Source organism: Pristis pectinata, chromosome 9 (assembly GCF_009764475.1).
Source record: "Pristis pectinata isolate sPriPec2 chromosome 9, sPriPec2.1.pri, whole genome shotgun sequence".
Lineage (NCBI taxonomy): Eukaryota > Metazoa > Chordata > Chondrichthyes > Rhinopristiformes > Pristidae > Pristis > Pristis pectinata.
The window spans coordinates 94,931,650-95,056,937 of NC_067413.1; the positions used below are offsets into that span (position 1 = coordinate 94,931,650).

General features: G+C 41.0%; 1 protein-coding gene across 2 annotated transcripts; it reads left to right on the forward strand.

Annotated features, from left to right (window-relative positions):
* The first annotated feature begins 2,128 nt into the window (after window positions 1-2,128).
* reck (reversion-inducing-cysteine-rich protein with kazal motifs) lies at window positions 2,129-118,076 on the forward strand. Of its 2 annotated transcripts, none has more exons than XM_052023225.1 (25): window positions 2,129-2,213; window positions 16,997-17,076; window positions 19,699-19,753; window positions 24,342-24,410; window positions 26,848-26,933; window positions 36,126-36,184; window positions 54,584-54,658; window positions 54,921-54,957; window positions 59,537-59,622; window positions 62,947-62,991; window positions 67,205-67,238; window positions 68,927-69,124; window positions 70,205-70,472; window positions 76,580-76,759; window positions 79,287-79,496; window positions 82,664-82,800; window positions 87,001-87,141; window positions 92,365-92,553; window positions 94,659-94,781; window positions 98,646-98,817; window positions 100,459-100,654; window positions 102,897-103,104; window positions 103,527-103,600; window positions 104,601-104,756; window positions 111,235-118,076. In XM_052023225.1, exons 5-25 carry the CDS (start codon window positions 26,861-26,863, stop codon window positions 111,439-111,441), a joined length of 2,868 nt encoding a protein of 955 aa, XP_051879185.1. In that variant the 5' UTR covers window positions 2,129-2,213; window positions 16,997-17,076; window positions 19,699-19,753; window positions 24,342-24,410; window positions 26,848-26,860; the 3' UTR covers window positions 111,442-118,076. The 2 variants fall into 2 exon arrangements, with proteins under 2 accessions (XP_051879185.1, XP_051879186.1); XM_052023226.1 differs by having other exon boundaries at window positions 26,851-26,933.
* The last annotated feature ends 7,212 nt before the right edge of the window (window positions 118,077-125,288 follow it).

A 125,288-nucleotide genomic window follows, 5' to 3' on the forward strand; every position in this document is an offset into this window, starting at 1 on the left:
GCAGGCCAAGCAGCATCCGTAGAGAAAAGCAGGTGGTCAACGTTTCAGGTCAGGACCCTTCTTCAGGGCTGAAGATAGGAAAAGGGGAAGCCCAATATGTAGGAGGGAAAAGCAGAGCAGTGATAGATGGACAGGAGAGGTGGGGTGGGTACAAGGTGGTGATAGGTAGATGCAGGTAAGAGATAGTGATGGGCAGGTGTGGGGGAGGAGGGGAGAGCAGATGCATTGGGGAACGTTTGAACTGTTCCTTTCAGCAAGTATTCAATCCCTTTTATCCTTGATAAATTCACCCTCCTTCTTCATTCTTAGCAGAAGTGCTCAACAGCACTGAAGAACTTGCACATGTCATTGCTGTCAGTGAGTAGATGGGTCTCCTGTGCTCTTTCATTCCACCATCTGTTCTTTAGGTCATCGCTGGATGTCAGCCTTCACGTACCCATAGAACTGCTTGTTTTCTCTTGATACACAGCAGAGCTACCAACCCATGAACTCCTTGTGTGTGTGTGTGTCCCCCTGCCTGTAGAGGGAAGGGAGAACAGCAAACCCACTGCAAGAAGTAACCAAGAAGGTCAATGAGTGCAGGGTGGTAGATGTGGTCTTTATGGACTTCAGTAAGGCCTTTGATAAGGTTCCACATGGTAGGCTGCTGTGGAAAGTTAGATCACATGGGATCCAGGGAGAGCTGGCTGATTGGATACTGATAGGAAGCAGAGAGTGATGGTGGAAGGTTGTTTTTCAGACTGCAGGCCTGTGACTAGTGGTGTCCTCCAAGGATCGGTGTGAGGTCCATTGCTATTGGTCATCTATATCAATGATTTGGATGAGAATGTACAAGGCACGGTTAGTAAGTTTGCAGATGACACTAAAATAGGTGGTGTTGTTGACAGTGAAGGTTATCAGGATTTACAGAGGGATCTTGATCAGCTGGGTAAGTGGGCCGAGGAATGGCAAATGGAGTTTAATTCGGATAAATATGAGGTATTGCATTTTGGGAAAAAAATTAAGGGTAGGACTTTCACAGTGAGCAGCAGGGTCCTGGGGAGTGTTGTAGAACAGAGGGACCTAGGCGTACACGTACATGGTTCCCTGAATCTGGTGTCACAGTAGACAGGATGGTGAAGAAGACTTTTGGCTGCTGGCCTTCATCAGTTAGGGCATTGAGTATAGAAGTTGGGATGTTGTGTTGCAGTGTACAAGACGTTGGTGACGCCACATTTGAAATATTGTGTTCAGCTTTGGTCACCCTGCTATAGGAAAGATGCCATTAAACTGGAAAGAGTGCAGAGGAGGTTTACGAGGCTGTTTCCAGGACTTGAGGGATTGACTTATAGAGAGAGGCTGAGCGGGTTGTGATTTGTTTCATTGGAAAGCACAAGAATGAGGGGTGATCTTACTGAGGTGCATAAAATTATAAGGGACGTATATAGGGTGAATGCACTCAGTCTGTTTCCCTGGGTTGAGGAATCAAGAACGAGAGGGCATAGGTTTAAGGTGAGAGGGGAGAGATTTAATAGGAACCTGAGGGGCAACATTTTCCACCCAGAGTGGTCAGTTACTGGAATGAGCTGCCAAAGGTCCTGGTTGAGGCAGGTACATTAACAACATTTAAAAGGTATTTGGACAGGTACATGGATAGGAAAGGTTTAAAGGGATGTGGGCCAAATGCAGGCAAGTGGGACTAGCTTAGATTGGGATTTTGGTTGGCATGGACCAGTTGGGCCAAAGGGCCTGTTTTGGTGGTGCATGACTCTCTGCCTCAGACCTGGGTTGTGCGTAGACTCTGAGCTGCAGATCCTGTCCACACATGGAGCCTGTCCACACATGGATCCTGTCCACACATGGACCCTGTGCACACATGGATCCTGTCCACACATGGACCCTGTGCACACATGGATCCTGTCCACACATGGACCCTGTCCACACATGGATCCTGTCCACACATGGACCCTGTGCACACATGAGGACTCCGTGCCCTGGACCATGGATACCCATGAACCTCCGCCCCGGAGCCTGGGTACAAGGAATTTCCAGAGAGAGAGAAAAAACGATGCTGCGTAATGACGACAGCAGACGTGCGGTGCGTGAGTGGCGTGGTGACGTTACAGGCCGTCCCAAAGTTGGTGCTGGAGCCGGAGCGAAGGGACGGCCGGCGGCGGCGGCGGGAGCGGGAGCGGGAGCGGGAGCGGGGGAGTCGGTGTCACCGCCTGGCGCAGGTAGGAGGCTCGGGGTCTATTTCAGGCAGACTGCCGAGAAACCCCAGGGCGGGGGCGGGAGAGGAAGAAAGATCCCTGTGGAGGGGAAGGTCGGTCCGGGCCCCCCATCATCTCCCCCCCCCCCCCATCATCTCCCCCCCCCCCCATCATCTCCCCCCCCCCATCATCTCCCCCCCCCATCATCTCCCCCCCCATCATCTCCCCCCCCCATCATCTCCCCCCCCATCATCTCCCCCCCCCATCATCTCCCCCCCCATCATCTCCCCCCCCATCATCTCCCCCCCCATCATCTCCCCCCCATCATCTCCCCCCCCATCATCTCCCCCCCATCATCTCCCCCCATCATCTCCCCCCCATCATCTCCCCCCATCATCTCCCCCCATCATCTCCCCCCCATCATCTCCCCCCATCATCTCCCCCCCATCATCTCCCCCCATCATCTCCCCCTCCATCATCTCCCCCCATCATCTCCCCCTCCATCATCTCCCCCCTCCATCATCTCCCCCCTCCATCATCTCCCCCCCAGTCATCTCCCCCCAATCATCTCCCCCATCATCTCCCCCCCATCATCTCCCCCCCATCATCTCCCCCCATCATCTCCCCCATCATCTCCCCTCCATCATCTCCCCCCATCATCATCTCCCCCATCATCATCTCCCCCCCTCCATCATCTCCCCCCCTCCATCATCTCCCCCCTCCATCATCTCCCCCCTCCATCATCTCCCCCCTCCATCATCTCCCCCCCTCCATCATCTCCCCCCCTCCATCATCTCCCCCCTCCATCATCTCCCCCCCTCCATCATCTCCCCCCCTCCATCATCTCCCCCCTCCATCATCATCTCCCCCCTCCATCATCATCTCCCCCCCTCCATCATCTCTCCCCCCCCATCATCTCCCCCCCTCCATCATCTCTCCCCCCCTCCATCATCTCTCCCCCCCTCCATCATCTCTCCCCCCCTCCATCATCTCTCCCCCCCTCCATCATCTCTCCCCCCCTCCATCATCTCTCCCCCCCTCCATCATCTCTCCCCCCCTCCATCATCTCTCCCCCCCTCCATCATCTCTCCCCCCCTCCATCATCTCTCCCCCCCTCCATCATCTCTCCCCCCCTCCATCATCTCTCCCCCCCTCCATCATCTCTCCCCCCCTCCATCATCTCTCCCCCCCATCATCTCTCCCCCCCCCATCATCTCTCCCCCCCTCCATCATCTCTCCCCCCCTCCATCATCTCTCCCCCCCTCCATCATCTCTCCCCCCCTCCATCATCTCTCCCCCCCTCCATCATCTCTCCCCCCCTCCATCATCTCTCCCCCCCTCCATCCGTCTCCCCCCCTCCATCCGTCTCCCCCCCCAGCCGTCTCCCCCCCCCAGCCGTCTCCCCCCCCCAGCCGTCTCCCCCCCCCCAGCCGTCTCCCCCCCCCCAGCCGTCTCCCCCCCCCAGCCCCGTCTGCCCCCCCACCCCTGGCCGCCCAGCTGTCTCTCTCCCCCCCCCCCCCCCGGCTGTCTTCTTCCCCCCTCCCCCACCATCTCACCCTCACTCTCCCATTTCCCCTTCGTGCAGGGGAGGCTGCCCCCCCCCCCACTATCTCAACCCCTGACGAGAATCTGCCCCTCCCTTTGTTTCCCCATCTTGCAAGGGAGGCTGACACCACCCACCCCACCCTCCCCCCCCACACCCCGCATCCCTTGCTCCCACTCCAATCTCCTGCCACTAAGGGGAGAAAAAGAGTCCATCTTCCATTACAGTCATAACTCATTGCTCTCCCCCAACTCACCCCCAACCCTGATGGACATACAGTCATCTTCCCCCTCCCACACACTTTTACAATGGATTCAGGATCTGGCCTTCGCAGAGGAAGGGCTATGATCACTTCAACCCCCTTTACAATGGACAGGTCTTCTTTCCCACTCTCCTCTGTGTCATCTTTAAATGGAATGAGGGAATGCCCTCTACTTTTGGAATTATAGGTGTTAGGGGTAGGTTGTGTCAGTGTTTGTACGGAAGGAGGAATTTTTCCCCTTGCAGTGGGAATTTCCTTTGGATGGCTTTCATGGGATTTGATCTCCATCATGGGTCGCTGTAGCTGTCTCAATGTGTCGGCATAGTCTCACTCTGTTAATGCATGGGGTATCAAGTGAACAGTGGAAAGATATTTTCTGAAAACACCAAATCAGTTTTGAGAATGCAGTGTTTGGGAACGGTTTTGAACATGAATAATGCATCAGTTCTCACAATAGTGGATACTAGTAACATCTCAAATCCTAGGATCTTGAAAGAAGGGGCTTGTGGGATGGTTGATACATTGATTTTAATGTTCCAGAATTTTCCAAAAGGTTCCATTGGATTGGAAAATAGAGCATGTAACCACTTTATTCAAAAAGAGAGAGAAACCAGAAAATTACAGACCAGTTAGCTTAACATGTGTCGTAGGGAAAATGTTGCAACCCAAAGACATTAAAACAGGGCACTTAGAAATATTAAAGATAACTAGGGCAAGTTGACGTAGTTTTGTGGAAGGGAAATTATGTTTCACCAATTTATTGCAGCTTTTTAAGAAGTAATATGTGCTGTGAATAAAGAGAAATACATGGATGCATAATACTTGGCTTTCCGAAAGGCATTAGCTAAGGTTATTGCAGAACCTAAATGCTCATTGTGCTGAAGATGACACATTTATGTGGATAGAAGATTGGTTCATTAACGGTTGACACAGTAGACATAAATGGGTCTATTTTTGGTTGGCATGATGTAAGGAGTGGTGTGCCAGAGGGATGGGTGTTGGAGACATGATTTTTACTATGTACTGTATATTGAGACGCTAAGTTTTCTGATGGCACAATGAGAGATGAGGAAGGAAGATGTGAAGTGAACATGTATGCAGATGTGATAAGAGGGATATATATATAGGTGAGTGAGTGGGCAAATATCTGGCAAGTGGGTTAAAATGTGGGAAAGTCTGAAATTGTCCATTTTAGCAGGAAATCAAAAAAAAAGCATGTTATTTAAATGGTAAAAGATTGCAGAACTATTGGATGCATAGGGGGCTGGGTGTCTTATTGATGATTTGCAAAATCAAGTACAGGATGTAATGAGCAACACTAACGAAATGGTATTTATTGCTGGGGGATTTGGATACAAAAGTAAGGAGGTTATGCTTCAGTTTCTAAGACAATGGTGAGGACATATCCAGAGTACAATGTACGATAACCGGTCTCCTCATTTTAAAAAGGTGTGTTAATGCTTTGGAAGAAGTTCAGAGGTTTACTGAGTTGATATTGTTTAGCAGAGTGAAAGGTGACCTGACACGTCCTGAGGAATCTTGATAAGATTGACGTGGGGAGGATGTTTCCTCTGGTGGGAGAATCTAGATCTAGAAGTCACTGTTTAAAAGTAAGGGATTGCCTATGTAAGACAGAGATGAGGCAATTTTCTTTTCTGCGTCAAGTTTTTGGAACTACAGAAAGAGAAGTGTGTTGCAGAATCTGCTTATTTTTAAGGCAGAGGTAGATAGATTCGTGGTAAGTAAAGGAGTGAAAGATTTCTGGGGACAGGCAGGACTATGGAGCTGAGATTATAGTCAGATCAACAGAGATGTTAAGAGTCATAGAGAGGTACAGCATGGATAGGGGCCCTGAAGCCCATCAAATCTGCACTGGCCATCAATCGCCCATTTACACTAATCCTACATTAATCTCATTCTCCCTACATTCTATCATCTCCCTCATTCTCCCGTGCACTAGGAGCAATTTGCAGTGGCTAATCAACCTACTGACCCACACATCTTTGGTATGGGGAGGAAACCCGTGTGGTTACAGAATGACGTGCAAGCTCCACACAGCGCCCGAGGTCAGGATTGAACCTAGGTCTCTGGCACTGTGAGGCAGTGACTCTGCTAGCTGCGCCATGTTACTGCCCTGTAACTGCATGGCAGAGCAGGCTTGAAGGGCCAGGTAGCCTACACCTGATTACTCGTTTGCTCATATCAGTAGTCATGCCTTGAGTTTAAAGCATTTTGAGCCAGAATCTGGGTAAAGAAAAACTACAAAGGAAGGCTAGTTATGAGGTCCTGCAAAGTAAATAATTTTGTAATGTTGCTGTGAATTGGTGTCTGTATTCCCTTTAAGAAGAGGTTCATAGCAAGTATTGACTCTAAGTACTTCTGAGTTTTAATGCAAAAGATAGTTCTCTCATGATGTAAGGTTGGCTGGAGATGAGACAGTTTTATTTTTCAAATGTTCATGTTTGATTATTATTTGCCAAGTGTCCTTTTTTATCTGAGTTTATAAGGCTTTCGTGGTTTTGCCTGATCATAACCAGAATTTGTTTATCCCCCTTAATGTGGGAATGGTTAGAATCATACATTTGGCATGGACGTATTTTTGTTTTGATTTCCGTTTACCACAGAAGTAAATCCACCCAGAGGAAAGTGAAAAGCTAATACTTGGTGATCTAAAAATTTCCATTAATGTTTTTAACATTGAAAAGTCTCCCAATATGTTGTAAAGCCAACAGTTGGTGCCAATGTAAAGATGGAGGATTGACCAAGTATTTGCATAATGAATGTCTTAAACTGTCAAGGCTGGCTGTTCATTCTCTGGATTTAGAACCATAGAACACTACAGCACAGAAAACAGGCCATTCAGCCCTTCTAGTCTGTGCCGAAACTTTATTCCACAAGTCCCATTGACCTGTACCCAGTCCATAACCCTCCAGACCTCTCCCATCCATGTATCTATCCAATTTACTGTTAAAACTTAAGAGTGAGCCCGCATTTACCACATCGGATGGCAGCTCGTTCCACACTCCCACCACTCTCTGAGTGAAGAATTTCCCCCTAATGTTCCCCCTAAACCTTTCCCCTTTCACCCTAAAGCCCTCTCGTACTTATCTCTCCTAATCTAGGTGGAAAGAGCCTACTCGCATTTACTCTGTCTGTATCCCTCATGATTTTGTAAACTTCTATCGAATCTCCTCTCATTCTTCTACGCTCCAAGGAATATTATAGTTTTGAAATATACAATATTTGAAATCTCCTTTGTGCTGAAGTAATGTATTTAGTAGACCCTGTTCAGGGCTGCCTTGTTTATGAGGAATGGTTTAAATAGGATATCAAGCAGAAGTTATATGAATTGATATAATACTTCTAATATTTTTAGAAATTCCAGAGGTGCTTGCACACAAGTACATCAGGACATTTGGCAGCTCGAGCCCATTCTACCATTGAATCACAACTGATCTACCGCATGGTTTCATTTACCCGCATTTGTTGTATTTTGATTTTTGGGAGTCGTGGGTAAACCCTGTCCACAAATCTCTTGGACAGTTGATGAACCCCATTTCTGGACCTGCTGTCTGTCAAAGCTGTCAGGGATTTTCATTGCTTCTGGATATTTGGCATTCAGAAAAATTTCAAAATTATTAAATTAAAAAAAGTAATGCTAAAATTTTAAGAAAATAAAATTAATTAAAGATGCTTCAACCACTTTTAAGTAATTAAGAACATTAAATTAATCACTAATAATATAAAAACAACACAACTTGCCAAATTTTTATCTTGTAATCTTACATTTCTATAATTACCTTTGAAATCAGTGGGCTTCTGGATCCATTCCTGGCACAGCATGAAACCTGCCAGCACTTCTGTGCAGAAATGCAGATTTTTTTTTAAAAGATTATGCGACCTTGTTGTTGAAGTAGTTTCTCCGTATCTACCTTATCAATTCTGTTGTCGTTTTAAATTAAACCGCCTCTTAACCACTTAAGTTCAAGGTAGTACATTAAAGTTACAACTTGCCCTAATTATTTAATTCTGAGTCCTGGTGAATTTGTGCTGTTCCTCCACTAAGACCAATATTATGTCCCTTGGGTGTGGTGCCCAAAGTCAAATGAAATTGTCCAGCAGTCTCCATACAACTGAAGCGTACTTCCTCTCTCATATTTTCCAGTCTCCTTGAGATAATGGCTAACTTTTCACTCGTACTTTTTCTGCTGTGCATTGACTTGGAGAGTAGTAGAATTTAGCATCCAAATCTTTTTTTTCCTCTTCTTCCCGTTTTTTTTTGCCACTAAACCAAGTAAATTGAACTCTCTCTCTCTGTTAGTTACCTATTCACTATTCTAAATAACAATTGATTAGTGAATTGCAAAATATTATGCAGCTGCTAAAATGTATCTCGTTTGGTGTTGATGCTTTGTTAGTTCAGATAGCTACTGACGATATTAACAACTCCACTATGGTTGTAAGTTTGAGGCAGCGATCTGGTTATGATAAAAGTGCAATTTAGATCATGTTGCTTTCTGCTCCTTGGTTATGACTGAAGAGGAATGCTTGGTGTTAACAGAGCACCTTATTTCACCTTAAAATAATTGACAATTGCCTTGAATGTTATAAGCATTTTTGTTTGTACAGAATTTCAGGAATAGGAATGAGATGAAGTGGCAGTTTTTTGTCTTTGTTTTAAGGTGGAATATTGGCCAGGAAACAAAATGACTGCTCCAATTTAACCCTTAACAAAGTTTTTTTTTGGATGGGTGTTTCATTTAGATTCTGAATCTCTGATATTATAGCACCAAAATGTCATCTCAGGTTATGTGCTTAGTTCCTTGTGTGGGCTGGAAAATATAGTCTCCTGGCTCAAGTCTGAAACAGTTCTGGCTGAAACACCCACACTGAAATATCAAGAAATCTCTCGGTGGACCTTGCAGCACATAAGGTATCTTTATTAGTCACATGTACATCGAGACACACAGTGAAATGCATCTTTTGCGTAGAGTGTTCTGGGGGGCAGCCCGCAAGTGTCGCCACACTTCCGGCGCCAACATAGCACGCCCACAACTTCCTAACCTGTACGTCTTTGGGATGTGGGAGGAAACCGGAGCACCCGGAGGAAACTCACGCAGACACAGGGAGAATGAACTGGAATTGAACCTGGGTCGCTGGTGCTGTAATAGCATTATGCTAACTGCTACACTACTGTGCCACATTGTTGCTTTCGTGGATTTGTGAGGAAAAGCTTCAGGTTCTGAGACAGAAGTACAGGTCATCACACAGAGGTGGCACTGCAGGATTCAAGCAAGTGCAGTTTACCTGGTAACACTCTCCCATCCCCTCTCCACAGTCCTGCAAGTGTATTTCTTTTCCTATACTTATTTAGTTGATCTTTGAGCATCAGGATTGAATCTGCCTCAACTAAGCTTTTGGCAGAGCATTCCAGATCCTGGCCACTTGGTGCGTTAAGAAGTTTTGATTTCCTTATGTTGGCTCTCACATTGGATTTTTCGCCAATCACCTCTGTAGGTAATTTCTCCTGCAGCTATTTTTTTTCACGAGTTTGGTCTGAGCCCCTTCATGTGGGGGAAAATTCAGATGAGGCTCACAGAGCAGCACAGCTCTTAACTCTCAAACAGTTTACTAAAACCTGACCAACAGCAGAAATAAGATAATATAAATACAATACAAATGATGTTACATACGATGTTACGTGAAGTTTTTGAAGGTTTGATATAAAACTCTTATACTGTAATAGGTCCTCTGCTTTAAGCTTTGAATACATCTTCTGGCCTCCCCCAACAGGTGGGCAGTCCTGTTTGCTGTTGCCTTGCAAGCTACCCTTTTAACTCTCAACATTACTTATTTTCTAATGTTGGATATCTGCAGATAGAACTCATCATGCCAACCACTCAGGTTATTCTGCCTCCAACTATTTGCAAGATGTCACTTACAACATTTTAACCCTTAACTGCAGCTATTTCTCAATGAACAGTCTTGTAATCCAAAAATCACACTGCGATAATTTAATTAACACAACTTTTTTGATTATACCACCTCCCTTGGCAGGCATGGTAGTGTAGTGGTTAGCGTAACGCTTTACAGCGCCAGTGACCCGGGTTCAATTCCCACCACTGTCTGTAAGGAGTTTGTATGTTCTCCCCGTGTCTGCGTGGGTTTCCTCCGGGTGCTCCAGTTTCCTCCCACATTCCGAAGACGTACAGGTTAGGAAGTTGTGGGCATGCTCTGTTGGTGCCGGAAGCGCAGCGACACTTGTGGGCTGCCCCAGAACACTACGCAAAAGATGGATTTCACTGTGTGTTTTGACGTACATGTGACTAATAAAGATCTCTTATCTTATCATTCTATTTGTCCATTGTGGGAAGGTTTGATGTACACCCATTAGTACAACAAAGATGTTCAGATGGATAAAAGATTTGTTTTGAGTCAGCAGTCTAAAATTTGGTAATGTTTCCAACCGCAGCCACTCATTGTGGACAGAGCTAGAGACACTGGCGATATCCTGTTATTTATGCGATAGCTTGTTGCTTTGGTGATGTTGTCACATAGCACAGGTCTGGACGAAAAGTTTGATTTTAAATAAGCAAATACTTAAGGGTCTTTTTCCAGCTTCATCTGTTTTAAAGGCTTAGCTCTAATACTGGGGCCCACAGCACCTTGGGATAGGAATTTCAGTCAACTTTGGTCATTTTTTAGGTTATATATTCTTGCTGCAGGCATCACCTCCATTCTTTGTCCTTTAGTTTTGACCCTTCTGCCAATGTGAACAGTTTCTTCATTTACTCCATACAAACAGTTCATGATCAAATTTCCTCTCAATCTTGTGTTTCAAGTAGAATAATTCCAGCTTCTGTTTCTCCAGATAGCACGCCTTTCATCCCTGTAATCAATCATTCAATGGTTTCATGTTTTTCAACGCTTGTTTGAAGATCTTGCTCTCGTATGTCGTATGCTTGCTGCCTCCTTGAGTCATGTTATAAGACAATTAAAAATGGGAGTAGGTGATTTGACCTCTCGTGCTTCTTCATACAGTAGGGTCACGGCTGATCTATTACCTCAGTGCCACTTTTCTGCACTAACCCCATAATTGCTTAATATTAGGGAAAAAACCTATCAATATCTGTCTTGAATATACTCAGTGACTAAGTTCCACACTCTTGAGTGGAGAATTCCAAAGACTCACTAGCTCCGGGTGAAGAAATTTCTGATTATCTCAGTCCTGAATGGCTCACTTACTTGGAGACATTGCAGGAGACACTGCAAGAGAGACTGCAGATGCTGGAATCTGGAGCAACACGCATAAAATGCTGGAGGAACTCAGCAGGTCAGGCAGCACTTACGGAGGGAAATGAACAGTCGATGTTTCGGGCCATTTCAGGCCCTGATGAAGGGTCTTGGTCTGAAACGTCGACTGTTCATTTCCCTCCATAGGTGCTACCTGACCTGCTGAGTTCCTCCAGCATTTTGTGTGTGTGTGGCTCACCTACTCGGATCCCTGGTTCTAAACACCCCAGTCAGGGGAAATATCATTGTATCTATCCTGTCAAATCGAAATGGATTTTGTATGTTTTAATGAGATTACCTTTCATTCTTGTGATCAGGAGAGGATTGGCCTAGTCTACTTAATCTCTGTAAGATAAATCATGATCTCATCAATCATCTTGCAAACCTTGGCTGCATTGCGCCAGTTGCAAATATATCATTCCTGAGACAATGATATCAGTTTTGTATACAATATTCCGAATCAGTTTCACCAGGCCCCTTTATAAATAGGCCAAGGCATCTCTACTTGTATTTAGATCCTCTTGCCAGTTACTTTATTCATTGCTGGACCTGACTGTTGACTTTCAGTTATGAGTGTACACAGGCACCCAGATCACACTGAGCATCAACATCTTTCAATGACTTGCCTTTAAAAAAAAATCATGGCACATCTCTCTTCTTTTTGTCAGAGTGGGTGACCTAATTTTTCCACGTTATATTTCACTGGCCACCTCCTTCATCTAGCCTGCCTACACCCTATGAAGCCCTCTGCATCCTTCTCATGGCCCTCATTGCCTTCTAGTTTTGTTACATCAATAAGTTTGGAAATATCAAACTTGATCATCTCCAAATCATTGATTTGGATTGTGAACAGCTGGAAACGCAGCAAGGATCTTTATGACATCCCCACTGTTGTAGAAGCTCTGGAATTTGGAAGATGGCAGCCAGTGCATCCACTGCATATGGAGCTGCCACCTGCAAAACCCTAGAATGTAGGTCATCAGGTTCTGTGATTTATGGTCTTTCAGTCCCAATATTTTCTCTAATACTAACTTGCTTATCGCCCTCATTCAGTTTAGAGCTTGTCCTTCTCCAGTATTTTCATCTTCTGTGAAAACACATCAAATAGTTGTTAAATTGTGTTGCTAGCTACATATTCTGCAAGTAATTTCTCCTGTCTTGGTCTGCAAGGGATGAAATTAGCTTTTGATTATTTTCTTTTTGCATATCTCTAGAAGCTTTTGCAGTGTTTTTTTTTCCACTAGACTTCTCTCAGATTCTACTTAAAAGCGCCAGGGTCTTCCAAAAATTTTGGAATGCTCAAAATCCTCAGGCTTACTGCTTTTTTTTGGCAACATTATAAGTATTTTCCTTTGATCTAATAGTGTCTTTAATTTCTCTTGATAACCAAGGCTGGACCACTTTTCCTGTTGTTCTTTTGCCTCAAGGAAATTTATTTTCTTTGTACTTCGGATTCTAGCCCTTGTTTGCTTATCGTCATACCTTTTAATTAAGTTTCCCAAAGTACCGTAGCCAGTTCATGCCTCATGTACTGGTAGATTGCTTAATTCATTTCAAGTCTTTGGTTTCAGGTTTGGCTGAATGATTTCAGTTTTAATATAAAATTCTATCATATGATGATGACTCTTTCCTGAAGCACCTCAATTCACAACAGATTGAAATCGACTTTTCCCTCTGAAAACAACTTTCTTTTATGTGTTTCATGATGCTAAGTCGTTTGGTAACAGTTATATGATTGTACAACTTAAACCTGAAAAGTTATTGGCAATGGTATCGCAAAACTTCCATATTGGCTTAATCGCTGTTTTCAATCGAGACAGCATCAATTCATTCCATTGCCACTTTCTACAGTGAACAACTGCTTTAGAAGACCATCTTTGATGCCCTCCATGAATTCATCCCCTCACATTATTACTAGTAATTTGGTTTGCAGTCCGTCAGATTTAAGTCTTCAATGTTTACCGTATTACCCTTGTACTTGCATGCCCTCTAGTTTCCTGACTTATCACCACTATTTAATAACAGCAATGTTTTCTGCCTGTTGCTGATTTTTTTAAGCTTCACCCAAGATGATTCTACTTGATTTTCTGAGCTAAGATTCTTCCATTCTTTAATATCTTGCCTCTTTCCCATTTTACCTATCTCTTGTAAAATTAAAGTATCCCGGGATATTTAATTCCCAAATCTGTTTACAGTCCCAAGGTGATATCCTTAATCCTGGCACTGGCACACAACAGAACCTTTGGGACTCATTCTAGTGTCTGCATGGAATGGTATCCATCCCTCTAACAATACTGTCACCTAGTACCAGTCCATTCCGCTCCACTCCCCCAACTTGAAGGGTACTCCATATCATGATGCTATGGTCAATTTTTTCTACCACTCTGCAGTCACTACTTTCACTCACACAGGTTGTCAAAATCTTGTACCTGTGAACAAGAGCAAGGGCTAAGGTTCCTGTAGCACCACCTTCTTAATCTCCATACTTTCCTTGTTCATTATCATCGATGTCCCTCTTGATTAACCATTTCTATAGTACTTTTGTAAGGTGTGTGACTGCCTCCTGTAACAAAGTACCAAGGTAACTTTCCTCCTCGCTGGTACATCACAGGATGCATATCTCAGGTTCCAGCTCATCAAAGTCTATAAGTCAAAGTTCCTTGAGCTGAAGGTGCTTACCAACAGATGCAGTTACCATGGACCCCAATGGTTTCCATCAACTCCCAAATACTGCATTTGTGGTATAACACCTACCCTGCTAGTCTTAATCTTTATTTCACTTCAACTGATTTGATGTTATCTTCCTTTGGTTTCATGAATCATTTTTTGGCAGCTGATAGAAAGTTAAGCCCAGTCCTTCCTTTCCTTTTTGGTGCCATAATTAATGTTAAAAGTCAGAAATCTCAGCAGACCCTCATGGCCCCCACTCCATCAATGCTATTAAAACTATGAAAAGCAGGAACTGAAATCTGTTTGTAAATAAAAGGAATAATTGAATGTTAAAAGGACCTCTTTGCAGGAAGCTTTCTCTGAATGTGAAGAGATTAGGAGAACTGGGAAAGTAAATTTGCTAAGTTTACTGGCAGTGATGAAAAGATGGTGAGTGGAATATCAGTATTAATTCAATACATAACCATGCAAATCTTCCTGTACCACATGTTATTGGGGAGATTATATGCAGTGAAAGAAAGAAAAAAAAATCCATTTATACTACAACTCAACCTTGAGACATCCAAAAATGGTTTTCAAAAGAACTTTATTGATTGTAGTGTGATGTAGAAAACACGCTGGGCAATCTTTGCAGAGCAAGCATCCACAAATGTTGATAAAGTGGCCAGGTAATTTGTTTTAGCTGTGTTGATTGAAGCACGAATATTAGGTGGGCCTGTTTTCATTTGCACCTCAGTGGTATATATTCCTCCTCATTCTGCATAGCTTTTTATGCCATTAGAAAAAAAACAAAGCTGCCATCCAAAATTATGTCATAAAGGAGAAAGACAGGCATCTTTTAGATGCCAAATGCAGGTCAGGGTCAAGATGTTACATAATTCATATTTTGTATTAAGAAAGGGAGTTTGTTTTATTTCCCCTCTTCCAAGGCAAAAGAACATCCTGAGTTGAAGGCCCAGGCCTAGTTATGACAGGCTATCTGAACCACTGCTACTGCCTAAATCTTTGGAATTGGTTTGATACTGCCCTTTCTCTTTCAACTTAGAAATGATTTTGCTTGGAATACTGCTTTCCATTTGATTTCAAACGATCAAACTATTTTAAATGACTACAAATGTTGCCCAAGTTCTCTCTTCCTTCTGCCAAACACTCTATCAGACATTCAGTTGGCCTTTTCTCCTGCAATATATGGAATTCTCTTGTTTTACTTGCTTTACGTGCACTTAATTCTTTCTACCCCTATCCATTTGGCTTTGCACCCTTTTCATCTCGAGCCACTAGGAAACAGTGCTGCAGAAATGTGCGGATAAGTCGGGGACTTGAGGGAAACATAACCTATTTTGTATATTTATGGAATTTGCAGCGCATGATATTTGGTGCATTGTGTCCTTGCCAGCCAAATGTATACTTTAGTGTCATTTCCCTCTCGGGCAGTGAATTCTACACTCCCCACCACTCACTGAGTGAGATCCCCTCTAATCCTACCAATTAACTGAGATCTGTTCCCCTAGTTACTGGCCCCTGTGCTAAGGAAATATAGGCTTTCTGTTTACTCTTTCTGGTTCTTTTTTTTAATATATATAGTTAACTGAATCTCCCCTCAGTTTCCTTTGTTCTTAAAAAAAAGCAATCCCAGCCTAGCCAGTCTCTCTTCTTAATTATAGCTTGTCTCCTGATTTGGGACCATCCTTGTTAACCTCCTCTGCACCCTCTCCAGTACCATCATATCCTTCCTGTTGTATGGTGACTGAAACTGTACACATTCCAGCTGTGGCATAACTAGTGCTTTATACCGTTCTAGCATGATTGTTCTGATGTTTCATGCTTCCATTCGTCTGAATTTTTAAATGTGGCCATCAGAAGGCAAGAAATACACAAGCACTAAGTTCTAAAGGTTGTTCAACCTGATGTAACAGAGTTAAAATGCATAAAATCAAGCCATTTATTCTAAACACACAAAAGTTAGATTTATTGTAAATGTTTTTTTGAAAAATCAATGTACAGTAAAACTCTGATAATTATTTGGAAATCTCACTAATTTACCCAGTGTGACCTCTTGAACAAAAATGTATAAAGTGTATTGAGGTGTTAGTAGGAGTAATATCCAATGGTCGGTAAAATCTACCAAACCACCACCATTGAGGCTCTGGGGGTGCCAGACTATTGTAGTTTTACTGTAAATGGTTATGTAGGAAAATTAACTTGTTTAGATTTGTGCATTGTAAAAAATTTGTAAAATCTAGTATTAAAACATGATAAAACTATGCTCAGTGTATGCAGTGGGATCCAGAGACTGCCATTATGTTTTAAAGAGGAAGTACGACCTCCCTCTGAAATTGCTCCCTCTGGTTTTATTATTTTTTGTTAAATCAGAGACTCCCCAGGAAACTAGGTCTATTATTCCTATGTCCTGGCAATCAAGTGAAATGCAGCCTGGAGCTGCTTCAGGGCTGGGAATCACAGATGATAATGAAAATCCAGAATGTTCCTCCACCAAGATGTGTGGATGCCAGCGGATCGATTTGTTTTTTTTTACTTAACTAATGTAATTGTCTAGCAGCAGCTTTGCCTTTTTTGAACTATTTTTCAAGGTAAATTTGCACTTTTCCTGAATGTGCATGTAGTTTACTACCTCCCTCCCTCTTCAGTTTTTCCTCTTGTATACTTTATAAAATTTCTTCCCACCTAGGATTTGTTCCTGTTGCTGAAGCTGTTGTGGATGATTTAGTGTTAGTATGCCTGACCACTGATTACTGTGAACAAGTAATCTCGTTTACTGATCAACTTTGAGACCACCATCAACGTCCCTGCATGATCTGAGCCTATTAGGCCCTTGCTGCAATGCAAAAGATCATTCAATGTCAACCAAATCTTTAACTCAAAACTTATGTTGAACATTTTCAATTCTTTAAAATGCTGAGAAATTGTTTTTTTTAATTCTTCCATACCACTGTTTTGAATGATTCTGCCTGCTTTCATAGTACATTCTAAATGCGGGGTGAAAAACCTTTCTGATATATCTTTCCTTCCCTCACACAGGTGAAAATTCTCCACTAAGTTCAGATGGAATGGCTTGTGTAGACTTTTGTGAATATTTCTAACAACAAGCAAGTTAATAGGTAAGTTTATGTTGTTTCTTGTAAGGATTTTTTTCTTTTTTTTTACTGTTGGATTCTAAGTTATCTTTTGCTTTGCTCTGAATACTTAGTGGGAAACAAAACTGACAGTCTAAAATTGCATGAAGAAATTAGTTGGATGAACTTGAATGGAAGTTTTCATTTGTAATTTAAGACCTTCATTTATGTGATTTTCTGCTGGTTACTTGTTCTCCCTTGGACCTTCTGATTTGGTTTACAAGTAGCTGTTAGTAACGGGGGGATATTGCAAATGCAATGTACAATAAAATAACAGTTCATGTTTTTATAGCAGTCTTTGTAGACATTCGTAAATGCTTGACAGGGTTGTGAGAATGGCAAAAGACATTTGGGACTGCAGATATCTCTGAAGTGGCGTGAGGCTCCTACAGAGTGTTGCTGGAGCAAGGGACAGATTCTATTTGTAATGGGTCAGGCAATAGGAAGATGCCACAAGTTTGTATGTGGATGTATGGCTGTTGGTCCATTTGCTGAGTCTTAGAATGACCGTGGAGCTTGGTGAGAACTGGGTTGTTGCATTGTGGGAGACATCTTGAGCATTTCTGATTGAATGAATTCAGTTTATACAGCTAGATATCAGATGTCAGCAAACATCGTGGGGCAGATATTGAATCTGTATGGCCAGTTACTGTACTAATGCCATAATTAATTATTGAGCGATCTGAAAATTCTACTGCTTTGTTTTTAAGTGTAGTATCTAAAAAGACTTACACTAGTTAGGGGAATGGAGCAAGAACTGATGCTTGTAGAAATAATCTGCACAATGAAAGAATGGGTCAGATTCTGGCGAAGGCTGGCTCTACAGAAGTGTGGAACACCGTGGGGGGGAGGCGGTGGGGTGGGGGGTGCAGACATGTTTTGCTGCTTGCTCCTCTCCTGGATGCATCACTGAATTCAAGGGTGTTCCAGAATATACTGAGCTGAACAGCCAGGTGGATCTCATGTCTGATCTCTTAGCTTTATGCTGGCCAATGACCGAATCTCCAAATGGCTTGAGAAAATATAAAGGTTCCACAGTTGGTTCTGGAAGCATCTTCGGATTAGCTTGCATTTATTTCTATCAGTGTAGTAGTTGGCATATCATATTTTAAGGTCATTGTCTTGGACTGTTCACTGCACCTACGTAAAGCTTTGTATCAAGATCTAGTTGGTAAAGCCAATTTGATTGCTGTTTTATCCAGATGTGCACCACTTGTCTTTGAATAACTTTTTTCTTGAATAATTGGATTCAAGCAATTTCATTTTTAGTTAATATACCTCACATGGAAACAATGATAGTTGGCTTGATTCTAGCCAGTGTGCCAGAAATGTATCCCACTATTTTGTATAATTGGCTACTCTTTATTTAGCAGTCTAATTATGATATCCCACCAAACCAGATTAAAGTTTCTTTCAGTTGAATATTATGCTGACTACATCCATCAGCAATACTTCCATTGCAAACCAAAATTTTTGTCCATGGACTGACCTGCCGATCTTATTTCATTGCAGCACCAGAGTATTTGTGAAAACTGCATAGGAAAAGGCCTTCTAGTCCATCAGGAAAATCTTTTAAATTTTATTGTAGGATCATACACCACAGAAGGAGGTCACTCAATCCATTGAACCTCTCCCAACTCTTTCAAAGTTCATCCCACTCCAGGACACTTTCTTCCATTGAGCAATTTTTCTCCTTCAAATATTTATCACATTCGCCTTTGAGAACTGTTATTGAATGTTTCTTCCATCCCGACAGGCATTGCTTTCCAAATCCCTTTTCAAAGAAAGTTACTGGGGGGAAAAATATTGAGCCTGCTGCTGCAATGTGCTGTAGTTGGGCTCCTGCAGTTCGGAACACTTTCAAACAATTAAAACATGTGGCTTTAATTTTTCTTTGAGGGAATTTTTTTTTGCAAAGGAACAATATTAACTACTTATTGTGCTTGTTGCAAATTTCCTAATTGTTTATTTTAATTGCAGGAGAATAGGATTAACCCATTCAGCTCATTGAAACATTCTATTTTTGTGCCTTTTGGAGGGAGAGTTACAGATTTACATTTCTAAATCTGAGAGGCAAAAAGTACTTATTCCCAATTAGCTTGCTTTGACATTTTCCTCTACACAAGACAATATAGTAAATCCATGTGACTGCTTACAAATATTCTTATGGGGGCTGCCAAAACAATGTGGATTGTGACCACACAGCCAGACATCTTAATTGATATGCTGGTTCCATGTGATCCCACTAAGTGACAAGCTTTAATTAGATGAACAAGTGCACTGCTGGATGGTTTCATGAACTCTTTTTTATTACTGAAATTAAAAGGATATGCCATTGAAATGAGTTTGGAAAATAAGTGCAAGGTAATGGGCGAGTCATCCTGCCCAGTTTTAAATCTCTCCCGTGAGTGATTGCCAAGTGAAATTAAAAGGGGCTTAATAACGGAATGGGGTGCAATGGAGCACAGAGTATCAGAGAACGAAAAAGGATTTCGTAGTGGAGTAAAATAACAAACATAAGAAGGGTATAAAGTGAAAGGTTGTGATTTCTGGTGGAGTGTGAGAGAGGAAGAAAAGTATTTAACAAGATCTTTTTCTGTATTACAGAGCAAGAGGGTAAATGGGACCTTCTAAGAGATGCTACCTTCTACAACCATCGTTGGTAAATTTACAAAATATTTGTGTGCCTTGTCTGTAAATGAGAAATTGTGCTAATTCAAATTGGTATTAATTCATTAATAATTTTAATTCATTTAAATGTCTCTTGATCACATAACATTTTTAATGTTGTTTCATTTAATCAAAATCACAGACCTGATCGGTGGTAGAAGTCTCTTGTGAAAAGTGAATTCTAGCTTAAATCTCATCTGAATGATATTAGTGGTAAAATTAAGGGAGATTAAAGGGCATTGGCCTTGTCTTCAAACCGTTCACCCTAACACTTTTTAAACAAAAAACAGCTGCTGCCAAAACTTAACTGATCCAGATTCAGAAGAAACAGTGCACTATTAAGTGAATAAATTGATCAAAACAGCCAAATTACCAACCAATGTTTTGTAAATAATGCAGACAACATAGTTCACACTTTCTACAGCCTAATCATTTAAGAGTGCCCAAGGCAGTTGAGTATCTCTTACAATTATGTAGTAATTGTGAGACTTAATGGTATCAGGTTTGCTCTACTTCACAAAAGATGATAAAGTTACACTCAACAGCCAAGATCTTTATTAAATTAAAAAAAACAATTCTTCCAGCTTTGTTTGCCTGCTTCACTGTGTTGCTGAATCTTAACCGAATAATTGATCATCACAATTTAGTCTGGTAATTTGCTGTATTTTCCTCAGAGCTGTAACTTGGATACCTAAAATTGTTCTCTTGTTTGCTGTTAAAAGCAGAGTCTTGTGTGCATTTAAATCAGGAGGAAAACCTTTCTTTTCACATCTATTCCGGCAGCTGAGTGATGCCTTCACTTAAGAATTCATCTTTAATAATCAATCACCTTAAAGAGGACTATATTTAAAGCTAATTTTAATTGAAACAAAGAAAGCAGACGTGCCACAGTCTGTAATTCCTTTTGTTTCCTTAGTTTTCATTGAATCCAAATCTGGGTTCCTCTTAGTTTTATCTGTTTTACATGGGGAGCATAACCCATAAGGTGGGATGCCTTGACAGGCTTAGTTATGGGCTCTGAGAAGCAAGAAAAAACTGCAAAAGCTAAAATTCTGATTTAAAACAAAAAAAAATGGAAATACTTAGCAGAAGAGGCAGCATTTGTGGAAAGAGAAAGATCTTAACATTTAAGATCAATGACCATTTGTCAGAACCTAGTTATAAGCTTGGTTGGCCATTTTCTCTAGTGGGCTAGTGCCGTGTCCAAGAAAGGGCTACCTCGTAGCATTCCTCTGCTCTTGATTTTTTCAAATGGTCATCATGTTCCCTTTTGTAGTAGGTATTCTGGATTCTGATTTGTCCAGTTACTTGGGTCTGGCATTCTACATTCCTAAAAGAATTCTGTGTACATTTTTGTTGGTTTTCCTGGTGATGATCTTCAGCTTATGTTCTCTAGTTACAAAGCACAAACCAATAAAAATAGAATTTTTCGCCATTTACGTGATCAGAACCTATCATCATTTTGAAACCTTGATGCTTTTCCTTGGGCTAAAGTTCTGTGGTTGAAGCTACTATTAAAATTTATAATTGAAAGTGGAAGTGCTTAGGTTAAAAATGTTGATGGAGCACAGTTTTTCTTGATAATCAAACTTCATTTTGAATACTGTTCAAGACTGGTTATAGAGTCATAGATTCATAGTCACACAGCATGGAAACCGGCTCTTTGGTTCACCTCATCCATGCCAACCAAAGTGCCTATCTACACTAATCCCATTTGCCTGCATTTGACTCGTATCCCCTTAAACCTTTCCTATTTATGTACCTGTCCAAATGTCTTTTAAACATTGTAATTGTGCCTGCCTCCACCACCTCCTCTGGCAGCTTGTCCCACATACCCACCACCCTCTGTGTGCAAAACTTGCCCCTCAGGTCCCCTTTAAATTTTTCCCCTCTCACCTTAAACCTGTGCCCTCTAGTCTTAGACTCCCCTATCCTGGGAAAAAGACTGACTATCTACCGTATCTATGCCCCTTTTTAACTTGAACCTCTTTACGGTCACCCCTCCGTCTCCTTCACTCCAGGAAAAACAGTCCCAGCCTATCCAATCTCTGCTTCTAACTCAAGCTCTTCAGTCCAGCTAACATTCCTGTGAATCTTTTCTGTACCAGCTTAAACACATCTTTTCTTTGGCATGGTAAACGGAACTGCACGTAGTACTCCAAGTGTGCCCTAACCAACAATTTGTATGACTGTAATGTGCTGTCCCAATTCCTAAACTCAATGCCTCGGTCAATGAAGGCAAATGTGTCATGCACCACCTTCACCACTCTGTCTATTTGTGTCACTACTTTCGGGGAACTGTGTACTTGTACACCAAGGTCTCATTCAATTACACTCCCCAAAGCCCTGCCATTCATTGTATATGTCCTGGCCTGGTTTAATTTCCCAAATGCATCACTTCACACTTGTCTGAGTTCAATTCCATCAGCCAATCTCTTGCCAACTTCCCCAGTTGATCTAGATCCAGTTGTAACCTTGAGCAACCATCTTAACCACCAATTTTGGTGTCATCTGCAAATTTACTATTCATGCCACTTCCAGATTATTACTATATATAACAAACAGCAGAGGAGCCAGCACCAATCCTTGTGGCATACCACTGGTTATAGCTCTTCAATGTGAAAAGTAGCTGTCCACTACCACCCACTGACTCCTGCCACCAAGCCAATTTTGTATCCATTTTGCTATCTCACCCTTCTAACCTTATAGACCAGCCTACCTTGCAGGACCTTGTCAAAGTCCTTGCTAAAGTCCACGTAGACAACGTCTGTGGCCCTTCCCTTGTTAATCCTCCTAGTCACCTCTTCAAAAGACAACTCACTCAAATATGTGGGACATGATCTACCACAAACAAAGTCATGCTGACTATCCCTAATCAGTCCTTGCCTATCCAATTCCAAATAATTCCTGTCCCTCAGAATCCCGTCAAGTAACTTTCCCACCACTGATGTTAGGCTCACTGGTTTGTAGTTTCCTGGTTTGTTCCCACAGCCCTCCATAAATTAAGGCATTGCATTAGCCCCCTCCAGTCTTCTGGTACCTCACCCGGAAGGTTCAAAAATCTCTGCCAGAGTCCCAGCATTCCCTGCCTTTCTTCCTGCAATGTCCTAGGATACAACTGGTCAGGCCCTGGGGATTTATCCACCTTTATGTACTTAAAGACCATCAACACCACCTCCGTGATGTTGATATGCTTTAGTCCCTCCATGTCCTTCTCCGTGGCAGATACAGATGGGAAATATTCATTTAAGACCTTGCCCATCTTCTGTGGCTCTGCACATAGATTACCGCACTGACCCTTAAGGGGACCTATTGTCTACTTATAGAATCTATTAGGATTCTCCTTTACCTTAACTACCAAAGATATCTCATTTCCCTCCTAATTTCCTTAAGTGCACTCCTACATCCCTTGTACTCCTCAAAGGACTTGCTTGATCCCAGCTGCGTATACCTGACATATGCCCCCTTTTTCCTGACCAGAACCTTAACATTCCTTGTCAATCAGGGCACCCTAATCCTGCCGGCCTTGCACTTCACTCTGACAGGAACAGGCTAGCCTTGAACTCCTTCTTTCTCACTTTTAATTTGGTTGTTATACATTTTTAAATGTGCAGAAAGTTGCTCATTTTCTACTGCACGTAGTTCATTGTTAATGCAGAATCTGCTTTATGTGCAATACACTGATATGCAAATACCACAGATGTTTCTGTGTGAACACTCGCTTTTAGATTATGATTAAAGTCTCTTGACAGCTCCCACATTTTGCCTTCTATTTTTGAATAATGCTATTTATTCCAGTCTTAATAATTGCTGTGGAAACTTGGAAATTAAAGGGTGAGAAAGCAAAGTTAGGTCAGCTCCACAATATAATGTGCAAAGTTTATTTGGTTGACATAGCTGAGTTAGTCCTCCCAATACTGACACTGAGCAGTTAGTTTCCAACCACCAGTTTCTATTTGTTCAAATGAGTTTTCCAAGCCATCAATATTTTCCCTGCGTGTATTTTGTTTTGCCTTACAATTTATTATGCAGGCTCCCACAACCTCCATTCCTCAGCTGATGTGCTGCCTTGCCTGCTGAGACTGAAATATTGTAAGAAATCAAGCATTTAATCCATTGCTTTCTTCCAGTATTTTCATATCAAGGTGTTGTTGGAAATCCCTTACCTACCTTTTGTTTGCATTGTTGCTGGAAATCAAGCCCCCAGCCCACTTCCATGGCGTTCCACTCTACCTCACCGTGTGCCATCTTTCTTGGTCTTTCTTCCACTCCTGTTTTTCTCAATCTGATTTCCACTGGTCAATAATTTGTTCTCAACTGCCTTTCCTGCTGTCACCGCTGCATCGTGAAGAATTGAGTGCTATTACTTCAATATTATTCTCCCAGATTTATTCAGTTTACTGTTGGGTAAGGAAAATAGTTTTGGGCACCTCTTAATAGCTCCTGCTGTTTAGTGCATTTTAACAATTTGTTTGTTTCCATCCTGTTTATATTTTAACACAAACTGTTTTCCTTCCCTTTTAAATGTTCCGATGAAGGGTCTTCAAACTGAAATGGTAATTCTTTTTCTCTCTCTACAGATGCTGCCTGACCCGAGTAGTTCCAGCAATCTCTGTTACTACATCAGTGCTCCACCACGTAACTCAGTGGTGAGTTGAATGCAAAACATGAGGTCAGATGTGTCTGCAAATGAGCCTCAGCTTGTCTCTGACTGCTGTATTTTAATTCAAAGGAAGAAAAATTAGAGACAAACTGAGTTATAAGGAGGACATTAGTGTCAGTGGTTCTTTAATGAACTGCCAGCCAGAATTGAGTACAATTTGCCCTGATTTTGACAGAAGTAAATTATAGAAAAGGCAATAAATACAAGACCCATTAAGGACTGATGTTTCCCATTGAGTACCCTAGTTGGTTTGATAACGTGCTGAATTGTTCTGTAGCAAAAAAAATTCAGATTTGCCCTCATCTATCTGAAAACTACCTCTGTTGTTGTGAATGGAAAGTCAAAGTTGAGTTTATTGTCATATGCACAAGTACATGTGTGCACAGGTGTAATGAAAAACTTACTTGCAGCCACATCACAGGCACAAAGCATCATATAAGCAGCATTCACAAGAAAAACATAAATTCAACAAAAATTTTACACAATTTTTACAAGAAAAAACACAATTTGAACAAAAAATGGAGAGCTAGGACTTAAACTTTCTGTATATGTGAGCTAATGGACTGAATAATTCTATCGTAGTCATCATCAATACAGCACAGATACAGGCCCTTCGGCCCAACAAGTCTATGCCAACCATGGTGCCGACACATTTAGTCCCAATTTCCTGTGTTCAGCCCATATCCCTCCAAGCCCTGCCCCTCCATGTACCTATCCAAGTGCTTCTTAAATGATATTATTGTATCTGCCTCAACCACTTCCTCTGGCAGCTCATTCCATATACTTGCCACCCTCTGCATGAAAAAATTGCCCCTCAATTCCCTTTTAAATCTTTCCCCTTTCACCCTAAATCCATGCCCCCTAGTTTTGGACTCCCCTACCCTGGGGAAAAGACTGCTACCATCCATCTTACTTATGTCCCTCATGATTTTATAAACCTCTATAAGATCACCCTTCGTTCTCCTATACTGCAAGCATAAAGACCTCGCCTGGCCAACCTCTCCCTATAACTCAGGCCCTCTAGTCCTGGCAGCATCCCCGTAAATCTTTTCTGCACTCTTTTCAGTTTAACCATGTCTTTCCTATAACAGGGTGACCAAAACTGTACACAGTGCTCCAAGTGTGGCCCCACCAACAACGTATACAACTGCAACATGATGTCCCAACTCCTATACTCAATGCCCCGATTGATGAAGGCCAGCGAATTTTACATATTTCCTTAACACTTAAATGGAGTCTGTATTTGTAACCTATCTTCTCAAAATTATTTAAATAATGCAAAAGCTGGACTTGCATTTTGTAACTGTTTGACTGCTCTTCTTTTCCTACACAGCTTAATGGTATTGGATGCTGGAAACCAGGCTTGCCATTTCATGATTAAGTAAAAAAGCAATTCCCTCCTAATGATTGGTGCAAGATAATTTTGGAGTCGTAGAGAAAGACAGCATGGAAACAGGTCCTTTGGTCCAGTGTGTCTGCACCGATCCATTTGACATTCATCCTACTTATTCTCCCCATGTTCTCTTTGACTTCCCAGATTCTACCACTGACCTACACATTAGAGCAATTTACAGTGGCCAATTACCCACACAACCCACTCGACTTTGGGACGTTGGAGGAAATTGGAGCACTTGGAGGAAAACCATGTAGTCACAGGGTGAAAGTACAGCTCCATACAGACAGCCCCTGAGGTCAGGATTGAACCTGGGTCTCTGGCACTAGAGGTGTATGAATAATAGAGTTAGAGTGGCAGGCAACATCATTTTCCCCAATGTTAACTGGGATCGGCTTAGTGTGAAAAGACTTAAGAGTCTGGAATTTTTACAGTGTATCCAGGAAAGCTTTTTGAGCCAGTAACGTAAGTAGTCCCACTAGAGAAGGGCAGTACTGTAACTAATTTCGGGGAGTGGTTGGATTGTCAGATGGAAAGTATTTTGGAAATGGTAACCAGAAATCTCATAAGTTTTAAGAGTGTTATGAAAAAGGATAAGGATGGGCTAGAAATTAGTCCTGAAGCGGGGCAAGGTCATTGCGAATATCATTAGGCGGGAGCAGCTACTTGCTGGTACATCTGCATCCGATGTGCATGCCTCAGCTTTAACCTGAAAATAACTGCTACAAAGTCAACCTGTAAATTCCCCTGAGAAGCAGAAACCAAACGCTAATTTGTGCTTAATTGTGATTTTATTTACATAAGTAATTAATTTCTGCACCTAAAGAAACAAGCCACATCAATCAGAGCTGTGTTTTAGCTTTAGGTTCTTGCACTGTCACAGAATACAATTTTCTTGTCATTACAAAGCTCTGTGGTTATCAGTGTTATGGTAGGAGAGTGTGTGTTAGATACTCCAGTCTAATCCAATGATATTAAAAAAAACATGACAACTGCTGATTACTGATTCAAGTGTATCCTTGTTTTGCAGTAGCTTTTTCCTCATGGCCTACAGCAGCAGCCTAGCAGTTTCGTTACTATTTTTAGTGCTGATGATCTTCAGATGTGGAGCTGAAGGTACGATATTTTCTTGTGCAGAGCAGTTCAATTTTGATTAATTCCTCTTTATTCATATCTTTCACAAATGCACAGGAAATAAGTCATCAATTGGCACAGTTTGAAGTCCTACAAGCTGCAAAGCAAGGTTATCTTGTCATTACTTTTGATTTTTAAACTCTTGTTTGGAGGTCATCGGTCTGGAATTGCATCAGAAATTATTATTTGAACCAATTGAACTTTGAGAAAATGATATTTTATGTTAGCAAATTGTAGCAGTGGCAGATTCACAAAAGGTGCAATGGAAAGACGGGGTTAATCAAAGTTAGTCACTGTGGCTTTGTTAGGGAGAAGTTTCAATTTGGTTGAAATTTTTGAAGAGGTAACAAAATGTATCAATGATGGCAGTATGGTTGATGTATTCTACATGAACTTCAGTAAGGCCTTTGACAAGGTGCCACATGGGAGACTAGTCCAAAAGGTTAGAGTCCATGGGATCCAGGGAATGTTGGCAAATTGGATCCAAATTTGGCATTCTAATAGGGCAGAGAGTGATGGTGGGGAATTGTTTTTGTAATTGGAAGTCTATGATCAGTGGTGTACCGCAGGGCTGGGAGTCTTGCTGTTATGTACATCATCAATTTGGATGTGAATGTAGGAGGTGAGATTAGTAAATTCACAGATGACGTGAAAATTGATGTCCAGAAGTGAGAAGGATAATCTTAAGGTATCTGCAGGTTGATAAGATGGTGACAAAGGCATACAAGATACTTGCCTTAATTAGCTGGGGCATAGAATATAAGAGAGCACACGAGAGACTGCAGGTGCTGGAAATCTGGAGGAAAATGCTGGGAAGCATTCTGCAATTTTGTGAGGAAAATGCTCCACACAAAATGCTGGAGGAACTTAGCAGGTCAGGCAGCATCTACAGAGGGAAATGAACAGTCGACGTTTCGGGCCGAGACCCTTCATCAGGACGGGTAGAGTGGAGGAGTTGCGATGCAACAATATAAACTATTAATTAAGTCACAGCTGGAGTACTATGTGCAGCTCTAGAGTACTGTGCGCCACACTATAGGATGAGATGGCACTGGAGAGGGAGCAGAAGAGATTCACCAGGATGTTTCTGGGGACAGAGTTTCAGTTGTGAGGAGAGTGGATAGACTGGGTTTGTTTTCCTTGTAGCAGAGGAGGCTGAGAGGGTACCTGAGTGAAGTATATACAAACCTGAGAGGCCTATATAGGGTAGATAGTGAGAAACATTTCCCCATAGCAGAAGTGTATAAAACCTGAGGACATGGGTTTAAGGTAGTGGTTTAGAAGGGGTCTGTGGAAGAATTTTACCAATCAGTAAGTGGTTGGAATCTGGGTGAAGGAGGCAGAGATTCTTGTAATATTTAACTATTTAGACAAGTATGTACTTGAATTGCTAAGGTGTAGAAGACTGCGGGCCAAGTGCTGAAAAATGGGAGTAGTATAGAGGTGTACTCGATTGTTGGCAAGAATGTGGTGGGCTGCAAGCTTTGTTTCTGTGCAGTATGACTCTGAGTCTAGATAGATGTTGGGTATTGGTCTACTATGTACTATCTTCCCTTTTAGGATTCAGGGTATATTGATGTATCTTACTAACCTTTGGCATTGACTCTGCTATTCGAAATTGGAATCATCGCCATTGTGAAAAACAAAACTTTTCCATTTTCTCCAATGAATCCTAAATCTCAAATTATCCTTTGTCTCCATAGTGCTTGAGTGTGTTGTTGAAGCCCAATCAATTATCCAACCTGTCATCGTATAAAGCCCTCGCTGAGGTTTATCATGTCCACATTGACTGAAATCTGATCTGCAGTAACATCCTGTAACTTTGATAGCAGCTAGTTATCCCTGCTGGACGTTTCAGCTGCCTTTGGAACTGTTGATTACTTTGTTTCCCAAAGTGTGTATTTCCGCACCACCTCTTTTCATCAACCATACACACATTGTTGTCCCCTTGTACATCTGGACCACAACAATATCCGAAATTGCTTTACCCCCAAAATCACTTTTAGTCTGCATCTTTGATCAGTCTGGAGACTCAAACACCAAAGTTTGGATGGGAAGTGGGAGGGAGCATTGTACTTGCAGAGGTGCCATCTTTTGGATAAGATGTTAAGCCAATGCACCATCTGAAATCCTGTCACTGTTCTGAAGAAGACCAGAGCATTGTCCTGTTCTAACTAATGCTTATTCAGTTAATTTTACCAGAACAGTTGACCAGAAAATCTTATTATTGCTTTGCTATCTGTGGGAGCTCACTGTGCGCTGCATTTCCAATGTGACAACGAGTGCTCTTTATGGATGTGAAGTGCTCTAAGGTTCCCTGAAAGGGATGTGAAAAGTGTGGTGTAAATGCATTTCTTTCTGCCCATCAGTGAGATCTTCCCTAAAAACTGAGTACAGCAATACTTTTCTACCTCAACCACCTGTCTAATGTCAGGTTTTGAATGCATCTCCTCCGGGCCATTGTTGGCAAATTTGAAAGCCACCCTTTTCTGACCTTCCCTGCACCACTTGTTCTTGCTTGATCCTCTTATTCCCTATGTTGATGCTTATGTCAGGAGTTACAAACATTGACATCGTATTCAACCTAGAACTGCATATTTTATCCACTCTTAACGCTCTTCACCTTTGAATTATTGTTCACCTGTCTTTTTCCCCTGCATCATTTCTACAAAAACTCAGATTCATACTTTCATGACCAGAATGCTCTATTCATTGTTGCTTGTAGTTGCTCTGTCAATAACATCATATCAAGAAAGTCATGATTAATACCCTCTCCCATGTAGTTTCTCCATCTGTCATTGGTGATAGCAAATTTCCATTGAGAACATTATCCAAGTTTTCAGATCACAGCCCTTGATCTATTGTAAGTGAATTCTCTTTGTTAGACCTATTTCTTTGTGCCCCTGTATTTATTTATTTTCTCTCTGTAGATTGGCTCCAACCAAGAATGTCCTTGAGCACTATTTCATTGTACCCACCTGTCATTGGAATATTGGTTGTTTTTTTTATTCTCTTGTGGAATTATCTCTTTGAAACTTACTTGGCTGCCTCCCCCAATCTTCAAAAACCTTCAAACACTGTTATTTTTAACCATGCTTTCATTTGTTCCAAAGGTTTTTTGCTTTTCTGTTCAGAATATTTTTGTCTTGAAAATTTCCTTAAGAAATGAATGTTTTTCCCTCGGTCCATTTTTGAGTTGAAAGCAACTGTACTTACTGTTGAGTATTTGGTCAAGGCTCAAAGTATGTCTCACTTGCTGAAGTTTGCTTTGTCTGCCTGCTTGATTGACATGAATCTCACCATTACGAATTTGCGCAGTCAAGATTCTTTTAGGAGATATACATGGAATCAAGGTGGTTGGAGGTCAAGGGGAAACCTATTTAAAGTGTCAGTTATTATTAACAGTGGGAGCCTCTGGCTTCAGTGTAGTAACTTGAATTTATATAATTCCTTACTGCTTAAAATTAGCGAGTCCTAAAGCACTTTGCAGGTAGGCATTACACAATAGATATTAAACCTGGAGGTGAAAGTGAGGAAAGTGTCTGAAAATCCTGTTGGTGAGGCTTCTTGTAGGAAATATTTTAATATACATGTGGAGAAATTAAGTTTAGAATGGGAATTTTTAAGAGTACCTGCCATAGCATCTCTTGGTTTATAAGAATAATTGGCAATCAAAAGGAAAACTTTAGTTTACACTGGAGAAAAGGTCCAAATGGTTAACATTATTGGCATTGAAGCATTTCTGCAGTACTCACTTGCACATAAGACTGATTTCTTATTAGATACATTGAATAGCACACTGTCTTCCAAGCATGGTTCTGAATTATTAATGACCCTTTGCTCACACGGACATCTTTTAAAGTATTTGCAAAGTTTGTTTTTTTAAAATTGTTGGTTTATCTTGGAACATCATGTTGCTAGCTTTGTTCTAACAGAGAGTCATCTGCCTGAAACACTAAGCTAACCAATTTTTCTCTAAAAACCAAAAACAAAACTGCGAAATGCTTAATCTTAAAAAATGCTGTAAGTATTCATCAGATCTGGCAACATCTGTGGGGAGAGAAAAATATTTAATGTTCCGGTTTTCATCAAAACTGGCAAAGTGAGAACACAAGCATGTTTGAAGATGCAAAGAAGAGGGAGGGGAGACTTCTGTAATTCCTTTTTTGTTTTTCTTTTAGATCTCTAACATGCTCTAATCTACTGGGCACTTAAATTTCTTTGATCTTCTGAAGGAATTTATTATTTTAAAATGTCATGATCAAAGGAAACAGTCAAATTATAAAATATAAACTGCTAGTTTTAAAGGAGAGGGGAGTTGTTGTCTTTGCACTGGCCTGGACGCTAAACCAGTTAAGCAGATTGTGGATCAAATTACTCAAATTCTAATGCCAAACTTGAACTTTGTGTCCTGAAGGAGATTATTATAAAATATAAGCAACGTACAATCTGCTGGAGGAACTCTGTGTGTCGAGCAGCGTCTGTGGGAGGGTGGGACAGGAGAGGAATTGGCGATGTTTCGGGCCAAGACCCTGCATCAGGACGAAGAGTGGAGAGGGGAGATGGCTGGTATAAGGAGGGGGGGAGAGTGAGATGGGCGAGAGGTGATGGGTGGTGGACCAAGGAGGGATGAAGGATGATGGGCGGATTGAGCCAGGTGGGGGAAGGGGGAGTTGGAAGACAGGCATATGGATGGTGGATGCAGACAAACAGAGACGGATGGAGCCAGGTGAGGGGAAGGGAAGGGTGAAGGTGGAGACATTGAGGAGGGTGGTAAGCAGGAACACAGAGGAGGAGGATCGGGGAGGGGAGCAGGGGTTGGGGGACTGCGGGGCAAATGGGAAAACACACTGGAGGTGAGATTGGGATCTCAATGGTATGAACATTGAATTTTCCAAGTTCAGGTAACCCTCCCTTCTTCCTCCACCCACACCCCCTCCCTCCCTCCCTCTAGTTCTCCTCCGGTCCCATCATTTGTGGCTTCTTTCCCATACCCCCCCCCCCCCCCGCCCGCCCCCCCCAGCCCACCATCACCTATTGTTGTTCTCCCCCTGGTTCCATCCACCTGTTATTCACACATTTCAACCACTGCCTCGCTCCCCCTCTGATTCTGGTTCTGTCTGCTCTTCGCCTCTCTTCTAATGGCTCCCATTATCACCTCCCTTACTTGTGTTCCTGCTTATCACCCTGCCAGCTGTCTCCACTTTCACTCTTTCCTGCTTCTCTCCCCATGCCTCCCGGCCAACCTGGTTCCACCTGCCTTTTTTGTTTTCCCTCTGACATCCACCTGCCTCTCTCCCAACTCCTCCCCCTCCCCTCCTTGGCTCAATCTGCCCGTTGTCCTTCACTCCCTTCTCTGGCCCCTCTCATTATACTAGTTAGAATCATAGAGCACAGGAGCAGGCCCTTCAGCCTAACTGGTCCATGCCAACCAAGATGCCATCTAAACTAGTCCCATTTACCCGCGTTTGGCCCATATCCCTCTAAACCTTTCCTATCTATGTACTTGTCCAGGTGTTGTTTTTCAAACATTGTTAATGTACCTGTCTCAACCACTTCCTCTGGCAGCTCATTCCATATATGGATCACCATCTGGGTCCCTATTAAATCTCTCCTCTCTCACCTTAAACCTATGTCCTCTAGATCTTGAATCCCCAACCCTGGCAAAAAGACTGTGCATTCACCCTATCTATGCCCCTCATAATCTTGTACACTTCTATAAGATCAGCCCTCATTCTCCTTTGCTCCAATGAATAAAGTCCTAGCCTGCTCAACCTCTATAACTCAGTCTCTCAAATCTTGGCAACATCCTTGTAAATCTTTTCTGCACTCTTTCCAGCTTAATGACATCTTTCCTATAGCTGAGTGACCAAAACTGAACAATATTCTAAATGCAGCCTCATGAACATCTTGTACAACTGCAACATAATGTCCCAACTTCTATACTCAATGCCCTGACTGATGAAGGCCAGCATGCCGAAAGTTGCCTTCACCATCCTGTCTACCTGTGATGCCAGTTTCAGTGAACCATGTGCTTGTACTCCTAGGTCCCTCAATGTTCCCCAGCGCCCTACCATTCACTATGAAAGTCCTACCCTCATTTGTCTTCCCAAAATGCAACACCTCGCACTTTTCCGAATTAAACTCCATTTGCCATTCCTCGGCCCACTTACCCAGCTGATCAAGATCTGTCTGTAATTCTTGATAACCATATTCACTGTCTACGACACCACCTATTTCAGTGTCTGCAAACTTTACCTTGTCCATTCTCATCCAGATTGTTGAAACAGACAAATAGCAATGGGCTCCTGAGTCGCACCACTAGTCATGGGCCTCCAGTCTGATAAATGGTCTTCCACCATCACTCTCTGCTTCCTACCATCAAGGAAGAAATTTGGCTTGTCCCCTTTGACCCTCACCAATTTTTGTCGATGCACCATAGAAAGCATCCCATCTGGATGCATCAAGTCTTGGTATGGCAACTGCTCTACTCGAGACTGCAAGAAACTGCAGAGAGTTGTGGACAGGGCCCAGCACATCATGGAAGCGAACCTCCCCTCCATGGATCTGTCTATACTCTCACTGCCACAGTAAAGCAGCCAACATGATCAAAGACCCCACCCACCCCAGACATTCTTTCTTCTCCCCGCCCCCCCCCCCCCCCCCATTGGGCCGAAGATACAAAAGCCTAAAAGCACGTACCACCAGGTTCAAGGACAGCTTCTATCCCACTGTTTTAAGACTATTGAACGATCCCCTACTACGATAAGATGGAGTCTTGACCTCACAATCTACTTCATTATGGCTTTGCACCTTATTGTCTGCCTGCACTGCACTTTTTCTGTAACTGTAACACATTATTTTTCTGCATTCTGTTAACGTTTTCCCTTGTACAACCTCAGTGCACTGTTGTAAAGAAATGATCTGTATGGATGGCATGCAAAACAAAGTTTTTCACTGTACCTCAGTACATGTGACAATAATAAACCAATTTACCAGTCCAATTAGCTAGCTCTCCTTGGATCCCATGCAGTCTAACTTTCCATAGCAGCCTACCATGTGGCACTTATCAAAGGCCGTACTGAAGTCCATATAGACTACATCTACCACCCTGCCCTCACCAACTTTCTTGGTTACTTCTTCAAAAAAATTCAAATTAGTGAGACATGATTCATGCTGACTATCCCTAATCAACTCCTGTCTTTCCAAATGCATGTATATCTTATCCCTCAGAGTCCCTTCTGGTAACTTACCTATTACAGATGTTAGGCTTATTGGTCTATAGTTTCCAGGTTGTCCTTCTAGTTGTCTCCCTCCCCTCTCCACTCTTGTCTGGATGCAGGGTTTTGACATGAAACATGGACATTTCTTCTCTCCCACCTCCCCCCCCCCCCCCCCCACCCTCCACAGGTGCTGCTTGACGTGCTGAATCCTCCAACAGATTGTTTGTTGCTCTAGATTCCACTATGTGCAGTCTCTTGTGTCTCCATTATAAAATGTGACTTGGGTATATAAGTGGCACCTACTTCACAGCAGTCCTCCCACACTGAGTCATGAATCTGGGAGACAAATAATGATTAGTTGGAGGAGGCTCCTAGAACATCCCCATTCTCAGTGATAATGGGCCCTGTATGTGAATGGTAAAAGAAAGGCTGGAACAACCATGTTCAGCCAGTGGTGACAAAGCAAGGATCCATCTTGGCTTCCTTCTGAGCTCCCCATCATCAAAGAAGCCAGTCTTCAACCAATTCGATTCACTCCACTTGATGTCAAGGAAAGTTGAAAGCACTGGGCTCAGTGAAGGACCAGATAACATCCCAGCTGTAGGATTCAGAACTAAATGCCCCTTCAGCCAAAATGTTCCAGTACAATTTGCAACTTTACTCAACACTGTGGAAAAGTGCCCGGGTATGCCCTGTACACAAAATGTGCCACAAATCCAACCTGGCTATTTACCACCCAATCAGTCTACTCTTAATCATGAGTAAATTGATAGAAGCTATTGCTGACGGTGCTATTAAGTGGCAGTTACTCATCATTAACCACTGATGCCTGGTTTGGGTTTCCCAGAATCACTTGGCTCTATGTCACATCTCAACCTTATTCCAAACATGGACCAAAGAGCTGAATTCCAGAAGTGAGGTGAGGGGGACTGCTCTTGAGGTCAATGCAACATCTGACTGCATATGCATTAGGGTGTTCTGGTTAAACTGAAGTTAATGTGAATCAAAGGGAAAACATTTGAGTGGTTTCAGTTATACCTTCCACAGAAAAGGTTATGGTTGGTGGAAGTCTCATTATGGTTGGTGGAGGTCAATCATCCCAGTCCCAAGTAACAATTGTGCTACAGAAGTGCCAGCCAATGAGCACCTGTAACAAGAGAGTGTCTAACCACTCTAAGGACAAGGGAAGACCACCACTTGCAGGTCTCCTCCAAGTTATGCACCATCCTGACTTGGAAATATATTGCCAATTAGGGATGGGCAATAAATGCTGACCTTGCCAGCAATGCCCGGATCTGAAGCTTAATAAAAAAAAAAGGCAGTGCCATGTGAAGTACATATTTCACCAGTTGCTGTAAATTTTGCCTGTTCTGTTCATTTGATATGCACCATATGGTGCTTTGTTAAACTTGTGTGGTTGAAGGGATGGACGGTTGATTTAATTTTGAAATCTGCATGGATTTAACTTGCAGAACTTAAGATCAGCAACATATTTTTTTGCATTGATGTCATTTGCCTGTCAAAGTTGACTGGTATTTAACAATAACAATACCAACTACAGGGGCTCCCTGGGTTACGAAAGACCTGTCTTATGGAAATATGACTTTACACAAATTCTCCCATAAATTTTTAAAGAATTTTTTAAAATTGTAATAATAAAATGTTTTGTTACTCATTATCAACTGGACACAGTATACATTCCATTAATTTAATTATAGATAGTGTTAGGGTGAATATTTGATGAAATGAAGGAATTATTGGAAGTGTATACAGAACGATACAATATGGGTAGCTATTGAAAACTGATGTTTCTGACTTGTGGAAAAATTGGCTTACAGACAGTTCTCAGGAAGGGAACCCTTGCATAACCTAGGGTCTGCCTGTACTTCTATTGTAGCTTGGAGAAGATGTAATGAAAACCTAACATTTAATATTCTGTCTAATTCTGCAGAAGCGTCATGTTGTTACCAAGCAAGAGAATATCCAATTTGCAGAGATGTCTGTGATCAGGTATGACCTTTGATAATTTAAAACAGAACAAAGAATTCTTAGACAAATGCCATTTAATTAATAGAAGTTGAAATAATGTGCCAATGTTTACCTATTATTTTTCTCTTTAGTCACTCTGATTTCCTTCCTTGTGTGTTTATCTATAAGCTGTTACATCAACCTTAATATCGCACCCTTCTGACATGCATGTAAGTTAGTAGAACTTTGCGAGGCTTCCTCAAGCTCTTGTGGCAAAGTTCATTGGGGCTGTTGGGAACTTCATGGCCTCACAGCCCTTCATGCCCTGTTTCTGGACCTTTGTATATTTTCTCCTTTTACTATCTCACCTTCAGTTTCACAACCTTAAAATGTCTTGTCCCTACACAATCTAATCTTTCCTAAATTGCCTTGTCATTCTCTAATTCCTTCCCTAATGCTCTTAATCTGTGTCCTAATGAAGTGCCTTAAGAAGTTTACTGAGTTAAGAGTGCTATATGGCCTGAGGGCACATACCACCAGGCTCCAGGACAGCTTCTATCCCACGGTGATAGGACTACTATAGGTTCCCTTATACGATGAGATGGACTTTTGACCTCACAATCTACCTTGTTTGACCTTGCACCTTATTGTCTACCTGCAGTGCACTTCGCTGTAGCTGTGACACTTTACTCTGTATTCTGTTATTGTTTTTACCCTGTACTACCTCAATGCACTCTGTACTAACTCAATGTATCTGGACTGTGTAATGAATTGATCTGTATGAATGGTATGCAGGACAAGTTTTTCACTGTACCTCAGTACAAGTGACAATAATAAACCAATACCAATGTATTTTGATTTTTCTGTAGCAAACTAATTATAGTAATGGTTTAGGAAGCAACCTTGATGAATGTGAGATTAAATTTAGTAAGTTTGATAACTTGTCACTCACCTGATTTGTGACTATGTGAAGATTTTGTGATTAGAATAAAGAAATTAAACTTGTTTACAAATCTCTTCAGGTCCTCTGAAGTAATTTGGAAAGTGACTCTGGTACCAGTAGAATATGGCTCATTCACTGTTATTCCCACTTTGCTGACTGTCAGACTTTGCTTCCTTGCTTCATGATAGCTGACCCTACCAGTGCTGTTAACTATCTCAGAAGCATTTTATAAAACTCAGCCTTGAGTTCTCTGAAGCTGTCATTGCATCTTTAACCTTGCTTTCCTCAAGCATACTGCGGCTTTCGCAGTCTATGCCCACCTTTCCTGTAACTCTGTTTGAATGTCTCCCATCATGGGCATTCTCTATCCTAGTCTTTCTGGCCTTGCTGCAGCCACTGACATGATTGATCATGGCATCTACTTCCATTTTTGCCTATCCATAACCAGTCATAATCAGAAGGTTTGGTGAAATGGCTTCTCTTTCTGTCCTGAACCTTTACCCCATAAAAGTAAACTTGATTCCACCCCCCCCCCCCACCCCCAATTACTTTGTATTGACATAATCCAACAACATAAGATCTGGTTCAAAGTGTGTTTAGATGACTCCAGCATCTCACTGTGGTGTCAGCCATTGGTCCAATATCCAGTCCTCAATAAGCCAGTTTCCTCCGTTTAATTGCATGAATACTAAAACCGTTATATTTGGTTGCCACTACCTATTCTGTGCCTTCATTGATTCCACCCTTTCCCCTGATCATTGCCTCAGAATGAACTAAACTATTTGTAAACTAGTTACCACATTTTAATCTGAGCATCCACTAACACCATTCATCCTTGAGGACACGCGTTAAAGTATACCTTCCTGACTCAACCTTCACGGGTGGATTTTTCCTCTAAGAATCAAAAACTAAGGGTTAACATTTCAAAATAAAGGATTCCCTATTTAAGGCAGAAAAAAGGGTTGTGAGTTTTTGGAAATGTCTTCCTCAAGGGGTGGTGGAAGCAGAGTTAGTGAATATTTTTCAGATGGACGTAGATAGATATTTGACAAGCAAGTGATTGAACAGTTACCGCTAGTAGGCAGGGTGTTGCAGAGTTGAGTTTATAATCTGATCAGCAATGATCTCACTAAGTGGGGGAGCAGGCTTGAAGGACTGAGTAATTTGTATCTATCTTTTTATGTTCATTTGAGAGCAACTGATAGGAATACATGCATATTTCCTGAGTTTATCAGGTTCCATTTGATTTGTTTTCACTAACCAGTTCTCTATGTAACTCCTGAGTTCAGGATAGCAAGAAAGTTTGCTGCAGAATCTTTTTTCACAAGATCACAAGACAAAGGAGCAGAAGTAGGCCATTCGGCCCATCGAGTCTGCTCCATGAGCTAAACTAAACTATTCCTATCTAGCCCCAATTTCCAGCCTTATCCCCATATCCCTTGACTAATTAGATACCTATCAATCTCCTCCTTAAATGCCCCCAGTGATCGGGCCTCCACAGCTGTATGTGGCAAAGAATTCCATAAATTCACTACCCTCTGACTAAAGAAATTTCTTCTCATTTCTGTTCTAAACGGGTACCCTCTAATTCTAAGACTGTGCCCACTAGTCCTGGACTCACCTGCCAAGGGAAACAGCTTAGCCACAGCCACATTTTTTTCAGCATGTTGTGGAATGTCCATAAATATGTATAAGGACACTTGTGTGTGCAGAATGTTTTCTCCTTGCTGCTGTTGTGGTCCAAGGACTATTTGAGTCAGTGGTACAATGTTTGTCAGTACAGGTCCTTTTGGACAAAATTCACAGGCACACTTGGGGCTTATTTAAAACGGCCGACATTTGTTTGTATTTAAATATTTTCCAAAATAATACTACTACAAAGGATAATGTTTTGAAATAAAATGAAATCCAGATGTTTTGACAATCTATGTGAGACTGTGGCATTTGACTGTTGCAAAACAAAGATGTCGGTAACTTTGTGCATGGACAAAGTCAGTTTTTAATCCTGTTTACTTTGAGTTTTATGAGTCCCTAACCCCTCATTTCCTGCCAATTTTTGTTTCCTAGTCTTCATATTTCAACATATTTGACTTTGTGGGCTGTTATATGTTGTTCAGCTTGAGTTTTCTTTAACATATATGGTTATGCCCATTTTGGCACCTGGTTTCATAATCTGGGTTCAACATCTGAGAATGGAGCAGACACAGTTGAATTAAAGCTTTGATAATTTGGTTGAAGAAACTAAATAATACAGGGAGTAAATTAATGTTTGGAAAAGTAAACTTATATCTGTTATGTAAGTAAATATCCAGACAGTTTTTTAATCATGAGCATTGTTTTTTCTATTAAATCTTGTTACCATCTGTTTATGATATTTTTACCTTGATACTTTGCATTTACACCAGGTAAATTAATAGCTGTTTTTCATAGCACTTTAAAGGTTATGATTTTACTGATATGACTTATTAAAGTAATAAAATGTCTGAGGTAAAACTTCTATGTTCTCTTATAATTGGTTTCACTGTGGGAAAACCTATAATAAATGCTAGAATAGCATCTTAAGAGTGCATTGCTAAATCTTCATTTTCTGTGCCCTACACTGTACTGAGGTTTTATTTTCTACTTTAGAAGTCTAAAGGGAAGATCATTCCCCACTACTGTTGTACACACTTCACCGTTGCAAGTTAAAAGCAACAATGAGGTCAAGGAACATGGCACCTGCTGCTGATGACAGAAGTATAAAGTCACAGATCGTGGTGTCATCAGTTCTGATGAAGGGATCTGAAACGAACTGTTTCTCTTTCCACAGACGTTGTCTGACCTGCTGAGTATTTCCAGCATTTTTTTTCTTTTTGTTTCAGATGTTTAACATCTGTGTTTTTTTTGATTTTCATGTGCTGTTCTAAGTCTCTCCCATTTAGCACAATTGGAGTGTCACGCAACACAACAGAGGGTGCCCTCAGTATGAAACCAGGACTTTGTTTCATTTTGTGATCATTCTATCAGTGCTGTCAAGGACAGATGCATCTGCCACAGGTAAATGGGTAAGAGCGAGGTCATGTAGGTTTTTCCACCATGCCTGTTCATTCACTACCAGTCCTGAGGAAGGGTCTCAATCCGAAACGTCGACTGTTTATTTCCCTCCATAGATGCTGCCTGACCTGCTGAGTTCCTGCAGCGTTTTGTGTGTTGCTTCAGATTCCAGCATCTGCAGAATCTCTTGTGTCTGTGGCAGCCACAGACCCTGACTGGCAATTACATCATTTGGGACTTGGCCAGCACTGATGCTATCAAGCTAGCATTGCAGATGGACATTGAAGACCCCATCCAGCCTCCAGTGCATCATCTAAGTATTGCTCGTTGTAAGGAGCACTGGTTTATGAGCTAAAGAAGGATAGCAGTCACCTGGAGGTTTCCTTCCCATGTTTGATGATGTCTTAAGGTCTCTCATATCAACACCTAGGTGGCCTGTCTAGTTTTATTTCTTGGTTTGAATGTAGGCGTACTGGTGCAACCGAGTCACATGCTTGACTATTTCAGAGTTGATCATTGATGGATCTGCAGTGACATTGTAGGTCAGGGTTGGTATTGGTGTTGGGATTGGTTTATTATTGTCACTTGTACCGTGGTACAGTGAAAAGCTTGTCTTACAAACCGATCGTACAGGTCTATTCATTACACAGTGCAGTTACATTGAGTTAGTACAAAGTGCATTGATGTAGTACAGGTAAAAATGGTAACAGTACAGAGTAAAGTGTCACAGTTACAGAGGAAGTGCAGTGCAATAAGGTGTAGGGACGGTAGATTTCATCCTGTAAACAGCATGAATGATCAAATGAGTTTTGTGTTGATCTAGAAGTTTTTTCCCCCAAACCAGATTATGAACTGGATTTAAATTCTATTGCTGCCGGAGTGGGTTTTGAACTTGAGTCTCTGGATTGTTGGCAATGTAACTGCTGTACCAGAGGGCCTTACAGAGATCAGAATCCCTGTAGTTATTTGCTTGTGGTTTCTTGCAAGAATTTATTGTGCGTGACTTTTTAAGAACCTTGAGGTCATTATTGCAGGTGTAAAAGAGAAGCCCAAGATAGGAAAAGAGGTTGCCTTCCATCTTAACGAGAGCTGTATTATTGACTGGGGAGTTGAGGGCTTTAGACATTTTTTAACAGCCTTAAGAATGAAGGGGCAATTCACAGAGTATTGGTGTGACTTTCCCCTTATTAATTTTTAACACAGGCTGGATCTTGGAATCTTTGTTCTGATGTTTCAACTGGATTTGTCTGTTTTAAAACTCTTAGCCTGAATTTGACCTTATTTTCATAGAACAGTACAGCACAGGAACAGGCCCTTCTGCCTACGATGTCTGTGTTGACCATGATGCCAATTTAACTGCACATCTGTCTGCACATGTTCTATATCCTGTTCATGTGCCTGTGTCAATGCCTCAAACATTGCTATCATAACTTCCCCTGGCAGCCACTCCCAATCTCTTCTCCCCAGCTCCTGCCTAATAGTGTTGTAACTAGTCTTTCCCCCCGAGGTCCAGCCTTATTCTTATCCATAACTATCTGAAAACTTATGGAGTTATGGTCACAGTTCCCCAGATGCTCTTGGCCAGGCTTATTTCCTAATACAGAGTCTAGTATGGTTCTTTCCCTGGTTGGACTATCGACATACTGTGTCAAGAAACCCTCCTGGATGCACCTACAAATTCTGCTCTATCAAGCCTCTAGCACTAAGGATGTCCCAGTCATCATTGGGGAAACTAAAATCACCCATTTCAACAACCCAGTTGCTTTTACATCTTTCCATATTCTATCCATGTATCTGTTGCTCTGTCTCCTACTGGCCATTGGGAGGTCTATAGCATAACCCCCTCAGAGTGACTACAGTTTTCTCACTCCTGAGCTCTACCCATGTTGCCTCAATGGATGAGCCCTCCAGGTGGTCCCCTCTCTGTGCAGCTGTGAAATTCTTCCCGATCAGTAGTGCAACTTCAACATCTCTTTTATATCCCTATCATGTCTGAAACATCTAAGCCTTTGAACGCAATGTTCTATTCCCTGTTGATGTGGTTTTTCCATTTGCCAAAGATATTTTGAGTTCCAATGAGGCTGTGTTTCAAGGTTATGAGAAATCTACAGTTCATTTACATTCTTCAGTGTCTAGTGAACAGTTGTTCCCCAACAGTGTTTATTTTCTTTGAACAAGGAACTTGGTGCGTAAATTGTTTTCGCCCCTGACTAGTGCAGTTTTTCAGAAATGCAGTTCATTCTGAAATGGCATAATTCAGCTCAAGATGGTCATTTTCAGGTTATTGGGCCCTATGTGAGGTCAGCTGTTGGGATTCAGCGTTCCATGTACTTGTAAAGTCATTTACAGTTTGAATCTCAAGTGTTTCTAATTTAATGAGAGAAGATTATTTCCAGTGTCCCCTTGTTCTGGTTGACTAGAGGCAGTAGAGTTCAGGTTTGGCCATTACCTCCACCCCAGCCAGACCTGGTCCCATTGTGGTGTAGTTGTAGCCAATGCCCTTATGGCAGGCAGAGGAGATGAAAGTAGTCGAAATGAACCAGTCCACCACCCAGATCTTCAGAGATCTTTCAAACTAATAAAATTAAAGTAAATTATCATAAATAGGTTATTCAGGACTTAGTATCTAAGGTGAGTGACTTTATCCCCTGTCATCTCAAAGTCTTTCAACTATCTACAAGTCTGGAGCATGATGAAATGCTCTCCACTTGCCTGTGGAGAGTTCTCAAGAAGCTCAGCATGATTTGGGACGCAGCAGCCCATTTGGTTGGCCTCCAATCAACTACCCTAAGCATTCATTCCCTCTACTATCAATACATCTATTGGCTGTAGTATATACTATCTATAAAATGCACAGCAGTTACTAGCTTAGGCTACTCTGACAGTGACCTCTACCACCAAGATGGATAAAACAGCAGTCTCATGGGAACAACACCACCTTCAAATTCCTCCAAGTTGAAACACAACGAAGAGATAATTAAAAGTATTAAATTAATATTTAAAAAGAAACCTTCATGTTGCTGCCTCATCTGCAGGCCTGGAATCTCCATTATAATCATTTGGGTCTCTGATCCTATGCCAGGTCTGGGTTGGCAAAGGATTGGAGAAGCACTTTCCATGTGGAGTTGATTAGTGGAATGTGGTGACAGATGCGATACCTTCTGTCACTCAGTAAGCTTCACATTTGTGCTTGGAAGTGCAGCTGCGGAAGCCTGAGACTCAAGTTTCACTAAGATCAGAACTGCTGGCTACAGCTCAGCAAGAATCACTGCAATATTTTTAATTTTGTGAAGTTGGGCACGGATAAGTTGAAGTAGAAGAGGAGAAGGGAAATGTGTCAGGGGTATGTTTTGGATATCATTTCTAAGAGACCAGTGACCTCTGTGGTGAAGGTGTTTGTAGATGAGTATCTCATTTATAACTATCCAGAAGTTGTAGCTGGTCCTTTAATCAATTTCTCAGGATAACCTATGGCCCTTATCCCATCTGTAGAGCCAAGGGCTTTCCACAAGATATGCTTTTAGGCTTTAACTGTTGGTCTGTTGATTTCCATGCTCTGTATTTGTAGCCCTGATACCTCCTGAGATCTGGGTGTCTTCCATTTCAGGTGTCTTACGAAATTTAATTTCTTCACAAAATTTAAATTCCAGATTTATTCAGTGACATGAATTTAGAAAAAAAACTACTCTTGGTAATGGTAACTATAAATCTATAGCATTGTTTTTTCAAGGAAAAAATGTTTCTTTAATGTCCTTCAAGAAAGGAAATCTCCCATCCTTGCCCTGTCTGGCTGATGTGTGATTCCAAATATATCAATCTAATTGACTTTTAATTGAGGAGGCAGTTAAGGAAGTTCATGTCCTCTGAGCACAAAAAAGAGTGTAACAAGTTCTGCAATTCTCTCCAGAAACTCCTCTAAGGTCAACAGTTATTTTGTCATCTGTCCTGATAGCACTTCCTGTAGATCAGCACCAATTGTTATCTGATTGCACCGTTGTCAAATGCCTTGGAATGTTTTGGTACATTAAAGGTACTTGTACAGATACAAGGTTAACAATTTTTTGTTTGCTTGGGTTAAATCCAAATTATTTTGCCACTTTGGAGAATTTATGCACATATACACGAAGATCCCTCTGTTCCTGCACACCCTCAAGAGCTAAACCATATCAATTATTGTTGTGACTCCTTATTTTCTCCACCAAACCGTATCACTTCACACTTCTGTGTTAACTTTCACCTGCCATTTGGCTAGCCTGTATGTTGCTTTGCAGTCTATTACTGTTCTCACTGTTAAGCACACTCCCAAGCTTTATACCATCTGCAAATTTGGAAATTTTATTTTGCACATCTATTGTCAAAATCATGAATATGAAAGCAGTGGTCCTAGCAGTGTCGTCAATGTCTACTATTCACCAATCTGAAAATCAATCATTTACTGTTGCCTTTTCCTTCCCTTTATTCCATGGTTCCCTTTACCCCATCTCTTTCCCTTCCCCTGCCCTCATGACCTCCTCATCACCCACACCTTCCTCCCTCTGGTTCCCCACCTCCTTCCCTGTATTCCATGGTCTACTGTCTTCTCCTATCAGATTCCATTTTCTTCAGCCCTTTGCCTCTTCCACCTACCACCTTGCAGCTTCTCACATCATTCCCACTCCCTCCCCCACCTACCTACCTTCCCCCCCCCCTCACCTGGATTCACCTATCACCCGCCAGCTCATGCACCTGCCCCCTACCCCTACCCCAATCCTTTTATTCTCGCTTCTGCCCTCTTCCTTTCCAGTCCTGATGAAGGGTCTTGGCTTAAAACATCAACTGTTCATTTTCCTCTATGGATGCTGCCTGACCTGCTGAGTTCCTCCAGCATTGTGTGTGTTTTGCTCCAGATTTCCAGCATCTTCAGTCTCTCTTCTGTCTCCAATTTATTGTTACTCTGTTTTCTACCTTTAAACTAATTTCTTAACTTTACTGCTCATGACATTGAATTCTTTGGGCCTTAGTTTTGCTAATGGACCTTTTGTGTGGGACTTCATCAGAATATACTGCTCATGACATTGAATTCTTTGGGCCTTAGTTTTGCTAATGGACCTTTTGTGTGGGACTTCATCAAAATCTTTTAAAGATCCATGTTGACTACATCTATTGCATTTCCTTCATCAACATTGTTGGATCATCAAAAATTCAATCAGATGATTAGACATGATTTGTCTTTGACAAATTCATGTGAGCTCTCATTCATCACTTCAAATTTATTCAAACATCTATGAATATTCTCCCTGTGTTTCTAAAAGCTTCCCTATACGCAAGATTAAACTGAATGTCCTGCAATTGCCTGATACATCCGTAAACCTTGAACAAATGTGTTACGTGTTTTCCATGTATTCTGCCCATTTGGAAGATTCTGCGAGATAGTCTGTGGAATTGTCTTTTTTTCCAAGCTGGGTTAAGACTGAGCAGAAATCTATGACCCACTTTCTGCATTTTACTCACACTTCACATTCTGCTTATGATGGAAATCATGCCTGTGGTTGCTCTGGTTCAGTTTTTGGGTTCCAGAAGTGTCATTGTCGAATAAAAGTTTGACTATTATTTTTCAAAGCTTTGGTGTTTGTGTCTGGATAATTGCAACACTGATTCTTGTCTCACTTTCATATGTTCATAGGCTTAGGATTGAAGATGACTTGGTTGTACTCTGCTTTCTGTGGATTCTGAGGTGACTGATAAGGCCAGTGTGGGAAGCACAGACCCTTCCAAAGATGTGGCAGGGGATGTCTGATGGGGTGGGTGGTGAGATAATTTGAGATGGTGTGAACCTTTTGTTGATTACTCTGTGCTTCTGTATGGTCCTGATGCATAGATCTACAATTATCGATGTCATCTGAAATCCTCCTCTTACACTTCAAGTGGTTATGAGCCAGGGATTTTCAGGATTTGGTGGGGATATTACTATTTTTTTTAAGCTTTGGCCACGTCCTTGAATATTTTCCTCATCTAATAATCTCTTCCTGTGACAAAGCTTGGAAAAAAGCATCCATTTCAGAAGTATGGTGATGTGCCTGTGAACAATGTGTCCAATCCAGTGGAGTTGACTGAGTGTAATTAGGGCCTCAATGTTGGGATGTTGGCCTGGGAGAGGATGCTGATATTGGTTTGCTATCCTTCCTGTTGATTTGAAAGATTTTGTGGTAGCAGGGTTGATGGTATCTTTCCAGTGCCTTGATGTGCCTGCTGTAGGTAGTCCAGGTCTTAAATGTTTTGGAGGGCAAGGATTACTGCTGCCCAGTAGACCACGACTTTTGCACCAGCTTTGAGGTCTTGAGATGATTTTTCCCTCAATTGACCATTGTGCTGGGTGCTTTGAAGGTAGAAGTGAATTTGATCATCAATGTCTGCTCTCATTGAGAGGTAATTCCCAAGATATGAGAAGTGGTTGGCTTTCTCCAGGGTCTTGTCATGAACCTTTGTCAGAGGTTGGTGTTGTACAGGGAAGGAAGGTTGATGGAGGACTTGCCTTGTGGATGTTGAGTATAAGGCCTATTCTTTCCTAAGTAGTGCTCTAGAAGGTGTCAAACCAACATACAGTAAAGTTACATCTAAACTTCTCTACGTTAATACCTGCAATAAAAGGCCAACATTCCATTAATTTTCCTTATTACATGCAGTGCCTACATGCTAACCCTTTGTTTCATGCACTTGGACCCCCAGATCGCATGGTACCACATTTTGTAATTCCACTATATTTAAAATTACTTCTATATTCTTTCAAAGTTGATAACCTCACCAAGATTTGGGGTAGTAGGTTTAGGGTGGAGATGAAGAGGAACTGTTTTTCCCCAGAGAGTAGTGAATCTGTGGAATTCTCTACCCAGTAGAGGCTACCTCATTAAATATATTTAAGACACAGTTAGATAGATTTTTGCATAGGGGAATTAAGGGTTATGGGGAAAAGGCAGGCAGGTGGAGCTGAGTCCACGGCCAGATCAGCCATGATCTTATTGAATGGTGGAGCAGGCTCGACGGGCCAGATGGCCGCCTCCTGCTCCTATTTCTTATGTTTTTACGTTTTCCCATATTGTACTCTGTCAACTTCTAACCCACTTACTTAACCTATCAAGCAAAGTTTTTCTTCACAGGTACCAATTATGGTGAAGTTCTTGACAGCCTGTTCACTGTGGCAGTCTGTGGCTGCAGTTGGTAGGGTCCAACAAGTTGTCTGTGAGGTGCTGTTTGTGGCATCCCTGAGAGCTTCAACACTGATTTTCTTTCAGCAATATTTGGCTCATGGTTTCTTTCAGCTCATGGTTTGGGACCAGGTTGATGAAGATAAAAAGTAGTTGAGGCAGCAACCAGTCCACCATGGGTCTTATACCTCTGAAATGGTGTTGATTGTGACAAGGTTATGCTCCAAACATTTTGTCAGGAGCAGGAGCTCTTGGAGCTGGACTTAGCTGCTCTTTCCTTGCTAATCACGTTTCAACAGAGGGTTGTCTTTTTCCACCCTAGTGTTGAACTTGCACAGAATGATCAATTTGTCTCCCTCTGGGATGCAGATAAGGGGTTTACGAAGCTGGTGTGGAAGTCCTCCTTGACCTTACTATTGTTTTCAGGGTTGGGGTATGTGTGCTGATGTATCATGTTAGTTCTATGTCAGAATGAGCAAAATTGTCAAATGGCATTCACTAATTCTGCTTGGAGTTGTTCAACCAGACATTCCTCTTGCAGTTTGACTTTTCAGAAGGCGTACCCACTGGCTTGCTCTGTGAGCAGGCCATCTCCTGCCCAATGTGTCTCACTTAGGGCAGTGATGTTGATGTCAAAGCATCTTGATTTCTTGTGTTATGACAGTGGAGAAGTGTTTCTGGTAGTCACTTTTAGGACTGTCCACGAGCATCTTGACATTCCAGATTCTGAACTTCAAGCAGTTGTACCCCAGCTACTATGTGGACGACAGAGAAGTCATGGTCCAAAGGCAATGATGACTGGAGATCAAATCCCGTTGCTAGGGATTTAATCCTTGTCTGGCAGCACACCTGGCAATTGTTTCCGGCTGCATGCCCTGCCCAGCTTTCTCTCTCTAGCTGACTGGTTCTGGATTCCAGTACATAACATTAATAGCAGCTTCAAGATTATGAGAGGCTGTAGTATCTCTGCAAAATAAATGATAATTAATCAAGCCTCTCAAGAAGTGCATGCTTCCATATTTGCAAAAGATATTGCATTCTGTTATGGTTGTGATGTTTTACTGCTTTTCAACACCTTGCCTACTCTTTTTCCTTAAAAAGCTGTGTGCATGTAAATTACCTCTGGTTTTGTGGATATGAAGTATCGCCTTATCTATAAATTTGATCTGCAATGTTGCATAAAAATCTTTATGTCACTTCTGCAGACTTCAATTTTTGTTAGTCAGCAGCCACTTGTGCCCTTTTGAGGGGCAGATCAGCTTTTGATTAATAAAGTTCTATGAACTTCTCCACAAACCTTAATTAACAAATTAAGCAATCTTGCCATTGGTCTTGACTGTCCTCATTCTGAAAGCTTTAGTGGCTTATCACTTTGCAGATAATCCTGCATTCTAAAGAATAAACTCGATTATTAGGTATGAAGTGATAATAATCAAATAGCTCAAAGGCATTAGTTGGATAAAAAAGTTATAAAAGTGAGTGTTACTTGTGATTGAGAGGGGGTTAATAGTTACCCTGGGTTGAGTGTTGGTTAAAGAACAGAAAATGGGAATAGGCAAGTTATTTTTTTGGCATCAATTACAAATTATGTCATGACAATGATTTGAGTTCAGTATTATCCATGCAAATGCAGGATGGTAGGCTGTGTTATTCAAACATGTGTTAGAATCAGAATCAGCTTTATTATCACTGACGTATGTTGTGAAATTTGTTGTTTTGTGACAGCAGTACAGTGCAAGACGTAAACATTACTATAAGTTACAAAATAAATAAATAGTGCAAAAGGGGAATAACGAGGTAATGCACATGGACCATTCAGAAATCTGATGGCGGAGGGGAAGAAGCTGTTCATTAGTTTAATGATTGGGCAAAATGATGGCCAATCAAGTTTAAAGTGTGAAATTATTCACTTTGGTAGGGACAATGGAAAGACAGACGGGTGTTAAATGTTGATGTTTAGAGAGATTTGGGTATTGTAAATCGAACATAGAGTTAACATGGTGGTACATAGAACAGTGCAGCACAGGAACAGGTCCTTTGTGCCATGATGTCTGTACCGTTCATGATGCCAAATTAATCTGCACACCTGCCTGCATGTAGTCTTTATCCCTCCATTCTATGTCTGTCCATGTGGCTGTCTAAAGGCCTCTTAAACATTGATATCTACTTCCACCACCTCCCCTGTTAGTGCATTCCAGACACCTGCCACTCTCTTTTTTTAAAAAAAAGTTGCCTCTTAAATCTCCTTCACCCCTCACTCGCCACCCCCCGTAGTCATTGACATTTCCACACTGGGAAAAAGATTCTGACTATCTACCTTATCTATGCCTCTCATAATTTTATATATTTCTCTCAGGTCACCCCTTAGCCTCTGATGTTCAGGAGAAAACTATCCAAGTTTGTCCAACCTCTCCTTGTAGCTAATACTCTCTAATCCAGGCAACATCCTGCTGAACCTCTTCTGCACCCTCTCCCAAATTTCATGATATATGTCAGTGATAATAAATCTGATTCTGGTGGAGACAGAAGAGAATTTTGGACCCTTAAACCCAACATCAATCATTACCTAGGATTGATGTTGGGATTAAGAATCTATAATTCCCTGGATCTGACTTGTCATCCTTAGTGAAAATCAGCTCCACATGAGCATCTTTCCAATCCAAGAGACCAACCCTACATTCCAGCAAGCTGTTAGTCAAGTGAGAAAAAGGCTGTAAGTTAAATGACACAAGCCTGGTGCCAGTATTTGACCTCCTGTTTTCTATAAATCTGGATGACCTGGACTTTGGTAAAGAGAGGATGACACCTACAATTTGTGGCAGAGCATTCGGCTGGATTGTGCTATCCCAGTTTCTCCAACTGGAATGTCGCTTGGAGTTCCTTACACCTGCACTTGGAGAGGAGGGTCTGTCTCACTGGTCCTCCAGAATCCCAAATCTAGCAGCATGGTCTGATGGTCACATTGTCCTCTGCAGTGCAGTATGGATGCCCTGTGTCCAAAACTCCCCCAGCAGTCTACAGTAACCAGGAGCTGAGGTATTGCCTGTGTAGAGTCCATCACTGATTTCAATTTTCTTTTAAATGTCTCTGACAAGGACATGTAAATTTACTTCAGTTTTAAATTTTTTAACATCTATTTTTCAATAGCACAGTTAACTGAAAGCACAAAGCTTCCAAGAAATTAAAAACATTAACATTTTTCTTAAAATGTAACATCTCCTTTGCTTGCTAAATCATTGGTCTATAGCATCCATTGAAATCAGTGGAGTCTCAGATCATGCAGCATCTGAGAGGCAACATCCTTCGGAATGATGCTATGGAATCCAAGCAGTCAGTAAGTTCATTACTTCTGCATTTCATTGCATGTCAGTGGAAGACCAGGACTTATTATTGTTATAATGGCTGAATGCCTTTGTTTCCAATTGGAACCATGGGCAGTACAGATCATGATCTGGCCCATTAATTGTTTGGTTAAATGCAAGGAAGAATGTTTATAACACTGAAGCAGAAATTGGAAAGAAGCCTTTAAACCTAGGGGAAATCGGATAATATATTTTGGGAGGAATATTGGGAGCTGCAGGTGACTGCTTTTGACAGCATAGCATCAATGAATCCTGGTAAAACGGAAGTCGATGAGCATCAAGGGACAAATCACAATGGTTGGAGTCATACCTTGCACAGAAGATGATGGTTGTGGTTGTTGAAGGTGATCACAGTCCCAAGCAATTGTTACAGGATTTCTTTCAGTTGGTGTCCCAGACCAACCATCTATTTTGCTTCATCAATCACTCCCTTCCGTCATAAGATCAGAGCTGGAGATGTTTGCTGATGATGGCACAATGTTCTGTTCTATTTCACATCTCCTTAGCAAATGAAGCAGTTAAAACCTGCTTATGTCAAGACCTGGACAACCATCAAACATGGGCTGATAAATTCAAGCCACACATGACCATCTCTGACAAGAAAGACCAGGCACCCATGATATTTTGCAGCATGACCAAGGCAAATCTCCCATCATTAACATTATGGAGCTTAAATATTGACCAGAACCCTAATCAGACTGCCTACTCAAATACTGTGACTGCAGGAGCAGGCCAGAGACACTGTATCTCATACAAGTGACTCATTTCTTTACGTACTAATGTCTTTCCATCATCTACAAAGCATAAGGCATATACATAATGCTCTGCAGTCACTTGCTTAGGCCAAGCTGATAGCAGCTCCGAAATCAAAACCCCTAGCACCAAGAAAGACAAGGACACAAGGTACATAGGAACACCATCACCTGTATTCCTCCTCCATGTTACCCACACCTGGACTTGCTGTTCCTTCATTTTCACCTGTGTCTGAATCTTGGAACTCCTTACCCAATGGCATTGTGGGAGTACCTTCATTGGAAGGACTGCAGTGTTTTGAGAAGGTGGCTCACCACCACTTTCTGGATGACAATTGGCAGTGCCAATGGACTCAGGACCCCAAAAAATGAAGAAGAAAGCAGTTGACATTTAAGAGAACTCTGCTGGGATGTTGCTTGAATACATAATTCCTTGAAGTTGGGTGGACATATGAAATAAAAACTCCGTAGCATTTTGGATTTGGTCAAAAGGGCATAGAGAAAAGTAATCACTCAGGGTTAGCTTATCAACCACTGGTTTGCAATGTGTTTTGGAGATCTGATAATGGAAAAGATGTTGAAGCCCTAGAGAACAAAGAACAAGGAAACACTAGGGTAACGCAAACATGTGAAACTAAAACTGTAGAAAGGACAATCAGAAGTGGGAAGGGAACAGAGAAAAGCTGGCAGAAAAGTCGTAGTTTGTTCTGGGAGCTGCACTGGAGAAAATCAAATGTGACAGTACAAAGTTAAAAATGTGGCTGAGGGTGTGCACTTCATGCTATCAATTTGTGATGCCTTCATATTTGGAAATTAAAAATGTAAGTTGCTTTTTCTCCAAATTTTCCATTCATGTACCCTTCTAACCATCATTAATAATGTGTCAGGATCCCTGCTCCATTTTGCAGTCATATTTTGTAACATTTTTATTTTAGTGATTTTGATAAGTTTAGAGTCATTGGCCAATGGAGTAAATAAGTCGTGTATTCCTTACTGTTCCTTGTATAGAGATATATTGGCAAGACTCACGATATCAACATTGAATCTATAACTTGAAGGCAAAGTAATGGAGTAAATTCTCAACTCTTCACAAAGTGGAACAGATGTACAAGCTGCAAGATTGACATTCTCAATTAGCATCAAATATTTACATAAAATAAGTGCATGTGCAACATGTTAGAATTAAAAATTTAAGAATATATTTCTCAGCATAAAGCGAATACCTTTTCTTTGCACTTGCATTTCCAGTCATGCCTATTTCCTTCCTAGGCTAGGCCTAAACTCTGCTTTTGTGGTTGAAAAGCACAGACGTTAATTACAGATTACAGGCAGTTTTCTCAGGCAAATTTGTCAACAGGAAGAAATATGTAAATTGCTTTGAGTTTGACGGTATGAGTTTGACTGTTTCCCTGCCTGGAGGTTTTAAGTATTTCTTGAGATCAATACACCAAAGTTGCACAGAAAAAGCATTAGGAAGTTTCGTGCCTCCTTAGGTAGGATTGGCTTTCCATTGCAATACTAATGATTACTTGTCTTTCATTACAATATTAATGGATTACCTAAGACATTGATATTACATGGGTTGCCAATCTTTATAAATGACAGGTATCTTTTAAAGGGATAGTCCTAGTCAGTTAAGCAACTGAGAAATACGTTGTGTATTTACCCCATATACCACATAAAGAGACTAAATAAAATTTAAATAATCAGAATATCTTTCATTTGTTAAGTGCTATTGATATGTTCCAGGTCACTGTACTTGGCCAAAATTTCATGTGGATGGTGATATTGTGCCTGACTACCAACTGCTTTATTAAAAATCATTTTAGAGAAAATGAGTTGCTGTGGATATGTCATGAAGCAGTCCCCTTGCTCAAAATGGGCCTACTATTGTGCATACTGTGTAATTTTTAAAAACGTGATTGATGAAAGAAAACTGCTTCATCGATTGTTAAATGACAAATTTGAAGGGAAGGCTTACTTCTAAGATAGTGGATAATTATAATTTTGTAAGAATTGCTTGTCTTTGGTTCAAAGACAATGTTGGATCAACGGTGGAAGAAAAATTGCAACTCCTTAGCAGTGTATAGGAAGAAAACCTTGAATTATGTCACTTTTCCCATTTTCAGTCAGAAATTCAGAAATAATTGTGGAAATTTGTGATGTTCTCAAAATAATCTGTTTGCTTCTATACTCATGATATTTTAAGTATACAGTATATTCCCAGCTATCCTTCATCCATGGGCAATGGCGGGTGCTGGTTGCATGAATACACCAGTTGCATGAGAATTGCTAAAAGAAAACATTACTGTTCATCATGCACTGGAGTTCTATGCAAAAACTTTTAAACAAATTCCTGAACTATATATCATCTCTGTGCACTTTTAAACAAAGATTTTTACACCAATTATTTTAAGGCGAAATAGTATTGATGTAAAGAACAGCAAAAATAAATCAAATGAATGACTTTCCTCACCATCACATGAAGTGCCAAATTTTCAGAGAGGATGTTGCTGTTAATCAGCCTACAACTGCACTTTTCTTGTGTATAAACATAAACTAAAAATGTCTTTTCACACTTAGTTTAAGTGCTATTCAAAATTCACTGTTTGAGCTTATTTTCATTAAAACAAATCTTTGCTGGTTGGATAAGAATTCCGGATGTGCGAATACTGGATAAACAAGAATCTACTCTAATAATAGATATGTTGGGTGACAAAGTGCAGCAGTTGTTGCATTGTTGTTTCACAGCTTCAGGGTGCCGCATTCGATCCTGACCTCGGGTGCTGTCTGTGTGGAGTTTGCACGTTCTCTGCGTGACGATGTAGGTTTCCACAGGGTGCTCCTGTTTCCTCCCACATCCAAAAGACGCGCTTGTAACTTCATTGGCTGCTGTAAATTGCCCCTTAGAGCAAGTAAGTGGCAAAAGAATTAATAAGGGTAGTCGTGGGCATGTGAGGGAGGGAGGATAAGTTGTGAGACCATAAAGAAATTAGGAATTGGATTGATGGGATCACTCTGCTGGTAACCAACATGAATTTGACAGGCCACATGGCATCCTTCTGTGTCATCATAAATAAATAGAAGTAATAATCTGATGCTGTACTTTAGATGGACTGTGCAGCTAATCTGCCGTGTGTTTAATTTTATAATTTTATGTTTCTCACCAGCTTACATCCACAAAAAGTGAAGCCCGATTGAAATATCTCCTACAGCGGTTGCCTGGCTACTGTCCTGAGTCTATGGTAAGAAGAATATAGTCCATTGCAATTAACTTGGAAATGCTAGTTTACTTGCTGCATATTATTGTCAGTACCAGAAGGCTGTAATAGTTTGAGATATTTTCTGGTTAGACCATTATGGAATGTTAACACTGCCCTGCCATTTGTTTGTAAATATACATATAGTCACTTGCAGCTGGAAATACTTAATGAATGTGTTATCATGAATGAATATCAAAATATTTTTGAAGGCTCTTTACTATTTTTTAAATATGTTGTTTTTCAGCTTGATTTCTGGGCTTGCATCAATGCTTCTTTGCCTGGTAAGTGATATTGATTATAATTGAGAAGAATGAGTCAGTGAACTTACAGCTAAAAGGATGTTAACTTAAAGTAAGTGCACATGTTGGGGTTGTGTCGAGTGTAATACATTGTACATTCTTGCTGTTTTCTAATTTGAAATACTCAGCTAAAGCTTGAATGTTTGTTCTTGAATTTTCTTCTAGTCAAAATAAGAAGAGGGGAAATGGACTAATGAAGTTGCTGCCCTGGGAGCCAGCACTGAGCTGATGGGCCAAATAGTCTCATTCTATGTCATGATAAGATGAACAAATCATGTAATTAGCTGTAAGCTTGGTTTTGGACTCTATTTACTTCACATCAGTCAAAGGAGTTGGCTTCCCATTTGTACAGGTTGATTGGACCTGTTTAAGTTTTCATGAAATGGCTAAGCCTGCCCCCCCACCCCCCCTCCCCCTTCTAATACAAAGGAATCACGTTCTTGGCAAGCAAATGATGCAGATTGTTCGCGCTTGTCCCTTTTGTGCTCAGTTTATTTTTTAACAAGTTTGTGCATTACTTCATCCGTTTGGCCTTGTGTCATCAGTTTTCACCAAAAGTTGTTTTGATGAGGAAGAGCTTGACTCTTATCAGCATCCGGAAGAATTGTTTCTACTCTGAGGAAATTCTGCAGCCTATGGCAGTGTCTCTATTGATGAAAGTTATGCCCTGGGATTCATCTTGTTTGTTAAAGAATCTTTCTTGCAGAATCAGCTCACAAACAGTTTTTTAAAATAAAAACAGAAATGCTGGGAATACTCAGCAGATCAGGCTGCATCTATGGGAAGAGAAAGAGCAAATGTTTCAGGTTGAAGACTCTTCATTCAGAACTGAATTTCAGATTTCCAGCATCCGCAGATTTTTTTGATTTTCAGCTTTTTAAAAGTTGCTTTAAAAGTCCTATGGTTCCTTGTGATATTCTGGAAAATAAAGTGGTCAAATTGGTTCAGTGTTGGCTCACCAGGAATTAAATACATTTCTCCATGCGGATTTCTGACTATATTCTTTGACGATTCCCTTAATATCCAGAAATCTATCAATCTGTGTATTAAATATACTTGGTGACTAAGTCTCTGTAGCCCTCTTAGGCAGAGAATCCCAAAAGATTCACGATTACCTGGATGAAGAAATTTTATTATCTCAGTTCTGAATGGCCAACCCCTTATTTTGAGACAGTAGCCCCCAGTTCTGGACATCCCATTTTGGAGGAACATCTACCCATCAATCCCTTTAAAATATTGTTTGTTTCAGTGAGATGTTTCAATATTCCTGTGTGGGTCTCATGGGAGGAATGACTTGGGATATACCTGAGCAGATCATGCATTGTTAGCTTTTCTACTGTCTTTTGATTTCCCTGGATTTGTATGTAAATCTTTGTTCCAGATTGTGCTATTTGTCTTTTTTTCTCTTATAACTGGCAGTGTTGTTGTCTTTGACTTTATTTAAAAAATCTGCATGTCCTTCCCATGCATTATCTTCTTAGTCTTTTAAAATAAAGAAGTATTTTGATCTTTCTCAGACAAAAAATTCTGTAGTGCTTTTGTTTTTACAAATGCCATTAATTTATTGACATGTAGGAGACCCCCGTGTTATGGGAGGGGTGGTGTTGTGTTCTTAGAAAACTGTCCATTGTGTGATTTTCCGTAATGTGAAGCCACATTGTCTGTACATGCATCAAGAAATGGGAGTTGGGAAAAAAAATCATTTTTTTTTCACATAAATTGTGGTCACGCTGGGGTCGTTTGTATTCCTGCTTCAGCGACAGAATTATACTCGCTCCTGCTTTAGAAATTTGTATTCAGTGCCACCTTTGTGATTTCTCCTCCTCTGTTCCCTTAATGTGTCTGTTAAGATAGGCACTTAGACTTGGCCAAGGCCAGATAATCCTATCTGTACTAGATTTGTTCATGTGCAGCAAGGCACTGACTTTTGGCTTGAAACAAAAAGAAATTAGAAAATTGATTTCATATTGGCATTCCAGAACACTTTGAGTCATGGTCCGGTGACAGACATGAACTTCATTGACTAAGATCAAGTATCATTTTAAAATGTAATCTGTTAGATAAGTTATAGTTAGAAGCCAAGCAAGTGATTTGTGGATATTATATCCATTAATTATACTTCGTGTTCAATACTCCAAGGTCTAATCTAGATTCCCATTATAATTTGCTGGTTTATATACATGCCTGCACAGAAGAAAGAGACAGCCAGTTTAGGGATGCCCTCAAACTTCAACTTGCATATGGAGCTAAGTAAGAACATATTTTGCTTTAGTGATTGGATAGCATTTTGATTGGGTGTTAGCCCAAAGGCACATCAAAGGATGATGATCAAGAACTCTGTCATTCAAGTTGGCATCAAGCATTAGTGTGTCTTTGATCTTGCACAAAGCATTAAAACAGGTGTTGGAAATGTGTTATTTGCTAAAATATCGAAACAGAATTGGATAGGATTACAAGGTGTCAGAATTGTACTACAAGTTTTAAAAATAAAGTCACTGGACGGCCATTTACAGGAGTCAGACTACAGCCACATTAAAATTAACACACTGGGTGAAATGTGCCAAATCCAACAAGCTTGTGCTTCATTCAACTACCAGGGGGATTGTGTTTAACAGTTCTACATCGAAAATGTATCTAGATAAATAGAAGGGTATGCACAGTGTTTTTTTTGCTAACTAGTCAGTGTGCAGTTACACGGAGACACAAGAGATTCTGCAGATGCTGGAATCTGGAGCAAGACACACAAAGTGCTGGAGGAACTCAGTAGGTCAGGCAGCATCTGTGGAGGGAAATAAATAGTCGACATTTCGGGTTGAGACCCTTCTCTAGTCCTATAACCCTCAATATCTATAAATCTGTCTGTCAAGGCTATCTAAGAATCTAATGAGAGTAGATGTCTTTGGATATGCCTAGTGCGGGTCATTCTGAGTCCACTGAAGCTGAATCTGTGTAGCCAGTGGCTTTTCCGGTCACTGCAGATTGTCTTGACCTCATACTGGATTTCTCAGTATTCACGAAGGGGCATCCTTTTTCAAACCCTCTGCAGTGGGTGTTTTCACAGCAGTCAAGTCACTGGACTGATAACCAAGAGAGTTAGACTAACAGTGCAGAGATCCGAGTTCAAATAGCAGCTGTGGAATTTGAATTCAGTTAACAATCTGGAATTGAAAAAAGAAGCTGGTCTTAGAAGCGATATAGATTCTTGTGAAAACCAGACTGGTTCTCTAATGTCCTTGAGGGTAGGAAATCTGCTGTCCTTTCCTGGTCTGCTTTAAATATGACTCCATATGTACCAAAGTGGTTGACTTTTAAATGCCCTCTGAATGGCCTAATGAGGCACTCAGTTCAGGGGCAATTAGGAATAGACAATAAATGCTGGGCCAGCCAGTAATGCCCAGATCCCGCCAAAAAAAAGTGTTCTGTTGACATATGGAGAACATGTGCAAGTAGAAGAACTGAAAACACTTCTGTGATTTAGAGGCAGCATCTATATAGATTGTTGGTGTATTCCATTCGTGGAAATCACTGTGTTCAAGAGTATTCTCTAAGCAGCATGAAACCTTAAGATGACCATTTGGTTTATCACCAAAGTACAACTTAGGAAGATCCATGTTGGAAGAAACTATATTTTAATATTTTGGATAATATATTAAACTCTAATTTTTTTTGTTTGATTGACCAGAAGTTTGCAGGATTATGTGTATGTTTTTAAAATTATTTTTGGAAGAAAGGTGACATTGAATCTGATGCATGGAATTAATGACAGTGCTTCTAAACTATTGGTGTTTTCCAGTTCAGACACCATTTCAGTCCCCACCTCCCCTAACTGCTGGATTGTTCTAAGATAAGATATCTTTATTAGTCACATGTACATTGAAACACAGTGAAATGCATCTTTTGCGTAGAGTGTTCTGGGGGCAGCCCGCAAGTGTCGCCACACTTCCGGCGCCAACATAACATGCCCACAACTTCCTAACCCGTACGTCTTTGGAATGTGGGAGGAAACCAGAGCACCAGGAGGAAACCCACACAGACAAGGGTAAAATGTAAAAACTCCTTACAGACAGCAGCCGGAATTGAACCCAGTTGCTGGCGCTGTAATAGCGTTACGCTAACCGCTACACTACCGTGCCTGCCCTACACTACTGTGCCTGTACTGTGGCTGATAAAATGAGAATGTGATTTTCCAGGGGATTTTTGATTCATTAGCACATCACTTTAATTTTGAGTCACTGGTGGTGATAGTTTGGAATATTGCAATGTATAATGTTAGTCCTATTACAGAGGCTGATGGGATTTTAAGAACATTGTGAAACCTACAATCAGCAAGTCTTAGATTAAAATTAAACATATTAAAGTTTCTCATTTCAGAAGTCAAAGTACAGAAATTCATTGCTTATAGTTTTAAAACACGCTCTTTTAATGATGATGTGATATTTAAAACCCAATATTTTGTCTTGGGCTTTTTATGAAAATCTTTATTTTGTTAGATTACTTAGCAGTTTTGTTCCATTAAAGAATTCATCATCAGATCCAAATCTCTCCTGTATTCACTTTGTAGGAGCACCAAGAAAGACAGAAGGCTGGGTTGGCCTGGGGTGTTGTGAACTGGCCATTTCCTTGGACTGTCGACGTGCATGTAAGCAGGTAATGCACCTCAGCTGTGTATAGCTGTCAGACAGCACTTCACAGAAGTGCAAGATGTTGTTTTGAATTAAGGTTGAAGAAATTGGATTTATTTACATCCAGCAACAAAAAACATTTTATTATGTCCTGAGGATGTCCATGTTGATCGTGAATTACTTTTGAGCTGCAGTTATTGTTGATGTGTAGGGAATGGGACTGACACCATTGTTCTACTAGACGCTCGCATAGACTTCATGAGCTAAATGGTGATCTTCTGTGTTGTAACAATTTTGTGATTCCCTCTTTTGTTTTGCACATTTCAAAATCACAAAACAGCAAATGCCCAGTTTATCCCTTTCTGTTGTCATACGTTGAGGGATGACTGTTGACCAGGTCACTGCATGAGGCTTTGGATATTGCACTGGAAGGTACTTGAGAGTGTTATAGCGGCTTGGTACGGCAACTGCTCTGCCCAGGACCGCAAGAAACTGCAGTGAGTTGTGGACACAGCCCAGCGCATCACGGACATCAGCCTCCCCTCCATAGACTCTGTCTTTACCTCTCGCTGTCTTGGTGAAGCAGCCAGCATAATCAAAGACCCCACCCACCCGAGACATTTTCTCTTCTCTCCTCTTCCATCAGGTAGAAGATACAGGAGCCTGAGGGCACGTACCAGCAGGCTCAAGGACAGCATCTACCCCACTGTGATAAGACTATTAAACGGTTCCCTTATACAATGAGATGGACTCTTGACCTCACCATCTACCTTGTTGTGACCTTGCACCTTATTGCACTGCACTTTCTCTGTAGCTGTGACACTTTGTACTGTTATTGTTTTACCTATACTACATTGATGCACTCTGTACTACCCCAATGTAACTGCACTGTGTAATGAATTGACCTGTATGATCGGTTTGTAAGACAAGGTTTTCACTGTACCTCGGTACAGGTGACAATAATAAACCAATACCAATTAAAGCACTTTGATATGCTGTCATTTTATGGCTGGCAGATATCAAAGAGCTTTAGTTGACACATACCAACAGATATTAGTTGACTTGGACTAATGATTCAGAGAACGCAAGTTCAGATCCCATTGTGGCAATTTAACATTGCAAATTCCATGTCATAGATCTGGTAAATAGAATCTATTAGTAAATATTAACTATGAAACTGGTGAGACAGGCATGAATACCTATCAGCATCATTAATTACCTATGGAAAGGAAGTCTCCCAGCCTTAAAAGGTTTAACTTGTTTCTGTGATGCCTGGTTCCCCATCAATGGTTAACTCTTAACTTCTTCTTTAGGTGGCATAACAATCACTCGGTTATATTTCTATTTTTCCCAGTGCCTTGCCAGTGTCACCCATATGACAAGAATAAATTCAAAACAACTCTCTTTTCTGCCCTGTCCTAAAGTGATGCACTGACACCGACCTGTGCTACTGTTAGAGGAAAGTCCATCTCCACCAAACAAAGTTGATTGCTCAAGACGCATCCCGTTGAGACAACACTTTGTGTTGTCATCTCAATACCAAAGCCGTGGTCCATTTTATGGACACCTTCCTTGGTTCCTTTTCTGAAGATGGATAAGAAGGGGGAACAGGACAGTTGGTCCACCTCGCCTGCTCTGCCACTCACTGTGATAATGGCTGATCTTTTATCTCTCACTAATCCCATACCCCTCAATTCCTAAAATATCCAGAAATCTATCAGTCATACATCTGAGATGACCACTATTGACATGAGGGGCTTCTGTATCTTGAGTCTGCTTTGAGTTCCATGGGACTACAATCTAGCTTCAGCCATCATTTTGTGGATGACACACTGGTATCTCTGGTGTTGATGCATTTTTTTGCTTGATCTGCTCTTATTTGAGATTTTGCAGTTGGGTATAGACCTCCTTGTCTGCAGCACCAAAGACGCTTCACTGATTTTATCACAGAGATGGTTGAGGTGAACAGAGCAAGAATAAAAGGAGAATGTTGATTTGCCAGAGTACCTAGGAGCTCAGTTAAGCAGGATACAAAGCTGTTTGAGGATTCCAAGAACTTAAGTGGCATTGCTTGAATTCTGTACATCCAATAAAACACTTGGTGAACGTCTTGGATGCCATCTAGTCACTTTGGAGTTTATCGTGCCTCATTTTGACCTTCTGTCATGGGATTGTTCTAATATGTATATGTAACAATTGTTGACCTGTGGCAAGAGTCACTAATCAGTAAGTCATTATTTAGTGGAAACTGTTGAGGCCTGTGAACAGCCCAGCCCTGGAGATGTAAATGTTCAGATGTTGTAAAAATAACAGAGATCATTGTGCCGTCAAATACACTGGATTTCTTCCATCGATGATTTAATAATAATAGACGGCTACAAAGAATGTTGAAGACTTCTCCACCACCAGTCTCTTCTAGTGATCAAAGGCTACTCTGCGCCACCTAATGGGCAGCACATTCCAGCTCTTCAATGCCACTTCCTAGTGAGCTTCCCTGTAAGCTGCAGATAGTCTGAACTTTATTTGTCCACTTAGGAGCCACCCTTTCATGACTTTGGTTGGCTTCCAAGCCTTTGTTCCAGGTTAGGACCAGTTCAGAGAATTCTTGCTGTGGAACCCAGACTGCATTTCCCATCCTTCTTTGGTTCTTGGGAAAAACGTAACAAGACGGCCAGGCAGATATTATTTGCAATAAGCAGTATTTGATTGCAGGAGATTACCAGCAAGGAGTATCCTCTTGACTTAGTGAATAAACACTTGTGGATTTTAGTTGTAGGTATTAATGGGCTCAGTGTTTTGGAATTCATTCCCTATTCTTATTCCTTTCTATCTACTCCTCCTTAAAAACATTCCTTAAAATTCATCTCTGATCAACTATTTAAATGCCGACAGAGCGAAAACATCGGAGAGAAATAAAATATTCAAATCCTTTTCTGAATATTGCAGAGGTTTAATTTCTCACACTAGCTGTAGTACAAAACTGTTTGAATTTCAAATACTAAACTATGATAGTTATTCATTACACAAACTTTAAAACCATGTTCATGCTACAGCACAAATCAGACAATTTAAATGCATTGTATACAATGAAATTAAAGAGATACCTGCCTAATATTAGAAGCTTGCAGCAACAAACATGTGAATCAATTATGTATTGGATAAAGAAAGATTTATATTTATATAATGACTTCCATGACCCTAGGACATCCTGAAGACTTACAGCCAGTCAAGTACTTTTTGAACTGTTATCACTCTGTCACACAGTAATCATAGTAGCCAATATGTTCATGGAACTATTACAATTTCTGTAACTGTTTTTGTTACATATGCATGAATTTGTTTTTTTCAGGCTTCTTCAAAGAATGATCTTAAGGACTGCAGAAAGGAATTTGAGGTCTGTGTAACAAAATATTAATAAATACATAGCACAATATTGAAATGAAACAGCCACTACATAGGTTTCCCAGAAATTCTAGCTGTAAAAGGGGAAAAAAAAGACCTGAGGGCTAAAGAAGACAGGTGGTGTCTGCACAAGTTGTAAACCAGAAGGAAAAAGACTGCTCTCTCCAAGCCCTCAAGGAAGCCTCACTCTGCCAATCATGAGTATTCTCTCCCCATTCCAAAACTGTTGCCTCCTCATCCCAGACCATGATTATGTCAGTCCCTTCTACCCACTGGCATCCCATCACTTTATCCCCCTTTCTTCTCACTCCATGCAGCTTCAGTCTCATGTTTCCACCCTCAGATTGTTGCTGGGACCATCACCAATAGTTATTCCATCCACCAACTGGCAAGTCTGCCAGTTCAAGGTCCTGTGTTAAATTCACTCGGAACTCTGTACCTCTGGTCTTGCTAATTTCAACCCTCATCGTCCTCACCTCTGTGTCAATATCAAGGCTTATGATTTTAAAATGCCTTCCAGATTTTAATCCACATATAGTGTGTTAACTTTTTATTTGTACCAAATTGTTGTTATTTGTATGCAAAGCTGCAGAACCAGTGAAATTCTTCTGATTTGCCACTCCCTGTCCTATGTTTGTTTTACAGTAGATCTCACTATCTAAAACTTAGTTCTGCCATCTAAGTCATTTATACGTAGATTGAATCTCAAGTAAGGATCCATTTAATACTTTGCTCAGCACCTTGCATCTTGCTCCTTTACTTCATTCTAATCAGTTCTGACATGCTGACTTCTCCTTATCATGACTTGAAAGAAGCTCATTTGGCCCATCAGGTTACTCCTGGGTCCCAGGAAAGCAACCCCATAACTCCCATTCCTCCTCCTCATTTCCCTGTACGTCTGCAACTTACTCTCTCTTGCAACTGCCCATCAAATCCCCTTTTATGCCACTGATCCACTCTAAGGGATAATTAACATGATTGGGACGTGGGCAAAAACTGGAGCACCCAGAGTAATCCCACATGTTTACAGGAGAATGTACAGACTCCAAGCAGACAGCACCTGATGTCAGGATTGAACTTGGGTCCTTGCAGCTGAGGCAGCAGCGGTAGCATCCTTTCATAATCAATTTCTTATCCAGTCTCTTGTTCTTTTATATTCCTGTAATTATTTTAATTCCTTTATATATGAGGGACTTTGAAAGCTTTCTGGAAAGTCCAGTGAATTATATCATGTGATATGATGGTGCCTACTTTTAACTGCAAAAGGATAAGCAAGTTTCTTATAAAAGATCCACTGTTCCGAATACCATGCTTCCTATACTATTCCATTTTGTTTCTTGTGTTGGAATAGTCTGGGTTAGTGTTGCCACCATTTTGAAAGCAATTATGAGTGAGCCTGCTTAAAGGCTAAGTTGCCTTCAGACTCTTAAGCATGCAGTGTAGTTGTCTGATCAATTAATTTAGTCCACATGTATATTTGAAGCACAGTTCATACAGGGTGAAAATAAATGGGTACATGAATTTAAAATTATAACAAAGTGAATTACACCACAAATGAAGCAAAGTACAGCACTTACACTTATCCCAACATAAAAAAATAGAAGCATTCAGCCCCTCGTGTGCACTTTGAGATTATAATAAGTTTGTGTTTGACCTTGTATCTCTACGTCACTTTCTTGATCTTCCATATCCTTCAATTCCCATATGATTGATCTATCATTTGTTCTTGAGTATACACAGCCACTGAGCTTCCACACCCCTTTTGGGTAGAGAGTACCAAAATTTGACTACCCATTTAGTGAAGAACTTTCTTTTTATCTCAGTCCTGAATAACCACCCCATTTTTTTTTTGAGACTGTGATCCCAGATTCTGGACGCCCCTAGTTCCAGACATCATCCCTGCACCTACCCTGTTGAGTTCTGTAAGAATTTTTTTTATATGCTTCATTGACATTTCCTCTCGTACTTCATAATCTAAAGCATGCAAACCCGGTCTGCTTAACCTGCCCTTATTCAGCAAACCCACCATCCCAAGAATCATTCTGGTGAATTTTTGCTGCATTTCCACAACCGCAATCCTCGGATTTTTTTTTGGGATCCTGGTTACAAGTTGCTTCAAGATCATGTTTTTTTTAATCTAGCCTTTTATTCCCTTTAAATAAGTATGGATCTGTGCTGCAAACGAACTTCCTGTAACAGTATTTTCTGAGCTCTCTGTTGTGAACCTGCCTCTATTAAGCTTAACATTATGTTAAATAACTTTGAGAAAAATATTGCTTTCCATTATCTACACGCTCATATCTCCAGAACCTTAATTCTACCATCTCAGAATCCAGTTGCAGTTTGAATTATTCTAATTTAGCAAATTAGTAATTCCTAGTCAATATACCAGTGTTCAAGCATCCTTTCGACTGGCTTATAATAGAACTAATCACACTGTTACTAAAACACTTTTCAATCTGTTGATTTGCTTTAGTCAGTAATGTAATAAATACCACCTCCTAACAGTGACCTTGTATAGAGTGAGGAAAAGGAAGTCTTATGGTAACATACCTTTTTCCAAAATACAGGCTGTCTCCAGTTAACAAACGATTTTGTTTTTACAGACCCGTATAAGTCGAATTTGTCCATAATTTGGAAAAAAACACAAAAATCACTTGATATGCCAACCATACCTCCACATTATTGTAATCAATAGCATCAAAAGCACATAAGCCTGATAAGAAAGAACAATTACATAAAGTGGAGAGAGAAACTAGTTCTGCCATTTGTAGGAATGAAAGTATGTACATACATTGGATATTTGAATTTAATAATATTATGGGAGCTCATTCATATGTACGGGTGTCCATAAGTTGGGCATTCATAACCCAGGTACGGCCTATATGTGTGAGATGGCATAATATGAAGATGTAGAAAAAAATATATCCAATGGTAGAGGTCTCTTTTTCAATGTACAATTTTGTATAGATGTATTAAGATGATCATTGAAGGTCAAATAATAACTAAAGATTATCACATCTGAAAGTAGAATTTTCTCATTTGCAATTTTCAATAATGTCGATATTTTTTAAATATTTGTTTCTCTGTTGATTGCTGATGATTTAAAGACTGAATAAAATGATCGCAGATGAACTTAAGTGAGAAAAGAAACTAAATTAGGACATTGAGAGACATGAATGATGGGCAGATTTGTAATTTCGACTGCTATTTCAGCTTTCTGATACTAATAGTACATGAGTTGGCTTAAAGTGTGTAACATTTTTGTGCCATCACACTCATGAAATCTAAACTAACCTCTTAGTCCACTTAATCCTTTAGTTACATTTATTTTGTTCTTTAATACAGTTTATGTTTTGAGAATACTTGTAAACCATTAAATCTGATGAAATTGTTCTAGCACATTAACTATTTTGAAGTATTCACTTTAAATTGTCAATCATCGGGATAAATGCGTGTTTTTACATGGATTTAAACTGGCTATATTTTTTATAGGTCTTGCTGTGACTGCTTCAAGATTTCCTCTCTCTCCGAGGTCTTTAATCACTACATTTTCCTTTACTGCAGTCCTGTCTGTAACTACCCACTATAATTTCTGCTGCTTTGTTCTAACTGTCCAAACATCTTTTGGCACCAATCCCATTTTCTGCACCAACTACATCTAAAATTTTGGTTCTTGCATAGTTGTGACCAGACCATTCTGTTTATCTAATCGTTTATACATTGCATTGACATTCCGTTCCAATGTTTTAAGTCAAAATTATGGAACTTTGATTTCTTTGTATGTTTTGGGTATGGGCTTTATGTAGTTTTAATAAGTGTCTTCTTGGAGCATAAAATATGGTAATAGAATGTTTATAATGCAAGAAATATTTTCAATCTAGAACATTTAAAGTTTAAGTGATTATTTGGCCATTGAGAGAGCAAACATCAGTTCTTGGCTGAAGACCAAAGTATTATTGGAATGCTTCAATTTTGGGGCGCATGGGGAGAGGGATGTGTAGCAGATGATAAAATGAAAGTGCTCTGCAAATTACTCCAATGACTGACTGGAAATATAATTGCTAATGGCATGGCAAGCATTCACTTTGAAGGAGGCTGTGGTAGCATGGTTTTGTGGGATATTTGTGGCATAAAATGGATTTTTTTCAAATTCCTTGTTTTACAGCTACTAATCTATGTGTTGTACTCTGTTTTTATTTCAGACTGCATTTTTCAGCTGTGTGAACAGAAATGAGAGTAAGGTTCTTTCTCCTAAAAACAGAATATGATGCTGTATTGAATTCAGTATAAGTACTTACATTGAACATGAGCTAATGGAGATTTTTCATTACACAACATGTAAATAACTATAATAAATGAAATACATAATTGCAAAATCTAAATGGAGAATAATAGCCATATCATAAAGTGTGGTACAGGGCACTGTCTGTGACAATCTCAGAGTTATTGCAGCTTGGTAAGAGGTTAATAAGATATTTGACAGCTGAGAAACAAGGTGGTCCTTGGTGCAGAAAAATACCTGTTGAAGTACTAAAACATGGCAGTGAAGTACTTCTATGACCTCATTTCCCTCATCAGGAAGAGGGAGGACCCATACAATGGCATGTCAGACATCTGGGAGACATCTCTGTGCTTACTACAATTGGACTCGTCTCTCTTCTTGAAGATGGTCACAATTATGGGACTTCTGAGATAACCTAGTATTTCCAGCATCTAATTATTTCTTTGATGTCAAATACTAGAGAACATGCATTTAAGGTGAGAGGGGGAAAGTTTAAAGGAGATGTGTGGGACAAATTTAAAGGAGATGTGTGGGGCAAGTTTTTTTTTACACAATGGTAGGTGCCTGGAACGGACTACCAAGGATAATGGTGGAAGCAGATATGATAGTGATGTTTAAGAGGTTTTTAGAGAGATACATCAATATTCAGGGAATGGAAAGATATGGATCATGTACAGGCAGAAGAGATTTAGTTTAATTTGACATTGTGTTCAGAACAGACATTGTGGGCCAAAGGGCCCGTTCCTGAACTGTACTGTTCTATGTTCTATTCCAGAGACCCGGTTTCAAGTCATCATTGACTCCTTCACTGAAGTGTACAAGAGGATAGATCTTGTACTAAACGTTTAGAAATCAAAAACACTTCACCACCATGCAAAACTGCTCCCTGACGATCAAGATCTCTAGGGAAACCCTAGAAAATGTCACTTTCCGAAGCTGTTCCAATAATATCTAAATCCTTCAGCAGGACAGGTGACCTAATATCACATCCCTCTCTCAGGCCAACACCCCCAGTGTAGAGGCTCTGATCACGTGAGGCTGGTTCCTATAATGGGTCACATTATTGGCATGGTGGGCACCTGAATCAACCACTCTACTCCAAAAAGTCTGTCATAGCAGGAGACTTCTGGGACAGAAAATGTTTCAAGAACATTCTCGAAGCTTCTTAGGAGAAAAAATTGTAACATCTCAACTGACTCATGGTCCATGGCTGCTCAAATGGGGAAGGAACCTCTGGGAGTTCACTGAGTGCCTCGTGTCTCAATGATAGGTGCACACAGGCCAAGAACAAACAATTATGTAAGCACACCACATCCCCAACTAAACACTTTATCCGCCATCCTGTACCCCATCTACGTCAGAGGTTTTGGATCCTCCATTGGACTCTTCAGTCACCTCAGAAGTCACAGAGTTGAGTCATCGGTAGAGCCAAGTTATTGTTGACCCAGAAGGAGTGTCTAAGAAGGAAGGTGGGGAGTACAAGTTGATGAAATGGCAGTAGTCGTTCAGTGTTTGCAAAGAGAGGAATTGTCAAATTTGGTGAAATATGTCAGAAAAAGATGTGGATCCTGAATGAACAAATAGGGATATAGAGATCTTTAAGCTGATGCATGAATTACAATATGCTTTTGTTATATTACAGTGGGATCCTTATGCTGCAGCTATGTAGGTCGGCATACAAACTGTAGAGAATACTGCCAAGCTATTTTTCGGACAGATTCTTCTCCCACACAATCGCAAATTAAAGCTGTGGAAAACTATTGTGCCTCCATCAGTCCACAACTTATTCAATGTGTTGACAATTACACTCGCTCATATCCAATGAAAAATCCTGTTGATAGTAAGTACGAATCCTTAAAACTATTTCAGTGGTTCTCACAGAAGATGCCCTCTCCTGATTGTCAGTTTTATTTGTCTCCATTATGGTGGCGAGCATGCATGTCGCAGTTATTAGTATCAGGATTAAGCATTTGGCTGTTTCTGCTGCTTTTGCCTCAGTTTTTTTCCTGCCAACTCTGAATATTCTCTTTTTTTTTAACTGAGCTCCTTGCTTATCTCTAATTTCTCTCTTACCTCTACCAATATCCTTATCAGATTCCTTGTATGAGAAAATTGATAACATTTCTGTTTGTAGGATCTCTCTGCACACATTACCTGTTATGCAATAGGACCATTTTTCAAAAGGATTTTCATTTTTGTGAAATACTTTGAAATATCCTCACCTTATAAAAGACACAATATAAACGCAAGTGTCTTCTACCGGCAGCTGTAATTGTTTTTTCTTAAGTCTTGTGTGTTTTGGATGCCATTCATTGCAATGCTGTGGAGGAATGGTTTGCATATCGAGTATTTTTTGTGTATTTTCCAACTTGTGGATGAAATTGACTTATGGAAATGGAACCTGTTTATTGCCCGGGGATGGCCTGTATTGTACAGATCCAAACTCTGTTGAGGATTTTGCAGGGCATATTTTAGTTTGTAATTAAAATATGAAACTTCTCTGCACACTTCAGCGTTTTGATTTTTTTTTTAACTCCAAGCTTGGCTTCACTTAAGTGCTGCTGCTTGAGTTATATTTGTTCTCTCCTACATTTTTCAACCTACCACACACCATTATCGGGATTTGTCTATGGTTGCTCTGTTTAGAAGAAAAACCTCTTGGTCATCTGAGGGCTATGTGTGGATGCAGCTACTTGTGAAGTCCAGCAACATTCATTTTGCTGCAAAAGCAATCAGAGATCTAAATTCCCATAATGATTGCAGGTTCTTGACGAGCTTTCTTGTGAGTTGCATTTGGCTGGCACTTTCCTGTATGAAGTGCAATGTAATATTTACTAATTCAAATACCTAATGTGCATGGCAATTCCAATTTAAGTGTGGAGTAAAGCTAAATGGTACTGTTGAATTTCCAACTGTTTAGGTTTATATTGCTGTGACAGAGCAGAAGACCTTGCCTGTCAGACCACATGTCGAAGAGTGCTGATGACAAAGTCCACTGATCAAGAAATTGTTGATGGACTTATTGAAGGCTGTAAGAAAATGCCTCTGCCTCAGGATCCTCTGTGGCAGTGCTTTCTAGAAAGTTCTGGATCAAGTAATCCGGACAACAGCACAAATGGATTGCCCGCTACAGCCGTTGATGGTGCAAAATTGCATTGTTGTTCCAAAGCAAATACTTCCATCTGCAGGTTGGTAAAATTTTTTCTCCAAATTTAATATTTTGAAGTAATTGCTTCCCAGAAAATGTATAATGTAACATAAAACAATTGCCTTGGCTCCCAGTATTAGTTTGGATTTGGTGGGAGAAGTCAAATTTACTGAGAATTTTGGAGATAGTCAACAGACCAGAGAAATCAAGTGAGCATATCACCCTGACATGCTAACTTTGTTTTTTAATCTCAACCCCTTTTTGTTTTCTGCGGGGAACACCCTCTCCATGACTCCCCGATTACACTCATCCCTCCCTGCCCAGGCACTCTCCCTTGTCGCCACAGGAGGTGTAACACTTGTCCCTACACCTCCTCCCTCACCACCATCCAGGACCCTAGACAGCCCTTCCAGGTAGGCAGTCTTCCACATGCATATCCTCTGGCCTTCCTCTACCTTGGTGAGGCCGGGCACGGACTGGACAACCACCTCGCCGAGCACCTTCGCTCCGTCCGCCGGGGCCGTCTGAAGCTGCCGGTTGCCAGCCATTTTAATTCTGCTCCCCATTCCTACACCGACGTGTCTGTCCTTGGCCTGCTCTGCTGCCAAGATGAGGCTAAACCCAAACAAGAGGAACAGCACCTCATATTCTGCCTGGGTAGTCTACAACCTGTGGCATGAACATTGAATTCTCCAACTTCGGGTAAACTGCTCCCCCCGTCTCTTTTCCCGATCTACCCAGCCCCCATCACCGTCTCTTCCCCTGCTCCGCCCTCTCCATCTGTCCGTCACCCACACGTTCCTCCCTCCGCCCTCCCCTCCGCCCTCCCTCCCTTTATTCCATGCTCTAACTTCCTCTCCTATCACTTCCTGTCATCTTCAGCCCTTTGATACTTCCACCTGTCACCTCCCAGCGTCTAGCGCTATTGCCACTCTCCCCTCTCCCATCTGCCTTTTACCCCCCCCCCCCCACCTGGATCCACCTATCGCCTGCCAGCTTTTACCTCAACCCTTGCCTTGATATTTTTGTATCTCCCTTCTATCTTTCAGTCCAGATGAAGGGTCTTGACTGAAACGTTGACTGATCCTCCACAGGTGCTGCCTGACCTACTGAGTTCCTCCAGCTTTTAGTGTGTTACTCCTTGTAAAATGTTGTTTCTTAGCCTTGTGCCAGAGCTTTGTGTTGTAATACACAAACCATCTTGCTGATAGAACCATAGAACACTACAGCACTGGAAAAAGGCCATTCGGCCCTTCTAGTCTGTGCCGAAACTTTATTCCACTAGTCCCATTAACCTGCACCCAGTCCATAACCCTCCAGACCTCTCCCATCCATGTATCTATCCCATTTATTCTTAAAACTTAAGAGTGAGCCCGCATTTACCACGTCAGATGGCAGCTCGTTCCATACTCCCACCACTCTCTGAGTGAAGAAGTTCCCCCTAATGTTCCCCCTAAACCTTTCCCCTTTCACCCTAAAGCCATGTCCTCTCGTACTTATCTCTCCTAATCTAGGTGGAAAGAGCCTACTCACATTTACTCTGTCTATACCCCTCATAATTTTGTAAACCTCTATCAAATCTCCTCTCATTCTTCTACGCTCCAAGGAACAAAGTCCTAACCTGTTCAATCTTTCCCTGTAACTCAACTCCTGAAGACCCAGCAACATTCTGGTAAATCTTCTCTGCACTCTTTCAATCTTACTGATATCCTTCCTCTCGTTAGGTGACCAGAACTGCACACAATTGACCAGATCTGCACACAATATGATGTAGTTCTATGATCTAGTTATATGTTCTATGATCTTTGATCTCCCTGATATTTTATATTTGGGCATAAGCAGAATTATTACACTTCTATTATCTTTGCCCCTCTTAAGAAATTGGTTCCTCTGTTAATGCTTCTTTATATTTTCAGTGACTCCATTAGTTCTTTGCTCTTCACTGATTTGATGACCTTGACCGAGTCACTCACACTGTCCGTATCACAGGATATCAGAAATTTGGATATCCTCCACCACTGCTTTTCTGACCTCAATTTCTTGCCACAGTATGCTTTAGACCACTGTTTCATGTCTGTTTCATGCACAATATTCTTCAACAAAATGGACTCTGTGAAAGAAAGTACAAGAAGGCAATTACCTGGGATTGTCTTGAACAGTTGTTGGAAAGCTCTCCTGATCCACCTGTGTTTTCCCTTCTGATACTTTGTATGTGCTACAAAAGTAACTGACACTAATATAGGCAGTACAGTTAGAGTTTTGTACTTTACTTTTCCTGTAATGTCATATCTGGCAAAGTATTTTGGCTAAATTGTCTATTTTGTTGAACCTGTAAAGATTATTCCTATTCCACTTGCAAACTTGACTAGCTAGAAACAGGTCAAACGTTGTCTCTGTAATCTCTATGCAGCTAATGTTTGGGGAACTGACCAGAAATTCAGTTGCGCAGTATATGTTTTATGTACTGTGTGATTGAATTGTAGAATAAAATTGAGCACTGTGTGATCGGCACCATGGTGTATCATGTCATATGTATTACAATCAGGCGGATCTGCGAAAAGGGATAACGTCGGTCTGTGTAGAAAAAACCTATTAAACTCTTTCCCTGCAAAACTGCTTTGTGTAAAAGTAATAGCCATTCATTATTGGGCATGAACTGGAAGGTGAGTCTGAACAGCAGGAACTGGCCTTGCACCTGCCCTTTTAAAACAGTTGTTAACTACTAGGAGGTTTATTGGGAGATGTGTGGAGCTCCACCTGTTGAAGTCAGCCATTCAGAACATTGGGACAGCAGAAATTTCTGACATTGGTGGTGAAGCCATCTAAGTTGTGCCTCTGCATGACCAGGGATCAAGTGCAAGACCTCCCTCAGCGTAAGGTCCAGTCAAGAGGAAGAATGGGGTTTTGGCCTGGTCAAGTGGAACCCATTTGTCAAGTGCCTGCGGTGTGATGCTTTAAGACGTCTATGTAAACATAGCACAGTGGTCAACCTGGTGGATAACGATCTTATTGATACAGCTTCACTTGTGTGGCCTATGACATGGATATCATTAAAGGTGGAGTAGAGGCTGCTACTGTGTCACTGTAGGATACAATAGAGATGGAATCCTAGAGTTATAGAGCAGGGAAACAGGCCCTTGTTGATTATTGGTAATGGTTTCTACTAATTACCGGAGACGCTCTTGCGCTCGTGCTCTTTCTCTCGCTCGTGCTTCCTCGCTCTGCTCCTAACATTACACATTCTTTGTTTTAGTGATAACAGCTTGATAAATTATTGATGGTATCCTAAAATGTCAACTATGTAACAGAGAAAATTCGTAAATCAAGGAATACTTGATCAACAAGATCTTGCTGTCTTTTGGAGTTTGAATGATAAATGTTAAGTTATCATCCTGCCACATTAGTGCCTTGAAGTAGAATTACTGTTTCCTCTTGACGTTCAATGGCATTACCTTTGCCTGTTTCCCACAATGGCACCATTGACTTATGACTCTGAGAGGAAAACTATTAGGCTTTCTCCATGACAATCCCTGGATAGATCCTATCCCACTGCTGCTACAGACGTGCCAGTGGATGTCACAGTGGTGTACAGAGAAGAGGGAGCAGCCCTTGGAGCCCTCAACTTTGACTCCAGACCCTCTGAAGTCTCATATCAGGTTCAATACAGGCAAGAAAACTGCCTTCTGTATACCACCTGCTGTCTTTCCTCAGATGATGAGTCAGTCCTTCTCCACAATGAACAACATCTGGAAGAAGCTCTGAAAGTAGTAAGGGCACAGAATGTACTCTGATGGGGGACTTCACTGTCCATCACCAAGTGTGGCTTGGTAGCACAATCTTTAAATGAGCTGCCCAAGTCCTGTGGCTGGTACTGAGTGAACCAACATGAGGGATCAGCTTGACATAGTCTTCACCTGTCTTCCTGCAGCTGATTGCTAAAAGTGACTACTGCACAATTCTGTTGTAGAAAAAGTCTTGTCTTCACCCTGAAGCACCCTCCACTGTGTTGTGTGGTACAACAATTGTGCTAAATGGGATAGCCTAAAAACTGGTCATCCATGAGGTGTTCTGGATTATCAGCAGTGGCAGGAATGTACATAACTGCAGTCTGTAAACTCTTGGTGTGTTATGACCCTCACTGTTGTTACTATCCAGCTAGGGTCTCAACCCTCGTTCAATGAGACATGGCAGAAGGGAGAATAGTACCAGGCATATCTAAAGCTGAGGTGCCAACCTGGTGGACATTGCCCAAGCACATCCAGTTCACAGAAAACAGGTTACATCTAATTCTTGCCCAATCAATTTACTCTCAGTCATCAGCAAAGTGAGGGAAACAGTCGTCAACAATTCTAGCAGACAGCGCTCCTCCAATAACCTGCTCGCCGAAGCCCATTTTATGTTATGCCGGGACCATTTGGTTCCTGACCTCCTCATGGCCCAAACACGTATGAAATAGCGTAACTTCAGAGGTGAGGTAAAGAATGACAACCTTTGACACTATCAGCACAAGTGTTAGATCATGGAGCCCGGGTAAAATTGAAATTGGTGGGGCTTGAGCCCTTAAAATTCCAATGGATGGAGCCAAATCTCACACAAAGGAAGTTGGTTGTGGAAGTTCAATCATCTCAGCTGCAGGTCATTGCTGTAGGAGTTTGTAAGTAACTATCAAATGGCACTCACCGATAACCTACTTATTGGAGCTCAGTATAAGTTTTGCCAGAACCACTCTGCTCCAGACCTCTTCACAGCCTTGTTTCAAACATGGACCAAAGAGCCGAATTCTAGAGGTGAGGTGAGAGTGACTGCCCTTGAAGCCAAGGCACCAATTGATGGAGTGTGGCATCAAGGCACCCTCATAAAACTGGCATCAAAGGGAAAACGCTTCAGTAATCGGAAGCATACGGTTGTCAGAGGTCAGTCATCCCAGTCCTAGGGTATCACTGCAGAGTTCCTTGGGGCAGTGTCATGGACCCAGTCATGTTAAGCTGCTTCATCAATGACCTTCCATTATAAGGTCAGAAGTGTGGATGTTTGCTGATGATTGTACGATGTTTGACTCCATTCGCAACTCTTCAGCAAGCAAAGCAGACATGCCTGCATGCAGCAAGTCCCAGACAACATTCAACACTGGGCAAGTGACATTTGTACCACAGAAGTTTTAACCAATGACCATCTTCAGCAAGGAAGTCTAACTACCTACCCTTCACATGTCCACCTCCATCAATAACCTGTGTGTCACCATTGACCAGAAACTTAACTGGACCAGCCATGTAAATACTGTGGCTTCAGAAGGGGGTCAGCAGCTGAGTTATGCTGTAGCAACTCAGCATAAGGGAATTGATATTGCTAATGTGCTTGCAGTTGTATTAAGGATTTGTATAAAAGATTTGAGGTGAACAATTAAAAGCTTCATAGAAGAACTAGACTGAGGATATTGAAGTGAATTGTCTGTAGTGCTGATTTACTTTTTAAAGAATGTGTTTATGATCTGGCACTCCTGGCAGGAATTGAGGGGCTCTTTCTGGGAAATCACAGCCATGCATTCTGAGTGCATTTTATTATTTAATGTAAGAAAACCCATGGCTGTTGGATCAAGATGTGATCTATGCAGTTATATTTCCTTTTGGGGAAATATTGGACTGTACCATTCCTTTCAAAGGAATGTGTTATACTACAGGCAAAGGCAGTGAAAATAAATCGGGTTATCTCATGTGGGATTTGAACAGTCTACATCCCCACATTAGTCTCTTCAATCTCAAAGCCCACAAAATCAAATTGAAGGTAAGCCTGAAGAAGGAGTGTTTGTGGATCAAATGAATGGAGAAGAAAAGATGAAAGTGGCCCATCCACTTTGGAAATCTCTTTGAAGAGGTAAGGATTAAAAAAACTGAGGCTAATTTAAGGATAAAAAAAATGTCAGTTGTTCTGTCCCTGGAGTAATTCAGACAAGCTTCAGAAGACTGCAAGAACTGATGTCACTATTCATAATTAGCCTTCCATAATTAGAGAGGACAATTTACACTGACTAGACTTATTTTTAAATGAATTTTATAAATAGTTTGTAGAAAGAATTGTGTGCATTCCAAATTTGTGTTCTAATCTTGAGACTACTTCCTCTTTGAAATGTTTTTTTTCTTAATTTGACAGGGATCTATGTATTAAGTTGTATAGCACCAGATGGGGGAGCACAACTCACTGGCAAGAGTTCGATAGAATCTGTGAATATAACCGTCTGGAAGCTGCCATGTTTACGTGCCTGGCTGATGTAAGAGAGCCGTGTCAACTGGGTTGTCAAAATCTCAAATACTGTACTAATTTTAACAACAGGTAAAGCTCCCCTTAATGATTTTAAAACTACCAAACATTAACCTTGTTTAGAGACACAAGACGCTGCAGATGACAGAATCTGAGCAAAACACAAAGCGCTGTAGGAACTCAGCGGGTCAGGCAGCATCTATTGGAGGGAAATGGGCAGTCGACATTTCGGGTCGAGACCCTTCATCTGGACTGAAAGATAGAGGGGAGATAGCCGGTATAAAAAAGGTGGAGGGAAGGGGTGGAGCAAGAGCTGGCAGGTGAGAGGAGAGTGATAGGCACATGGGGGAGAGGGGAGAGCGGGAATAGCATCTGTAGCTGGGAGGTGATAGGTGGAAGTAATAAAGGGCTGAAGATGATGGAATCTGATAGGAAAGGAAGGTGGAGTGTGGAATGGGGGGGCGGTGGGGAGGGGAACCATTGGGTTTAATTAACCTTGTTTACACTTGTGTGAAGGCTTATGAAGTAAGTGGCCTATCACAGTGTCAAAAAGTAAGTTTCTTTCATTGATAGGGTGTCTGGCATGCATGAAAGAGCAGACGAAGCAGGTTCCATAATTATCTGAAATATTTTTCAAAAACTATTTTTAAAAACCCTAAAGCTCACTTGTTTGTGTGGAAAAAAAAGATATACCCTTTCAACTCTGAGTTTGTCAGTTAACCCCTTGCTACTTATCTCTGCCTATGTGGCTCACTTCACTAGGCGAAGAGGATTTTCTATACTTCTTTACAGCACAGGAGGAGGCTATTCGGCCCATTGGGTCTATGCCGGCTCACAAAGCAATACCATTCCCCTACTTATTTTCTCTTTAATCTATTCCTATTAACCTTACCATCTATACTATACTACTTACAATGGCCAATTTACAGTGTACCATGTGCATGTCTTTAGAATGTGCAAGGAAACTGGAGAACCCAGAAGAAAGCCTTGCAGTCTCAAGGAGAATGTGCAAATTCTACACAGACAGCACTGGAGGTCAAGGTTGCTGGAGTGTGAGGCAGCAGCTCTAGTAACTGCAGCATTGTGCCACCCAACAACATTCATGTTGAACAACATCACATCAGTACGAAGTGAAATATTATTGATTTCTGATGCTTGCTTTGCCATGTTACCTGCATTTGGTTCTTCAATGCAGGCCGGACCTGTCTTATGTTCACCATCTTAACTTCTCCCCCAGTCTCTCAACCTTTGGTCTCCTACACTGGAGCTCAGTGCAAGGTTCAAGAATAGGATCTTTCTTCAAACCAACTGTATGAATCTCAATGTGACTAATAAAATTGTAAACATAATTTTATTTTGTTTTCCATAAAAATCCAAATCAAAAAGAATTAATTGAAATATGAAAGATTCAATAGGAATGAGGGGCATTTTTATGCCAAGGCTGGTATGTATATGGAATCAGCTGCCAGTGGAAGTGGTTGAGGCAGGTACAATAACAATTTTTAAAAGACAGTTGGACAGGTACATGATAGGAAAGGTTTAGAAGGTTATGGGCAAAACGCTGGCATATGGGACTAGCTTGGATGGGGCATCTTGGTCAGCATGGATCAGTTGGGCAGAAGGGCCTGTTTCCATGCTGTATGAATCTATGACTCTATCTCTAAATTGGAGGGAAAAAATTCGCTCAAGTTCCCACACCGATTTGATATCTGGTGAGTCAATCCATACACTGTTGTAGCATGATAATTGGATTAACTTTATTGAAATAACCAGCCATTGTTTACTGCTTATAGTTACAGAGAAAGGAGGGTATCACATGAAAAAGGACATCAAAGAACTCTGATACAAGGGGAGGAAAATTATTTCAAATTGACACTAATTGCTGCATGAATATCTAAATTGCAAACATGCTCCATGGTATTTTAAATTTCTGCCTTGACCCCTTCATAAATAAATATCTGCCCCATCTATGAATCCTGCCTTAACATTGCACAAATGATTGTTTGATAGCAATATGAACTCTATTCTCTGTGGGTGTTTCTTTTAAATAGTGCTTGCATTTATTTACAATGAGCTGAATTTGAATATGTAATTGCACAACAGCTTATTCAGTGAGGTCAGTGAGTGCAGCAAGTAGAGCTGCTGCCTCGCAGCTCCAGTTACCCAGGTTCAGTCCTGACCTCCTGTGCTGTCTGTGTGGAGTTTGGTTTGCATGTTCTCCCTGTAACTGCATGGGTTTCCTCCCACGTCCCAAAGACATGTGAATGGGTCAGTTAATTAATCACTGTAAATTGCCTGATTGTGTGGGTAAGTGATAAGATCTGGAAAGGATTAGTTATTGGTAATGTGGGGAGAGTGAAATGAGAGTATTGTAGGACTGCTGTAAATGGGTGCCTGATAGAGTGGACACTGTGAGCTGATGGACCTGTTTCCGTGCTGTACGATTTATTATCAGTAAAGGTGACAAAACAGTTCTGATTGCCATTAGAAATGTAAGCTCAATGTAGCATAACAGAGGAGCAAGTCAATCAAACAATTATCACCAACATTGGTAATTTACTATTCTGTGTGAACAGCAAGTGAATTTTATATTGTTCAGACCCACAGAATTGTTCCGAAGTTGCAATGCTCAGTCGGACCAAGGAGCCAAGAATGACATGAAACTTTGGGAGAAAGGGACCATCAAGATGCCATTTATGAATATACCTGTACAAAATATTAAGACCTGCCAGCCAGAAATGTGGAAAGCAATTGCCTGTTCATTACAAATCAAGCCATGCTATAGCAAGTCTGGAGGAAGTATCTGCAAGTAAGTTCAGTTTTACTGGGGCATGAAGGCTATACGTGGTAAGCCACTTCAAGAAAGGTGTGGATACCTTTTAATGGCGAGTGCTTTTTATATTCCTTTTTCTCCTTGTCCTTTATGTTTTTACTATGTTGAAACAATTATATGCAATATTTGTTGCTTTAAACAAATTAATCTTTTGCATCAAAATAGCTCATCTTACCTCAAATAAACTCTTCACATCTTAAGGAGCAGTGTTGCTTCAGTTTACTGACTGGGCAAAACTTGTAAGGCTGTTAGTATACTGGACAGCAGATTGGTGTTTTGAGAATCTGCAAATGGTGCCACTTAGAGATGTGAGTGTTTTGTCACTTCTAATTAAAAACAAAAGTTGAATCACTTTTATATATATATTTTTAATATTTTGCCAGCATGGGCATGATGGGGCAAATGGCCATTAGTACTGTATATTTTTATGACTTTGAGTTAATGGACTGTTAGTTGAAAAACTGGAACATTATTCCCTTAAATTCTGAAATTAAGACTTGCAGCTCACAAGGTAATGCACATTTTACAGACAGATTTTTTGATATTGAGAATATTGGCTTTGTGACTCAATTCTTGCAAGTAAAATTTTTATTGTTTTTCTTGTGAATATATTTAATCACATGGTTCCTTGTAAATCATTGTGGTACAGGAATTAGTTGACTCATCATATACATGCCATGCAAAAGTAACTTCAGTTAATTCCACTTCCCAGCTCATGGTCCATGTGACCATATAAATTAGGAGCAGGATGAGATCACTCTACCCCTCAAACTTGCTGTGTCATTCAATATGATTGTGGCTGATCTGATGGTAACCTCAACTCTGTATACCTGCCTATCCATGGTAACCTTTTACCATCTTGCATATGAAGAATCAATTGATTACTACCTTAAAAGTATTGAAGGATTTTGACTTCACCTCCTTGGGAAAGAAAGTTCCAAAGACTCATGACCTAATGAGAGAAAATACTTCCTCTCTTAAGTGGATAATGATCATTTTTCAACAGTGATCCCTGGTTTTATATTCTTTCAGAAGACTAAACATCTTCCCTGTCAAGCCTTCTCAGGATTTTGTTTCAGTCTCCTGAACTCCAGTGAACACAAGCCTAGCTATTTAACCTTTCCCATGTGAGATACGAGTATAGAAATCTTTCTCTGAATTGTTTCCAACACACTTGCATCCTTCCTTAAATAAAAAGATCAGTACTGTATGCAGTACTCCAGATGTGGTCTTCCAAATGCCCCATATAAATTGAAGCATAACCTCTCTAGTTCTGTATTGAATTCGCCTAGCAATAACATTCTGTATTTGCATACTAGCCTTTTCCCAGATCCTCCTGCCTCACCTGCCATTTAGATAACTTTTTTTTTATTTTTCCTACTAAAATGGACGATTTCATATCTTCCCACAGTATACTCCACTTGCCTGATTTTTGCCTACTCGCTTAACCTATCCATATCACTTCTGGAGCTTCTTTATGTCCTATTCACAACTTATTTTCCTACTTTTCTTTGTATCATTAGCACAGTTAATAATCATACCTTTGGTGCCTTTATCCAAGTCATTTATATAAGTGATTTAAAAAGTTGAGGCACCAGTACCAATCCTTGTGACATATCACTTCTTACATCTTGCCAATCAGAAAATAGACCCATTTATACTTACTGTTTCCTGCTAGCCAGCTAGGTTTTATGCATGCCAACATATTAACTCCAAGGCTGAGAGATTTTATTTTCCACAATAACTTTTCATACTGCAGCCTTCTGGCAAGTACAATATATCCATCAATTTCCCCTTGTGTTACGTTGTCAAGGAAATGTGTCAGACGTGATTTCTCTTTGACAAAACCACGTTGATCTGGCCTGAGGAGCTTGAATGTTTCTGAATGCCCTGCTCTCAGGTCCTTGATAATAGCTTCTAACATTTTCCCTTTGAGGTTTTAAGCTAACTGCGATTAAAAACAGAAAATGCTGGAAATACTCAGCAGGTCAGGCTGCATCCGTGGAAGGAGAAACAGAGTTGATATTTGAGTTGAAGACCCTCTGTCAGAACCAGGAAGGGAGACAGAAGAAGCTGTTTAAGCTGCAAAGAGGGTGGAGGAGGGGGATGTCTCTGATGGGGTAGAACCAGAGTGACCGTGGGGATATGCTGTAAACAAGGTCATCTGGTCAGTGAGTGAATGGGAGCAGTTAGAGAGTGGGAACACAGAGAGAAGAACATAATCTCTGATCCGACCATTCAGAAGTCCCAATAGTTCAGCATCTGGCTTGCAAGGTGATATTTGCCAATCTACCAGTCCACTCACTGGTTACCATGCTCCCCAACCGCCCTCTGGGGCCCTGAATCCTACACTCGCCCGGGCCCTGTTTTATGTGCTCCCTTTAATGTAGTGGCAGGAGCCCAGATCTTGCTCAATCTGGCCTTCCACCTGGAGTCACCAGTCCAGGGTTTGAAAAGGTGTCAGGAAAACTTGAACTTTTTATTAGCAAGTAAATTTGCATTTTGATTTGGGTTTGATTTTGTGTGCGATAATGCAGTAACAAGCTATGGTTAGTGTAATCAAGATTTTAAAGATCCTGATTTCAATATTGATATCTGATGGTTCTTAAAGATTCCACAACTGTCAAGTAAATGAATGCCCAATTAATCTTTTGTCCAGTGGAACTTCCTCCCCCTCAAATAATACCAATTGAATCACTGGACCAGATGTGGATCTGGGTTTAATGTTTTGACTGACTAATTAATAGTCCTCCCCCAGCAATGCAACACTTCCTTTGTATCAGCCTTAATACTTGTACTCAAGTCTGAGACTGGGGCTTGAGCATTCTACGACCATTACCTTTGCATCCTCAACTTGCATTTTCACATGACAGCTATTGATGCAGCTTCAGTTGACAGCTGAGATTGCCTCATCTCGTACCCTTTTGTGGATTAATGTGTACCAAGCATTAGGGAGAAGAAATACGGTAGCTTTTAACATGAAGTTAGAATTACTCACTATCCTGTTAGGTTGATAATTGATCTGGTGCACAGTTCCCAGGGGGCTCAGTTTTCTATGATACAAGAGTGTTATTATATCAAGCTGTGTGATCTGACAATTTGTGGCAGGTTCTTGTTTTACAAAATCTGTGCTCCAATTTTAGGTCAGACTGCGTAGAAATTCTTACAAATTGTGGAGATCATAGCAAATTTCCAGCGGGACAAACTGCCGAAACCATCTGCAATCAATTATCCCCAAATGATGACCACAAGAATTGCATCCCTCTGAAAAATTACCTTGGTATGTTTGCTGCACAATAATTGAATGGTTAGGTTTATCTTCTCAATTTTCTTTTAAAAGAGGGTGTTAAGAAGCAAAGAAACAACTTGGATTTAATGTAAGTACTTTGTGATATCCTTGGAATGTCTCAAAGAACCACAAGCAGCAAATTACTTTCTGAATTGCTGTTTTTTTTCAAAGGTGTGCTTTGTTCACACAATTTACAAATACACAATACAAGGCGTTCATAAGTCATCATTCACGGCACAAGACGTATTGTTCCATTACATCAGCTTGATTTCTTTTTTCTTACACATGCATTGCATGAATGACAAATCCAAGATGTTTTTACACAGGTTCCAGTCCCTCAGTGTGCATTGTTGGGAGGGCCCTCATCTCTAGCCCATCCCCAGAGACCATTCCTTGTGGTTACACCGAGGTTCAGTGTGTCCCTTGCAGTGTGGCAGCCTGGAGAGCTCCTTGCACTGACAGACCAAAGGGTATCCTTCACGGTTCATAATCTTTCAGCAGCAGTTGTTGTTTGTCTCAGTGTGCACCATGAGAACAACCCATGGAGTCTCTTCTGTTACGTGGCAGCCACTAGTGAACCTGGCAAGATTATGCGAGCAGTAAATAAGGTAAATAGCTAGTTAACTTCTTTTGGTGGTGGTGATTAAAGGATGAATATTGACCAGGGCACTCATAGATGGAATGCTCTCCAATCAGTGCTATGGGATCTTTAATGTTAATGGGATTAACAATAACATCTTCCATTTCTAGACAGCCTTCAATGTAGTTAAAGGCCCCTGGCACAGATGCATAATCTGACGATATGCTTTATACATGCAAAGGGGGAAATATTAAGACAGGTGAATGCAAGCTTAATCAAAGAGGTACGTTCTAAGGAGATGAAAGATGGGAAAAAAAGGAGTAAAGATTGACAGAAAAAGCTGAAAGAACTCAGCAGGTTGGGCAGCATCCATAGAGAGAGAAGTAGTCAGTATTTCAGGCCAATGGCCCTTCGTTAGAACTGAAAATGTTTTAAGCTGCAGAAAGGGGAAGGGTGAAGAGAAGAAAGGGAATATCTCTGATAGGGTGCAGACCAAAGTTGTCAAGGTAATCATTACTTTAAATGCTGGCAGTTAGACATGAGAAAAGAAACAAAAGAAAAAAACTGAAACTGAAATATCCAGCAACATCAGTGGAGGTTAAAAAAAAACTGGTTACCTGAAATTATGTAATTCAAATCGAGTCCCAGGTGGAAGAAGATGTGGTGTCCCTCAAGCTTACATTGGCCTTCGCTGGAACTACGTAGGAGGCCACAGAAGGAGGACAGAGTTGGGAGCGGGGTGAAGAATTAGAGGGACAGGCAACTGGAAGCTCAGGATTATCCTCAGAGACTGAAAGATGTTCTGCAAAGCAGTCACCCAATCTGTACTTCTTTTCTCAAATGAGGAGGAGACTGTACTGTCTGCAATGAAATCAAAATAGTAAATTAGCAGACATGTAAGTGAATTGCTGCTTCACCTGGAAGTTTGGGTTCTTGTATTGTGGGAAGAGAAGGGGTAAAAAGGCTGGTGCTGCATCTCCTGCATGGAAAGGTGGTGTGTAAAGTGGAATGGTTGGTGGAGATGGAAGATTAACCAGGGGGTCAGAAAGTGAACTGTCCCTTTGGAGTGCTAAAGGAGAGGGAAGGGTATGCCTGATGATGGAATCCATTTAAGGTAGTGGAGTTATAGACAAACCTGTTGAATGTGGTAGCTGGTGAGATGAATGGTGAGGATAATGAGAACTCTTTCCTTGTTTTGCCTGAGGGGGCAGGGAGTGAGTGAGGTGTTTGGGAGTCCTGTCAACTATAATAGAGGGAAAACAAAGGAAGGCATCTCAAAAACATTGATGTAGTAAATTTCCCTCTTATCTACTGGGCTGTGAACTTAGAGCACTCCGTCCACTAAAGCCTAATCCCAACATCTTCTTCAAACCTGCTGATGGTGCCGTTGTGGTTTGGCAAACTGACCTCTATCTCACAGGACAAACATCAGCTTTCAGATACTTCCCCATATATCCCTCTGGACTATGACTCGACCATCGAATCATGGGCCATTGGATCTACCAGAGACTTTGTTGCTGCCTGCTCTTGGCCTACGTAATGTATTTCTTTTTACCGTGACTTTCTTCTTTCTTCCTTTGTCCAGTCCCATCCCACTTACATTCATGACACCTCTTAAGCCCTCGACTGCGAACATTTTCTGGTCCCAGTCGACTCATTTGATCATTGATGTCCATTCTCTTATACCTTCATACCACACGGATTGTTCTGAAGGTCCTGTACCACTATCTTAAATCGAGGCTGAACCAGTTTCCTTCAGTCGTCACTGTCAGGTAGCAGAACTCGCTCTTGCATTGAACAACTTCTTCAACTCCACTCACTCTCTCCAGGTCAAAGTTGTAGCCGTGGGAACTTGCACATGCCTAAGTTACGTCAGTCCCTTTGTGGAATATCTGAAGCAGTCCGTGGTTCAGTTTCTTCAGCCCCTCCTCCATCTATCTTTCCACTACAATGATGACTGTATTGGTGCTGCTTCCTACACTTACAAGTTTAATTATCTTTGCTGCCAGTTTTCACATTGCTCTCACTTTCTCTTGGTCAACTCTGACTCTTCCCCTTCCTTTCTCGACATCTCTATCTCAGTGGATTGATTAGCGACCAGCATCCATTATAAGGTCACAGACTTTCACAGCTATCTCGACCACAACTGCCACCACCCTGCTTCCCATAAGAACTCCATTCTCTCAGTTTCCCATTCTCAGAATGACAGATCTTCCACATTAGCACCTCTTAAGATATCTTCCATTTTTTTTCTTAACCATGGCTTCCCTTCTACCATCATTGCCAGGGCTTTCAGCCACATCTCCTGTTTCCTACCCTACTGTTTTCATTCTATTTCTTCCCAGCCAGAACAAGGATGTCACCTTGCAGCTCACATCAACATTAATTTCCACCACCTTCTATATGTTGTTCCCATAATTTACCTCTTTCCATCTCCTTTCAGCATTCTAAAGTGACCATTCTCTCCAGGGCTTGCCACTTCACTTTTAAACCACCACCTGTCCCTCCCCTTCTTATATCACCAGCTGCCTTTTTCCTGCTTGGCCCAGATTTTGCAGAGCATTGATAGCATATTGTCAATATTCACCATCATTACACAGCAAAGTTGACAATTTGTTGTTAGCTGAGAGGCTGCACTGTGCTGAGCTGATTGTGGACTTCAGGGAGAGAGCAGTAACTTGGGCTAATGGCACAACACTCATGATATGAACTCATTGGAAAATTCTGAGTCTGGTCTGACGATTCAGAAGGGGTATTGTCCCATCAGTTTTACTGGAAGATAACTGCTTTAAAGACAAGAGCCTGCTAATATAAAAATACATTTAGATGTGTTATTAGTTTTTAACTTGTTCAAGATTTTTGTAAAATCTCAGACATTTTGTTATGTTTTAAGTGTTCAAAATTGTTAATATTTTTGAGCTCTCAAAAAAAATTCTTAAAAGCTCAAAAATATTAAAGAGTCTGAGAAACATTCAGATGTTTGAAAGAGATTTAAGTTTAAGACCTGGTTAAATCTAGCGACATGACTAAACATTTTGTGCTTGTTTTAAGGGTGGGGTTAGTTTTTACCAACTTATATGATGGACTTTAATGCTATCAGACCTTAAGATGCACAAGATCTCCCAAGGTAGTTCCCTGCAAGTTCAGTTAGCTGCTATTGCAAAATTCTGTTAAGTTATTAATGTTTGTTGGCAAGTTATAATCAGTGATGAAGTATTGTACCAGTTAGCTTTCCAGTATTGAAGTAGACTGATAGTTGTGTCTTGAACATAACTTCATACAGGATGACATCTTAATTCCAACTTTACAATAATAAACTTTAAAAATACATCATTGGCTGTATCAAGCTTGGGGATATCCTGAAGTCATGAATACTGTTTATCAAACTTCAAATTATGTTTTACTTGTAGAACTGTCATGACTTGATTTGTTCTTCACGTGCAAAACAAAAAGCATGCTGGGTACAAATATGCAGTTTCAATTGGCGTGACTGATTTTGTGCTTGCGTGTAAACTTATTGGATACTTCCAAAATTGAACTTTAATCTGGCAGATGGATGACAAAACTCAGTAGATATTTCTCAGGCATCTTCCTTTATGTATTTTTGACAGCTCCTAGTCCATTCCATAGTACTGTTGCAGAGGTGATACATCCGTGTAATCCAAATGCCTGTCCCAACAATTATGTGTGTGAAGTAAATCGAAAGGGTTGCCAAGCTGGACAAGATTGTCTTCCCTACTTGTGTGTTCCAGGTGAGTAATTGCAGTTACAAGTGTAAAATAGTTCCTTTCTTGTCTTGGGTTTCTGTTATACTTTTTGAAAGTGACTCCTGTGAAAGCTGTACCATGTCCATAGCACTAAAAAAAACCAGAAGCTATTGTCATTATCTAATGAATGTTTGTGGGAATTTGTTGTATGTGAATCAGCTGCCGTACTTCCTATGTTACAACAGTGATTGCATCTCAAAATTACTTAATTGGTTGCAAAGTACTTTGGCATGTGCTGAGGTTTAGTGCATGTAAATCCCCTGGACCTGATGACCTACATCCCTAGGTTTTAAAAGCAGTGGCTTTGAAGAATGTCAATGTACTTTTGTGATCTTCTAAAATTAAATAGATTCTATAACAGTTTCCACTTATCAGAAGATAGCAAATGTAACCACATAATTTAAGAAAACAGGGAGATATCATATAGGAACTACAGACCAATTAGCCTGGCATCAGTGGTAGGAGAAGGCTGGAGTCTATTCGTGATAAAAATGCACAATTAATAGTGTTGAGTAGAATTGATATGGATTTATGAAAGGGACGTGAAAAGATGTGTACTTGGACTGTCAGAAGGCCACACTAAAGATTATTAAGCAAAATTACAATAAGTGGGATTGTGGGTAATTTACTGGCATGGATTGAGAATTGGTTAAGGGACAGAAAACAAGGGGTCATTTTCAGTTTGGGGGGCTGTGATTACTGGGCGACCACAGGAATTGGGCACACAGTCTCCTGACCTTTCTTGCCAGAGAATTTGAGTAGTAGACTAAAGAAGTCTTACTGCAATTACATAGCACTGGTCAACATAAATGGAGTGCACTAAAGGTTCACCAGATTGATTCCCAGGATATCAGGGGAGGTTAAGCAGACTCAGCCTTTATTCTTTTGAGGTTAGAAGAACGAGAGCTGATTGTATTGAAATGTACAAAATTTCTTTTGGGGCTTGACAGGGGTAGATTCATAGATGATGTTTTACCTGGCTGTGGAGTCCAAAACCAGAGGATGCAGTCTCATAATAAAGGGTTGGCTATTCAGGACTGAGATGAGAACAAATACCTTCACCCAGTTGGCAGTGATTTTTTGGAATTGACTGCCCAAGAGGGCAATGAGGCTTGGTGACTGAGTATAGATTTTAGAATAGTGTGGGAATTAAGGATTGGAAAGTGCTGGATAGTGGCGCTGAGAGATATAATCGGCTATGATATTATCGCATGGCAGGGCAGGTGTGAAGGGCCAAGTGTTCTACATATGCTTCTATTTCTGAGGTTCTTGTATTGGAGAACCAACTTAAAACTAGCCAGGAATCCTAACTTCAAAGACTGAAATTTTAGTGAATGGAGTTTCTCAAAATGAAATTATGGGTTTTTCTATAAAGTGTCCCTTGTCCCAGAGACAAAGCAATACATTATTTTGGCCACTTAAGAAAAATTCACAGCACCACAAAGGACCAATTGGCTTTGATTTCCCCTCAGATGTTAAAAAACAAAAATTCCTTGGAATCTAAGTACATGTTAGTGTTTATATATTAAATATGTTTATACCTCATCTCATTCACTATTTCAGTGAAAAGCATGTAATTAGTTCAACTTGACATGATACAGATCTCATTGACCAGATCATGCTGGGATTGCCCTTTTGCACGAAATCACCCTCTGTGGTCGACCAGTACTTGAACGTTCTTGGGCAGGATGTGGAAGGTCTACCTTGCAGGCATTCTGCATTATGGCAATCAGTCACGTGCCCCAGACAGTGACTTGTCACGGGCTGCAGAGTGTGGTGGACAGTGCAGTAGCCTGCAAAGCCAGGGGAGGGATTGTCTGGAGTATTGCAACTGACTTGGATCATATTCATGTGTGCAGCCAAATGAGGCTGCTGGATCATAATAGCTTTCAGTTGTGAACAGTTGCATAAAAGAAATTGCAAATTGCACATACTCAATTCAGTTTGGGAACTCCTTTCAAGATTTGCTGTTGAGTGTGCAAACCTGATCGTTAAGCCATTTGGAGGGAATGCTAGAATTTATAGTGTGTGCCACTTTTCTTCCCCAAAGTGTCAGCCTCTGAAGAAAATGATCAGAGCGGAACTGAGCAAATCCAGAGACACAAGAGATTCTGCAGATGCTGGAATCTGGAGCAAAACACACCAGCAACACAGTCCTGATGAAGGGTCTTGACCTGAAGCGTTGACTGTTTATTTCCCTCCATAAATGTTGCCTGACCTGCTGAGTTCCTCCAGCATTTTGTGTCTGTTGCTGAGCAAATCCATCCTTCCCCTGCCTAACCATTCTCTGCCCTTTTCAGAAGGACAAAGCATAATTTGCCATTAAATGTTCAGTAGTCACTCAGTGGGGATATGTAGGCTTCTGGTTCTGTTTGATAGATCATAGCTGATCCTTTCATGGCTTTGGCGTTATTTCCCCACTGTCTCCCCTTTATATCTTTGCAGTTCAAGTGTCTGTCAATCACTGCTTCAATGGCTCCACCTCTCACACTGTCTGATGTAGAGAAGTCCAAAGATGTACAACTCTGAGGGAAGAAGTATCTTAAATGGGTGCAGGCTTACTGTTGTGCCTGTTGGAAGCAGGAAAAGTAGTAATACTGAAAATAAATTGCCAGAAATTGATGGTTTACACCCCATATAGTTAAAAGTAGTAATTGAGGAAATTGCAGATGCATGAGTCATGGTCATAGAGTCATGCAACACAAAAACAGGACCTTTGGCGTACCGCATCCACACTTGTTGGCAGGATGTGACTGGTGTACTTTGGGAACCACTATGCAGCCGTTCACTAGATTTTTCAGTGACTTGGATGTTTGTTGGTGATGCTAAATTTAATAATAGTAATTAGTGTAGATAAGAACAGAAAGTCATTGAATAGTTGAATCTGTGGCAGATGGTGTTCATTGAATGCAAGATCATCACCCTTGTTTCTAAGGAAGATGGATCAGTGTATTCACAAGAAGGTAACAAGTTAAAATCTCTTCGGGGCAAAGAGATTTGGTGGTCCAGTGGTTGCATATAGAAACTAATTTTAAAATGTTAGTGAAATATTGTCTACCTCTCAGGAGAATTGAGATATAAAAAGAGCAAAGTTGTATGAACTCTGACTAAACCTTATTTCAAGCATTGTGTTAAATGCTGGATACCACATCTCAAGGAGGTGATATTGACTTTGTGTTGCTGTGCTAAAGGAGTTAAATAATGAGGAAAGTTTGCATGGATTAAATTTGTAATCCCTTTTATGTGGAAGCTTCATGGATTAACTAATTGAGGTGTTTGAGATCAAACATTTGACAGTGTAGGTAGAATAAAAGAGAATAAACTTGAAATTTGAACTGAGCTGTCCAGCCCAACAATGATAGGATTTAAATGATTGCACAGGGGTGGTAGAAATACAGAATTCATTCTTGCCCTTCTACTTTTCCCTCATCCCCTCCCTGCCCCAATTCCAAAAAAATATTTGCTGGCGTTTGGTCAGTTGAAAATTTCAAAACTGTAGCTGATAATTTTTTCTCAGTTTGAGACCCTTGGATACAGAGCCAAGATGGTTAAATATGGAGTTAAGATACAAATCAACTGTGATCTGGTTGAATGAAACAATTCAGAGGACTGAATGATTAGTCTCTATGTTCCTGTCCTAGCATATTTATCTTTATACTTAACAAAGTAAGAATGACCACGCAGATTTTGCTTAAATAAATCTATCCAGATCTTATGATCTTTTAGAGAAATTTACCAGCTATAAACAGGACTGTGCATATAACAGTAATATTGAGCATGTGATCAATATTTATAATACAGGTAACTGGTGGCCTACTTCCATCCAGTAAAGCTGGATCACAATTCTTTGGCCACAAGATTAATGCCAAGATGTTTGCTAAGTATTTCATTATTTTAAATTAAATTATTTTAAATTTGGGTAGCCAAAGTCCATTATTCAGGACAGAATGTTAGACATTGCCACGATAGCTTAATGGTCATATGATTAGACTAGTAATCCTGAGGTGTGAACTACAGATTGCCAGACACAAATTCAAATCCCACCAGCAGTAGAGGCATTTAAACACAATTAATTAGAGAAATTTAAAATCAAAAGCGAGATTTCGTAATGATGAGCGATAGTTTACAGGATTTGTACAAAAACCATCTGGTCATTGCATGACTGTAGACTCAGAGCAAGCTGATTTCCTCAACTGCCCTGTGAAATGGTTAGCCTATCCACTCCAGTTGTATCAGAATCAGACTGCAGCAGTTCAAGAAGAAAGCTCACCATCTTATATTGGGCAGTTAAATACAGGCCTTACCAGTGATGGAGATATTCTGTGAATGAATAAAAGTAACAGTTCAGAAATTGGTAAAAAGCAGAAGTTCAATGACTCTTGAGTGGACTAATGGCAATGGATTTAATTCAGAAGCAATAATTGATAATTCATTTTTTGTACACTGCTTTCCTTATTCTGCCTGTTCATTTCCTCACTTTTTCCTGCTTCCTCAATTTCCTATGTTACTGTTTCTCATCCTTTACCTCTTCTCACCTTTTGTTCCAGGTTTCTTTGTTGCAGTATCCAACCTATATTAGTTGCTTACACTAATTAGTATTAGGTTTTAGTTAAGAGTAGCAGTTGGACTGATGAAAAATAGGGGATTAATTGAGGATATACACTAGAAGATACAGGAGCCTGAGGGCACGTACCACCAGGCTCAAGGACAGCTTCTATCCCACTGTGATAAGACTATTGAACGGTTCCCTTATACGTTGAGATGGACTCTTGACCTCACTATCTGCCTTATTGTCTTCCTGCAATGCACTTCCCTGTAGCTGTGACACTACTCTGTACTCTGTTATTGTTTTTAACCTGTACTGCATCAATGCACTCTGTACTAACTCAATGTATCTGCACTGTGCAATGAATTGATCTGTATGAATGGTATGCAAGAAGTTTTTCACTGTACCTTGGTACAAGTGACAATAATAAACCAATACCAATATGTTATCAGGCTTGATCATCACAGAGTGAACTGTCAGCCAGCTTTAAATGGGTAAACGAGGAATAAAATGGATGCTATTACAATGTAGTTTAACCGTTACTGATTTCAATGTATTTTCAAATATAGCTTCAAACAAGTTCATATGAAATTTTAAATTTACTTCATATGTGATATTTATTACTGTCTGTAAATTAAATAGGGTGTTTTGCTTTGTTAAAGGATGCAAGCTGGGAGAAGCTTCAGATTTCCTAGTACGGCAAGGCACCCTAATTCAGCTGCCTGTCACTAGTGGAGAAATGGGCTGTTACAGAGTGTGCACGTGTGGCCCAAGTGGACGCTTGGAAAATTGTTTGGAGATGCCCTGTATTGATGTGCAAAAGACCTGCATAGTTGGAGGCCAGAGGAAAAGTATGTTTTAAAAAAGTGTGTGTATTATTTAATATTTGTATAAAATATATATTAAACATAAGCCTTGTGATTTTGAAATGTTATATTAACCCCCCAGAGACTAGTAAATAGCTCTCGACCTGAAACTGGTTAAGCTTAAGGCCTCTAAGCAAGCTGGATTGAATTTATGGATGTCCAGGTCGTTTTTACAATTTAGTTTGTGAACAGCCCTAATCAATATTTCTAATGCCTGTAAAGTAGCAGAGTCTGCTTTATGTGTAGTTCCTATGGAAAAGAATGAAAATTTGAACATTTAAAAAGGATTTTATCAATTAACCATTTTTCTGGAATTTTTTTTACTGCATTCAGACATTTGAAGAGTATTTAACAAAGTTTCACAATTTCCACAAGCTCCTATAAGATTCCACCTCCTCTCCCCTTTCAACGTTTTGATAGGATTGCTTCCTTTGCAACTCTCTAGTCTGCTCTTCTGTCCCCTCCAACCACCCTCTGTGAGGTGGCACTTTCCCAAGCAACCACAGGATTTGCAGCACCTCTTCCCCTGCCATCATCCAGGGATTCTGAAACAGTCTTTCCAGGTGAAGGAGCATCTTACTTGCACTTCTTCCAATTTAATGTACTGCAGTTGGTGTTCATCTCTTCTACAATGAAGAAACCAAACGCATACTAGTGGAGACACTAGTGGGTGATCGCTTTGCAGAGTTTCTGAGTTAATTCTGCAGGGGCAATTCTCAGCTTTGGGTTGCCTGCCACATTAATTCTCCATCCCACTCCCATTCTGACTTATCCGTCCAGTAATTGTTTCCGTAATGCCCAACACAAGCTTGAGGAACAGCACCTCATCATCTGCAGCTTTTCAGATTTGATCTCGAATTCTCTAACTTTAGGTGTCTTGTTCTTTATTTCTTGTCAGAATCAGAGCTGGCCGTTTCTGCAGGTTGCCTGTCTGTGATGTTGGCTCAGTGTCTCTCTCACTCTCACTCTCACTCTCACTCTCACTCTCACTCTCACTCTCTCTCTCTCTCTCTCTCTCTCTCCCTCTCTCTCTCCCTCCATTCACGTAGCCTGGCCTGCTGGGTATGTCCCACAGCTCTGCTGCTAGCAACATGTCACACAGACAATGAAGCATAACCTGCCACATTAACTCATTTGGTCTCACTCTATCAGGAATATCACCTATGTTCTATCCATCCCTCCCCACCTTCTCTGCAATTGAAAACCATTTTGGTTTCTCTCTTTCCCAGTTCTGATGAAGAACCTTGGACCTGAAACATTAACTCTGTTTCTCTTTCTGCAGATGCTGCTTAGGCTCTTGTGTGTTTCCAGTGTTTTCTGATTTTGATTTTCATCAAACAAAATTTATTTGTTCTACGCTAATAAACAGAGGGATTGCTTTACTTGACAAGTAAGATCTCACACGACACTGGAAAGATTAATGAACTGCAGTTACTGCAAAAAAACGCAAAATTATACATTTCTGTTTTGAACAGCTTCTGGGTAGAACAGAATAATGTTGACCATATAATGCAAATTCATCCCATTCTCTTGAAGAAATCCAAATGAATAAAGTCAAAATGTGTGGTAAAATACACTGAAAGGAAAAAACAAGGCTTGGGAACTTCCCAAATTGTTCTCAACAAATTCCTTGAACTCCGGTCACTGCTTACTGCATAGGCATTTGTAGCTGTTACTTTTCCAGAGAGTACAAATGAGGTAAATGATCAAAAATACTAATTTTGATGGTATTACTGGAGGGTGGAACGTTGATCAGCACAAATAAAAACTCACTGCTATTCAGTTATTGCCATGGGATACAAAACATTTTATCTTAATGAATAGAAGGACCTTGGATTAGATCAGATATAATGGGCTGTTGAAGGCCATCAACCTGAATTGTTAACTCTGTTTTTATCTGGACAGGTACTACCTGACATGCCGAATATTTCCAGCATTTTCTTATTTTGTTTTATTTCAAGTTTCCTGTACCTGCAAATTTGCTTTTTGATTACTGTTTGTAAATGATCTCTTTTAGGTCCTTGTTGGTTGAAACATCAAGCCTCTTCTGAACTTCTGATTAATCCTGCTTTTGTTTCTCTCTCCCATAGGTCATGGGACATCTTTTAAAGTGGATTGCAACACATGCTCATGTTTTGCAGGGGTGCTGATCTGTTCGAACCGTCAGTGTTTGAGTGAATACAGTTCTCCAATGGATCGGACTATGTTCACAGGTCAGAATTTAATATGTATATCATGCTTCCTGAAAATGAAGATCATAAAACAAAATTCTTAATTCTCTTATGGGGGTTTCTTGGGGGAAATTTAAATGCTAGGTTCAAATATTAGTAACTTTGTCTGTGCACAGTAGAAGAAACAGCCACACGATGCCAGCGCATGTTGCAGAATCTTGTGCATTCCTAGTCAGAACACAGCAAGCTGACGTATGGGTCTGAGTCCTAATAACTAAAACAAGATTCATACCCCTGCTCCCCTTCCCAGTGTCTGTAGTTTTCTCTTTAAAAGCATTGTTGAATCCAATGGAGCATAATAATGTGTGTAAAACAAAGTCTCTTCATTTCCAACCAGGATTCTTTAAATCAATGACATTTAGTTACCAGCCTATTTGCCAAGGGAAGCAATATTATCTTGTCTACCCTATCACTATCATTTTTAAAACCTGCATTTCTTCCATTAACCTTCCTGGCTCAAAGAAGAATAATCCCAGTTTCTCTAGTCTTGCCAAAAAGAGCCATAATATGGAGAATAGAAGGAGGCATTCACCCCATTATATTTGCAAGTATTTAAACAGTTGCTTTCAAGTACTTAACCATTTCCTTTTAGGATGTTTCTGTTGAATCTACTTCTACTGTCCTTCAAGAATTGCATTTCAGATCACAACAAAAAAAAAATCCTGCAAGTTATTAATATATGTTAAAAGGTGAAATGGTCCAATGAGAGATCACATCATTTGCCTCCTTTGAATCTGATGAGCAAGTGTTCACACTCAAGGAGAATAATGCCAGTTTCTTTGGTTTCTAGCGTTAAAAATTCGGAGGGATTTTGATGGAGTATTTTGGGAGAGATTGTTTCCTGTGGTAAAGAACCATTTAGCAACATAGTTTTCTGACCTTTAGCCAGTGTTGAATCTACTTTGCCATTGGTCGATTATCTAGCATTTTATCAAATGCTCTCTGAGTGTTCATACTGTCAGTAGTCATGGTTTCTTTGAAGATGTCAATTAAATTCTTCAGACATAATTTAAATTTAAGTCTATGTTGGCTGTCATACATTAAAATAATCTTACAATTAATAGTTAATTTTGTTCCAGAAAACGCTGTCCCAAAATTTTCTGAGCAGTGTTTGGTTGAGTGGCTCAATTGCTCAGTTAATTCCTCTCTTTGAACCGGACTGTAGCATTTCAATCTACCCAGGGAGGGTTGAAAGAAGGAATTGAGGGTTAAAACAGCCTTTGCGGTTTGCACACAATAGGCAAGAATCCATCCCTATTGGACAAGGTGACATTGAAAGCCATTTAAGTTCTGCCTCTTTCGCAGTTTCTAGTCCTCACAACTTTCCTGTTCCTCCACTCTTCCTTTGCCAACTTCACTCGTATTGGCATGATCTTTTTGAGAATTCACAAGCATAATACTCATTTCATACCTCTTCCACAAGAAGATTTTGCTCTTTACTCCTAATGCCCCATCCAATCTGAAACTATCTCTGTATGCTTTGTGTTTTTAAATTATTTGGCATCCTCCTTTGTTGTTAGCTATTATTTTCTTATATACTTGCCTTGAATCTTATGTATTTTTCTTCTGTACCACTGTATTCACTTTGATTTTCTATCGTATTATGGATCTTAATATTCTTTTCCCTGTTTCATTATAATCCTTTTCCTTTACTCATTCAGGAAGCTTTAACTTTTCTCTCTGTCTTCTCCCTGAAGTGGATGTAACTAATCCGTATTTGATCTTGCATTCTCTTCAAAGACGTATCACTCATTTACTGTGTACCTTTTGAACTTTGTCTCAGTTTGACCTTGGATAGTTTCCTTTTCAACTCACTAAAATTAGTTTTCTTCAACCTTTAATTTCTTTATCTTAACTTTACTTGATAGATAGAAACGTAGACACATAGAAAAAACTACAGCACAATTCAGGCCCTTCGGTCCACAAAGCTGTGCCGATCATGTTCCTACCCTAGAAATTACTAGGCTTACCCATAGCTCTCTATTTTACTCAGCTCCATGTACCTATCCAACAGTCTCTTGAAAGACCCTCTCGTATCCGCCTCCACCACCATTTCCAGCAGCCCATTCCAAGCACTCACCACTCTCTGAGTAAAAAACTTACCCCTGACATCTCCTCTATATCTACTCCCCAGCACCTTAAACCTATGTCCTCTTGTGGCCACCAGTTCAGCCCTGGGGAAAAGCCTCTGACTATCTACCCTATCAATACCTCTCATCATCTTATACACCTCTATCAGGTCCCCCCTCGTCCTCCGTCTCTCCAAGGAGAAAAGGCCAAGTTCCCTCAACCTGCTTTCATAAGGCATGCTCTGCATTCCAGGCAGCATCCTTGTAAATCTCCTCTGCACCGTCTCTATGGCTTCCACATCCTTCCTGTAGTGAGGCGACCAGAACTGATCACAATACTCCAAGTGGGGCCTGACCAGGGACCTATACAGCTGCAACAATACCTCTCGGCTCCAAAATTCAATTCCCCGATTGATGAAGGACAATACACCATATGCCTTCTTAACCACAGAGTCCACCTGTGCAGCCGCTTTGAGCGTCCTATGGACTCGATCCCCAATCGGATCACAGCTTCCCAAAACACTCTCACTGAAAGAGGCTCTATTTTCTCAGAATTATATCAATTTTGGTGTTTCACTTTGTAGAGGTCCCTCCTGCCCCAAAAGTAGTTCAACCATCCCAGGAATCTGAGCCCTGCCATCTGTACGTCCCTGTGTTAACCTGCCTTAGCTTCCTATTCTTACAGTCTCTAGCACATGGCTGTATCAGTAATCCAGATTCTGTGCTCCATGAATGAGCAGTCCAGGGGATAAAAGCAGTGAGCACTTTGTTTTACCTGAATGATAACTTTTAATGCCATTATTCTTATCTTGTAATGATGATGATGTAATGATGATAATGATCTTGTAATGAAATGATCAGTATGGATGGCATGCAGAACAAAGTTTTTCACTGTACCTCGGTACATGTGATGATGATAAACCAATTTACCAATCTATCTGTCGGCTGCATGGAACATTATGAAAAACAAGACAAGACCAAATGTTCCACACTTTTAAAATGATTCTGACTTGTTTTGCAATGATATAAAAACAATGATTAAATGGTAGTAATTTAATAGTGGTACCTGATGTAATGGTAAACATAGAGCTTTTTGTTACGATTTATTATTTGTTCCTTAAGCTCCACAGTGCGAATGTTGCTGTGAAAGGTCTCTGGTGTCTATTCTACTCTTTGATAATTAACAGCTAATATATAATAATCATATTATTATTTCATATTTTATATTATCCATATTTTTCCTTACAACATACAAGGAGGCCATTTTGCCCACTGAATCTGTGCTCAGAGCAATCCCATTCCCCTACATTTTCCTATAACCTATTTTCTCTTACATGCCCTTCCACTCCCAATCCATCTACACTGAGGATAACTTACAGTAGCCAATTAATCTAGTACGTGGGAAGAAACTTAAGCAGCTGTGGGAAAACCATGTTGTCACAGGAAGCTCCCAACATGCAGCTCCCAAACGCACAGCATTGGAAGTCAGGGTTGAACGCTGGTCACTGGAGTTGAGTCAGTAGCTCTATCTGCTGTGCCCCGATGTCACTCAATTATCGTTCAATAATTATTTTTGGTCCTTAAATCAGATGTTAGATACATCAGTTTAAGAATTTAGCTAAGTTAACGTGCATGGTTGAAAACTGGGTGACAGATTCTATATCAGTGAACAGAAAGAAAATATTAAGCTGGGATAGCTACTAATTTTATATTGTCATGAAGATTTGCAGTACAAATATTTTTTTCCAAGTAAATTATTCATGTATGTCTTTTGTAGGTCTTCCCTGTAATTGTGCTGACCAGTTTGTACCAGTTTGTGCCCACAATGGACGTACTTACCCAAGCGCCTGTATTGCACGATGTGTCGGATTGCAGGATAGTCAATTTGAATTCGGATCCTGTGCATCCAAAGACCCATGCATTTCTCATCAATGTTCCAAAAGTCAAAGGTACCAATATTTTTGTGTTCAAATTCATCTCGCTCTTCAGAGATATTGTTACTAGATCTTGACAGCTTCAGATTGGTATGGGTTTTTCATTTTGCAGCATCTACCCTTTGTGTATGTATATGAACAGGAGACTTTCTTGTGCTCAGTATCATAGCGACCAGTTTGGTCTTTTATAATTTTCAGTCATCACGTTTTTCTAGTTCTTTGTGCTAACATGCTGCACTTTTCTGAGCTGTTGTCATCAGCTAATGTGGTTGTGCTGATGATTTTAATTATTACTTTTCAATAATCTGTAAAATGACCAATACTAGTGATACGATTAACAGTATTACCTGGTTGTCCCAAATCCACAAATTTCTGCAGCAATAAATGGACAAAAGCCCTCGATCTGCACATGCTGATACAAATTTTCAGTATCTCAGCTCTTAACTGTGGGGCCCAGCGGTACCGAGTGCCACAGTCCTTAAACAGAGTAGGACTGCATTCTTCTTCCTCCCTCCCGTTTTGCTTCTAAGTCACTTGGGGCAGTTTGACACTCTTAGCCTCCTGCCTACTGTGCTGTTTCATTCTTTAATTTATTTTTCACATTGTTAGGGAAAAATGCTTAATGAAAGTTGATAAATGCTCATTTGTTGTTCAGTTCTTTAGAAGATTCCTAAATATTTCACAATTAATAAAACACCCTTGAAGCATGGCCACTGCTGTAAGAATTAAAAAATGTTGGAAATATGGTGGCCAATCTCCACAGCCTGCAATATCTGACTTCATAATCTGTCCTGGTGATTTTGGCCAGGATGCTGGGAAGATTTCCCTACTCTGAATTGTGGATTTTGTTTTATCTGAGAGAGCTGACGTAAACATGGATCAACATTTCAGTTGAAAGCCAGTATCTGCACCAGATTAATGCTGTTTCAGTACTGCACTACAATGATACCCTGGATTATGTGCTTGAGTATAGCAGTGGGGATTCAGTCCTTGATGTTTTGACTCAGGATTGACGGTTCAACTTGAGATTGAAATACTGGGAATTGAAATTGTCTGTATATCCATCATTATTTCAGTTCTCCAGAAGAATGAACTGTCTTTAAAAATCCATGAAGAGTACAGAAGAATGAGAGGGGACCTCATAGAGACATTTCGAATGTTGAAAGGACTGGACAGAGTAGATGTGGCTAAGTTGTTTCCCTTTGGTGGGTGAGTCCAGGACTAGAGGGCACAGTCTTAGAATTAGAGGGTACCCATTTAGAACAGAAATGAGGAGAAATTTCTTTAGCCAGAGGGTCGTGGATTTATGGAATTCATTACCACATACAGCTGTGGAGGCCTAGTTATGATAGGTATCTAGTTAGTCAGGGTATCAAGGGACATGGGCAAAAGGCCGGGAATTGGGGCTAGATGGGAGAATAGTTTAGCTCATGGTGGGGTAGTGGAGCAGACTCGATGGGCCGAATGGCCTACTTCTGCTCCTTTGTCTTGTGATCTTGTGAAGAGTTCAAGCAGAACAACTACTGGGATAATAACTGTAGTCTTACAATCACCTAAGCTATGTTTAGTTTTATAACCACCTGCAAATGAATTTGTTAATTTTGTTTTATCTTGTCTGTCAGTAAATTTTAAAAATCCTCTGCGTTGTTTTCAAAGGTGTATTCCAAAATCAAAAGTTTGTCTCACTAGCATTGATTTGCTTGAATGTGACCAGTACGAATGTATCTCAAGATCAGTGAATTGTGAGCTGCTTCCTATTGAACCAGTTTGTGATACAGAAAATGTAGAACACTCCAATCGATGTGCCTTGTACCAAAGATCCAAAACTTTGTCCTATGTGGGCCCGTGCCAGGTATGAATACACATATTTCACATTCTAACAATGTCCTATGGACATATACCATTAGTAGAACTGTGGATTTGAAGACTAATTCTGTAATGTTTCCTACTGAGACTGAGGGGTTGGAGAACTAACTGTTTGGATTTATTTATGACTCTCATGCACCTTGTAATTAACACACTGCAACTGACTGCTGGACAGAAACTTTGCTTGGCTTGTTTGGTTTGCCCACCCTCTAACTGTGCCCAGCAGCTTTCATTCCCAGTTTCCATTCCACTCACTTTTGCTCAGCTCTTTAACTTTCCAGCTTTGAGGAGATTTGGCCCCATGTGACCTTGGGTTTTAACATGCGCTCACCCCATACTTTTTTGTCTCTTCAAAACTTAAATATGTTGTTAACAATTGACTCTGAGTACATTTAAGATTTAGTTTATATTATGTTTAATCATAGATTGGTACATTTGCTTTTGCTCTGCTTCCTTAGCCTTTTCATTGTTCTCCAACTGATCTGCTAAAGATTGTGTCTGGTATTTACTCTGACAGCAAGTATGTTTCTCTGTGAGTTCAGTTCATAGATTACTTATACTACCTATTTGATTATGCACTGTGTTTATCCAGGGCCATCTAACCTGTTGTGAGGCATTATCCTACAGTGGCTGCCATTCTCTATCTTGTCTCTTTACGTAGTACTTCTGCCCCATTCGTCGTAAACTAACTGCACCACTCAACAGCAGCCCTTCAAAAGCTACTACGTTTATTATTATTGTAAACTAGACCATCTCTTTTGTTTCCCCAAAAAATGTACTGTTACCATAACTATTTACATTAACTGATCTCAGCAAATTCTGCCAAGTCTGTTTCCGCCACATCTTGTGTGCTTATTGCTTTGCACACAGTGATTTTGAAACTAACTCTGCTGGGGTCATTTGTGTACTCAATTTTCTATATTTCCTCCTTTAAATTGTATTGATGAAATACAATGTCAGAAAAATCAAGATAACAGTACAACAAATAGTACTTATTGCGAACTTCTTGCTCCACCTTCAGGTGGCATTAGATGCATGATTAAACTTGGACATTGAAATGTTTGTATCCACACTATTTTGCAAAAATGGCATCTTACTGTCCATTCGAATACATTAACAGGTAGTTATAGTAGACTTGGTACAAAAAGTAATTTTAAGTCTGAATATTCTTATAATTATGCACTTAGTGTTACTTCTATTTAACCTTTCTGGCAAAGAAAATTAGCATTGATAAGTATCTTAATACATCATTTAACTCTACACTATAATTAAGGAATCTTAATACATCTCTGTTTTTCTTCATCTTTTCTCAATCCAGTCTTTCTCCATCTTTATTTCTCTTCCATGACAATGAATTCTTCCATTCTAACTTGCTCCATGTTGTTCAAAGCACATGCTATTCATTTAGTACTCATTCAACCAAATTGTTTTAGGATATGATGGATTCTTGTATTGTTCACTCACATTCTGTAGAGGGCAGTATGAGGCCGAGTACTGAGACTATTCTCCAGAATTTCGAAGAGGAGGAGGAGATCTCATCAAAACATACAAAATTCTTAAAGATCTTTAAGACTAGATTGAGGGAACTTGAACTTTTAATATTCTCTGCTTTGGAAGTCTGGAGGTTTGGTCATTGAGTTCTGGACACGAAGGGAATGATGGGACTTAGCGTAGCAGTTAGCACAATGCTATTACAGCACCAGCGATCGGGGTTCGATTCCCGTCGCTGTCTGTAAGGAGTTTGTACGTTCTCCCGTGTCTGTGTGGGTTTCCTCCGGGTGCTCCGGTTTCCTCCCACATTGCAAAGACGTACGGGTAGGTTAATTTGGGTTTAAAATGGGCGGCGTGGACTCGTTGGGCCAAAAGGGCCTGTTACCACGCTGTAATAAAAAATCTTTAAAAAATTAAAAAAGAAACATTGTTGGGAAAGGGATTGAAGTAGAAGAGCAGCCATGGTAAAGCATGCTCACAGGGCCAGATAGCGTACGCCTGCTCCTATTTCTCATGTTTTTACCTAACACTTCCGGCAACTAGTCCAGTAAAATCTCATTAAGATTAAACACACAAGTTTCACTAACACTGGGTGCCTTTCATTGATTAGTTCAGCAATTGTTTCATCAGTTCTGTTAACTCAGTGATATTATTGGCTTTAAGTGAAAGATGCAATCTAACTGTTCATATCAAATAGATCATGCAATGGCACTTCTGGTTTTGTATTTTCTCTGAAGGATATGTGTGGACAGCAGCCAGTTTGTGGTCATAATGGTGAGACCTACGATAATGTGTGTGCTGCCTACTCGGATCGTGTGGCAGTGGACTATATTGGACCTTGCCAAGCTGTGGGCATTCGTCCCGAATATAATTCTCACCCTGAGTGCTCAAATGTCATATGTTCACCACTGCCTAGCAATGGATGCAAGCCTGTCACTCCACCTGGTACGGGGAAAAAGTCTTTTCCTAGAACTCTTAATCTGATTTTGTTTTGTTTTTGTTTAAATCTGCTTAATGTTGTTCTTTTTCTCAAACTCCTAATATCTGCAGCTGGTTTCTTTTGTAGCCATTCATTTTATAATGCTTGATCCAAAGGATTCCACTCGGGTAGAATGTGCAGAGGGAAACTGTGTAAGCAAAATCACATGCTGAAACTAAGCCTGGGGATGATTATTTTCCTTTCTCGATTATTCCCTCCCTGCTGTATTCAGACAGTCCTTAATACTTGAGCCTGAATTTACGCAAGTGAATCACTTTGATTCACATCAATAACTGTTTACCATAAAAGCTTGAACATAAGGCTGTGTGAAAATGTACTGCTTGCATAAAACTGGTCCAGAGGTGTAATGTTTATTCATGCCATCTAGGAGCCTGCTGTCCATTATGTGCTGGAATGCTGCGAGTTTTATGGAGCAAAGATCAGTTGGACAGCCTTGCCAAGGTAAGTCCAAAATATAGAGTCAGAACAGATGGCTTTAGTTTAATTTGGAATAATCATTAGCTAGAGCGACAACCTTTCATACAATTGATTTCAGACATTACTGTTTAGGGGAAACACTTTAATTATTTTCTGTCCTAACTAACTGAGACAGAGTACAGTTTTATTACCTCTATACTTTATTAATGATATTCAGATTGGCTGATGTATTGTGAAATCCAAATGAATTTCTATAAAAGCTATAATGAGGAGCTCATTAGATGGAACAAAAAGACCATTCACAAATTTATGTGCAAATAATTTTTGGAAGAATAGACCAACTGGTTTCTCAGTTTCAGTTTTGACTGCTGCTTGGGCCGTAGTTGGAAATACCTGGACGATAACAGGATGTATACAGGGCCTTTATATTAAAATTTCCTGGAATGCATGCCCTGAAGTTTGCCACAGTAACACTGCTACCTTTAACACTCTCAAACATTAGCCATTCCAGCCCAGAGGCCTATATCATCATTATATTTCATTCTGAATTTCCCTCAACTTTCCCCTTTCTTAGCCTAACAGGATGCTAAAGGTTTGATGTCAGATTCTCCCCCAGCTTTTCATGTTGAGGATTTGGCCAGCTGTCTTGCCAATCAATTCGCTATCCACCCATGTTGGGTGTGGACATCCTTTCCAGGAACCCCCTTCTAGACTACATAAGTGAAACAATTTCCTGGTACAGTAAAGCTTACATAGTTCCACACGCTCGTAACTTTGGTGCCTGACTAACGTATTTTCTGAACTATTGGCTTTACTCCTGTCAGTGGGTCCCAGTGAGTTTAAAGGGCGCATAGGAAGCAGCACCCAGTGAGCTAGATACTAAACCATTGGAATTTCCAAACAATCAGATAGAGTTTTACTGAATAAAAATGATTGATTACCAGAGGGTCATTAGAAAATTAATTTGTAATCCATTACTGGAATGATGGATTGCTCTTACCTTGGCATTTCTTCGTTCTTGTAGTTAAATGGGGGAAGACCAGTTTCTGTACATGACATCCTTTACACTTTACGACTCCACGTATCGGTGCCTCAATGTGATGTTTTTGGATACCTAAGTATAGAATCAGACCTCGTGATCCTCATCATTCCAGTTGATCAAGATCCAACAACACTGCAGGTATGCTTCAAATATTATATGTTTGCTTTTAATTTTTGTGGCTTACATTATGTGCTTTGTGGAGAAATGCATAGCAAAAAGTTTTGAGATAAAATCAGATGCATTTGACATATTCACTTATATAATCAAAAGTCTTATGTCCGATGTATATTCTTTATGTCACACCTTACTTAAGAAAGTGTGGTCAGAGAACTGTCACACCTCAGAATGTACGAACAGAAGTAGGACAACCTGCCCTTTTGTCTGTTCTGCCATTATTATCTGTACATCACATATCCACAGGACAATTATGCGGCTGAAATTACTGCTTACCTCTCAGTTACCGATCAATTATTTGATTGATAATATGTAAGTGACTCAAAAGCAATTTATTGAAACTGGGATAAATGTTAGGCAAGTGACCAAGACCAGGTCAAAGGGAAAAATGTGAAGGAAGCTTTTGTAAATGTGGAGGCATGCCAGTGGATACGTTGACTCTGCACAAATCACAGAGCAGTGCTCTGTGCAGTAATCCAGATGTTGAAGAGGGGCTGTGGATCACAGAGCCTAGGGCATCAAAGCCATCAAGGGATTTCTAAACTTGGAGGGGGATTTTAAAGTGGTTTTGTTAAAGGATAGAGAGCAAGTCGATGAAGACCGGCAATGACTGGATGGATTTTAAAGTTCAGATAATCGGATTCATCTGTGTGGAACTCAGGAGACTTTTAAGTTGTGAGAGATGTTGAGTGCAGTCCAGTCCTGTGGGTTCTGAGGAGGTTGATGAGCCACATGGGACCCGCATACCCTGCCAGGAGATGCTTGATAGGGTGGATAGTATTAGAGATAGTGTGCTTCTTCTACTGTTATTCCTGGACTTCTGATGAAGAGAGACTGTCCGCACTGCCATTCCAGATGCTGCTACTGCATTTTGAGCAATCATGCGCTAGGTGAGAGTGTTTTCACAGAGGATTTTATAACACGTATTGTGTCCTCTGCCCTCCTTGTAATCTCTTGCCATGGAGCTCTGAGTAGAGTACTTTATGGAGTCAGGTGTTGTGGAATACAAATGATGTGGTCAGCCCCTTGGAACCATCTAAATGTCATTGGAGCCTTGATGTTATCCTGGGAGAGGATGCTAACATCAGTTCGCTTATTCTGCCAGTTGATAACCCGACAGTAAAAACTGATGAAGTTTGTGGGAGTGGCAAGGTTGATCCAAAATTAGCTCAATGACAATAAGCATATAAAAGAAAACTCGACTTGCGTTTTTGTGATTGAAAGCTTTTTCCAGTAGGCTTCTACTCGTCTCAGTACCAGATCCCTTCCTTTCTGGGAAATAATTTTGACATAAATGTAGAAGGAATGTTGAAGAATTTTCCAGGTGATGCAGAAATTGGCGGCATAGTTGATAATGAGGGAAAAAAAAGCAATAGCAAGATTGTTTAGGTGGAATTTGGTCTGGAAAATTGTGAAGCAGCACATTTGTGGGTCCAATGCATGCAGCAAACAAAGCAAGAGCATACACAATAAATAATGGAATATTGAATGTGTAGTGACTGATCTTAAAGTGCCTGTCCGTTGACTGCTCAAGGTAGTCAAATATGTCAATGTTTAAGGGGCCATACAGCGTACTTTATTCACTAAATCATTGAACGTTTTCAAAAAGTTTTGGTTGGTCCCATCTAGAGTACCATGTACAGTTCAGGTTCCATTATAGAAAATAGGTGATTATCCCAGAGAGGGTACATTGAAGGTGTTGCTGTTAAAATGTCACTTGGACAAGAGTTTGAACCAAGACAAATGATTGATTTGTATTTCTTTGGTTTGTAAAGGGCAGCCTGAAGGGAAATTTGATTGGGATGTATAAAATTATCAGGGGCCCAGAGAGAGGGATTGGGAAACACCTGTTTCATATAGCAAAGAGGGCAAAACACCAAGGGATCTGGATTGTAAAGGGTCAAAGGGGAGATGAGGATTTGTTTTCATCCGTATGGTGCTGTGAAACATGCAGCCTGAAAGATGGGTAGAAATAGAAACCCTTGTTACTTTTAAACATTCTTATATCTGGATTTGAATTGCCAAAATCTATAAATTAAGGACCAAGAGGTAGAAAGAGAATTTGGGCTGGATTTCTGTAGCTTAGCTCCTGATTTAGATTTTGTTTTGTTGTTATGGTTCTGACATAAACCAAGAAAATTACAGCATGTGATTGGAGGGCAACAAATGTGACTTATTTTTCAAAAGGAATTAGGAATTGCTTGTCAATGTGCGCAACTTAATCAAAATCCGGCCTTCTTGACCACTGCATGGTTGCTAAGGTGACAGGAAAAAAAAACTGAGCCAGTCAGCATTGACTTCTAAGAGTCATGCCTTACTAACTGGTACAGTTCTATGAAGAAATACAAGGACGAATTAAGTAAAGGTGGTGGGTTTTGGTTCATAAGGACTCTTATCAAAAACATTTAATGGGAATGCTTTTAGAAGAGTGCATTGGTACATAGCTAGAGAAGTGAGTAGAGGGCAGGAAGCAAATGGTAAGGGTAGAGGGAGGTTTGCTGGGCTGGAAAGATGTTAATGGTATTTAACTTCATCAGTTGAGAGCTTGTATGTTAGTTGCAGAATGATGTCGACCCTGATGCTGAGACAAAGGTATGGCTTCTTTTAGAAGCCCAACATTAAAGGTAGCTGCGCCTGGAACGTGAGGAGACTTGCCCTCGCCATCCAGACACAAAAGTGGAAGTACAGTAACAGTGCTGGGATGTACTTTGCATTAAAAGGCACTTGGAACTTGATTGTTCAAGGATACATGTTGTAAGGGTGTAACAAAAATATCTTAAAATTTGTTCCTTGTTTATTAAATTAATTTATTAAATTTTATTTACAGCGTGGTAACAGGCCCTTCCGGCCCACTGAGTCCACGCTGCCCATTTTAAACCCAAATTAACCTACCCGTACGTCTTTGCAATGTGGGTAGAAACCGGAGCACCTGGAGGAAACTCACGCAGACACGGAGAACGTACAAACTCCTTACAGACAGCGATGGGAATCAAACCCCGATCGCTGGCGCTGTAATAGCGTAGAGCTAACCGATCTTTCCTGATTCAGCAACAGGAGGTATTCACAAACAAAGTATGGGCAGGACTGAGTTTAGGGGACCGGGGGTGGACAGCCAGTGCCCATGGTTTGGGAGCAGTGGCCAACACATTGTCCACATGTTGCTCTCCCACATGTTGGAGACTGAGATGGGAAGCAGTAGTGGTGACGTCCTGGGTATAGTAGCCACTCTGTTTAATAAGGTAGGGCTTCCCATAAAGGAGAGTAAGGGTGCGGCCTATTGGATCTTGCTGTGTGCCTTGAGAAAGGAGCGTGACTTGCGACAGACAGAGCAACGAGTGGCCACCCTCAGTGGGAAAGTGGTAACCCTAGAACAGCAAAATGTCACCTTAAATGAATTGACTAAGCTAGCCCACAAATGGGCCGGAAAGCCTAAACCCAGCAAACCACCCGAGCCTGTAAACTGATTAAAGCACACCAGGAAGATTGGGCAAGGCTGATGGATCAGGATCCGGGTCCCGTCAGAGTAAGGGCGTTAGTGGCCAAGGGTTGGGACCCCGACAGCTGGGATGGCAATATATGGTGTGACCCCGGCACTCGGTACGGTGACGGTCCTGGGGATCTCCCAACGGGATATGAGCGGGGCTCTACATACGAGAACCTGACAGTACAGACCTGTCCGGTAACGGTCCATAGTCACAAGACTACAACAACCCTGAGAGGTGGGCGGACGACACGAGGAAAGAATGACCAGGGCCTGGAAGGTTGGGGAAAAGGGGCACCTTCTTTGTGCAAATCGGGACCTTTCCTTAGGCTGGGTCATGACCGGTGCTAAGAGACAGAGAGAAGGCTGCGTGAAAGGCTGCTGGACACCTGAGGTTCCCTGCAGCATTATATAGATCGGTTCATTCTTTGGTTGATCAGTATTATTTTGCTTCCTTCTGTATTTTAAGTATTCTTCTTCCTTTCTGTATTTTCTTTATATAACTCCAATAAAGTAGTTTCTATAACCTTTAACACGTGTATAGTGCTTTCTTTGTTTGCATCTTGTTGCTGAATCAGGAAAGAACAAGGAATGAATTTTAAAATATTTTTGTTACAAAGGGAAAGGACCTATGGGCCATTAGGATTCCGTGACACCATGTGCAAACTGGGACCCCTATCCCACCCTATTAAGATATGGAATAAAGAATAAGGCACAGATCCCAATAAAGGCAAGTGGAGCGGGACCAGGATAATGAAGGCGTGGGCCAGATCAAAGTGGCAGGGTCCAGTGAGACTGAATCTTCAGTAACAAGATCAATGAACAAGAGGGATAATTTTCCCACTGCCCGCTAACTAACGATCTCTATATTTTGGAAGTGAGACAAAAGTACTAACGTTTATTGATTATGCCAAGTTATTTACTATGGAAAATGGTGAAAAATGCTGTCAAAATCTTAACTTTCTCATCTCTAAACAGACCTAATATGGTCACGAACATCATTCTATTAAACTGTGGTGGGCCTTCCTCATCTTCAGTATCTGCAAAATTCACCACTTCTGCCCAAGCCTTGGCCGTCTCATACATTTCACCATTCAGTGACAACTGTAGGTATGCTGTTCAGGTTCTACGTGTTACACTGGCCCCACTCATTCACTGGAATGGTCCTGTGCTGTCACACTGCTTTCTACAAGTGGAGACTGCAAATGCTGGAATCTGGAGCAACAAACAATGTGCTGGAGGAACTCAGCAGGTTGAGCAGCATCTGTGGGAGGCAAGTAGTTGTCATCGTTTCAGGTGCATTGGGTGCAACCCTGCATCAGGGTGTTGACCCGAAATGTTGACAATTTCTTTCCTCCCACAGATACCGCTTGACCCGCTGAGTTCCTCCAGCACATTGAATGAGTCATAACAACACCACAACTGAAGCTTTAGGTTTCAACACATTCTGTGCCACAAGCTCTGGATCTGGGTCTGATTGTCTGTGTCTCTAGCTCTCTCTGCCCAATCTTTCAGGCTTAACTGCATTGTTGACTTCATTAGTCGAACCCCATGTCTCGGCGGCCCCTCCAAGCCTATGTCCCACATGCATGTCTTTGCTATATGCATACTTTCCAACTCAGCACTCTCATCGCCTTTTTTTCATCCTCTGTATATCCAGGGTGTCCATACGTGCATTTGTTGCATTCTGCAGTAAGTCTATCCATCCATCACCCCAATTTTCTTCCCTGTTCCCTAAAGTATCAAATGTAAAATCTTTGTCCTGTATTTTTCACTATGTCTAGAACTTTTCTGGCCCAAGTTTTCCATCCTCCCAACACAGTTCTTCAGAACAAGCCTTTTTGAGCCTCCCTCGCACTCTCCATCTGATAATATTAGTAACAAAGCTTTCAGTCGGCTAGGTTCATTCCAAAGCATCTCCACCTCCCTCCCTATTTGTCAGTAGCCCTCTCACCGATGTTCAGAGGGTTATAGGTTTAAGTTACACTCCAGAGACTTGTGAACATAACTTAGTCTGTCACTGATTATAGTTCAGCTCTGTTTGTGCTTTATGTAGCGTGATTGGAATCACATCTCCAGGTCCCTCTATGGCATCAGAATGGCATACTGATTATGGGTTTAAGTCCCACTGCAGAACACCTAATAAATGGATGACACTCTTTGGGGGTAAGGGAGTTTCTGGGCTGTCAGACTTGCCATCATTCCAATGAAACTTTAAACCAAGTCCTTATTTTCCCTAACTCTGTCCAATGTTTATCTCTCAACCAACATTACTATAACATTATCTCATTGCTGCTTGTGGAATTTTACTTTGTGCATTTGGCTGCCACATTGGTTCCAACAGTGAGTACACTGCATAGTACTTCATTGAAGTCATAAAAGGTGGGATGTGAATGCAAAATATTTCTTTGCGTTAAAGATGCAATATAAACAGGATAAGATAAGATTTCTTTATCAGTCACATGTACATTGAAATACACAGTGAAATGCATCTTTTGCATAGAGTGTTTTGGGGACAGCCCCCAAGTGTCGCCACGCTTCTGGCGCTAACATAGCATGCCCACAACTTCCTAACCCGTACACCTTTTGGAACGTGGGAGGAAACCGGAACACCCGGAGGAAACCCATGCAGACACGGAGAATGTACAAATTCCTCACAGACAGTGGCCAGAATTGAACCTGGGTCTCTGGCGCTGTAAAGCATTATGCTGACTGCTACACTACTGTGCCTGTCCATTGTCTTTGTAAGAAACAAACTCTTTCTTGATGAGTGCAGTTATTTAATCCAGGTGTCCTTGTTATAGAGTAGGGCAAATGTGAATTTTCATTATAATGTATAATTCCAATCTTTTTCATTGTGATCCAAACTATTCCATAAAATAATCTTGAGGATTCTTAAACTTTTCCCACTGAGAATGCTTGAAATATTTATAACCAATATATGTTTGTTTTAAATTGCAGATTGAAGCTTGCAACAAAGAGGCTGAAAAAATAGACTCCCTAATACAATCTGCTAGTCCAGCTTTAATGGCCCATGTTCCTCTGTCAGCACTCACTACCTCACAGGTGCAAGTTTCTTCAACAGATTCATCCGACTCTGCAATGACAATCCTCTCCTCAGCTGCACTTTCACTAAACCTCGTTTTTGCTTTGTCAGGGTTCTTATGATTCCAACTGATATTGCATGTTTTTACCAGAATAAGGCTGCATTTAATTTGCCATTGAACTACAATTGGAAGGTATGCTTAATGACTGAACTACACATTGGAGAAGCCAATGAGCTATACAAAGCTTAAACTTCAGTACTTTTTAAGTAAAAGTAAAAATCCAAAATATATCTTTATACAAGCCTTTTAATGAAGGGATGTGTCTATTGTATTTAAAATGAATGCAGTTTAAGTTGATAGTTAACAGTTTTAGTGTGTTTATTTTTTAGAAGTTCAAAAGAATTTGGATCTTAATGTACAGCAATTTACAAGTCTAGTGTGCAACAGGCAACTTGACCTAAAACAAGAAGTGTTTGAATTCACTACCTTTTCTAATTTATAGTTTCTACCAACATTGCATTAGTTCAGGTTTATTTGAGCAGATCTGTAAAGCACATTGAAACTTTAATGGAAATAGTTTATACTTGCAGGCCCACAATTACATGGAATCTGCAGCACAGAAGCTGGTCGTTTGGACCAACTGGTCGTGTGTCAAGTGTTTCAACTTCACATGAACTTCCTGCTACCCTGCCTGACGCCTGTCTATTCTTTGCATCAACTCATTAAATGTGTCACTGTTATCCACTTCAGCCACTGCTGTGAGTTCCCTATTCTCAACACTTTGCTAAACGTCACTTCAAACTGAAAACCATTTTAAGAGTAATTTAACTCCACCAAGTAAAAATCAAAATTTTCATCATATAGTTTGACTATTACCATAATTTCTTTCAGAACAAGCATGATTAACTCTCCTGGAATAAGCCATATTACTGATTCAGTTAATGTACTAAGATATCACATGTAGTCTCTTCAAATGCTGTCCAATCCTATGTAGGTCCTGTGTAGAACTGCACATTAACTATTTGCTTCTTGTTTATTCAGCTTCAACCTATTTATTTTACTTTTTTGCTTTGATTTGTATTTAAATCATAGAAACTTCTGCACAGCGTTAATTCCATTTTACCTGCTGCTTTCGAATTCCTTTCGACAGACTGCCTGCAACATTTCCTGCCCATCTCCTTGCTGATGGTTTTTATGTTAATTTTTATTGTTAATTTTAAAATCCTTTTTTTTGGCCAAGTAGTTGAAATATTCATTTTACCACCGTTAGTCCTGCTGCAATCTCTTTAGCTGGCATTCCTCTTGTCTCATGCTTAAAACTTCAATAATGCACTGCCCTATTGCTTGGAAATTCCGACGGTTGGGCATCAGGCTGTGCTGGTTGTTTCCCCTGTTCACTTTAAACTCACTGGGGCCCTGTTTCTCACACTTCCTTTAAACTCTCCAAGGTCACTGGAAATTTTCTTACCTTAATTCACGTTATTTAAAAAGTGTGTTGTGAAATTTTTCTGATGAGGAATTATCTCTTCCCTGGGAAGTAGGGTTACATTAAATTAATTAATTGTGATATCCAGTCATCTACAAAACCTGCCAATTGGCCATCTCCAAAGTCCTGAGGATGCCAGATTATTGAAGTTTTACTTTTGATTTTATCTTGTTGCTATATTGTTTTAAACTACCAACTTTGCCATCCAATTAGGGCTGTCTAAAGTGTGCTCTTTACTTCACCACCACTGTTGTCTGACTGTCTCTTCAGTCTACCTCATCTCTCTAAAAAGTCAAGTTAATTTTAAGCTTTCAAAATACACACCCATTTTCATTTACATTTATTATTCAAAACTCGAAATTCCTAATGAATTTCATAAATACTGCATGTGGTCATCAAACAATTTTAAATCTTTAATTTGAAACAAATGAAGATTCAACGAATAATTCTGTTTCTAACAGTGCTTCTACACTCTATGGACAAAGCTTGCCATCTGCGTATAGAATAAGGGGCTATGCTGATCTGAAATATACTGCTGAAAAACTGATGGATTAACCTTTAAAAGGGAAACAGATAAACATTTAAAAGAAAAATATTTGCTGGACTGTAAGGAAAGTGCAGACGGACGAGTTTAAATAAATAATAACCTGGAGCAGATTCAGGTTATGCAAAGTTACTTTTAATGACATGATTTAAAAGTTAGATATCTTGCTCCTCGTTTTTGACTAGCAAGAGGTGAAAAATTATGGCTTGGGTGGAAGTGTATTTTGGATAATGGAAAGTGGAAATTCTGTTAAGGCAGAATCCTTTGGGGCCAAATTACTAACTTTTGGCTGATAAAGCATTAATGGAACTTGAAAAGTTTGACATCACTCTAAATAGTCTTTGTTTAACTGACATGAGCTCTGTATAAGAAGTTCAGTGTTTTCACCACTACCTGTTGTAGCTCAGCCATAACTTGCTCATTTCATGCCCACTTTAAACTGATGTAGTTCTTAAATATATATATGTTTGTTACCAATGTATTTAAAAAGTTTACATCCTAATCAGTATTACAGGTGAAGTTATCTTTGAAGGAAATGGTAGCACTTTCTTTTTAAAGAGCATGAACAAGTTTACTAATAATGGGTTTATATTCAGAGCGTGATGATCCCTGAAGCAGCAAAACTGAGTGTGATATAGAATTGAACCCTACAGATGAGGTCAGACTTTAACTGATGCCATTTTTATCTTGCATTTAATTTGGACAATATCCTTACAATATGGATTGAATTTTTTTTTAAAGGTAATCACCTTTGTGACTTGATATGCCCACTGTAAGCCATAAGGGACAGGGCCACATCTATATGATATGTGCTACGATAAATGCAGGCTGAATAACCAGCACACTTGCTTCCTAGTCAGAACATGGGTTCAGAACCCATTCCAGAGATCCAAACACATAAACTTCGTTGCAGCGCTAAGAGAATGTTGCAATGTTGGTGTTGTCTAGCAAAAAAAAATACTTTAAATTGGGACAATTTTTGGCTGTTCAAGTTGGGGAAGAAATTATGTGGCACTCTTCAAAGAAGACTAAGTTATTTCCTTATAATCAGATTTATTATCACTGGCATATGACGTAAAATTTGTTGTTTTGTGGCAGCAGTACAGTGCAAGACGTAAAAAAATCTATAAATTAATTTATCCCTGAACCAACACTGACAAAAAAAACCTATCTGGCTGTTTTTCTCATTACCTTTTGCAAAACAGTGCAACTTACTGTAATATTTCCCTGCATAACAATAGTAACATTTGTAAAATATTTCCACTTGTAAATTGTAAAGTAATCCACTGCATTAAATTGACTTAAGGATGTGGAAAGTGCTACATTAATGCAAGTTCATTCCTTGTGCATTTTCCTGCACTCACCTATATGCTCCCTCTCCAGAGAAACCACTCTAAACTACAGACAGGAATTATAAGCAATGCTTTGAGTCCCTGGCCATAATCTACAGAATCTTCCACTGCAACGATATATTTAAATGATAATTACAACTGCGTGACAGTTCTGAATTATGTGACAGTGTTAATACCTTTTTGTTTACTGTAGATAACTGCTTTGGCTATTTTTAAATATTTGCAATATGATGAAATAATCTAATTTTTATTTGAAACAAGTACACAGTATAATTACCATGTCCCTATCGTGTGGTCACAGCAGTTATACTTTAAAAGCGCTACATTGAGATATCCTGATATTATATTTTTCTATCAGTAGTAGTCACTGAGGTCACGATTATCAAATCTATCGTACTATCTTCAGAACGGATCACATTCCCTACCACTTGTATTGATAGGGGTAGTCTTAGTTGTGTTCCAGGTCTCTGCTGTGCATTTAAAGATTGCTGAAAACACCAGGAAGTTTGATGCACTTTACAGTCTTGCCTGATAAACTCTGGCAGGTTCCCCAAAAGGCAGAAATTTGAGTGGGTTCAGAAAATGCAACCAAACGTTTCCCAAATCCTACATCTAATGGCTTGAGCAACTCAGGTAAAAGGTCTGTTCAGATTATAATCAAAATTCTATTCAATACATGTGATTGGTTTTGATAACCTACATGACATGCAGCTATAGTGTATGTGAACCTGCACGTAGCTGCCTAATACAGCAAAAATAATTTTTCAGAAATGAAACCTACTTATTCATTTTATAACATTTAACATTGACCCTTCTCGTACAGTTTCAAAATATTCTAAATAGAGTAAAACTCTGATAATCTGGCACTGGACTATTTAGAAATCCTGATGGTTCAGGCATCACCCCAGTGATGTTTGCCATACACCATTTAAATTCACAGGGGCCCTGTTTCTTGTGCGCCCCACTCACCGGGGCCTCTGTTCCCATGCTCCCTCCTCACTCACTAGGGCCCCGGTTCCCACATTCCCTTCCTTCACCAGGGCCATGACACCCACACTCCATTCCCACTCACAGAGGCCAAGTTCCCGAGCTCCCTTTAGACTCACCTTGACCCTAATTCCCGTACTCCCTTCGCACTTACCTGGTCGTGCTTCCCTTGCTTCCTTTCAACTTAACTGGTCCGCTGGAAAATTTATTATCATTGTGTGTAGTGTCTTAAAAATGGTAAAGTGCTTGGTAATGACATCCAGTAGTCCAGAAAATCTGCCAATCTGGCACCATCAAGGTCCTGGCATGCCAGAGTTTAACTGTATTAGGAGAATGTAACAACCATTCTAGTTTACAGTGACTGTATGTGAACAGCCCTTAGGGGTGTTCCTGTGAAATGCCATTAGGCACTATATAAATATTTTTCCCCCCAAATATCCCTTAACAAAAGCAGGTGACTGAGTGTTTTTTTCAATGATTTAATTAAAACGGTGCATTAACGTATCAATTTCCTGATCCATCTGCATGGCAATGAATTATTAAACTTCAAAGTGCAGATTCACGTTTACTGTGGTGCTCCTCTTTGAAGAGTTCACACAATTTGGAGGAAATCAGGCACAGCTTTTAAACTGTCAACATTATTTTGGGAGAGGCGTTACTCCTTATATACAGGAAGTCCTCGGGTTACGAATGCCCGACTTACGAATGCCCGTACTTACGAACCGACCTCCGTAAAGCCTATTATTTTAAAAAATCGAGTTACACACAATGGTTCGTGCTAACGAACGGGCGGACTACTTTGCGCGACGCTCAAAACACTGCGCGTTATTATTACTATTACTGCATTATTATATTTATGATGTTTTAGGTAAAATATATACTATATACTAAGACAAACATTTGACTAATTGACGCTAGATGTGAACTGTACGTAACTGTTCCGACTTACATACAAATTCGACTTACGAACAGACTCAAAAACGGAACTCGTTCGTAATCCGGGGACTTCCTGTATTTCTACTTCTTACCTGGTTCCATTATTCTCTCCTGATGTGATGCAGTGCAATAATAATCTTTGTATAAACTGCAGTGCATTCTTAGCATATCAATTTAACTGTTCGCCATTCAGAACCAAAAATTCCTTCTAAAATATTTGCCAAGACCTGTGACATCAATTCAATCCATCTGAGGATTTTGTACTAAATCAAGTTTTCTTATTTGAAATTGTAGTTAGGTGCTTTTTTTTAAAAAAAAGCTTCGTTCATGCTCCTTTAAGTGATACCAAAAAATGAAAAAAAATTGAACCATAAAATTTGATTAGAAATGAAATACATTTTCTGCAAATATTTGAATTGAAATGTATTGAAGTTTAAGAGGACATGTAATAGAGTTTTGCACAGTTATTCACCAGTGTTGCCTTTTTAAAGTTTAATTGATATTTGTACATTGCAGAAAATGTATTTTTTACATTAAATGGTTGGTTTATCTATTTTCAGTTAAAGGGGAAGGAATGCGGGGAGGGTGGGAGATATTAAATATCCTATTTATATGTAGAATACTTTGAATATGTAATCTTCCTTCCCCTTTAAGGATTACAATTTTTACTCGAGTAGTGAGAGTTAATAGTTTTCATGGTGTGAAAATAATTGATGCTGTCTTTTTAAGGCCATTATATATCTATAACAGCACACAAAAGCAAGATCTAGCAATTTTCCAGATTCTTGTTTCATTTTAAATGAGCTTTTCCAAGTTTATCGGAAAGTATTCTTCTCTTTGAGTAATAGAATTGCTCTCTATTTTTGTTAAGATGGTAAAAAGAGAGCCATTTTTACAGTTTGACAATCATTTAAATATATAAAATAAGCTGAAATTTATTATTTTAATTATTCCTTGAAAGATTAAAAAAATGAAGTGTTTAATTCATGGGCTGGAGCTGAAATATTTATAGTGTATATGCTATTTAAGTTCTTATGAAGGTTTTGATATACAACTTTATGAAGTGCCATATGAAAGTATTAATGCATGATAACTGATGGATCATTTTCAACTTAAATCCATTTCTAAAATGTGTGACATTGTACTGTCAAGCTGAATGTTGTGTGCCATCTTTACCTCTAGTTTTGCTCTTTATTTTTGTACTTGGTGCACACACAAGCCTATCTTTTATATGAAGTCAATTTTATATCTTCAGTATTATTTCATAGGTGCCTTCCAGAAAATTTGTTTTAAAATGGAAGATGTGCAAAAATCAGATTTTTGTCTATTTTTTAGATTTTGTGAACTTGTAGGCACTTAATGTAGACAATGTATCACAGTACAAGGACTAGTTCTCCTTGGAAAAATACCAGTATTTATGTTATATATGTTAATTCTAATAAAGAAGTACTTTAAATAATTGAAATTATTTTGTTTTGATGTGGATTCTTAATGGTTATTTAGAATACTCAACATAATTCCTCTAGCCATAGCTGATTATTACTTTATTGTTACAGATAATATTGAAATTTTCCTCTATGGCATTTCCACACGTAACCTTATTGCTGATGTAGACATTATCTTGCTGAAGCTGTGTGGAGCTCCTAGCACTGTCTGTTTATCCCAATCAAGTGGTTACATTCTTAAACACCTGAATAATCAAGTTCTGTGGACTATGGCCCTAATATTAAACTGGAGATCAGAATATCGTGCGAGGATGTTACCGGGGGTGAAACCACAGCATTGAGCAATGTCTAGGACTGGTCTGTTTTAAATGAGGCTTTCAGGTTGATGTGTCTATGGGAATGTTACCCATTTTGTAAAGTGCAATTTCCAGCCTTCAACCACCTCATCGACGGAGGTCAAGGGAAAGATTGGGAAAATCTAAAGAAAGATTGCCACTTGGAAATATGTCTGCTAAGTGCCACTGCTTTCCTAGAGCTGACCCTAGGTAAGGTTAGGCTGGGATGGAAGTCATGAGTTCAGTGACAATTTAAGAATTCATCAATTTCATTTCATAACTTCTTTCCCAGTGATGGATGGAAATGGCGATGGGCCTGTCCTGTATTTTTATTATTTCAAATATATATTTTACATTCAGGAAATGCAACAGGTCCATGGTACATGTCCTTTCTCTACATTTACAATGCGTTAACACTGCTCGTGTTTCCAAGTTAAACCATGTACCTGTGAAGCTTTTGAGCGGCTGTTACACAGCGCCCAGCCCCTCAGTGTTCAGTGGTGGCAGGACCCTAGACGGTGCTCCTTTCCCTACAAAGCCTTTGCAGTGGCTGCACCGAGCTTCAGCACATGCTCTTGCACCTTGGAATGTGCCAATTGAAAGTATTTACTTGTGAACATCTCCTTGTACTTATTGGGATAAGCATGGCTGGTATGTGCTGGAGTTTGAATGGAAACTATATTAAAATGTACAAGACCCTAAGGGTTCTTGATGGGGTTAATGTGGAATGGATATTTCCTCTTGTGGGAGAATCTAGATCTGAGTATTTAAAATTTAAAAACAAGGGGTTGGTTGCCATTTAAGACAGCAATGAGCCAAGTTTCTTCTCAGAAGATCCTGAAGCTTTGGAATTGTCTTCATCATATTGAAAGCAGAGTCTTTGAATATCTTAAGGCAAAGATAGATAGATATTTGACGAGCAAGAAGGTTGAGCTAGCTAGGGCTTTTCTCTTTGGAGAGGAGGAGGATGAGAGGTGACCTAATCAAGGTGTACAAGATGATGAGGCATAGATCAAGTGGACGGTCAGAGACTTTTTCCCAGCGCGACAATGGCTAACACGAGGGGGCATCATTTTAAGGTGATTGGAGGAAGGTATAAGGGGGATGTCAGGGGTAAGTTTTTTTTTTACACAGAGAGTGGTGGGTGCGTGGAACGCACTGCCGGCATAGGTTGTGGGGGCAGGTACATTAGGGACATTTAAGAAACTCTTAGATAGATACATAAATGATAGAAAAATAGGGGGCTACGTGGGAGGGAAGGGTTAGATAGATCTCAGAGCAGGATAAAATGTCGGCACAACATTGTGGGCCGAAGGGCCTGTACTGTGCTGTAGTGTTCTATGTCTGGTGCACTTTAATACTTTTTCATCTTTTGGCACCCTTGTGTGCCCTGTGCTTCCAAAGCAATTTCTGCACCTGGAATTTGTCATTGGTGTGTAACTCAGAATATTTTCAAGGAAATACCTTGGAGAATTGCAGCACAATAGAGTGATCTCACGGAGAGACTGTACATCAGTCACAAATCCAGCACTTTGAGCATTGGCAATGCTGAGGTTTGCAGATCAACAGAGCAGGGTGATTAACATTGTGAACAATAGCCAGTCCTCTCTTTACACCACCCAATGCTTGACCTTGCACGTGAGTTGAACATTAATTGAATGGAGGCTTCTACTTGGCAAAAGCTCTTGGTGTGTGTGTGTGTGTGTGTGTGTGTGTGTGTGTGTGTGTGTGTGTGTGTGTGTGTGTGTGTAATCCATGCACCCCTGAATTTGTAGAAAACCAATCAGAACAGCAAGCCATTGTGCCCCTGATCTGCTTATTGACATCAGTTGCTAAGGCAATGTAATTTCTTGCCCTGGAAAATTATTCATACCACCCTCAGCTGACACATCTATACTCTCTCTTGCTGGGCAGAGATCTTGAGCCAGAAAAGTATCTTCATTTATCGATGAGCATTCTACTTAACTGCAACGGACTTGTTGACCTCAAAGCTCATTGCCATTAACGTTGTGTTGGATGGAAACCTGGTTGGAGGTAGGATCACCATTTCTAAGATTTTGATGCTTCTCCTGACTCCTTCCTGCACTATAGGGGAAGACCTAAAATCAAAGTCTACAAGTTTACTTTTGATCCTAATACAGGTCCCCTCCAGGTTACAACAGAATTCAGTTCCTGTGAATCGTTCATAACCCAAACAGTTCACAAGTTGGGAATGCAGCCGCCAACCGAGTTCCCACATGGCAGAAGATTGGTATTGGTTTATTATTGTCACTTGTACCGAGGTACAGTGAAAAACTTGTCTTGCATACCGATCATACCGGTTGATTCATTACACAGTGCAGTTACATTGAGTTAGTACAGAGTGCATTGATGTAGTACAGGTAAAAACAATAACAGTACAGAGTAAAGTGTCACAGCTACAGAGAAAGTGCAGTGCGATAAGGTGCAAGGTCACAACAAGGTAGATCGTGAGGTCAGAGTCCATCTCATCATATAAGGGAACCATTCAATAGTCTTATCACAGTGGGATAGAAGCTGTCCTTGAGCCTCATGGTACGTGCCCTCAGGCTCCTGTATCTTCTACCTGGTGGAAGAGGAGAGAAGAGAGAATGACCCAGGTGGGTGGGGTCTTTGATTAAGATACCTGCAGCCCCACATCAGCCGGCAAATCCAAATAATTAACTCCCAAAGGTGACACATTATTTCTAGCCAACAAAATAACCTGTCCTGAAATCAGTGTCAATGATGTTGAGCCAAGTACTTATTTGCTGTTCGAAAGGAAAGTCATTAACTATAACCTGAAATATTATGTGACATTTGTGCTGCTATCAGAAACCAGCTCTGATCCATTTACTTCTCAAAGACCGGGCACGTGGAACTTAACATCTTAGCATTTCCTTTCATGCCTCCCTAACTCATCTCTCCAGGGCCTGAATTACCAGTTAGAAAATCAGCAGTTACAACAACACCTTTCGACCAACTGCCTGTGGCAGCCGAGACATTTAAGCCCTTTTTCTATTGCATACCCTACTAAATTCTTAACTATGATTACTTATAATAGTTAAGTACCAAACTTATTCTATTTAAGTAAGTTTTGCCTCTCTACTACCGGGCTAGAGTAAAGCCCATCCATCCCCAGGCTTCATTACCTTGACTGCACTTTAATTTTTTTTAAACAAAATAGACTTTATTCATAATAGAGGAAACTATATACAATAATATAAACTGTTCAAACCTTTACATTCGTGTACAGTTCAATTCTTAGTGTTACCTTTTTATATATAAAACACACAGCACTGATGCCACACGTGTGGCTCCCTGGGGTGATACCCCAATTCCATATTGACAACCTTTGAGTGGCTTCCTCGCCTGACCCCGCTCCTCCTTCTCCTGTGGTAGAAGAACCCTGAACTGTCGTCCTTCCCCACTGAGCTCTCGCGCTGGCTGCACCCAGCTTCAGTGTGTCCCTCAGCGCGTACTCCTGCAGCCTGGAATGTGCCAGTCGGTAGCATTCCCCTATGGACATCTCGCAGTGCTGGGAGACCAACAATTTTCGGGCAGACCAAAGGGCGTCTTTCACCGAGTTGATGACCTTCCAGCAGCAGTTGATGTCCGTCTCTGTGTGTGTCCCCGGGAACAGCCCGTAGATCAGAGAATCCTCAGTTACGCTGCTGCTGGGGATGAAACGTGACAAGGACCCCTGCATCTTTCGCCACACCCTCCTCGCAAACCCACAGCCCGCAAAGAGGTGGGCGACCGTCTCGTCCCCGGCGCAGTCCTCCCGGGGTCAGCGCGCGCTGGGGGTGATGCCCCAACCGTGCAGGACGGATCTTACTGGGAGGGCCCCTCTCACCGCCAGCCAAGCGAGGTCTTGGTGCTTGTTGGTGAGTTCTGGCGATGAGGCATTCTGCCAGATGGTCTGGACAGTCTGCTCAGGGAACCACCACACGGTGTCCATCGAGTCCTTCTCCTGCCGTGCCTGCAGGATGTTCCGTGCTGACCACTTCCTGATGGACTTATGGTCCAAGGGGTTGGTCCGGAAGAACTTTTCCATGAAGGACAGGTAGTGCGGAAACGTCCAGCTGACTGGGACGCCGTGTGGCCATGGGGCCAGGCCCATCCTTCGCAACAGCAGGGACAGGTAGAACCTCGGTACAGAGTGACACTTGGTGCCCACGTACTTGGGTTCCACGCACAGCCTGATGCAGCCACAGACGAAGGTGGTCATCAGCATGAGGGCGACATTGGGGACACCTTTACCCCCATTGTCCAGGGACTTGTGCGTGGTGACCCGTCAGACCCGCTCCATCTTGGATCCCCAGACGAACCTGAAAACAGCCCGGGTGATTTCCAAGCCGGAGGAGCGAGGAACAGGCCACACCTGCGCCAAGTACAGCAGCCCTGAGAGCGCCTCACACCTGATGACCAGGTTCTTCCCAGTTATCGATAGGGAGCGCCGTTCCCACAGTCCCAGTTTCTGCTTCACCTTCCCAATCCGCTCCCGCCAATTTTTCTTGCACGCCCTGGCCACTCCGAACCAGATCCCCAGCACCTTCAGATAGTCAGGCCTGACGGTCGGGCCACTTGCCGAAGAGCATGGCCTCGCTCTTCGCGCGGTTGACTCTGGCCGCTGATGCCGACTCAAACCGGTCGCAGATGCTGATCAATCTGCCGACTGACCTCGGGTCTGAGCAGAAGACGGCGACGTCGTCCATGTGCAGGGAGGTTTTCACCTGGGTGCCCCCGCTGCCTGGCAACGTCACCCCTCTGATGCTCTCGTCCTTCCTGATGGATTCGGCAAAGGGTTCTGTACAGCATAAAACAAAACAGGGGAGTGAGGGCAGCCCTGCCTGACTCCAGACTTGATGGGGAAGCTGTCTGTTTTCCACCCATTGATTTGGACTGCGCTACAGATGTCTGTGTAGAGCAGTTGGATCCAATTCCTGATTCCCTCCCCAAAGCCCATTTTGGAGAGCACGTCCAACATGTACGTGTGTGATATCCTGTCGAAGGCCTTCTCCTGGTCCAAGCTGACCAGGCAGGTGTCCACCCCTCTGTCCTGCACGTAGGCGATCGTAACTCTGAGCAGCACCAGGCTGTCAAAGATCTTCCTGCCAGGCACAGCACAGGTTTGGTCCGGGTGGATCACCTGTCCCAGAGCAGACTTGACCCTGTTGGTGATGGCCTTGGTCAGGATCTTATAATCCACATTCAACAGTGAGATGGGTCTCCAATTCCTGATGTCCTCCCTCTCCCCCTTCTGCTTGTAGATGAGGGTAATGGTACCCTTCCTCATGGAGTCTGACATGCTGCCAGCTCGAAGCATAGCGTTGTACACTTCCAGCAGGTCAGGGCCCATCCAGTCCCACAGAGCCTAGTACAACTCCGCCGGTAAGCCGTCGCTTCCGGGAGTTTTATTCGACTCAAAGGAATGGATGGAGCCAGTCAGCTCCTCCAGGGTCAGTGGTCGGTCCAGACTCTCCCGCTTGCTGTCCTCTAAGACCTTCGTGATAGAGGACAGGAAGTTCTGGGAGGCTGTGCTGTCTGTGGCCTTTGTGTCATATAGACTGGCATAGAAGGATCTGTAGATCCTTGATATGTCCGTCTGCGAGGATGTTACTGAGCCGTCCTCTTCCTTAAGACTGTGGATCACAGAGCTCCCCCTGTGCGCCTTTTGGAAGAAGAAATGTGAGCACGTCTCATCCTGCTCCACCAAGTGCACCCTAGATCGGAAGACAATCTTGGAGGATTTGGAGGCATGGAGCTGGGCTTGCCAGCTCTTCACCTCTCGGAGCTCCTCCCTCACATCCACCCCCCTCGACTGCAGTAGGACGAGTTGCTGCAAGTCTGTCTGGAGTTGACACAGCTCCCTCTGACTCTGTCTTGCTTTCTGGACCCCCCTGCGGATGAAGAACCTCTTGATGTTCTCCTTTGTCGCTTCCCACCAGTGCACAGGAGAGTCAAAGAGGGGTTTCACGGTTCTCCAACCTGCGTAATCCCTCTTTAGTTCCTCAATGCTCTCTGGGGTCAGCAGCTGCACGTTCAACTTCCACGTCCCCCTGCCTGCCTTCTGGTCCTCCTGTAGGTGACAGGAGGCCTGGAGGAGACGATGGTCAGAGAAGAACACCGGCGTGACGTCGGTGGATCTGACCATGATTGGCTCCGACACGAACAGGAAGTCGATCTGGGACCGGGCTGAGCCGTCCGACCTCGACCAGGTGTATTGCGGCTGTGCTCCGCCTGCAGGGGTGCCGAAGGCGTGGTGCAACTTGGCATCCTTTACTGTTTCCATCAGGAGTCTGGAGATGCTGTCCAGTCTGTTGTTGGCACTGCCGGATCGTCCAGTCGCATCGATGATGAAGTTGAAGTCACCGGCCAGAACGACCGGCCGGGACGTCACCAGCAGCGGTGGGAGCTGCTGGAGGACGGCCAGCCGCTCGCTCCGCATGGGCGAGGCGTACACGTTAATTAACCGGAGCGGAGTCTTCCGGTACATCACATCTGCCACGAGGAGCCGCCCCCCCCCCACCACCTCTCTGACCTTGGTGATTGAGAAGTTGCCCCCCCCCCGCATCAGGATCCCCAGGCCGGAAGCGCGACAATCATTGCCCCCCTGACCATACCGACAGTCCGTGGGTCCACCATCGCGACCACCTCCGATAGTTTAATAGTCTACAGCAACTTTGCCACAATTTTTTCTTTCTTCAAGGCACGGTGGCATAGTGGTTAGCATAACGCTATTACAGCGCCAGCGACCCGGGTTCAATTCCGGCCGCTGCCTGTAAGGAGTTGGTACGTTCTCCCCGTGTCGGCGTGGGTTTCCTCCGGGTGCTCCGGTTTCCTCCCACATCCCAAAGACGTACGGGTTAGGAAGTTGTGGGTG

Excerpts from the sequence above, each read along its gene's own strand:
- reck (XM_052023225.1), top strand. The coding sequence starts at position 26,861 with ATGGCCTACAGCAGCAGCCTAGCAGTTTCGTTACTATTTTTAGTGCTG. Across the intron at positions 54,659-54,920 it reads GCTACTGTCCTGAGTCTATG|CTTGATTTCTGGGCTTGCAT; the intron begins GTAAGAAGAATA and ends GTTGTTTTTCAG. Across the intron at positions 87,142-92,364 it reads TCCCTACTTGTGTGTTCCAG|GATGCAAGCTGGGAGAAGCT; the intron begins GTGAGTAATTGC and ends GCTTTGTTAAAG.